This window comes from Colius striatus, chromosome 5 (assembly GCF_028858725.1).
Source record: "Colius striatus isolate bColStr4 chromosome 5, bColStr4.1.hap1, whole genome shotgun sequence".
NCBI classification, from domain to species: Eukaryota; Metazoa; Chordata; class Aves; order Coliiformes; family Coliidae; genus Colius; species Colius striatus.
Window position 1 is genome coordinate 8,770,551 of NC_084763.1, and position 120,970 is coordinate 8,891,520.

At 40.6% G+C, this 120,970-nt stretch overlaps 1 protein-coding gene across 2 annotated transcripts; it reads right to left on the reverse strand.

The window, feature by feature from the left end:
* Nucleotides 1-6,498: 6,498 nt before the first annotated feature.
* SEPTIN7 (septin 7) lies at nucleotides 6,499-71,089 on the reverse strand. Of its 2 annotated transcripts, XM_061996136.1 has the most exons (14): nucleotides 71,045-71,089; nucleotides 67,876-67,978; nucleotides 35,205-35,311; nucleotides 29,204-29,304; nucleotides 28,491-28,625; nucleotides 24,702-24,819; nucleotides 22,995-23,087; nucleotides 21,675-21,771; nucleotides 19,567-19,618; nucleotides 18,548-18,673; nucleotides 13,816-13,836; nucleotides 10,945-11,080; nucleotides 8,159-8,298; nucleotides 6,499-7,602 (listed from the first exon to the last, which is right to left on the reverse strand). In XM_061996136.1, exons 2-14 carry the CDS (start codon nucleotides 67,883-67,885, stop codon nucleotides 7,563-7,565), a joined length of 1,176 nt encoding a protein of 391 aa, XP_061852120.1. In that variant the 5' UTR covers nucleotides 67,886-67,978; nucleotides 71,045-71,089; the 3' UTR covers nucleotides 6,499-7,562. The 2 variants fall into 2 exon arrangements, with proteins under 2 accessions (XP_061852120.1, XP_061852121.1); XM_061996137.1 differs by lacking the exon at nucleotides 13,816-13,836 and having other exon boundaries at nucleotides 71,045-71,063.
* Nucleotides 71,090-120,970: the final 49,881 nt, after the last annotated feature.

The window sequence follows — 120,970 nt, forward strand, 5'->3', positions numbered from 1 at the left end:
AGAAAATTCCTGGAGATCAGTAAGCTGCCCTGCAGGCAAATGCTGGGAATGGGAAAGGGCAGATATTTTTCTAAATTGCCTGTTCTAGAAGCCATTAAAACACACCTTGTGCACATCCTTGTATTCAGGGAAAGCTTTTTCCTGCATCTTTCCCAAACCTACCAGTGCCACCACATAGGGAAAGCGCGTAGCAGTAGACATGGAGGCATTCCTGCATGCCCTCACACAGCACTGACTCACTTCAGGTTGTACTCAGTGAAAGCCAATGAACCAGCAAAAAACCAGCACTCTCTCTAAAGTCAAAATGCTTCCCCACTGCACTTTGGAAGACTTTTAGCTGGAGGCAGTGGTAAGGTGCTCCTGAGAGAGGCAAAGGCTGCAAAGACAGCCTGAGGTTTCTCCTGCTCCAAGAGAAGGCAAAATAAATCCTTCCTTAAACCACTAAGCTGAATTTCATCACGCAGAGGATGTTGCCACCTGCTGCTTAAATACAGACAGACATTAGTTCTCCAAGGTTTGGGTCATTTCTGGGGTTTGCACTGTTTTGGGCCCTGGTTGGGGGAGCAGAGGGGGACAGGACTGCACATTCCTAGCGGGGCTAACAGCCAATTGCACTTGTAATGCAGGTGTCAGTGACTCCTCTTCCACACTCCCTTCTCTGCAGTTTCTTCCCTGTCATCAGGTTTGCAAATCAGGTGGGCTACCACAGGCAGAAAACATCCCCTGCAAAGCCTTCAGGACAGCCTGGGTAGAGACTCAGCTTCCACTTCTTCCCTCTTGGTGCCTTTTAGGTGCAAATCTTCAGGGATGATGAGGATCCCAGCTGGCCAAACCTTGGGCATCCAAAAGCCAGTTCAAGACAGAAGGGACTTTTGAAACTGTCTGTAAAGAACTGCACAGAGTGCATGGCATAAACACACTAGAGACAGGTGTTGGATTTGTGCCCTTATGTGCAGTTCAAAGACTTTGCTTGTAATATCAAGGATTAGATCTTTTTACAAGATTCAATAGAAAGGCCCATGTTTCTGTGAGGCAGTGGCTTGGCAGGCAGAGAGAAATGAAGGCAAAGCAGACCAGGCTGCTCTGTGGGCAGAGCTGATGAAGCAGCAGCATTGGATTGCTGTTTCCCCCTCTGGTAAGATGCCTCTGGGAAAAGACCTATTAAATTCTGACTATCTGGAAGAAAGCCTCAGGTGCAGAGGCAGTGGTGATGCTGAGGAGGAAGGAAGGGACAGCACAGTTGCAGAGGTGTGCTGCACTCACCTGTGGGGCCAGGGAAGAACCCTCACCAGGGTTTGGAGCACGGGAATGGAGCTGCAAAGTCTTGGGAATCACCCTGATTCAGTCTGAGCCTACTTTTGGGTTACTTTCTATAAAGTCTCCAGAGAGGATGAAATGAGGCTGTGACTCACTTCTTTCCTTGGGTTAGTTTTTGGGGAGTTGCATCAGCTTCATGCAGGGTCTAAACCCAGGGGAAGGTGAGGAGCTCAGGTGGCAGGACACCAAAGTTGGCCTAACCCACTGCATCTGGTATGCAAACTTATGCCCCTGCCACCATCCTCCAGAAGATACCTTCTCTTCTGCAGAGAGACCAGAATTTGTTTTCCAGATGGAAAATGGAAGAAAACTACACTTTAGGTGACTTTCCCAAGTTCTCAGAGGCCTTCACTAGCAGGGTAGTTTATATACTTGTAAATACTAATGAGATCCCCCCACAGTCTCCTCTTCTCTAGAATAAACAGCCCCAGTGCCTGCAGTCTTTCCTCGTAAGGAAGATGTTTAGTCTAGAGCAGACTGCAGGGGGATCTCATTCGTATTTACAAGTATCTAAAGGGTGGGTGCCAGGAGGTTAGGACATCCCTTTTTTCTATTGTAGCTAGCAACAGGACAAAGGGTGATGGGATGAAGCTGGAACACAAAAAGTTCCACTTAAACAGAAGAAAAAACTATTTCACTGTGAGGTGAGGGAGCCCTGGCACAGGCTGCCCAGAGGGGTTGTGGAGGCTCCTTCCTTGGAGGTCTTCAAGACCCGCCTGGACATGTTCCTATGTGACCTGATCTAGGTGACCCTGCTTCTGCAGGGGGGTTGGACTAGATGATCTCTAAAGGTCCCTTCCAACCCTACCATTCTGTGATTCTATGTTTCTAGGTGAAAGCCTGAATACTGTCACCACAGTTCTCAGACTTGCCACATATGTAGTAAAGCCTTCCTTGGGTGAAGAACCAGCAGGCTGCTGGTGTCCTTACACTGCCCCAGTTTACCTTTGTGAAAGCCCCCAGACCACGGAAGCTTTTGCTGAGAAGCAGCAGTGATATCATATTGTTTCTGAATGTTAATAATGTCCCTTTATGTATAAATGAAGTCCAAACCAGCAAACACTTCAAAACTTCACCATTGCACTTGCCTTGAGTAAACCACATGGACCAGTCAAGTCTGGGGAGAAGTGATTTGGCAGCTCCTAAAGGAGAGGAGCAAATGATCCTCAAGGTATCTAAATGAGAAACTCTTAAGAGCAGAAAAGGGATTCCTCTTGCCTGTCAGCAAACTACAACAATCTGCCTTGGTCACTGCGACACGACTGCTGTTTCTGTTTCCTTTCATTGGTTTCCATGAAGATTACTTTTAGCTGACCAAGGAGGAGAGAATGAGAGAAGCCAGATGAAAAATATTCCCTCAATAAAGCAAAACTGCAAGCTTTATCTTGACTTATGTGGTCCAGCTGTCCCAGGGCCAGCTGAATGATGATCACCTTCATTTAAAAATTGCCCTGGCTGCACAAAGCAAGCGTCTTGGCTGCCTCAAAGACCTCTGCAGATGACAGCACAGAGGTGATATATTACAGAGAGCGAGCCAGAGCTGCCTTCCCAGTCACGAGGGGAATGGATAAAGATTTCTACTTGTTTTCCTGTGCCTGTCAGCAGTTTCTTCTCATGATGCTGCTCAAACATCTGTTCCCTTAGTCATTCACTTTTAAAACCTCATTTGGAAACAAGGCGAAGGTGTCCCCCTGTCCCTCCCCACGGCCACAGCTGCCCTCCTGCATTCCCCCCTGCTCACACAGGGATGCCCTGGGCAGCTGTGGAAACCTGATCGATGGATCAAACCCTCCAGTCTCACAACTGTATACCCTAGTGACCACAGGAAGGGTAAGACCTGCATGTCCTCCTCACTGCCCATAGCCAGAGCCCCACTAACCTGCGGCAGCAAAGCTACACAGTAGGCACTGTGCTGTGTTCCAGCATCAGCAGGTGGGCAGACCCAGGCACAGGGCAGGAATCCCATCTGCACCCTTTAAAATTGACCTCTTCCATTTTCACATTCCTAAAGGTGAACATTTCATGGAATCATAGAACCATTTTAGTTGGAAAAGGCCTTTAAGGTCACCAAGTCCAACCCCTCACCTCACACGGCCAAGCCCAGCACTAACCCATGTTCCTCAGCAACTCATATGTGTGTCTTTTGAATATCTCTAGTGATGGTGACTCCGCCGTCTCCCTGGGCAGCCTTTCCAATGCTTAATAACACCCTCAGTGAAAAAAGTTCTTCCTGTGACTTGTTAGAAGCAAAGCAAGTTGCCAAGAGCAACGGCCCCTGAGAGAAGTGACTGTGGGCAAAACCACACCACAGTGTAAAGTGCCTGAAGTGCTCATCCCCGGAGGTGCTGGTACAGGCAGCTCCTTTAGGGAAGCGGAACACAGCAGATGCTGGTGCCAGGGACAAGGTATTGTGAGGGCTGGCTACCAAATCCACCAGCTACCCAGCAGAACAGGATACTGTACAGAACATGGGAGGTAGCAGGCGTGGGTTGTGGACAAAGGAATCGCTGCCTTGGCTGAGCCTTAAGCGGTGTCTCCTTAAGGAGACAAGAGATGCTGGCGGTACAGAAACATAAACTGCATTCAGAGAAGCTTGGAAACATGAAGGTTAAAGTGGCAGGAAACCTCAGCAGCTGACTCTCAGGGAAGAGCACAGCCTTGCCTCGGGCACCTAAGGCAGCCTGTCCTCACTACCCAAAGACTAACAAAGCTCAACAGCGCTGCATAAACAGGACAACAAATCCCTCGTCCACTGGTTTGCTCCACGAGCTCAGCTATACTTTCTGCTTACTTCCAGTGCATGAACTTGTGGCCCATTTCTTCATTTCCATATTGATGGAGTTGTATTGAAACCTCTGAAAGCATTAATGTTGTAAGCCATTTGTATTTAAATCAGATTGAGGGGTTTCTTGAATCTATGAAGGCAAAAAGCAATCCTCAAACCGTTTAGAATCTCTCACTGTGGAAGTTATGAAGGGGAAATGTAAACTGCCAGACTGAAGAATGGTTTTGGTGTTGCTTGAGCAGCCTAATCACAAGCAGTCCAGTGATACAAGGTCACCTGAAGTTGAGGTCCAATGTGTTGCCTTTGCAGGAGCCAAAACAGGCACCAGCTGGTCACTCAGTGCTGCATGGGAAAGCTGCAGTGGAAGCTGAGGACTGCACCACTCCACCAAAACTCAGCACTTGGGATTTCAGGTTGGAAGCAGCAATAACAGCATCCAGCTACTTGAGCCTGCAGCATGCTCAACCAGATGGGCAACCTAATCTGGGGATGCATTTTACAACAGAAGAAAGGCACAAGTTTGCAGCCCTTATATTTATGAAAATAGACATGAAACTGCATCTGTATCTCTATACAAAAGTCAATACACCCACTACCCCAAAAAAATGTACAGGCTAGTGTGGCTGCATGTTCACCAGCATTGCTGGCAGAGCTGTGCTTGGCTGGACCAGGTTTATTGTCCCTTCCTCACTACCTCTCTTACAAGTCCAGTACTGCCCAGTAACACCTGGATGCAACAGGTTTCTCACCAAACCTCTACTGCACATCCTTCCAGCAGTGACACAAAGACAGGGACATTTAAGTATCTATATTCTAGTCATTAAAACAAGTTTTGACTTTACAGAAATACCTTTAAATTATGATTTACTCAGTGGAAGAAAAAAAACCCCACAACAGCCCAAACCTGGGCTGTATCAATGTACATCATCCAGAAGCTCTAGTGAGAGCTTATGCTAGTTTGTGACTATCCTAAATGTGTGTGGGGGGGGACAGAGAATAGGAGCAGGAAGAATTAAAAGAAGTTCCCTGGTAGATGAAACCTGTATTTCAGAGTTTCAAAAGGGAATGCTAAAACACTAGCAGGCCCACAGAGAGTGTATCCTGAGCTTTGGTGAGCCCTAAAGGCAGTTTAGAAGTGATTAACTCCTGCCTGTTCTCCACATGATTTATTGAATTAAAGGGAAGGCTGAGGGGTGAGAGCAGATGCAGGCAGCCTACATCCTCTGTCCTGTATCATGAGATTGGATTTGTGCAGTTCCTTGTACTTGAAAGGGAAAGCTACATCCACTTACTGATCATCAGTGTCTGCTCTGAAAAAGAGACAGGCAGCACATGTGAAATGAGCTATAAATGAGTTACAACGAGAGCTTTGTATAGGCTACTGAAAATGTCTGGATAGCTTTGGAAAGCTAAGCTGAATAAGTGATACTTCTGGTAACAGAAACAGAGGGACAGCAGGGGTAACACAGGGGACGTGCAAAAATAAAAGAGACCTTCTTCATTGTTTCACAGGCATAAGAAGTCCCCTACAATTTGTAAACAACTTACAGTCTCTCTTTTGAAGTATCCTGTTCCTCGTTATTACATGTATTACAACTGACAATTAACCAGTACTAAAGACAACAGAACTGAACGCCCCTTCTTGCCAAGGAGCCCCAGCAGAGGCACCGCTTCACCAGATCCAGCTCCAAGCTTGCAGAAGGGAGAGGAGGCAGTGGCGTGGCTCCCGGCACACGAGCCAGCGGGACGCGAGCAGGCACTGGCTGCCCTCTTCTGGCCACAGCCAGCAACAGCCTTGGATCGCCAAGTCACCCACTTGCCACTTCATCTTCTGACCGTCCCACAACGTGCAGGGAGCTGCCACATACTTTGAACCAATGCCTAAGACACATCAAAACGACGCGAGTCAGGCCAGTGGAGCATCTTCCTTATGAGGAAAGGGGACCTGGGGGTGTTTAGTCTGGAGAAGAGGAGACTGAAGGGGGATCTCATTCATATTTACAAGTATATAAATGGTGGGTGTCAGGAGGTTGGGGCATCCCCTTTTTTCTATGGTATCTGGCAACAGGACAAGGCGTAATGGGATGAAGCTGGAACACAAAAAGATCCATTTAAACATAAGAAAAAACTCTTTCACTGTTGAGGTGAGGGAGCCCTGGCACAGGCTGCCCAGAGGGTTTGTGGAGTCTCCTTCCTTGGAGATCTTCACCTGGACATGTTCCTATGCGATCTGATCTAGGTGAACCTGCTTCTGCAAGGGGGTTGGACTAGATGATCTCTAAAGGTCCCTTCCAACCCCTGCCATTCTATGATGTGGGGAAGGGAGACACTTCAAACACCTCACCAAGAAACACTTGGCTGTTTCCCTCCTCTGAAGCTCCCGAGACGGCGGCGTGTTACATCACAACATTGTTTATTATGTGACTTTTTACAATACAAACAAAAATACAGAAATGCAGGGTATGAATACAGCTAAATGCAAAACGGTGATGTTGGGTTTGGTTGCTTGTTTGTTTTATTTGTTGTGGCTTTTTTATTTTCCTTGAGGCCATATTCCCATTTCTAGTAAAATAAAGAAAGACTGCACACAGGTAGAAACAGGTTGGTAGTTAACTCCACAATTTTGCCTAGAAATGACCTATAAATGCATTTTCCTGCTACTTACCATAAAATGTAAAAAGGGAGTTAAAGGAAAAAGTTTTACTCGCTGGTTCCTACCATATGAAAGAAGCTATATTCTATTTAGGAGGGCCAATATATGGAAAAATATCTAAATTATATGTTATTACAAAAAAAAAATGAAGCAGTAATGAGATCCTTCTGGCTAAAGAAGTTACTAAATGAGAATAGCATATATTTAAAGAATCCAAAACATAAAAGGGTCGTTATAAAAAGCTCAGGTGCACTGTAAGCCTACGACTTCCGTTTTTTCCATGTGTACTTTTAAACAATGGAAGTGTCAAAAAAAATAGGGTCAAACTGTGTTAGACTAAATTACATTATTGTATATGCTGCACTGAATGGAATTCTTGGATTATAACAACAGAGAAGCATCGTTTGCATCATCATATGATGGCAGTTTATCCTGGCTAAAAACCGTCCTTGCAGTTTGAATCTCCTGTAAACCGTCCAACCACCAGAACATGATTGTACAACAGTAAAATGTTCTCTTTTGCATTAAAATGACATCTGGTTTTCTTTTAAAAAAAAAGGAAAAACAACAAAAAGGAAAAAGGTACTCAGAGCTGTTGGGTTTTTTTTCCAAGTACACAACACCCTAGACAACTCAAGGCATCTCATTCTCCATCAAAATCAACAAAAGAAATTTGTCATGCTGTTAAATCCATTACTATGGATGTACAACTGGTGCAAAATTGGTCAAACGGATCCAACAAACACTGATGTCCAGGCTGGCATATTGGCAACTAATACATAACTGGTGGTCATGTCAATGATGCGTTTAAAATATCTTCCCTTTCTTCTTATTCTTTTCCAAGGTTCTAAAAGGAGAGAAAGAAAAGCTTGTGAAATAAATGCATTCACGCTCCTTTAAAAGCAACGTGTATCTTTAAAAACACATGTTTTAGCTTCACTGGCCGCAGTAGGATGTACACGAAACTGAGCATGTACACAGTACTTGTACTACATGAAGTCAGGCAATGCAGTCATCACTAGCAGAGGGGTTGGACTAGCTGATCTTTTGAGGTACCTTCCAACCCTTAGGATTCTGTGACCGTGAGAAGTTGAAGGCTTTGGTTCTCAAAGCTTTAACTCTTCTGCCTGGTGTAATCGAGCTCTCAAATACACTTTTTTTAGATAAGTTATGTGTGGACACAGTGTTTTTGCAGATTAAAACTGCCTTCAGAAGCTAATCATCATCCCAATATTTCTGACAGATGCTCATTTGTAAACAAAAGCAGGTCCAAGATCTTTCTTGGCTTTAAGTGACACCCCCCCAGCAGTCACCCACCGCTGACCGTTATTACCATAGAAACAGCCTGGAGCAGAAAGCTACAGGGCATTCACTGTGAACTGCCAGACAGGACTCAAGTTTACCTGGAAGAGTTCTGTTGTTCCAAAATACGTTGTTGAGCTTCCCAGTTTGCCTTCTCATCCTCAAACTGGCGGCGCTTTTCCTCTAATTCTTTGTGTTGTGCCTCCAAATTCTTTTTCATTTGCTCGTGGCGTCGCTGCAGCTACAGAAAAGAAAGTTATGGACAGAGTCAGCCAGTGCAGAAAACATGGCAACTTTTGAAGCTGCACTAACAGACATTGTGTACTAATGTAAGAAAATAAGAGTACTCTATTTTCTCCTCAGAGAAAGTAACTCTTCAACCAAAAACTCTAAGGCTATGGGTACTGCCAGTAACAGAAACAAAGGCTTAGTCCCACAGGCTCATTTTACAGTAACAGAAAACACCCCAAACACTGCCTGAGTTGCCAATAGGAGCTGTAGCAGCTACATGTGACCAACAAAAGGAAATTCAAGACTGCTTTGATATATGATGCAAGTGTAAAGCAGCCAATTGCAGACTGTTTGGGTAGTAGTAATGCATAAATCAGCAGCATCTTTCACTTCATGTGGGGAAAACACACCTAAACATTGATTTCATCCTATGGTATCAACTGTATTAAGGATCTATTTGGGAATGTATTAAGTGGATTCATTTATTCACCAATCAAAAGAATTATCATTAGTATTACTGAAGTGAATTGCCTACACTGCCAGAGCAGTTTAAGGAACCTCTCCTGAAAGTTGATGAGAGAGACCATCAGAAGTGTTTTATGTGCCCTCATGGCCAAGAAGGCCAATGGCATCCTGAGATGCATCAAGAAGAATGTGGCCAGCAGGTCGAGGGAGGTTCTTCTCCCTCTCTACTCTGCCCTGGTGAGGCCTCATCTGGAGTCCTGTGTCCAGTTCTGGGCTCCTCAGCTCAAGAGGAATAGGGAAGTGTTTCTGGAGAGAGTCCAGCACAGGGCCACCAAGATGATCAGGGGACTGGAGCATCTTTCATATGAGGAAAGGCTGTGGGAACTGGGGCTGTTTAGTCTGGAGAAGACTGAGGGGAGATCTTATTAACATTTATAAATATCTAAAGGGTGGGTGTCAGGAGGTTGGGACATCCCTTTTTTCTATAGTAGCTAGCAACAGGACAAGGGGTGATGGGATGAAGCTGGAACACAAAAAGTTCCACTTAAACATAAGAAAAAACTATTTCCCTGTTTCAGTGAGGGAGCCCTGGCACAGGCTGCCCAGAGGGGTTGTGGAGGCTCCTTCCTTGGAAGTCTTCAAGACCCTCCTGGACGTGTTCCTGTGTGACCTGATCTAGGTGATCCTGCTTCTGCAGGGAGGTTGGACTGGATGATCTCTAAAGGTCCCTTCCAACCCCTACCATTCTGTGATTCTACATGAGAATGGAGACACTGTCAGGAAAAGTGATTCCTTTTGTGTGGTGTAACAAGTTTTTGAACTGGGTGAAATAAAACTCTCCCTTTCCTTCCTCTCTTGGGAGTCCCAGTCTTGCACAAACCCTCCAAAATGTATTTCCTTTAACAGACTTTTTAAATGCCTTATACTCAGCACTATTGCCTTCTTTTCTACATTTAGAGAAACACAACAGAAGGTTACAAACTCATGTAAAATGAAGGAAAAAAAAGGAATTAAATTTAGGAACATTTAAAAACTGGTATCACAGGATGCACTCAGCCAAAAACTCAGAAGGCAGTACATGGGAAAACACCATGAACCATTTTTGTTTGTTTCTTCTTCATACAATGAGTATAGAGGCCAGAAGTATAAATGAGTTCAAAAAGATTTGAGACAGAAATTGAGGGAGGATAAATCCAGTGGCTAATTCAACACCTTCATCAACATAAACCCTCAGCTTTAAAATCCTCAGGTTGGTTATTGGTGTATCTTAGCATTTACACCCTTAGCTATTTGTTTCTCCAAAAGGAAGAAGAAAAAAAAAGTGAATTGATCTGTTTTTTCCCCCTGATCCAGTATGCCTTGGCTCCTTACAACACCTAGGCTGCCAAGCATTTCAACTACTCTTCCAGGTTCCCTCGCTCTCCCTCAAATTTGGACCCAAGCTTTAGTTTCCCTCAACTTTGGAGCCAAACTTTCGTTAGGAAGTTTAAGAGTTTTGAACTTCTCCATTAGGCTTCCCGTGAGAAACTGTCTTCTCAAAACTGAATCTTCTAGTTAAATGTAACTTTTTAACAGTCCTTTAGAAAAGATCCCTTCAAGAGCTGCCTGAAGCCCATAAAAACAGTTTCACTGTAAGGACTTTACCTGGAGATGACAGAAATTAGAGGTAAATAACCATAAAACGGATGTGTGTTCAAATGGCACCAAAACACTGATGACAACGCATCCTTGATCCTTTCTTGGTCTAGGAATTCTCATGTAGATTATTTTTTACAGACATTGTACTAAATACCTGAAATGCTTTTTTAACATGCAAAGCAAATTAGCACCACCATGTGAGTTTTTGTAAACCATGAGAAGCTCAAGAACTTTTTAAAACACATGGAAGAAAACAGGTATCAAATATTCCAAAGAGGGGGAAGAAGAAAGCTAAGGAGAATTGTAGCATACCATGGCTGGGAAAATGAAGGCAGAATGCATGTGAAGAGTAAGATTACATTTTAAGTTTAGGCTGATGCCCTTTCAGCACAGATAACAAGCTGAGAAAGAATCATTGAGTTGTCTTTAAACTTAAAGTCTAACTACAGAATCAGTTCCCAGAGAGAGGTTACATTGCAAAGTCTTGGCAAGAAGAGCCATCTCCACACTTGTTCAGCCTTGAGAACACTGGGGTTTAAGACACTTCCATTACCTCAGCTTCAGAGTCCTTCAGTTTCTGAACTTTTTCTTTGACTTTCATCTCAAACACCTGTTCCATTTCCATTTCCATTTTTTTCATTTTGGCTACATGCTCCCTCCTTTCCTCCTCCATCTGTGCCAACGGGCTCCTGCCACAAAGCCAGAAGAAGATGTTAGTCAATGACAACTTTTTTTCCCTGTCTGCTACATTAGGGCATCTGTAGAAACCAAGATAAAAATGCTGAAGCATTCAGACAAACAACACCGCCGTGTGCGCTGCACTGCTAGCTTTAATCCAATTTGCTTTATCCTTTTTAACTGTTTAGTTCAGCTTTCCTCAAAAAGGCATTTCATACAATACATTCTCCTGCCCATCAACTGATTTGACTTTCTATCTTTAGCAGGACCTGGTGATGGGAAGAGAGGTAATCGAAGTTACAACAACAACAAAAAGATTAGCATCTTCCAAGTGATCTTCAGGTGTCTTTTTCTCTCCCATCCAAATTGATACAAAAATTAATGGACAAAGTGAAAAATTCAAGAGTGGTGCAGACAAAAACCCCATTTCCTCTCTAAATCACTGTCCAAATTGAGTCCAAAGTTAACAACCACAACTCTGTTGAACACTGTGGTCATGCTTCTGAAGGGAGGGCAACTTTGCAAGAAAAAAAACCCAAATGCCTGGGCAACTGAACATCAGTTTCATAAAAATGTTAGCTGCAAATTTTTCCTTTAGAAAGCTATTAATAAAGTTAATGTAGAAAAATAATGTGCATTTTTTTAAGTGTTCTATTCGCTACTTTCCTGGAGTCTGCTTAACATTTAAAGCTGTGTAACCCTGCTCTCCATGTTATGGTGATAGAGGTTTTAAATAGCAAGTTTTCCATTAAATATCCAATAAAAGAGGATGATTTTGATCTAGTGATGGTTGCCACACAGAGACTTGAAAAGACTTTTTTTTTGCTGTTCAACAAAAAGCAATCAAAGCAAATCACTACCCTCTTGTTTCAGTTTTGAGTAAGTATGGCTTACATTGACAACGTTTTAACTCTCAGATTAGCAAAAGCAAAGAACTGCATGTATTTGGAACTGTTACAGTCTTCCAGGAGAGCTTATCTGCTGTAACACATGCAAAAGTCACTCAGCTCAGCAAACTCTAAAACAGGGGTGGCAAGCCTGAGCCCTATCAAAAATTATATTTGCTTTCAGTTCTTAAAATGACAAACCCCAAACCCTAAACCCCCCCCATGCAGAAAGAGCATTCTAAAAGGAGAACAGAATTGATTGACTTTCAAGCACTGGAAGGGGCTGCCCAGATGGGTTGTGGAGTCTCCTTCTCCAGAGACATTCCAAACCCACCTGAATGAGTTCCCGTATGACCTACTCTAGGTGGTCCTGCTCTGGCAGGGGGGTTGGACTGGATGATCTTTCGAGGTCCCTTCCAAGCCTTAACATTCTGTGAAACATAATTAGCAATGTCTTTTTGGATTCCAAATTTGCCACTCATTCCTAAAGTAATGGAGGTTAAATATCAAACATGGTTAAGATCTGGTTTGACCTAATGGCTTATTTTATCCTTCCTGTTTGCTCATTTTCAGCAACTAACCATAGAGTAAAAATAATTAATGTCATATGAACTCACAGGCATTCTCCTCAAATAGTATTTTAAAGGTGACAGTTGGTGGGGGATGAGAGGGAGGGGCACTTCCCTTAAAAAAATATATCTACTTAAAATGAATCTAAACTAATAGTTGAAAATGCTGTATAACAAACAGAACTGAAACTGATCCTCAGCCTTATGTTTACTTTAGTCCTTCAAAAGGCCACTTGCTAGCAACTTTTATCAAGGAAAATAAAATAGTTCAACCCAGGTGAAGTACAATAACAGACAAAAATAAGAAAGCTAAAGAAGAGGTAAGTAGCAGCATTTGTGGAAGGTAGTCAGCTGTCAAAACAAGGCTCTTTTCCTGTTGTTCCCTTCCAAATGTGTAGGCTCCTCAAATGTATTTCCTCTTCAAAAATAATCCTAGATCTGAATACTGAGGAATCATTGCTGCAGTTTCTAGAGTCTTTAAAGGGGAGCAGGACCGTGCTTCTATTGCCAACCTAACAATCTAATGGGGATGCCATGCGAGCTGTGTTTGAGAATGTGGTATAAATCAGTCTGCACAGAAAATCTGACAAACTAACAAGCAAGCATTTACATCTGAGAGCTTTACAACATCTATCACAGCTGGTTTTGTTAAGTCTTAAATGGGTAAAAGCACATCATCCTGTATTTCAGGGTAAAACGACACAAGGCACTCGAACAAAAAAACAGCTGAAGAGAACAAAACGAAACCACTAAACAAAGATGTAAAACATTTAACTGATTTATCAGGACATATGTTAAAACTGCCCTCTAAATTAATCTGCAGAAATTAAAAGTTATTCTAGATATGCACAAAGTGGAACCTCTGTGAGCCAGTAAACAGGATAAAACCATAGTCAGAAAAGGCTGAAGTAATTCCCCAGTCCAGAGTGGTAAATTTGCATAGAAGGATGAAACTTCCACTAGTTCTCTGTGAGCATCTATGTAAAGGTGATGGAGGTACAGGTAGAGACTGGGGGAATTCTGTAATTTATGCATTTCTTGTTGAAATTTGACCCAATTTGTCACTGGAAGTATTTATAAATTCTTATAGTTTACATCATCACAGCTTTAGAACAAAAACCCCAAACTGTTGGGGGGGGGGGGGGAAAAACCCAACCCAAAAACCAATGCCAAGAGTGGGATAACAGGAACCTGTTTAAAATTGGAAACATTGAACAGTGAAACCCTTTTTAGTGTTTATAAAATTGTTGTCTTTGTAAGTTTTTTGGAAAAATTTAAATGACCACTTACATGCCTTCAACTGTGTCAAATCTAAAAAACAAAAAATACAGAGGCTTAGCTTAGCATGCTTAAATGAAAACACAAAACCAAAAAGCAATAGTTTAAAAAGTAACTTCATTATCAATTGATTCCTAAAGCTAATCATGTGCTCACCCAAAAGCAGGCTTTTTTTTTTCCACAGTAAAAGGAAAGACTGTTAGTTAAAGCTTGTTATTTCAAATTCAGTTAGTAAATCACTACACCATGTCAATATTAAAGCAGGTTTGATGTGCAGATCCTTTCTCTACATATTCATGCTTTTAAAGCAATTTTCTATCTCTTAGTGACAGGGACAACCACTTGCCCTAAACAAGTTTTCAAAAACTAATGCTGAATCAAGGCTTATCTGTTCATTTAAGAATTGTAACCTAGTAAAGGATGTTGTACCAAATCTTTCATGTTTTGGGTTCCTGCGCTACAGAGACCCATGGCCAGGAAAGGTCTCACCTAGCCCCAAGGAGGCTTGGCTGCTGTATGTACAACAAATTATAATACATAAATATATATACAGAGAGACATATTTTAAATATCTAAAAAGTGAGCATTGGGGGGATGGGGCCAGCCTGTTTTCTGTGGTTCCCAGTGATAGGACAAAGGGTAACAGGCACAAGTTGGAATACAGGAAGTTCCACTGGAACACAAGGAGAAACTTCCTTACTAGTGAGGTGAGGGAGCCCTGGCACAGGCTGCCCAGGGAGGGTGTGGAGGCTCCTTCTCTGGAGGTTTCTAAACCCGTCTGGATGTGTTCCTGTGTACCCTGATGAAAGGGAACCTGCTTAACAGGGCGGTTGGACTGGATTATCTCTAGAGGTGCCTTCCAACCCTAACAGCTCTGAGAGTCTGTGTGACTGTCACCTCCTCAGAGCAACATGCCTAACTCCAGCATGTTTGGTGAGGCTACAGGAGGGGTCAAAAAAGTCTGAAATTGAGATTCTCAAAGTGAGTCTCAATATCTATAAAGACACATTTCACAGAATTCACTAAGAATATAGGCAAAAGAGGTCAAAAGTAGTCTTAGCTAAGCAGCTGGGAGGACCTATGCATCATGTGCTTTGATAGTCTGAGGGACAGATTATTCAACAGACAGTAGATGGATAAGGCTTTTCTTTACAGAGTACAAAATGGCTTTCAATAAAAGATGGTTTTCCTTCTAAACCCACTGAAGACAGCAGCTTCACGCAGTAAACAGAAAAGATCCAATTAAAATGTTCATATTTCAGAGGAAATCATAGAATGGTAAGGGTTGGAAGGGACCTTTAGAGATCATCTAGTCCAACCACGTGTCACGTAGTACATGTGTGAAATCACAACACACAGTTTGAAGACACAAGTTACCATGTAAATGTGCAGATTACACTTAGACATTTTCTTTTTTTAATGGTGATGTTGAAAATTTGAAGAAGTCAGACACTAAACCTAACACACAAAAAGAAACACGTGGAACACACATACTTTGGGTTGCTCTTAGGTCAACTGGTTATTTGTAGAACACTCAATTCCAGTTTCACCAAATTAAAAGGAGACAAATCAGAGAGAAAATTATCAGCTGGACAGAAGAAACTGCTTCAATTCATCTGCTCAGTATTACTGTAACTTGTAGCACATACTTGTGTTTGTTTTCATGTTCGCATTTTTGTTTAAAGAAATAGGTTAACAGTTGCACAAAACCCAAAAATCTGCTAAGATCGTAAAAATACAGCTGTTTTAAAAGGTACAAAAGGTCAATCCAGTCTCCAACAGCTGCCAGTAGGAGATACTTTTGGAAAAGTACAAGAATCACTGCATGTATATCTCCTCTTACAGCAGCCTAGCAGTTTCCAGAGCCAGAGGTTTTATCCGTTTAACAGTATGTTTGTAATACCACCAGATAGCATCAGAGCTCCTCTCCATTCTCCTACAGAGATACTGGCTCTGTCTCCTGAGAAAGAAACAGATTTCCAGGGAACAAGCCAAACATTGCTCCATCTTGAGACACAGACACTTCCTTCAAAAGGCAAGCAGGCAAGCATAAAATTCCTAAGGGGACACACAGATAATCTGGTTTTTCTCCTTTCAGTTAATTTCCAGAAAGATACATGGTTATGAGGAAAATTCCTTCTATGCTGCTTTAGCCATGCTAGATTCAAATCTTAAGATGATACACTGAAGTAAAAAAGCATGTTAAAGCTTAAAAAACTGCTGCAACTCAATCTATGGATAAGGTAACAAGACAAAACAGCATTGGCTGCCACAGACCAGAAGAATTGCATTTATTTACTTATTAACTCTCCCTGTATTTGGAGGAATAAACTAAGGAAAGGCTTAAAATATTTCTGACAAGTGTGCCACAGACGTTGCTGTCTTTTAGATGGCTGAAACAAGCAGACTGCAATAATTTACTACTCTTGAAAAACAGAAAACCTTACTGCTAAGAGTGCCAGCTGGATTTCTCACCTCTGAGCTGCAGTACCGCAGTGCTTCGAGTGACAGATTTCTTACAAAGCAAATCATTCCAAAAGGCACGTTTGCCTAGAAATACCCAGGTGATACAGCACAGTGATTGAAGATGGCAGGAGATGCAAAAGCATGCTCCAGAAGGCAGAGTAATTCCAGACTCCCTTAGTGTCAATTCCAGCTAAAAAAACCCCACATATCTCAGCTAAGCTAAGCAGCAACTGACTGGGGGCCAGGGGAGAAATGAAGGACATGAAAATCATTTTGAAATCTTCTGGTAGATGCATTTATACAAAAAACCCATCTTGTTGTGTTTGTAATGTGGGAAAAATTTTATTTTTTAAGTAAAATATTGGCTGCATTATTCTTTTTAAGAAGAATGGAGAATAACCAATCCTTACTTGAATTAGGTAACAAACTAAGTTTGGAACACACATCTAAGCAGGCATAAACCAAAAAAAAATGGTGAATGTGTTATCACTAAAATTCAGACTTAACAAAAAAAACCTAAGGAAAACATACTAAGATTTGGAAAGGTATAAAAAATCCTATTAAACAATACACACACAAAAAAAATCTTCCTCCAATAGCCAGGATTCTGATGAAAAAGCTTCACTTTGCAGTACATTAATAGCAAATAATAGTACAGTAAAAAGCAAAGAAATAGCAAGTTAGAAGTCCTGAAGGAAATGCAGAATTTGCTATTCTGTGCTACTATTAATACCCTATCACCTCAAAGAGGTGTTTGGCTCAAGTTGTTACGCTCCAGCACATTTTCCTCTCTGATGTGCAGACAGGCAATGCTCTGCTCTCAATTGTGTCAACTATCCTATATGCCCCTCTCCTTCACTTGTTCTACAGTGACTATATGCTAATTATACCCAAATTGGTAATTTTAGTCTTTAAAACTCCTCCTCTCCCTACCATCAGCATGGTACTGTTCTGGGGACAAACATAGCTTAAGAAGTACCTCTACCATAGCTATGTGCTCAGAAACCTTGAGGTGCGAGTCAGGAATAATATGACGGCAAGAAACACAACAGCAAGAAGAATTGGTGTGTTATGGATACACATCTTTGAAGACTACTGTTTTTAAGACTTGAGCTCACTACAAACTCCTCAAAAGCATACTTGAATTAAGGCAGAGTTGATATAACTGGCATATACTGTTATATTTTTTGTCAACGCTGAGCAGGGAAGTCTCACGTGGGCTCACAATAGATGCAACTAAATCCATTTAAACCCATCCCTCACAGCCACTTTCAAAGCATTAAGGTAGTGTAGAACACATATATTTAGTAAAAAGAAATGGCTTTTTTGCTGCCATATGGGTGAGGATAGTAGATATTGCCATCTAATCTCAGGATTCTTTTTCAGGAAGAGCAGTTGAAATCATAGAATCATATCATCAGCTGAACAGAATAGTATCCTACATTTTGGACAAGAAACTTGTGTTCATGGTACAAAAATAAATAAGAGTATCACTAATTACTAATTATTTATCATTAATTATTGTTGATACAGTTGATACATGCAGAAAAGGAAAAATACTTAAAGAGTATAGCTATTGTCAACTAGCATTACACATTGCAGAATACAGTAAAGCCTACTTTCACATCTTCCAATAACTTCATCAGGTCAGCAAACAACTGGCTCTCAGAGGTAATTAAAAAGACATATTAGGGTTAGAAATCCCAGTAACAAACCCCAAAAAGCTTGCACTGCAACTCTCCTTTCACAAAATATAAAGATGTTGCAATAATTTCCCTGCCATGGTAAGCAACTGTAGAAGTAGTCAGGGCAGCATTTCAAAGCTGACAGGAGCAGGTCTGGATTTTCAGTCTCTAAACAAATATTCACCTATTCTTCTCAAAAACATCCCTGAGACCAAGTACTGAGCATGCATGTCAAAAGAACCAATAATCCCCAAACAGAAACACGAAGGCACAAAAACTTTGCAGTGAATACCAATGAAATAAAACCCCAACAGAAACAGTAAATGGAAGAATTCTCTTCAGAACTGAATCTAACTAAAACCCAGTTATTTAACATGCTCAGGTAAACCAGTGTAAGCAATGAAATAGGAAAAAGTCAAATCATAAGTAGAGAAGAGATATACAATGTTTAGACCAGAACAGAGTGAATGGGCAACTGACTGGAGGATAAACAACAAAACCAAAAAAATCCCACCACACATACACAAAACCAACCAACCAAAAACCAGAGCAAAAAAAGACTGAAGTGCAATATAATCATAACAAGAACTTACTTTGTTAGCTGCCCTTTATTTTTGTTGTTGTCAACACCATTGTATGTAACAGCTGCCAGTTTTCTGCTTCTGTAGTTCTCATAATGTACATTGTTAGTGACATCCTTCAGGTCCTGCATATGAGTTCTGTCAATAAGTGTAATTTATCAGCTTAGTGTCCAAATACAACATACTACCTGAAAATAATCAGTCTATGTTCATCGTGGAGATTGACTTCATTAAATGACATCCCTCCACTTGTGTGTCATCCCCACGATGCTGTCATTCTTCCCTTTAAATGAGAGCTGTCAAGACAACAGTCACGGAAGTACCAGACTATTTTGCACTGGACTATCTCAAGTTTGCAATATTCCAAGCATTAACTTACAGGACCAATCTTTGGAAGGTTTGAATTCTGTGGATAAACGTGTATTGGAGAACAGGTATGGAAACTGTGTTACTACTGTAGTAGGTGTCCCAAAGTGTGTAGGGTGAGAAACAACAAACAAGCCAAATCTTCCTAGGTTCTATCTTTTAAGTCTGCAAAAGCTAAATGTATAACTCAATACTAGGATATGAAGTTGATCTTTAGTAATTTTCCTCTGTCAGCCTGGAGAAACGCAGAGCTTAACAACCAAACAGTTGTTACAGCAGACATCACTTCATGAACTGTTGAGAGTACAAAACAAGCCACAGGAAGGTTTGCTTTAGCCAACTGCAGCACCTAAAAGTTTGTAAAAAATGCCTATAACTAAGTACACATCAGTACTAACAGATAACTCAGTTTCCTATGGTTTATCGCCATTTTCAAGAACAAGTAATCAGAAAATAAAGAGAATAATTTAAAGAATCATCACCACTACCTCTGCTTACTAAATATGTGGTTAAACAAGATATCATGGAGTGGAAGATCCTGTTTACAATTGAAAATATGGGGACTGATATGAACTCAGTAGCTCAAACCCTTTTTTCTCCACCATGTGGCTTTCCAATCTCTCGAGCATATCTAGAAAACTTAATGTTTTCTGTAAGCTACTTACCTTATCAACATGTTCCTCAGAATCGTGAAGTCACAGTGTTCACCATTTTCAACTGCAAAGAGAGGTAGATTTTTATTGAGATGTCAACCAAAATACGTGCCTGAAGGCTTTAGGTGGCACCCATCTCCTACATTCATTTCAACACCAGATTCCAACTTCCAGCCTTTCCTTACTCAAACAGTATATGTGTTAAATGTAGGAGAACATTAAGAACATATTAACATATTTTATTAGGAAAGTTCCTGTGCTTCTCTAAGCCACACTGGCAAACTATACTGAGCCAGTACAGCAGAATAAGCTACCACAAGAGAAAAACTGCTTTGCCAGTTTAACCAGCTTTATGTCTCTTCAGATGCCCTGTCAGCACAACTGTATAATTATGGATCTAAAGATCTCAGTCTAGATTCAGCTATATCCAAAAGCTTTAGAAAATAGACTTACTGCAATCTATTTCTCCTTGCTCCACCAGATAAGTTGCAAAACTCTTGTTTTAATCTGGATTTAGTTCTTAGCTAAACAAAGGAAGGTTGTATTGATGCACCTGCCTACAGAGCAAGAGCATCAGCAGCTGTCATGAGATGCCACCTATTCCACTCTGCCTGTCATCCCATTACTGTAGAAGAATGGCATTTCTTTGACAGATGATGAGAGGACACTGGAGAAAAATGCACACCCCAGCACTCTCTGGCGTGCAGACAGAGAAGGCAGCACACAAAGCTCCTGGCACACACAAATGAAAGGCATGAAGCAGGTTCCAATGTGCCCCTGAGGTATAGATGGACACTTTGATGGGAAAGAGGAAGAAAAACAGGACGAAGGAATTAAAACAACCCCAGTAAGTTCAGTGAATCCTGCAGAAAAATGAAGCATGTAGGTTCTTTGTGTGTTCCTCTTGTATATGCATTCCTGGATGATTTTATTCCATGGTTTTACACAAACTGGCGAGTTCTGCTCAGATAGTATATGAAGTCAAACTCCCAGAGAAGCATCATATCTGAGTATTCTGTCCTCAGCTGACAGACTGAAGGCCACTTGAAGAGAAGGTTCCTTTCAGTGAGGCTAATTCTCCCCTTTCAAAAGTTGCACAATCACATGAGTGTGAAACATTTATGATGTTTGTTTTTCAATAAAGAAAAGTAGCACCAGTTTGTTCGTCTCCAAATGCTAACAGTAGAGCCTTAAATAAAGCTGGATCCTCTCTGGTGCAGCTGGTTTTCACTTTCTGCCAAGCCTCATTTCCTGCCAGACACACACTTCAAAGTGCTACAGCATTTCTCTTTAAAGCATTGGTCCATACACTGCTTGTTGGCTGGGAAGGGGTTTTTTGTCTATTTTACTCAGCATCAGATTTACAGTCCATTGCCCTCAGAAAGCAGAAATGGTGAGAAAAAACCCTCTTGCATTTATTCAGCACATGCACACTACAAGGAAAAAGTTCAATGCCTATGTAAAAACAGTTTAATAGCGACCGTGTCACTTTGCAGCACGGTGCAAGCCATGCCATATGCTGCTTGAAATAAGTGCGTGGCATTGAAGCACAAGCCACCGCCACTGCCAGAAGAACATGCGGTTACCTTCAGGCCTCTATAACAGTAGAAAATAAGTTTTAATAACGTTTTTTAAAAACCCCCACAACCTAACAAAAGTATAATTCATTGCCAGGTACCTTCCTGTTGCTACACTCCAGCATTTAAGGCTCAGAAGTTTTTGGGGAAAAAGAAAAAGCAAATTCTTCCAGAAACTTTACATTTTACCAATATTAGCCAAGCTGATTAAATCAGCATTTATGATTGAATGCTGGAGAAAGAAGAATTTAAGAAATGCACAGTCTTTATAGAAAGAAAATTAAAATAAGAATGTTAGCAAATATTTGCAATCTAATCATTAAGTGCAGGTTTTACAGTTCCTCACTGAGGCTTCAGCAGGAATCTTCCTGCAAAAAAATCGCGTGTTGCTGAAGCTTTTCCTTGTCCAAGAGTGTCAGAATTACAAAAGGCTATACACACTGAATTTCCAGACCAAAGAACATTCAAATTCAGCATTTCAAACACAGAGGTATTTCTGTTAAGCTTTAAATCGACTAAAAGCACCTCATGAGCAAGGCTTACCTTCTGCCACACCCCAGGGGTACTGCCTTCCTCTCACTCGCTTGCCGTTGACTTCGATGATTGTGTTACTACCTACCACAGCGAGAGGTAAACGGTCCTGCAAGAGAAAGGACTACTTGAGAAATCAAGACTTCTACTGCCAAAAGATACTGAAAGCATGCCCCTGTGTAAACTTGATGTAAGCTAGTTTGGTGCTATAGGAGTGCAACGCAGCTTACCCCCAAGTGCAAGAATAGTTCTGTTTACTGACCTCGGCCTAGTTTAATGACATATATATATACAGACATGCCCCTTTGAAATTCCTCACACTGCTGCATTCTGTAAATCTAGTTAAGAAACAGACATTACTGTTACTTAGTAAGCTAAGCAACAGGCAAAGCATTTCCTATTTACTCAATTGCAGCAGTAACTATTTATCAATTCATATTCCCAGTGTCTCCAAGGACAGTTACTTTGGGTCTTGTACCCAGCTTTCAAAGGTTTGGCAAAGAACTACTCCAAGTTCTTGTTCTCAGCTGAACCAAAAAAGCCTCCAGTGTAATGAACAACAAAGGAGCCAAGAGCAGCTTCAAGTAGCTGAAAGGAACAGTGTACAAAGCTAAGTATTTTGGACTTTTGTCCTTGCTTTTCTCCTGCTCTTCTCCTTTAGGCTTAGTCACAGAATAATTTCCCTTTTGTGCTATTTGTGTTTATCTTCCCTTGGCAATTCTCACAGTAATAAATTTAAAAGCTCCTACAGGCTGTTAAAGCTACTGAACAAACAGAAGCAAGGCTCAAGAAATGTATACACGACCGACTCCAACATAAAAGGACAAACCAAAAACACGAGTAAACGAAGAAAAAGCCTTTCAACAGCCTGACAGTCCTTTTGATTTTCTTTAGTCATTCATCTCCATTAAGGTTTTAGTCTATCAGTTAGTCAGACAGCTATTAACTGCAATGCACACGCTCTGTGCCACTGCACACCTGTATAAAAGACAGCCCTCGGCTCCCTTCAAAGCTCAGAATCAAACAAAACAGGGGAGGTGGATAAAAGTCAAGCAGGGATGGAATAAAAGAAAGTGATCTTTTGACAGTTTATTAAATGAATATGTGATCTAACATTCTCACTCTGAAATCTAGCAACCATTAAAGGACATAAGTCCCAAGAGTGTCATTCATTGCCCCTGCTGAGGAAGAGTGACTCTTAGAACAGTTTTACATCTGATTTTTATCTTCTAAACATTTTGGTGTGCTCTTCATTAATGACAAAACCTTTTAACTCTCCACACATACACACTCAATCCCCAAAGAAGCAGTTTTCAAGAGAGGATTACTTACCTTTATCTTTTTAACGATTTTATTTTCTTCTTCATCATCTGTTTCTGGAAATTCGTATATTTTGATTTTGTGTTCTTGGATTTCTTTCATTATCTAAAACCAGAAGATATTTGTTTGAGGAACTCATACTTTGCAGTAACTCTTTCTTGCTGCAATCTGTTTCTCTCTCCTTTCGTTTGATATGCAAGCTACTTGAACATGAAGGTGACTACGTTACACCACAAAACTTGCACATGTTTAACACCATCACGAGATTACTAGCATGATCATGTGTCCTTAGCCAGGAGAAGACAGGATCAGAGCCTCACAGCTAGCAATACTACCCATCCACACAAGCCAGCAAAAATGAACATCAGTTTCCTACAACAGGGTAGAAATTTACACTAATGGGAATTCTACTTGTGCATCCAAAGACTAATACATCTTAAAATTATCATACTAGTCTCACAATTAAGTCCCTTAAAAATTGATTAGATAACTGCAGGCATACTTCAGCCCTTTAGGTTCCCACAATAGCTACTGCTGTCACTCCTATTTTCCATTTCTAGCTCACCTGAGCATCAGTTGCTCGAAGCAGCATCACCTGCCTGTTTTAATAGAGCTTGTGACTGACGGATGGACTCCCAACAGTTAGTTGTGTTGAAAAAAATGTTGGCTAGCACTAATGAAAATTTAAGAATAACTGACAGCCTCATCAAAACTGAGGCAGTGCTGGTTTGGTGCTCAATTTGTCTGAAGGGTATTTTTAAAAACAGGCTGATTAGTTCTCCAGATTCCTAGAACGGAAAAATATCAGAGCATTTAGCTGACAGCTACACCACAGAGCCCCAGGGAGCATTTCTGGTTGATGGGTTTGCAATCTTATGAGAACTTAAGTTTCTGATTCCTGCAAGGATTCCTTTTCCAAGTTTGATTTAGGAAAAGTCTCTCCTCTTTAAAATCAACTCATTTGACAAAGCTGCTTATTAAGAAACATTCTGTGTTTTAACATTTTCCCCCCTTTACATTAAAAAAGAAATCCCAAAACAACATGAAACACAACCAAAACAGTCTTCAGATCTACAGCACCTTGCTTAAGACTGGCCAGGGCAGAAAATATCCTTCTATTTTTAGTTTTAAATTAGGAGTTTTGTACACATCTCTAAAGGCCAGCTTCTCAGACCTAGTGTTCTTCTGAGCTAGTACTGGACATGGTTCATTCAAAGAGTTGTAGCAATGTCAGAGTTATCTCACCATCTTTAAAATGCATTACCCACAACAACAGGTATACTGATTCTCATCTAATAGCTAAGGCATCTTTAATAAATGCAGCATTTCAACATGAAAGTGAATACCACAACACAATCAATAATACAGTGGTACCGTTAAATACCTTTTCTTTTTTTTCCTTTTTTAAACACACAAGCTCTGTTAGGCACCTAAATCTTGAAAGCTTCCTTCCACCCTTACTGATTTTTATCTCAGCAGTGAACTACTTCACTTGCCAAGAATCATACTACACTTGAAACGTCTTCCCCTGAGGATAGAAACAAGATTATTTCACCAAGAAATATAATTAAATCTAGAGATATAAATTACTTAGCTTTGCAGTCTCAAGGCGTCGCTTCAGGGTTTAAATTTTGCATGTAAGAAGTTAAATCTTGCCATTTCCATAGGGATGAACTTACTAAATTATCCTATGTTGTAAATACTCATCTTTCAACTCACCTGTTTTTTAAACTGTTGGCATTCCTCAGGGGTAAGTGTGTCTGCTTTGGCAATAAGTGGAATGATATTCACTTTTTCATGCAGGCGCTTCATAAACTCTATATCCAAAGGCTTAAGTCTGAAAGACAGCATTACAGCTTTGCAATTTCATACAAATTGAACAGGAATGTACAAACCATTTCAGATTTGTCTTGACAACTACTCTTAAGACAGTGATTTATGAGTGATAGAGGTTTGAATGAAGTGCAAAAGGATAGCTGCAGCTGCCAAAGGAAATCCCCTGGAATTGTATAATACCAGAGGAATAAGCCTGAAGTTACTATTACTAGTAGTCGTGAGACTTCTCCTAGTTGAAAATGTAGTCATTTAAGCAAGTTGTAGTAACTCTCCTACAAAGGTAGTAAAGCTGGTGTCATTAGCTGGATGATAGTCCCATTTAAAGCCTGACTACTATGAAGTTACAGTTGTGAATCATGCTCTGATTGCATATGCTGTTTCAGTTTCTGAAAGTCAAGTTTATTTGTGTGCTTCCTCCTGAGAGTGGACTGTGAGATGCTCTTTATACATTAGATTGCTGAAGACAGTAAACTCTGTGGCCTTTGTACAAATGGAAGCAGAAATATCTCATCTCTAAATCGCTCTACATTACAAAAAGATCATTATGAAAGTGGATGACAACGACATAAAAACTGAAACACTCACCATGTAGGTACATGAAACCATCAATGTGGATCAAAGTGGTCAATATTTCCTGTTTGCTTAAGTAAAGCCACAGAGGGCGTGAAGCACTCATGCTTCAGTTATAGCAAATTTGGTCAGGCTTAAGGGATTCACTTGAAGGATTTAACAAGATTATTTTTCATATAAAAGAAATCAGGATTAGCAACATTAAAACCTGACTCATTTGGTAGTCAAACTCATCTTCCTCTCCAAACTGTACATAAAAGAATAAAGAAAACACTAAAAACCACATACTTCAATATTTTCTATCTGCCACCGAATTTCTCAGCTTCTCAACATGTTTCCACTAAAGAGCTAACATTAATGCACATCTAGATTAAGAGCACAAAGATACCTAAAGCAACATCAGCTTGAAGGGCTGTTGCTAAAGCTGAATAGCTCATAACAAGAGTGCTCACCTCAAGGCCTTGAGTTTACAGTGAAGACTAAAGCAGGAAGCCTTTACATAAAGACTCTAGAACAGCAGAATGAGGCTCCAGTTCTTTATCACACCATTCACTTACATGGAAGGCTCTTCCTACCTCTTCATTCTCTCCCCTTACCTCACCCCCAAACTAATCCCTGAGCTCAGATGTTTGTGAGGATATCAGCTAAAAATGGCAGTATGTGGTCAATCATAGAACCATTTAAGTTGGAAAAGATCCTTAAAAAAAAGAGTCCAACTGTTAACCTGACACTGCCACACCCAACACTAAACTTTGTACCTACATCTACACACTTCACATCTACATGGCTTTTAAATACTTCCAGAGTTACTAAATATCAGTTTCCTGAGTAGCCTGTTCCAGGGCTTGATAGCCTTTGCTTGAAGAAATTTTTCCTAATATCCAATTTAACCCCCCTTGGCACAACTGGAGGTGACTTCCTCTTGTCCTATTGCTTATTACCTGGGAGAAGAGACCAACCTCCATCTTACTACAACTTCCTTTCAGATACTTGTAGAGAGTAATCATGTCTCCCCTCAACCTCCTCTTCTCCAGACTAAACATCCCCAGCTCCCTCAGCTCCTCCTCATCACACTTATGCTCCAGACCCTTCACCAGCTGCCTTGCCCAACTATGGACATGCTCCAGCACCTCAGTGTCCCTTGTACAGCAAGAGGGTCAAAACCAAACACAGCATTCCAGGTGCAGCCTCACCAGCTCTGAGTACAGGAGAACAATCCTTTCCCTGGCCACACTATTTCTGACACAAGTCGGGATGCCACTGGCCTTCTTGGCCACCTGGGAACACTGCTAGCTCATATTCAGCTGGCTGTTGACTAACATTCCCAGGCCCTTTTCCTCCAAGCAGCTTTCCAGTCACTGCCCCAAGCCTGTAGGCACTGCATGGGGTTGTGACTCAAATAGGAGGCCCTAATCTACACATTTTTTTTCTTTATGATTTATAACAAGCTGGCTTTTTGCAAAGGTATTAAGCCATAACGAAAAACAGAAGCCTCCAAATGCTTTAATTCAATGTAAATATAATCAATGCTTTAAGAGTGATGAATACACTGGTCGAGGGGTCATGTGTGCTGCTGGCTGCACAGGAAACATGACCAAAGACTGCACCCCCACAAAATCCAGGTAGGAAGTGAGCAATGTCCTTTGCACAGAAAACAGTATCTTAAAAGAGGAAATGAATGCTAACAGCAGCACAAATTTTATCTGTGCTCTATTCTTTTCCTTCATTAGACAATGATTCACAAGCATTTACTCCAGTAATTCAAAGACACTATGCAAACCTAGCTCAACATTATACTTTTTTTTCTCTAGAATAATATGAATTCAAAGAGGAACACACTTCTCCAGCTTTTAGCCTCACAAATTTAAAGATCAAACCTTACCTGAAGCATTACTTATAAACAATTCGTACCTCCCACTGCTTTAGAAAGTTTTAACAGATAACAGGGGGATGTGGATGGAAGACAAATGTGTTTTGAAGAATATGGATGTTATACTCAAAGTCTGACTAACATGAGGAATAGACCATCTTCTCTATTTAAATGATACTTGTTTTGCATACTATATGCCAGGGACTCAAGTGTCTACATTTAAAATTGACATTCACACTGAATAAAGCTGACTTTACAAACATGCATGTTGAACAACAACATGTTCAGTTAAGGCAAGTTCATGTAACAAAAACTCTTCCTCATCTCCCAATATTTCTTTCCAAATTTGAGAAGCACCTGTCTAGCTCAAAATGATTAGAACCATTACAATGCTAGTTACAGAAGTCAAGAGTAACAGTCTGCATTTTTCAGCATCTGAGGGATATTCCTCAGAATCCCTTCATAACTCCTTTCAATAAGTTTTACTGCTTTGACCTATAAAACAGAATACACTACTTATCTTCTCCTCCTGGTTTTGAAGGTATAGCCTAAGAGTTTCTGACAAATTTAATCAGTTGTAATACAGTGATACAACATATAATCAACCAGTTTCAGATGTAGTTGATCTGCATCTAGTAAACCCTGGAAATGCAGTTCTCCCTCTCTACCACTAGATAGAAGTCTGATCAAGTTCAAAAACTAAGCAGGGGTGGAAGACTGTATAATAACTGAAAAAAAACCCCAACTCAGAATGCCTATATTGGAACTGGCACTAGACAAAACATTATACCCCAGGTGACTTAAAGCATGCTTATAAAATGCATGAAACTGCCCATCTTTAATTCATCTTTCAAATCAAAGAGAGGACATGAAAAATCCTGTTGCTTGAAGTGTGAATCAGCTTCTCCTAAGCAGGAAGCTGTGAACAAAAGACACGTAGATCACAACTAAACCTGCCATTTGTCAATTCCTGTGTATTTTTAATTGTTCCAATACTATTTTTCTTGTTGTGCAATTAATGTACAATCATGTTTTCTGTTTTTCTAACTTACTATTTGTCTGGCTCACTGATATTTGACAAGCTACAATAAGCACATCTTTGAAATTAAGCATGATCTGCAGGCCATTAAGAAAATGCTATTTGGAACTCTACATAACTAAAAATGCCAAATTTAGGTGTTTTATCTGAGATAAAAGACAGAGAGAGGAAACAAAAACATACTAATACGAACCCATGTCCTGAAGGAGCAATGAAGTATAAACAACACTGCACTCTATTATCTGGCATCTGACGTCTGTTCACTCGAGATTCTGCATTCAGGTAGTCCTCAAATTTACTGTCAATGTAGTCGATAACTGGCTGCCAGCTGCAGAGGTTACATGAATAAAAACCTGTAAGTTATATCATTTATGTAAAAAAAAGTCTGCCTTTGCTAAAAGATAGATGTACACTACTTTCCCATGGCTTGCCTTTTTTTATTGAGACTTTAAGAGAGAACGTATTAAGTAACCAGCTCAACAGTTACATAGCTCTGAAGATACATTCTGTGAGTTCACTGAAAAAAAAAAAAGCCTTTCAAACACAATTAACTTCCTTGTAATGGTATTAAATAGAACACTTAAGAAGAGTAGCCAAAGGAATACGCTTTACTGGTCACATCTTGTGACAGCACAGAAGTTGGTTTTGCATGCTGTGTGTGGGGGTAAAGAGCCAAGTGCTCCATTCACTTTAAGCGGAGAAGCTGATAGCATTTCAATTGAGTTATAAAGGTACTTGGGACTACAGTAGTTACAGTTTTCAGCTAGCTGAAAAAGTTGAAAAGCATTAATATTGTAACTGAAGACTGAAGTGGGCACTTAAAGTCAGGAGGTATCATCTCTCACAAACATACACACAACATACAATTCAGAATTATTGTGGGAGAACATGCAAAGAATGTCTTACCAATTACTGTTATCCACAGCATCTCCAAATCCTGGTGTGTCAACTATTGTAAGTAGTAACTGAACACCACCTTCTTTGATTAAAACTTTTGACTGTTCAACCTGTAAAATGAATAAGGGAAGATTAAATTTTTAGCAATTTAGTCACCAACCTGAAATGCTGGGAAAAGCATTCAATGAATAAGTCTGACAGAATTGTTTTTCTGTTTCAGAGGGATATTGACTCTGTGTTTGGTCTATAAAATCCCAATAGCTTGATAGTCATTAATTGGTTTTTTTTTTAAAGAAAACAAGGGGACATCATTTAAATGAAGTCAGTAATAAAAGAACACCTGCTGAAATAATAAAAGCCCTAGCCAACAATACTAATACTAAAAACAACAACAATAATACTAATATAATAATATCACAGAATCACAAAATGGTAGGGGTTGGAAGGGACCTCTAGAGATCATTTAAGTCCAATCCCTTGCTAAATGTTCTGCAATAGCCAGACATTCTGATAAACCAGGCATTATTATAGTCATGCATTCTGGTCAATTCCAATAAAATTACACTTTTCAAAGTGAATCCTTCCCCCCCAAACACCTTAGGCTCTACACTTCTAGATCTGTTAATGTATTTTCAAGAATACTTTTATTCTTCAGCTAGTGTAATGCTTGGGAAAGGAACCACAGCAAGTGATGGCTTCTTGTTACAAACAGATTGATATTGCAAAGGAATACAATTCATCTGTGATCTGCTGAGCTAGACTTCATGTGACTGTGATGGATTGGTTCCTGGTAGCTCAGGTCAGGGATGGAAACCTGGCTGGGAAGGCAGCTGCACCAGCATAAGGGGTGATGCAAGAGCTGGGTGTAGGAATGTGTGCCTCCCGTTGGGACCACCCATCTGCAGCACAGCTTGCAATAAGGATGTCATCAAACAGATTAAGCACGTTGTGACACAGAAAATTTAGGCTGAACAGCAAATGGACTGTTACTTCCTTCTTTCTACTGATACCTCAGTAATTATTGATAATGCCAACGTCAGATGTACCTGCGTGAGCGAGTGTCATATCAGTCTGATCTACAGTAGTAAGAAATGAATCTGCACTTAGCTCCTTGGCTCTTTCCAATCACTCACACATTTAATCACAATTTTTTCCTTGATATTAAGACAATTTCTATTAAATCACTAGTGATGCCACTTTCTATGTAAGTATTCAAGAAATCAGCCTTGTGAGCCATTTATTTACAGCCACACACGAGCTGGCAGACATTGATGACACCACCTTGTTGCTCATCGCTTAACATTTCTTAAGCCTCCTGCACCCTTACTGGAGAGAGAAAAGACATTTATAACTAGGTGAACTCCTACAAGAGCATTCAGTAATGAACTTTCAGAGAGAGAAGAAATTTGTATAATAAATCCTATCTGGACGGTCTTTTGACCAGCTCAAGGTTTGAGAGAGATGGTATAAGTACTGCTTGCACAAGCATATCAAGCACCTGCACATCCTTGGTTATACAGGTGAAATAGACTCCTTCACAGCCACACCTGAACATTGCTGTAAACACCTTGCAAATCACTGGCTGTGTGATGCAACTTAGATCTACATGATAAATTAACACTGCAGGAAGTCAGACTAAATACCTCTTGCACAAGTAAAACACCGATTCCAATTCAGAAGAGAAGATATGGATACACAAGAAACTGTAACTAACTGCAAAGAAAGCTCCATATTTAACCTCTGAGTATGCAGGATGCTTGTTTTATCAGCAGGGATCCTATCTAAGCCAGACACCAAACTGCTTCACTGCTAGGTCTCAAAAAATTCTCAGTTACACTATAGCTGTCTACAGCATGCAATTGCAATTGCTGGTTCTTCATGCAACAAAGACAAAAAACATCAGTAAAGCACCTTCATAAAACAAGAGCCTCCAACACTGGGCTACTTGGTTGCTAGTCACAGAAGAACCCAGGTTAGGGTGGACTTCAAAGCCAGACAATTCCATCTTGTAATTGAGCAGGTCTTACTGCAAGGTGAGGAAGGCTTAAAAACAAACAAAAACCCCAACCAAAAAACCACCCCAATGCACACACAGCAGCCCAAGACATCACCAGGTTACCCTTTCACTAACTGTACAACTCCTATCCTTCTGAAAGTCTCTGGTCTGAAGCTGTGACAACCTAGGAATGAATACATGCAGTGCTTTAAAAACTTATGTTTTAATAGTGGGGAATGTATTTTTTTTTCCCCCTCAGGAGTTCTATAGAGAAATTTTACTGTACCAAATCAATGTCAAAAGTCAAGACAGTAACCCCCAGCCACATAGTCAACTCAGCCAAGAGTTTACTACTCACACGCTTTAGCACACAGGAGATTAACTTCTGATTCCTCACATTCTTTTTGCTATCTTGCATATCATAAACCACAAAGGCCTCCTATAACCAAGCTCTCTGCAAGTATAAGAAACCTGAAGCACTTCCAAAGTAAAGATGATAATGTTAAGAGCTGTACTCTTGCCAAGTGTTACAAGGTATGAGGCTTTATTCTTCCGCGCGAAAATTCCCAGCAAGGACCATTAAATTATTAAGCACTCACAGCGGAATGCCTTTACAAAAAAAGGCAATTAATAAAACATTATCTTGAATGTGTGTTTATAAAAAAGGAAATGGGAGGTCAGGAGATCCTCAGAAATGCCACACCAAACATTTTTCCTGATTCTGTATGCTTATAAAATGAGTGTGTCTCAACTCGTAAAGTCACTTTCTGACAAACGGCCTGCATTGACTGAGTCTCTGCAGACAGTGCTCATGCCCTACTGGGTGGTGAGGACGTAAGTTTATTCTTACTTTTCATAAATTCAGAGAATTTATGCTATCAGAGCAGGGTTTGCAAAAACCTACAGAACAAGAAACATTAGTTGGTGAAATTAATTGTCCTGTGTTTCTGTTGTGGGTAATTAGATTGTATCCACTATATACAGTTAGCAGTAGAGACTACTGCTAACAGAGAGTAGGTGAAGAATCCTACATAAAGCCTTTGTGAAGTTGCATTTTTCTAGCCTAAAATGATGTGTCCATACATGGTCAAAGGCACAGAAAGCAGTAACATCTGGAAAAGATCCAGAAAAATCACTGCAAACCAGTGTCATTCATAGTTAGGCATCCAACTGCATCCTATCATCTGATTTACAAGTATTCCCAAGGGATACATGGAAAACATTCACTCAAGTCTTGGAATTTAAAACTTTTTAATAAAAGCCTGTTCCAAACGGCCATTTTCCCATGCACTCCAGTCAGCTGGGTCACACAGGCCCCCCTTGGCAGCTACAACACAGCATTCATGACATGCTGCTGGTTACAGCTTGACAACTTTTAATGGATTAAACAAGCCTTTGCCATACCACTACATCGATTTAAGACAGTCAAATCATGATCAGACAAAACATAATTTGTACCCCATCATTTCTGAGGAAGTTTCCTTTCAATTCATCTGACATCCTATCACCTAGTTTTTCTGTGTTGCCCATGAAATGAATACAAAGGACCTGTCTCACAAAACAACTTCAACTTGCAGTTGTTTTCAAAGCCCAAAACACAGTCTCTATTTATCTACGTGCAGCTCTTGCACAAATCCTGACCAATACATTATTCCCACCATATAAAAGCAGGAGATTATTACCACCAAGATTTTAGGATGCTCTGGTGGTCTGTGTCATCTCTACCCTACAAAACGCCTGGTATCCTCAACTGAGAAAGGTTTACACTGGCAAGGAGCACAAATCCCATGGTTCCAAGCAGCAGCTCCTGCTGTTCCTGCTCTAATTTAGTATTTGACTGGAATCACCCTCATCACACACATAGCTGTTAGCTCACACAATTTTCAAGGCTGTAGGGGAAACAATTTTACTCTCACTTAGACATTGTTTCTGAAATAACACAGTTTCAGTTTCCTTTTTAAAATGCCATGCTTCCTGCTTTTTCATTCATGACAAGTAACATGCATGAAAGCAATGTTGCAACATAACTATACTCAAAGAAAAGAAAATACACAGTAGATGAAATAAGCAATAGTTTCAAAGTGGGAAGGGTGGTCTTTAACGTACTTTATTCCAACCATACCATTTGATAAGTCATTATAGACTCCATTTTCTACTGAAAATGCTTTGGGCTAGCTCTTGGCAAACCTCAGGCTTTAGACCACATGGTGGAAGTAGGAAAAAATGCAATGGCTTTTCAGCCAGGGCTCTGCTCTGTTCAAGCTCTTCTTTTTGTGTTCTTTTATCTATTCCGCCCCCCCCCAGCTTTACATGCCTAAAGAAGTGAAGCTCCCTGAAAAGCATGGGATTTTTTCTTCAATTAACAAAAATCAAACCACCTTGAAGAACTCAAAGTCAGGATGAACATTTCATCTAATCTTGCCACCTAACACATGAAAGTACTTAAATTAGATTCCAGGAGCTCCGTACACAGAATTTCAAGTTTATTTTCCTTATGCTGATGCACTTTTAGCCAGGTTGGGACTGAGTCACCTTTCAAAAATGTCTTATTATTTGTTTTGTTAGTTTCTGTGCAAGTTTTCCTTATGTGTTTTCACAGTTTAAAACAAAATATCTTCCAATGGCAGGGATCTCAAGCCACCATTAAGTTATTTGAACTATAATTCAATGAATATAAACCTGTATTGGTTTCTCTTTCACTAAACCAATGTGCAAATCAACAGTAATGAAATCACATCATGTTCCTCTTCTAATGAAAAAATAAGTCATCCTCTACTTAGTTTTCCAACACTACTGGTTTATTTAATTAACAAGCATATTACAGCAGAACTTAACTATTTGCACACCTTTTCCATCCCACCTAATATCTCTTTGAAACAGGTACACAAATTCAAACCTTCTAATTCAAACCATGGTCTAATTCCCCTGCTAACAAGCTTTTAAGTCCATTTTGTCAGAGGCTCTATGGCTTCTACATTGAGCTGCTATTTAAAGCTTTCCTCCAAAGTAAATAGTTATTCTGTGACAAACATATTTTGTATCAGTATTCAGGACTTTGATGTTGAGCTAATTGACAAGAAATGTCATTTAACCTTCTTAGTTTAAGTGTAAATAATTTTTTCCTGGTATCTACTCAGTGTTCTGAGACAAGAAAAAAATCTTACCCAAGTCTCCAAACAAAAAGCCCCACAAAACAGTAAGGTCAGAGGATCAGAGCACTGGAGAACAGTTATTCAGCTCCACAGTTTTTGAAAAAAGCATTCAATTCCACAGTTTCTTCTTAGCACCTTATGTACTCTAACTCAACACCAGCCTTAATCGCTTTAAGACAACTCAATAATTGCACAATCACTTCAGCCACAGCTGAGGTGGTCTGAGCCTGTCATTTTGCAGCTAGAGGAACTCTGCTGGTGCACAGCAGCAATGGTGAACATCCCTGGTCCTCAGCTGTTAGATGATCTGTTGGCTACATGATCACAAGCTATCTTCACCAGAATCTTAACTGAGTTTCTGACACGCATCAGGAGAGATGACAGTGCTCATGCATCCTTATTCAGCACAACACATCCTTATCCCAAAGGATACAAGCTGCAAAAGACTGGTAAAAACTTCTTTACCTTAGGTCTTTACACTTACATCAAATCCTTTAACACAGGGTTTCTAAAAGCCTGCCTTATACAGTCAGAGGGTTTTGGTGCGTATCTACTTATTTTAACTGACATATTCAATATTTTAATTGAGAATAAAACATTCCATTTCCAAATGGGACTGCATCTGCATGAGGTCTCTAAAGTACAGGTAGCACACAAAGCACTTCAGGGCTCCCACACTTCTATAGACTAAAAGTTTCAGAAGCTGGAAGATTTGTATAGCTAAGGTACACTGAATACTTCTTAGTGGTTCACATCACGGCTAAACTTCTTAGAAATACAGGTGCTTATGTGACAACTGTATCAACTTATCACTACACTGCAAGTTACATTGTTCAAGATGCAGTTATTCCCCCAGGCATACCTGTACAGTCTTTTTAATTCTGTGTGAAGGACCTGGATACTCTGGGGAATACAATTCTGTTAAGAATAATGAGTTGATTAATGTTGATTTTCCCAGTCCAGATTCACCTAGAAGAAAACAAAACAGTTTCAGTAAACCTCAAGTATAACATTCAATATAAACATTTAGACTGACATTTCAAATACTCCTGAAATGAAAACATGCACTGCACTCTAAGGCTTTGAGGATAGTCTATCATCTTTTCTATTTTCAAGGAAAATCCTGCAAATCCAGCTGTCACCACTGGATCCTATAGATAATCATTTTTCTGATCACATTAAACACACCAAACACATTTATCCCTTCTCCACTGCTCCCATTACAACACACAAAGATGATATTATCCTATGTAAAATTCTACCAACAAGCTATCTTCCTGGTATGATTTCCCACCACAATGCCAAAGCAGCAGGCTAAGCTATCTCCTTAATCTGAAGTATTATTTGAGAGACTTATTGTCATGGAGGGAGATAAAAAAATAAGAGGAGGAGGAAAAGGAGGAAGAGACACTGAGATTACTTTAGTTCAACTGCTAAAGCCACAAGAGCTAAAATGAAGTTTCAGAATTATGTGGATTGCCCAGAGGTTCTGTTGTTGCTGGGGGAGGAAAGGGGGATGGGGGTTTGTTTGGGTTTTGGGAATTTGGTCATGAGCAGCAATAAGTCCACTTTGCTAATGAATCTGGAGATGCTACTGCCATGACAATCTTAAACACAGCTACAATTCCCACAGCAAAGACTAGCTCCCATTTACACCTTTACAGAGGCAGGAGCAAGAATTTCAGCTAAATTGCTTACTACAACATTTAGAAAGACAAGCCTTTGGCTTAGTTTTCTAGTAAAGAAACTACTTCAACACAACAATTTAACTAGCATGAGAATTAAGGGGAAAAGTACATGAAAATGCTGCATTCTAAGTTGTCACATGCAGTTCTATTAGTACATTGACCTAAACAGAAACATTGACACAGAAATTTGCTATTAAGCTACCAAATTTGGGTGCAAAATACATATTTTCACTAAGGGAGAAGAAAGAGCTACATTGTCACTACATTTTGGAAAGAAAAACCTAACCTGCTAATCCTTCCATCTCCAACAAACAATGGTTGATTTTGAAACTAAACTTGGAAAGTTTCAATACTCGTCTGGAGAGAAATGCCTTGGGTTAATGCAGGTAATCGAGAGGTACAAAACAGAAAGCAGTTACCAACCCCACTAGACAAAACCATGTCTCCACTTCAATAGCTGGCTCGATTTCATCCACAAGCTAGCTTATACCCTGTAATAGTCATCTCGATTACAATGGCGTAGCACAAAGTCCCCGCAGTACCGAAGAGAGCAATCTGATTAGCTATGCTGTAAATGGATTAGCAGCTGATGAAACATTGCAACCAGAGCTCCTGCAAGCTGGCTATGTTGTGAGTAGTGCTCGTTTTTCAAACCTCCTCTGTCTTGACAGTTGAGCTGACCCCTGTTGTAAGCAGAGTCTGGCTCCAGCCAGGAAGATGGGCTGCAGCAGCCAAGGATATACCCAAGTTATAACCTCATGATAGAAGTGCTGAGAGCATTAACCCCAACAGGACAGCTCTACAAGAACCACAAGTGACAGGCTTGCTGACAAGCATTTTGTCACTATCACTGCAGATCTTGCCTCTTTCTGTGGTCAGATGCACTAGACTTTTCAGAACTACATGGTAAACACAGTGCCTAAAAGTGTCTGGTTGTAATGGACACACATCTGCTTCGCTGGGCTTCCAAGATATTCAGGGCAGGGTGAACTGCAGCTGCAAGGTTTCTCTACCATAAATTTGCAACAGAAAGAAACTTCTGAAAACTACAGCTTTCCAACCCCATAGCTGCAGCCAGTTTGAAGCTTAACTTTCTCTATCTCATAACTCTGATCAAGATGGATATACTAAGTTTTTTATCTACCCTACTGAAATCCTCAAGAGAAAGATCCTGATTTTGAATTGTACAGCTCTCACCCTTTCAGTGAGCATCACTTTAGTTGACCATCATCTTCGAAAAGGCTCTCTACTGCACTATTGAGGAAAAACTTGTGTATCACATTCTACTTCTAGATACAAAAAGGCTTGTCCCTTCTCCTCCCTTTTATTAAGGTTACTGCTGGTCGTAATATGCTACAGAATTTTAAGTGGAAAAGACTCTCAACAACCACTTCTCCCAAAGAATCATGTTGCCACTGACATTCAACATATGGAAATTAGATTTTCATCTTTGAAAGAATGCAAAGGAAAAAGAGCAGCTTGCCCTAGATGGTTCCTGCAGCTGTTTCACTCCATACGTGGTAGTTCCTGAACGGCTGAAGTATGACATTCTGATAGACTTGAGGGTTTTACCCTGCTCCCTTACAGTAGCAAAGATAGGAAGGCAGTTTTGAGATTACATTAGTGGAAAGACAAGTATGCTAAGCATATTTAGCCACCAACTTATTCCCAAAAGTACTCAGCCTCCTAGACACCCTGACCCATGCCAATTTTAATCAGCCAGTACAGATTATAACAGTTTAGACTGCTTAACAGCTATTAGTAATTGAGGTATTACATATAAGACTTGGCATCAATACATCAATCATGGATGCAGTTGTACCTTAGATCATGTAACAGTCAACACCTATGGCAGTAGTAAAAGGCTATAATACCAAAAAAAAAAATTATACTGAACCTGTAGGTAAAACCAGCACTGAAACATTCAATACTGTATTATGGGGAGTCATGCTGCTTCCACTGTAATCAAATAGGTATTTCTCTGCTGATTACAAGGCAAGCAGAATTAAAGACACCAAGTGTATTTGAACAACTCTGGCAGCTTGCACAGAATAGAATATTATGATCCTAGCTAGAAATATGTCGGGGAAGGGGGAAAACAAACAAAAACCAAACAAATCCCTCTGCTCTTCCCATGTAGAACCTTACTCAATTCAAATTCACCTGAAAGATTCAAAATTCACTGGAAAAACTGGGAATGCAGCTTCCAAGGATGCAGAAGGCTATGAACACAATAAACACAAGAGAATGTGGAAAACAAGCAGAATTTACTTTGCCTTAATATAAAAAAAACACCAACCACAAATGATCCAAATGAAATGCATCTTCCCACTCAATAAGCATTTCTGATGAGATTTTGCCCTTTGGCCATTACATAAGGAGGTAAAGTAACAGAATCATTTCAGCAGTAATAACTTCCCATCACCCAGTGCATCCTGATGCAGTTAGATCTCACTGCTTCATTTAGAGGGAGGGAGTTTTAGAAATATCCTGTCTCTTGCAGTTTTCAGCATGAAAACATTTTGTTTCAAAAAGAAAGGAAAAAAATACTTTGACTTTCCAGGCTAATCCTGAATCCAAGAAAGCAATTACTTTTGGTATCCAGCTACTGCTTCTACCTTGCCCTCAGTTTCCCACTAAATGTTCCATATATGCATCAAATTCTGAACAAATACAGGGTTTATTTCATTATTTTGTTTCTCAGATTTATCAGTAAATTAGTGTTTCAAAATGTCAGCATTTTCTCAAGCTATTTCTCCCCCATAGTCACATTCAAATACATAGAGCTGGCTACTCTTGTTGATAGAAGTAAGCATATACTTTTTGGTATCCATATTCCCACCAATCTTGCATAGGACAGACCCTTGTGTCAGTCTTTACAGGATTAGCAATAGTTCCAACTCTTCTCAAGTCTATGAATTACTGAATAGTTGTACAAATATTGGAGCTTTCCTTATTCACTTAGATTAACATTTTCTGTCAAGAATTAGCATCTTGACACAGACGGCCCATGGCACATCATTTAGAATTAACCTCAAACAGCAAAATTTCTTCTGTGAACAAAAGAGTCATCAAGTACTTTCCTTTTTCTCTTCACTGATGAGGCTAACTGTAACATGAGAAAGGAGACAAAAAACACCACCAAACTCAAAACCCAACACAGCTTTCTTATTTCCTTTGATATCTCACTGGGGATCAGAAGAGACCATTGGCAACCACTGGAATAATTTCCAAACCATGGTAAACAGTCTCCAGAATAACATTGAAGCAGGTAAGTATGAAGAATTAACAGTAAACTGGAACAAAAAAGCAATCTATGGGAACGGGTTCCAAAGTCACAAAATAAGTTGTTCTCAACCCACCTATACAAACGTTTCACCTTCATTTCCAAATTACTTCATAAACAAAACAGAAATCCAAATCTGTGATAACCAGTTAGAAAATCTACTGACAGCTAAATTGCAAGGGTTCAAGAAATGTGGGTTTTTTCAGTTCCACTTCTATGCATCAGCTCTTGTTATGATTTTATTACTACAAAGAAACGTAAACTGCAAGCACCTTCTCCCTATGATAATAGAAGTGAATTGTTATCCTTGAATCTTAATGCTGTTTTTTTCTCACCGTTCACTGTTGTGGCACGTTGAGAATGTGGCACATTTTAAACCTCCTCCAACTTTTCAGCCTCCGCCATTCTTACTCAAATACCCACAACAAATGAACAAGCAGCCCAGTCGAATCCAGTTTCCAGCTTTACACTGAACTCCCATTGGACACTGCTATTTTCTCATTCATGGATTCCATCTCCTGATAATGCACCACACTACATCATCACTACAAAAATCCAGGATTAATTTTTCTCCTGTGTTTCTAGGATCTTGCTTTCTAAAATTCAAGCCATGAATTTAAAAGCATTATTTACATTTTCAGCCTTATGAGCCCACCTGAGAGTTCATTCAACATATCAAGTGATCAAGATCACTAGCCAATAGTGAGGATTCTTAATTTCTAAGAAAGAAATTACTCTTCCAGAAGTCACAAGAAGTTCTTTTATTCTTCACAAACGATTGCTTCATGCTCATGCCCCGTGACAATCAATTGCAGTGCTGGGAATGTGACCATACATGCTATCTATCTGTACTTGGGAATTTCAAGTTGCTTTCCCAGCAACTAGGTAAACTAAAGGTAACTACCAGGCTTATTAAAGACAAGTCACCAACACTGTATGTCCCAGAGTCAATGGGACCTGATCTAGATGAAGCTGCTTCTGCAGGTGGATTAGACTAGATGATATCTTAAAGTTCCTTTCAACCCCTACCATTCTATGATTCTATTCTATGAATGGGTTTATTACAAATTGCACTGTTTTTGTCAAAGCTTCCACTGCACTGTAAGCAGAAATCTGAACTTACAGTTACTTGGTACAGTCAAAAACAAGCTGCAAATGCTTTACTGCTTTATCACAACAAAGATAACCAACAATACCTTTTCTTCTCTGATGAGAGACTTTTTAGAGCACTTGATAGGCCCAAATACTAATTACAAAGGGATCAAATTCAACAGAAAAACACTGTATTTCTCCACAACTTATACATATAGAATGTTTACATCAAACTATTTTATTTTTAGCAAGTGAACCAGTTTTTTAACATTTTTTTTTCCTATTTTATAAATTCTAATTATTATGACAGTTTTTTGCCTAAAATGTAATCCCATCAGTTCGATGCTGGTGACTCAAAGAGCAGTAAAGTGCTTGTCAGAAGACATAAAAAATAATGCATTTCATCTTCTTTCATCCTTCTACAATTAATTCACAGTTTATGTGCACAACAGCACCTGCAGCTTTATGCAAATGTGCAATGGCTTTGATGGCACTGTAACACAGAGTTTTTTGCTTTTATCCAGAAGGGAAGCTATATGAATAATCAGAGAGCCTGAACTACACCGATGGCATGACAGAACCATCCTCTTGCTGAGGGGGAATGATGCTTTGCTATGAAATTAGAGATGATCACAAACATGGAGACAAGAAGATGCTTTTAAGTCTAATTTTAGAAGCTTTTGTAAAGGCCAGTTCCTGTCTTCAGCACTCCACAAAATATGAACCAATATTTTGATAAACATACATGAATATCCAAATGAAACCCATGAGGGGCAAGGGCCACAGCAGCACCATGCTACACACCTGCTCACAGAGCTACAGTTCTATGTAGAAGTGTCACGTGAAATCTTGCGAGAAGTTCAGCTTTGTATTTCATAGACATCTATAAATGAACGAAAGTCAAAGCTCCACCATTACACACCTTGTATTTGGAGTATAAATTATGGAAGTAACATCTGTTAGAGTCACAAAGCTGATCCTAGCGAAACAAAGGAACAGGGAAATCTACCAGCAATAAATTCACTTTTGGCTATCCAACAATTGCTTCAATAGCAACAAAATTTTGAGTATTCAGGACACAGTAAGACAATTTAATCAACTTTCTTAGAGCAAAATTTAACTTTTAAGTGCAATAACTGAGGACAGACTCTTGGCGTATTGTTCTCATCACGGCTGCCATTTAAATAATCCAGAAAAGCCACTAAAAGCAGAGTAGGGAAGTAGTTCAGAAGATTACTGCAACAGATTTTAGATAACATTTTTCAAGTATTATTATTTCCCCTCAAAGCAAAAGCAGTTCCAGCTTTCTACAGCTGACATTAAACACACCATGAAACAATGCCTTCACTTCACAGGTGAGATTTTGGCTGCTGCCAAAAGAAATAGTTCTTGACTCCCAGTCCATCACTTGCACTAGAATTCATAATGTAACATGGCAAGGCAAGAAATGATCCAGCAAACCATGGGATTAGGGGCTTGAGGATGGGAAAGTGAGGGACAGAAGAAAACCAGGACTGACGAGGTAAGTCAAAGGTACAGAATTTCAAAAGCAGTAGTGGCAGGGGGGGAGAGTAAACGTAAAAGACTGCATCACAAGCATCTCTTCATTTTCAGTTCAACATGACTGCAGACAGAAAAAAAGAACCCCAAAACAAAACACCCCACTGCATTGGTCCAGTCATATCCGATACCAACAACAGCTGAAATGTGACAACCTGGGTTTCAAGCACTCAAGCTCGCACGGAATTCCAGGTATGCAATTAGCAGCTGCAGCCCAGGCTTGCCAAGGCTTACCTCACTTTGTTTTCTATTTTAGTTGAAACCCCCATGTCTGATCAAGCTGTAGTCATACTGCACTGCAGCTTCAGAGACATTACAAGCAACACGAAGTTGTCAAAACTGACCTACATGGAAAATCTGAATGCACAAGCTATCTGTGAAATAACTAGGTTAAGGGAATCAACTGGAAATGACAGAAGCTGAGGAGCTCCAAAACAAATCTTTACAGTTAAATCTCATAACTAGCATATAACTTGACTTTTCACAGGCTTTGACAAAGCCAAAATAAAGAGCCTTCACAAGAGAAGAAAAAACCCATATTGCTTCAAAATGAAAAGGAGAGGAACGAAAACAGTTGTGAAATGCTAAAGAAGGATACTGTCTTTAAGGTTAAGAAAGACTAAATCTGACATCAACATTGCTTGGTCTGGAAGAATTACTCATCTGGAAAAAGCTGCAGAGCTGAACTTACTCTCTGGAGACATATACAGTGAGAAACAGAGTTGATTAAGTTCCCCAATTACATGATTTTTTAAAAAAAGAAAATAACACATAGAAACATGAAATTTGTAATCTACACTGCTATTGACAACTTATTGTACAAGCATTTCCAGCACACAATTTCTAACATTTGCTGACTCAAGAATGAAAGGTATATTAATTGACAGACTACAGATTAATTAGTCACAGTAGGATCTTTCATGACTAGAACAGAAAGAAAACCCACACAGCTATCTGCATGCTGATGACAAAATAACAAGAGTGACTGGATTAACTTAATCTTTTAAGACTAAAATACTTGGTACAGATACATGGTCAACACCTTAAAGACAGCATAGCTTGCATTACTCTCATTCTACTCTAGAGCAAGAAGTGTTACAGATCAATGTGAGCAAAAGGAGAGGAAGGTGAAATAGTTTAGGCAGGAGGTTACTTCAAAAAACCCATCCAAGTGATATATCCAAGGCACGAATATCACCAAAAAATTCAAAGGGACAAAAAAGAAAATGATTTTGATATGCATGGAAACCAATGAGTCCCTACAGCACTCTACAAAGAGCACCTTGATTGTCCTCACACTGCACCAGCTCCTCCCTTGAAAATCTACACGTGAACAGAATAACTGGCTCTCAAAACATCCCAAGTGAGACATTCTCCTCCTGAGCCAACCCACAAAACTGTCAGAGGACTGAAGATTTCTAGTGCTAGTCAAAATTTCCTTCAATAATTTATACCTTTGATGTCTTCTCTCCTTCATGCCTTTGGAAACACTTGCTACTGCAGGCAGCACAAGGGAAATTATGTTGGACAAGACACTTAACTGGCACAAGCATCAAGCGAATGATACAGATAGCTTGACATGATCCTGCAAATTTACCCCAGTGCTATTTTGGGGGGGGGGGGGGGGGGGGCGGGGGGCAATAAGGAATGAAAAGGTATGGCAATGCCACTTGCAATTTTGGTTAATTCTGCTTTTCAATGTTTGGCTTTAGTCAAACACGGAGAAAAAGGATTGCTGAGATATGCTCTGCTGGATATACTGCTGCCACTTCTGAGCAAACTTGGCAAAATACACAAATTTGATACCTCAATTACTTGAGGGTGGTTACATGCTTTTATTTCCATAAGACAGTTTCTACCACAGTCATAAAAATGGTATTTTACCCCTAACAAAGGCTGAAGTAGGTTGAAATAAGCTGGTGGTGTCAAGACTAGTTCATAGTCGCTAGACTACACCCTTTTTAATACAGCGAGAAGAACTATTTTGATTACATGCTAAGCCATTGCTTGCAAATTGCTGTCACCACCATTTAGATATTTGGTAATTACCTAGAGGAAAACTGAGCTGCTTTGGTAGCCAACAACAGAAGCTGAATTTATAAAGCGGAATGGAAAACTGGTAAGTCTGATGATAAGGTGATATGGCCAAGACCTGTCTAGTGAGCTTTCTATGTTTTGCACCAGATGAGCATGAAGGACAGACATGGGAGGTCGATCAGGACTCCTGCAATTCCTGCCAGCTAGGGAGGGGACAGCCCAGAGTCAAGGACATAGACAAGTCACAGGCTTGTCCTTTACAGAAAGCAAGGATGAGTTTGGGCAAAAGAAGTTCAAAACTTAATTATTTCAGTATTTTCTCACCCAATTTCTTAAATTATTCAGTCAAATGCAATGTTTAAAAAAAATATAGTAAGTTACTGAAAATCTGACATCCTCTTTTTTTCTCTCAGCATCTGTGGAGTTGTCAGCTATTGGTTACTGCCATACCTGGCACTCACTATAGCAGAAAAGTAGTGTATACAACAGTGAATTTCCTCTAAATAAGAACTTTGTATATATTCCACATTTTTGTCAGCAGCGTATGCCTCCAAGACCTAAAAAAATAAAGAAATCCTGCAATTTCTCCTCCACTACAGTGTAATAGTATCTCTTTAAATCAGCCTTTTTAATATAAAATATCATTAAATCTCACCTCAACTCCTATTTCAATATTTATACTACTCTAAGGCTGTGGGTTTCACTGTGAATTTTAAAGCTATTTGCTCTTGGAAGGCCACTGACACATAAAACACTAATTTCTACATTCTGTAAAGTCAAAAAGAAGGATGTCACCTTTGCAGTGCTAGGGGATCTCGACTGTCTTGAGAGTTGGGCAGAGAGGAATCTCATGAGGTTCAACAAGGACAAGTGCAGAGTCCTGCATCTGGGAAGGAACAACTCCATGCACCAGTACAGGCAGAGAGGCAGCTCTGCAGAGAGAGACCTGAGAGTCCTGATTGATAATAAGCTAAATGAGAGCCAGCAATGTGTCCTTGTGACCAAGAAGGCCAATGGCATCCTGGGATGCATCAAGAAGAGTGTGGTCAGCAGGTCAAAGGAGGTTCTTCTCCCCCTCTACTCTGCCCTGGTGAGGCTTCATCTGGAGTATTGTGTCCAGTTCTGGACACAAGAGGGACAGGGAAGTGCTGGAGAGAGTCCAGCGCAGGGCCACCAAGATGATCAGGGGAATGGAACGTCTTTCATATGAGGAAAGGCTGCGGGAACTGGGGCTGTTTAGTCTGGAGGAGACTGAGGGGAGATCTTATTAACATTTATAAATATCTAAAACATTTTCATTTTCACTGAGCTTCAAAATCTGAATTGAAAAAGTCTTGTGTTGCTCCCATAGAACAAGAAGTTCCTCATGTATCATCTCTAAGAACTTGGCTGAGTAAATACTAGATTGCCATTCAGGTTGGTTGAGAGTGGTCTACCATAGAATCATAGAATGGTAGGGGTTGGAAGGGACCTTTAGAGATCATCTAGTCCAACCCCCCTGCAGAAGCAGGTTCACCTACATCATATACCTGTTCACACTGAAATAGTAATTCTACTAACAAGACTTGACCAAAAAGAATAAGAGAAACTTCTGTGATGCATGAGAGTCTAAATAGATGTATTTGATAAACATGTAGTTACTTATTTTACAGTTTAACATATGTGAAAGCTCTCAATTTAATAAAAACTCTAAGAGTCATTTGAAAAGACATACAAATATCATTTCCATACCCAGAATGATTCATTTGAAACACATCCTATACAACTGATATAAATCACAAGCTGTATGTAGGCTAAATGGATGGGTCATTTACAAAGCTTGAAGTTGTTCTTTTTGAGATGAGGAACAAAGACTTGCTTTCATCTTACATCACACTGGACAGCTGCAACCACTAGTGCTTCAAAGAAGTGTCAGCTCAAAAGCACCTTGTCAAAGGGTTGAGTTATGCATCCATTAACATCAGCTGACCTGACACATGACTTCAGCTGAGGAGGGCTACAGGTACAGGTTCTCTTCCCTTGAGCTCTCAAAAATTTCACACACATACAGAATCCACAACAGTCAATCTTTAAATGGCCACCAAGGAATATTTTTCAACTGCATCCCGCAAGACTGACTTGTGCAAAGCTTCATTTGGTATTTTTAGTATGAAGGTATCCATAGGATAAGCTGCTCTTCCAAATATAGAAGACTTAAAATTCTTCAAGGAAAAAAAAATCTCAGACATAAACACAGATCCTTCATTACAAACACCACAGTACAGTCAGTAATTACAATGCTGAAGACTTTTAGATAAAAGCAAGCATTATTTCATTGCAACTGAGGCTCATTTTGACAAGCTTCTGAAACAAATGCCTAATCACTGTCATATCAACCAGTACTGCCACAAAAAACCCATCAAAAAATATAATCCCAGCTTCCAAGCAAGCTCCTCTTTGTGCTAACACATGTGGGTTTTTTTCCATTTGCCCTGCTGCAAGCAGACTAACCTTCCTTGCAGCTCCCAGAAAACTCTCCAACTTGGATTCACACACTAATCCAATCTGGCCCAAGTGCTATTAGTTCTTTCAGCAGCAGCACAAGACTTAGACCAGGTTAAAAACTGAATTCCAGCCTAGAGGAACAGCTGCTATTGTTGGATCACAGTTTTCCCTAATTAAGCCAAAACAACACTTCATAAATGCCACTGAGGCCAGTAGGCCTCTTCCAGTACTTAAAAATGATTCAGAATAATTTCTATACTCAGAGCAACTGACACGCTCTGCAACAATCAAACTTTCTCATGCAAGCACGTTCCAAAGGCTGTCCGCTATATTAAGAAATAGTATAAAAAAGGAATTCCAGAATCTGTAAAAAAAAAGGAAATTCAATGAAAAAATAAAATAAAAGGCTCTACAGAAAAAAACTAGTTGAAAAGAGGCTGACCACATATGGAATTCACAGTTTGAATTTTCCCCCTTCACTTGGTTCTTCGCTGAACAAGAAAACCTTTTAAGTTTTGGGGTTTTTTGGGGGGTGTTTGATTTGGTTTGTTTTCTTTTCAAAGGAAAAGTGCTCAAGTCTCATTTTCCTAAAAGTCACCATAACCTGGTTTGGTTGACCAGAATCTGACAAGCGTGCAACACTGCAATGAAAATACTCATTTAAATATTACAGTTTTTAAAGATGTGTAATTACTGAAAATCTAGGGGAAAACACAAAGACAAAAAACACAAGTCTTGAATTAAACATGTCTAATAGTGACTCCAGTGCCACATGAAAAGAGTGGTTTTCTGTACACTGTTTTATCCATTAACATCTGTGACGCTAATTATCTTTGCCACGTTCCAACCTCTCAAAGGAACCAGCGATCTTGGAGACAGCAGCTCTAGTTATTTTCCAGTGGTAACTTCATGCCAGTCGCATTACAGCCCTACCAACATTTAACTGATCAAAGGAGGACTATAAAAAGACAGTTGGCCACATCTGATTGGTGGATAAAAAGCCATGTTAAAGAAATTCACTGGTAGGAATATGAAAAATAAGGCAGCCAGATGAGGTGAAGGACTGCAAAATGGAGTCATGGCTAAGGCAGCAACTGCCAAGGAATTTGCATGGACTGTAGTATTTTTGAAAAGGAAGGTACAAGTCTGGATTCTTCCTAGCTGTTTCAAAAGGTGACAGCTAAAATAGGTCATTGTGTAGTACAATATCTTTGTAAAAGGCATCAGTTACTGTTCAAACTTATTCTGATGAGGAAAAAACAGCACAAGTTTCTGTACTTGAATATCGATACTGTTATCAGGAACTCTTTTCTCAAAAGCAAAGGCAAGACAACAGTCAAACCAAGATGACAAATACTAAGGTCTAAATAGATAATTGAAAAGGATTAAGCCACTGGATTCATACTCATCAGAAGGTAAACCAGCAAACACACCCCAGAGTCAACAGAAAATCTGCGGTTGGGATAAGAGGAACTGGAGAAGAAAAAGTTGGAAAGTCTTCAAAAAGTACAATGAAGTTTGAAAATAAACAGCTAGCTATATCTAAAAATAATAGCTATATATTGTCTGCCCTAATCTACACTGCTTAAGCCACACCAATTAATCAGAGAGAAAGCAAAGAGCAGAGTCCCAAATCACGGATCATACCAGGAGCATGGGACAAGTCATCCCAGAACCCCATTATGCTGGAGTGAAACAGTCCTACAGAAAAATCAATAGGAATGCTTTGGAAAATGGTTTTAGGCAAAATTCAGACTTCAGCAAAAATCTCTGCAGCACTGAGCTGTGTGACAGTGTACATCAATAAACCTTCTGCTCTGCCAAAATAAACTCACCACAATGAACCACAACAAATTTCCTCTTTACAGTATATGCATTTCAGATTAACTACTTTGTACAGTTCGATCTAAACTCATCTATACTGTAAAATAAAGATCAAAGTTGTCCCTTACCAATCCTCCAAAACTTATTTTTTTCCTTCCAAATTTCCACAAAAGATTGTTTGGGGTTTTTTAATCTCTGATAATGCTTCATTCACATTACAGGCCTAAATTGCTCCAGAGATGATTCAAGTACTGCAGATTTGTTCATAGGTGGATCTAGCTTGCTACTTTTACCACCAGTTACGTTTCACAACATCCTCCATGCCCTCACTCAGAGATGTAGCACTGCAATCTCTATCAGGACACTATTCTTTCTTTCATCTATACAGGTAAATTCAACAACAACAACATAATCCTTCTCTACTAGCTAAATTCTTAATTACTGGAAAAGCAGCATCCTCCTGCCTCTAACCCCCCTGCAAAAAGGAATATGAGATGCATACTTTTGTCTCCTCTTAGGTTTAAGGGCTTCGCCTCTCCCCATCATGACCATGAGCTGGGGTTTTTTTCTACTGCTTAAAACAATCCTGAAGGTCTGGACATAAAGTCAGCATATTTCTGGGTCAAAACTTTTCCTAAAATACACCTAGCTATTACTCTGAGAGGACTTGTTTAAAGCATATCCAGCAAAGACTGAAGTTGAAACATTTATTTAAAAACAGAAGTATTTCAACCAGCCATTCCCAAAGTACTTGCACGAGGCCTACTGAAGGTATTTCAGAGTGAAACCAGATAAAGTGCTCTGGATGGCTTTTCCAGTTCCAAAGTATAGATTTTTTTTTTTAACTCCATTCTTTATCTACATATAAATAGCCATAAACAGAAACAAAGATCTTTATAGTGATCAGACAACAGCACTGTCTACAGCACAGGAAATAAAAAGGTCACGGTCAGCTACAGTGCCACTGATAGCAGATATCAGACATCCTTTAGCATCACATTTGTCATTTCCAATCACACCAGGTTTGCTCAAAGCTACACTTGTTTCACAGCATGTGCACAGAAGCAGGGAAAAAAAATGCTCACACATTTATTACTGACTGTATTTTAAAGAGGTTTCACTGAGGTTCTTTTGCTCTTGCAATCATTTCCTGATGTTAAAGATCATTACAACTATTAGCCTTTACTCAGCAAATGTTTGGAAGCCCCTCAAGTCTCCTATAGACATACCTACCATACCTACATTCCTGTGTGCTTCTACATGCTTATCTGACCATCTTCAAATGTCACAAATGAGAAGGGCGGGGGGGGGGGAACCAAATCATTAAAACACCCCATCATCCATCAAATAAGAAACAAAACTGTTAGTTTCCTCATTAGGAAAAACAAATAGCCAGCCCATTGCAGATCCTAAAGTGCTACCTGTCAATGTCGGCCTCTTGATGGTTACAGAATTAAGATGAACAAGCTTTTCATTGAACTGAAGCTTTTACTGCTGACAAGTTTGCAGCAGTTGATCAAGCAATCTATGGGCAAAGAACAGGGTCAGAGCTATTCTGGCTAATTCCATTTAACTTGAAATGTTTTAAGTTAAAGCTTATAAACTGCATGTTAAGTGTCATATGCTTTTATGGATTCTCAGTGTTTCTACACACAAAACAATCCCAAGCCTTCTCAAACTTGCTACTAGACACCTTGTTTCTTTTTCTCCTTTTAAGGAAATCAGCATCACTTCACAGAACAAATGAACTACTTCCTACATATAAGAAAGGTCAGTCATGGCAAAAGTTTGCATAAAAAGCTGTACTTCAAGAACCAAGTCAGTCTTAAATGTGGCCTTAGGTGTAGTAAAACTTTTACTGAAACAACAGCTATACTCAGAAAAATTGTCTTTACTTGTAAACAGTTAACTGCAAGTATATACTTATAAAGATAGATCTACATTTTATGATTATTGTGCAAGTTGTTCCATAACTGGCAGAACCACATTTGGTTTTGTAGACACTGATGCCCACCACTTCCTACTTTAGACAGCCCACTTGCCTCTCTGTCCTCTTTCCTCAGAGTAAGCCTCAAGGCAGATGGACTGAATGCTAATTAGCAAATGGAGCCTATTAGATGTTAGCCTAGATAGATTCTTCTGACTTAGTGGTTTTTTCTGAAAGCAGTTCATTTTACATGCTGCCAGGCTGCCCCATGATGTGAACAAAAATGCAGTAAATGGGAATAACTGGGAGATTCACTTCAAAAATGGAATTAGGATCAGAGGTAAAACTGCCTTGTAGAGGCAATCATCCAGCACACTGTTTCACCAGAGAAGAAACATCAGTGAGACCTGCTAGCCAGTAAGACTTGTGCTAATCAATCAGTCATTGCAGATGAGAAAAACCTTACATTGTCCTCCAGGGAAATTCAAACAATTCTAGATTTATTTTTTTTAGGCAAAAGCAGTATCTGTATTGAATTTCAAAAAGCAATGACGACTAGAAATGTCGTGTAATTATATGAGTATTCAATTATTTCTACTCTTCATCATCTTTTGATATTCAAGAGGTCCGTGTGTCATCTAGTGAGGGGTGGTGAAGTCAAAGAGAACTGACAACAGGAAGCATGACTGCTTGGTCTTTCACCTATACATAAGAACAAGAAGTGTTCCAATGCCAGACAACAGGTATAGGAAAAACACAGTACTGACCCTTTACAGACAGCTGCAATCCCCAGATAGGCTCTAAAAGCACTGATTTTAAAATTCAAAAGCAGAATACTTCTCAGTGTAAAGGGTTTCTTTCACATGATTACAGCTAGCCATTAGTTATCTAAAGGCTTTTTCCTAGAACTACCCAGTTATAGGGATATAATTTATATTCAACCCAGAAAGGAAACAAACTTCCTTTCTCCCCTTTTCCTCAAAACTTAAGGGACTGTCTTCCCACACCCAGTGATAGGAGTGAGGAAGTAAGCTTTTATTCAATCAAGAGAGGAACACACCCAAAACAGTTTTTTCCTTACATTATACTTTATACATCTATATTAATGCTTTTGGACTCCAGATTCCTTATCCAAAACCTTGGTGTGTTTACTCTCTCTCCTTCCAAATGCAGATGCATTGTTTCCTCCATAGCAGAGTAGAATTTGCTAGACCTCATTCCCCTCAGACCATCTAAAGCAGACCCCTTTGAGCCAAAAGCCATTGTCCTCAATCCCACCAAACCATCGTGGTGGTTTGCCAACCAAGGCAGCAGGACTCACTCAGAGCTGCCCTTCCCGAGTCAAAGCTGAAAATTATAATAATGTTGGTGTCTTGGAAGAGGAAAACAATTATTCAGAGAAAACAGCTGACTGTCAACAGGGACTAGAAATTAGTTCTCTTAAACTTCTATTCATGAAGCCCATCCAAGAAAACAGACTTGAAATAGCCTATGTAAAACCACGCATTTTTTTGCAACCACACTCCTACTCTCAGAGATTTCATAACCCGCTGACTACATTTTATTTCCAATTCTAATATCAGTCCATTGACATAGGCAGCATCAACCTGTAGAATACAGTCTATTTGAAGTAGTATTTTGCAAAGTATATCTGGATGTCTTACGAAAAAATGTATTGAGCACCTCTGGATCATAAGGGAGGAAACAATGTGATCTGTCCTCAAAGTTCTGAAAACAAAGGATGGCACAGTATGCATCAAACACACTCCTACTTAAAATGTGCACCAGGTCTCAAGACTTCACCAAAAACAACATATTTGAGAATCTTTCTGCATACAAACTTTACATAAAACTAAACAAATTGGTATTGCTGAAAAACAAAGTAAAAAACCCCACACAAACTACCACTTTAAAGTTGTCCTTATTTTTTTTCACTCACTCACTTCTTTCCAAATGCACTATTACACCCTCAAACAAAAAGCGACAAGAAACATGTGCAACGAGACAGAAAGCTCTATTAATTCATCCTGTCTATGGCATACACAAAATATGCTTGGTTTTGAATTATGACCAATGCTAACTACTAATCAGCAGGCTTAGAACTGAAATATTATGAAGCCTGTTCTGGAAGGGGAGCTACAAGGCAAAAAGTGAGAAAACTCTTGGAATGTCAGTAGTGAATTGATCCAGAGTGTAATTTGGTCCCTGAACAATCAGACCACCACATCTGTGCAAGAATCACTTCTGCACTTAAGCTTTCGGATGTCTTGTTTTTGTTAGATATGAATCATGTACATCAGAAAAAAAGTTACCCAGAGGATTACCAAAAGTATTTAGTGATACTCTGATGACAGAAAGGGCTGGACGAAAAAGCATTTAAGTATTCAAGAGGAAACACCCAGTGAGCTCACATGTAACAAAACTGGCAAAGAAAATTTCTGATGAAAGATGTATGGAGAAGAATTTATGCTTGGAAAAAGGCTCCATGATACAATATTCAGACCAACTCCAGAAGATTCAGTGGAACATTACCAATTACATTCACTCTGAACAGTGTCTATGTACAACATCCCAGACACAGCACCCACCCCACTCAGGCAGACAAGATGCTTCTCCAAACATATGTGCTTTGTCACAAACTCTGTGAAGTGGTAACTCATGTACTTTAACCTTTTAGGGAAATGCTGTATACTACCCTTGCCTCACTCGACAGCATGATTCTTAGCCTTGTGTACGAGGCCTTCAGTTACCTCAAAGGCAGATTCACAAAAAGCTGTGCTATTCAGTAGGTTTGAGATACGACAGATCCTTGTGGGTAGCTTTGTACCACCCAACAACCTCTCCTGGCACACTGCAAGAGGCTGAACAGACATTCACCTTTGTTAGCAGATCTGACCAAGGAAACTTCTCCACCAGTCACAGCTCTCTCTTGTCCCTGCCTACTCCATCACCAGCCAGCCACATGGTTTCCACCTCTTCAGCAGCCAGTGCTAAATCTGAACTGTGGGATTCAAACTCAGAGGGCAGCATACAGCAGGATTATCTGTCCCAGTTGCTTTTGTCCATGGAAATTCAATTGCTAATTATTTTTGCAAATCAAAATTTACATCTCAAGACTAAGCAGCAATACAAGAAGTTTCCTTTGTCTTCTGTTTTCACCTTCCCTTTTGGCATTTTCCCACCTTCACACCCAGCATATGAAGTCCTCACTTTTTCCCAGAATAGCTTCAAGAACCACAGCTTTTGCTTCCTTCCAGAAGCAGATAACTCTGAAGCTATACATATGTTTTGACATATGCAGTCACTTTGTTAGAATATTTGAAAGAGCTAAATATGTTTTTGAACAGTAAGTAATAAAAAGCCTCCCGGAAAGGGTCCAAAGTACATCAAGGAAAAAAGCTGCAGCCAGCAACAGCAGAAACAAGACCTCTACAATTTACTGGACATGAAAGGATACTAAATATACTCAGTATGGCTATGACACAGCAGCCTGAACAAAACAGGTAAGACATGGCCCTTGATTTTCCATTCTCAGAAGCATAATCAAGGCACAATTTAATTAAAAAGACATTTGTGACTATCTACAGAAACCAAGAAAGTCTCTTCAGTTATCTTAGTTGTCTGAGTTGGGAAATAAGTGTCTCGCTTATTTCTTGTGGGGTTTTTTTTTGTATCTCTTTTTTTTTTTTTTGAAAACACATCTCACTTTAAAGCTTCCTACTGTATGAAGAAAACCCAGCTGTGAGGGTTTTTGAAATTCTTTTGCTCTATATGTAACAAAACCTATTGTTAAGATTCAACTAAGAAGAGGGTTTACATAAAAGCCTACAAGAAGATGGGGGATTGTACAAAGCAAATCGAGCCTGCAGTTCATTGTAAGTAAGAGAAGCTGCGTATCTATGCCTCTTCATAATCATAGAATCATAGAATGGTAGGGTTGGAATGGATCTTTAGACATCATCTAGTCCAACCCCCCTGCAGAAGCAGGGTCACCTAGATTAGGTCGCACAGGAACATGTTCAGGTGGGTCTTGAAGACCTCCAAGGAAGGAGACTCCACAACCCCTCTGGGCAGCCTGTGCCAGGGCTCTCTCACCTGAACAGCAAAATATTTTTTTCTTATGTCTAAGTGGAACTTTTTATGTTCCAGCTTCATCCCATTACCCCTTGGCCTGTTACTATCTACAATAGAAAAAAGGGATGTCCCAACCTCCTGATATCCACTCTTTAGATATTTATAAATGTTAATAAGATCACCCCTAAATCTCCTCTTCTCCAGACTAAACAGCCCCAGTTCCCGCAGCCTTTCCTCATATGAAAGATGTTCCATTCCCCCTGATCATCTTGGTGGCCCTGCGCTGGACTCTCTCCAGCAAAAAATAGGTAATAAATAGGTAACTTTTATTGAGGTGTTCGTGTCACTCAGACGATACTGTCAGTACTAGTATATACACTGGAAATGTGATGTTTTTTTTCTAGGAAATACAGATTCTTCTAACATACCTCCTAAGGTCTAGTCCTCAGCACTTGGACAATTATCAAGCAGCTTTCGACTCCTTATTAAACAATCTACTAAAAAACAACAAGAAGAAAGAAGCAAAATAAAAAATATCCCACCACTTTATTATTGATTGGAAGGGAAGGTGGGCCTGGAGAACTAAAAATTTGGCAGCCAAGGATATGGACAAAAATGCTACTTCTCAGAAAGGAGCATTCCTTAAAGCATGGATATAGAAAGAATACAGTTATGAAGTGCCTCCCCAAAACCGCAAAATGCAGTCAATAAAATTCATCTTTACTGAGGCTAGGGCCCTACCCTTAGTGCTTATTTTTACATTCAGCAAATTGAGAATAAACTAAACTTAGAAATATGCATTTAAATTAAACCACTTAGAAATATGTATCTAAACTAAACCGCTTGGAAACATGCAAATAACAATACAACATCTTTAATGAAGTGTGGTTGATGGGCTTTTTTATTATTTCATTGCAATAAACTATTTAAATATTAATCACATTCAACAGTCATTAAATTGATTTTAATTAAGCTGGTAACAGTCGGTTAATGAAACTGGTAAATACACAATGTTGACAATTTTATTTGGATAAGTAGAAACTCTCTGCATCTGTCATCAGTTCATCTTACTAGCAACAGGGAAGCCTTTCTTGCCTTGCTTTTCAAAAAATGATGCAATAACATATCAGTTTTAAAATGCTAAGGGAACAAGACAATCAACTACAGTTTCACTCACTTTTTAAAAAGACACACATCAACAAAGGTCTTTACACTCTACATATTCAAATTAGTGTTATTCAGTTAGGAACTGCCCTTATATGCAATCTAGTCTAAAGCTAGTTTATACCTGAGGCACCACTATTTGATCTTTGGTTAAAAAAATTACTTTTTAATAAAATATTCAGAGTGTCTGGTTAACAAGAAACTGGAGATGGCCTAACTTCACCTGATTAGTAAATGCAAAGCATACCAGAGACAAAATTCAAAGGGAGCTGACAAAAATCTAACAGATCCAAGACAAGTTGGAGGCCTGTGGCCAGTGGAGTTCCACAGGGATCGGTTCTGGGGCCAGTCTTGTTCAACATCTTCATCAGTGACCTGGATGAGGGGACAGAGTGTACCCTCAGCAAGTTCGCTGATGGTACCAAACTAGGAGCACTGGCTGATTCCCCAGAGGCTGTGCTGCCATTCAGCGGGATCTTGACCGGCTTGAGAGCTGGGCAGAGAGGAACCTCATGAGGTCCAACAAGGACAAGTGCAGAGTCCTGCATCAGGGAACAAACAACCCCATGCACCAGGACAGGCTGGGAATTGACCTGCTGGAGAGCAGCTCTGCAGAGAGAGATCTGGGAGTGCTGGTTGACAGCAAATTAAACATTGAGCCAGCAACATGCCCTCATGGCCAAGAAGGCCAATGGTATCCTGGGATGCATCAGGAAGAGTGTATCTAGCAGGTTAAGGGAGGTTCTCTTCTCCCTCTACTCTGCCCTAGTGATGCCTCATCTGGAGTCTTGGGTCCAATTCTGGGGTCCCCAGCTCAAGAGGGACAGGGAAGTGCTGGAGAGTCCAGCACAGGGCCACCAAGATGATGAGGGGACTGGAACATCTTCCTTATGAGGAAAGGCTGCGGGAACTGGGGCTGTTTAGTCGGGAGGAGACTGTGAGGGGACCTCATCAATACTTACAAGTATTTGAAAGGTTAAGGTTAAGTATTAAAAGTTAAGGGGATGGGGCAGCCCTATTTTCTGTAGTGTCCAGAGACAGGACAAGGGGTAATGGACAAAAAGCTGGAACATAAAGTTTCACTTAAGGAAAAACTTCAGTGATGGGGCGATGGAGCCCTGGCACAGGCTGCCCAGGGAGGATGTGGAGACTCCTCCTCTGGAGGTTTCAAAACCCACCTGGATATGTTTCTCTGTGACCTGATCTAGGTGAACATGCTTTAGTGGGGGGTTGGACTAGATGATCTTTAGAGGTCCCTTCCATTCCCTACCATTCTGGGATTCTATATTAGATCACAAAAGTTTCTTACTATCAATGTCTTTCATCTTCCTGAATTCCACTCCTGATTTAAATGTTATGAAATCATTTTTGTAGCTCAAGCCTTGTAGAGCCAAAATGCAAGTGTTTAAAATGGTACAATGAGTAAAGTAAATGGCAAAGACTCCAATGCAGCATCTCATCCATATGATGAATCTCTCAATTAAAATGTTGTCTGTCTCTGGAACACTTGGGACTATCAAGTTAACATTACAAACTGATTTGACAGGAACATTTACCAGAAACATTTGTCAAGTAATTTTAATAACCATACCAGAGAGACTATGTTACATCAGAAGTTCAAGAATGCAGCAGATACCAGACTACTGTATATATCAACTTATTCCATAAAACATATGCAGGCATTAGACCAAATATGCTCTCCCATGCATACAGTGTTAAAATAAGACTGTTCAGTGAACAATAGCAAGGCAGTCCTGCTGGATTTGACCCTTGGCTTTCCAAACAGTGGTGTACAGTATAAAATAACCAATAGAAAAGTGAACTGACACTGTGCACAAATTCACAATTTTGCTGTTTGCCTTCCTCCACTTAAAACTTACATTGCTTCCCCAGATATTACGTAGCCATAGGTAACATACAACAGACCTTTCAGAAAACTCCAGTATCAAGTGTGACTCTAAGTACAAAGAAAAATAAAATATTTCGCCTGAAGCACAACTGCTCTTTCAGCATAAAGTCAGACAACTGCTCATTAACATTTTAAAAGAACAAGCCTTTTCAGTAAAAGATACGTAGAGAACTTAAAGCCTCTGCTCTGACCAAGTGCTCCATATGGGCACCTTCCTGAAATGCTCCTAAATTGCCATCAACTGAAACTAGGTCCCATTTTGAAGTTGATGTAAACTAACTCAGTATCCTCCTCCTGACAAAGGATAAAAGCAGTTGTCCAAGTACATGAAAGTGCTTTGAACAGGGGCTAGACCAGACAGACAACTTCACAAGATTCCATCCAACCTGAACTATCCCATGAGTCTGTAAAAAAAGCACGTAAGCAAGCAGCAATATTTCCTTGAAATACCATTCGTCTCCCAAAGTTATTCATGATAGTTCATTCTGACCTCTTAATGGCATACGCTCGTGAGAACTTACAAACAGTAAACAACAAAGCAAGCATCATCTACAGTTGGAACTTGATGCTACTCAATTCAAAAACCAAAAGGCACTGACTTCAGTCACATACTCTGGGCAAGAAATGGCTGCTTTACACTTATGAGTAGGAGGGATATCCTGAAGCCTTTTAAAGGAGCTCTATAGGGGCATGGTCAAGAAACTGCAGGAGGCACGCAACTGGAGACCTCTTCACTCATCTTTACAGACACTTGCTTTCTCTAAATTAGTACCATGTCATGATTTCAGCTTTTGTCACTGTGCCGATCCTCCTGATTTCCTGTACTTCTTATCCTGCTGTCTGTATCCTTTCCCGGTCTCAGTCAGCCACTCAATAAAATTGAATAGGCATTAGAAAATACAATTACAGCATGCTATACTGTGCCCCAAAAGCAAATTACTTCTAAGAAATTAACTTTATTTTTAGCCAAAAAATCCAGACATAGGCAACAGAGTGCCAAAACTGAGGGACAAGATATATCCATACTGCCTAAAAGCTTGTCTGTTGATTACATAGTACATTTCATATTTTGAACTCATGTAGGTCTCAATTCCTTTCTAATTACACAAGTATACAAAAATACTTTGAAATTAATTGCAGAATAAATGCTTTTGTTACTTAAAGCAGAAGCTTTTTTTAGTGGAACCTCAAACAGTCCAAGTTTCTGCAAAGTTCATAAAATGCTTCCTCTGAGTCAGTTTTATTCTATTCAGTTATCTGAATGCTTGCCATTTGACATAATTCAACCAAAGCAGATATATTCACAGTCAAATAAAAATCTGGTCACTGCCCTCAGTTCAAACCACAGTCTAACAGTGCATAAAAATCACATCTTTTTACACGTATTATATTGACTGAAATAGTTGTGGTAACTTAAGCTGTAATTGTTCCAATTCAAGGAACACTTAAGGCTAAAATCTGGCCCAATCTCATTTTAACTTATTCAAGTCTCAAGTAATTTCTTTGCATGCAGTCACTAAAAATGTTGGGTCATAAAGTGACCTCACTATTTAACAGTTCAATAACAGAAGGTAAAAGGACCAAAATGTACAGAGTAAGAACTGTATTTCAGAAACACAGTGTGTATTTCCTCATAAAGGAAGCACATGGATTAAGTTTTTCAACCACTAGACTGCATTAGTTTGTGAGGTGAATGAATAGGTAACGTATTGGATTAAGCTCTACCTATAATGCAGCAGAAGCAGGAACTGATTTTGCAAAATCACTGAGGGAAGACATTTCCCTGAAGTCATAATTGGTTTAGGTTTTTTAGCCTCAGTTACCCAAAACCAAATAGGAGACAAAATGTACCCATGAAACAATAATTCAAGTAAAAATTGTATGTACTGTAAAGGATCCCCAGACCATAAAGGAATGATAATTGAAAAATTCCATCACAACTTAACAAAAAAAGTGAATGTAAAATGCCATTTTTATTGATACAATAACCTACATACAGGAGGGGATTTGGTGTAGCAGGCAAGATGTGCTCTTCAAGGTCTGACTTTGTTAGGCTTTCACTCAAGTTAATCAATGGGCCACAAACATCAGTGCTCTGGAATATACTTCAGGATGTGGGACAAGAGGCTTCACTCACAAGAAATGGCTAGCCACAAGCCCATGCAACCAGCTCAAAGGTTCCCACATTCTTAAATCTTTTACCAGGAGTCTGGAGATGCAAGATGAGCATTCCAGTGATCACAGTGTAGCAACTTCAGTAGGGAAATCCCCCTAAAAATGACAACTAAAAATTGAGCACTATTTTATGTTGTGAACCTCTCTGCAGGTCATTAAGCAGAACACCACCACACATTATCCAAGACCACAGAAAGCTGATGTTCAGAGTCAAGCTTTTGTCTTCAGGTCCTTTCAAGAACTTCTGTTATTTACTTGTGTCATCCTACATGAAAGCAATAGTATCTTTACTTCAGGATATTACATTAACTGCTCAAAAGCTTCTGTAAAGCATTTGCCGGGGTGAAAAAAAGAAAACAAACCAAATCCCTCTTCATCAATGGCAGATGTAAATAGCTGATCAGGAAAACAGTGAACCAAAAATAAACTGAAACTGACAATAAACTTTCTCAGACCTAAACCAAGGATGAGCAGATGGTAAAAGAGAACTGCTGACTTCCAAGATAAACAAAAAAAGTTTACTCTCAGAAAACCTACAGCTCCCTTTTACCTCTGCAGTGTAGGACAGAAACTTTTATCTCCTCTTCAGAAAAATCATGTGGATGTGAAAACAAATTAATGGATCACGGTTTAATACAAAGTAAATTTTTTACAGATTTACATCACAGGGTTTGAGGAAATACTTATAAATGAAAGCTCAACTAGTTCTTTACCTGAGTATTATATCACAGGTAAATCGTTCAGATCTCCTATGAGAAAACTTCAGAACATTTCTGAGACTACCTCTTTTGTAGCAAATATCAGATTACTCCAAAGGAAAAGAAATTCAACTACATTTGGCGCAACAGTTCAAAATCCTTTTAGTAACCTGTTAGTCTACCTGCAAAAAACAACCAGAGCCTTGATAATGGGAATGGGTACTTCCACAACAGTAGAACATCACCCCATTTTGCTACAGGACTGGTAAGGAACACTTAAAGTCAAAAAATATAGGTCTTAAAAGAGAATAGACCAAGGACAGCAAGTTCCAATACACTGGAATAAACTGATGGTCAATGTCACGTGCTTCCAAACATGTGGTTCCCTGCCATGCTTTTGAACACAATGTGTGCTATTTCTATCAATGTAGATAAAGGCAGTAAATATAATCAATGCATGTGTGGAATCAATTCCCTTTGAGTTTATCTAGTGTCACTAACTACTTATAAGTATATTTTTCAGCAGTGATGTGTTAACTCACTACCCTGTACTGCAAAGTGCTCCACAGCCATCCAATAACTGCTTTCAGATCTCTGACTTACTATTTTTTAACTGACTTAGCCATAGAAAACAGACCTAAGATTCAGAATTGGCCCATAAATGACTTCACACTGCAAAATTGCTATTTTAAAATAGCACTGCTCTTTGCAGTTAAGAGATGTCACCTGGGAGTGCTTCAGATTCTTTTCAAATAAGCAAGATGTAACCTTACATTGAAAGTGGCACCACTTCACATATCTCAAGTAGTAAAATACTGGAGCCAGATGCTCTTACAACTGACACTTGCCATCCTTACCCAGACTGAATTTTGTTTGTGTACTTCCATTGCAATTGCTTCTCATTCTGTGAAAGGCCATTTAATTCCCTTATATCACAAACCATTTCTGTCCTTCTGGAGATGTACCTGTCTCATGAAAGACTCATTTATCCTCCACAGTACACGTTTCATAAACAGAAGTACCAGAATGATGTGCTTTTGTGTTAGTTTTAACACATTTGTAGTTTCAGTTGTAAGATGTAAGCATGACTTTTGGCTTAAAGCTTCATCAATGATGGAAGTCAAAACTTCGTTGATACAAAGCCAGAACTGCTTGTGAAATTAGGAAGTCAGGATCCTCCAAAAAGCTTTCACTTCCAAGCTTAATACAGGGAAAGAACTATGTTGAATGGCATCATTACACACTTAATATGGCTTATATCAACACTGAAAGAAACTTAGCACCATTCCAAGATAGAGTGTATGAGTTCTTACATTTGTACTCTTGGTATGCATAACAAAACTACCTACAGTGAAATATTGGCATGGAAGTAAAGGCTGACAAGAACTCAAGCAGAAAAACTAATCTGATGGAACAGGCAGCTTCAGCAGCCTTTCTCACCTCCAAATACTGACAAGTCTAAATATTAAGTATTACATTATGGTAAGTGGCTGGGGGGGGGAAAAAAAAAAAATAATCAGACTATACCACCAAAACAGAAGCAAGAAAAAGTTCTTCTTAGATGCTCATTCTCTTTAATAAAAGAAATTCTAAACAAGAGTATGGTATACACTGTAATTTGTCAGTATATGCATTCACAAGCTCAAACGAAAAACATCTGAAAATCAAATTAAACAGTTGTGTGCAATAGCCATAATATATACAGGAAAACACAGGAAAAAGCAACAAAATATGACAATTTCCAATGGTTTCACAGTGAAGAACTGAACTGACTAGTGCACAACCAGCCAGAGGGAAAACATGCATACTGAATCAGAAAAGTCACATTTAACCGGTCACAGTGGCTTTACTACAATTGGATATTTAGACCACAAATACTCCATCCAAGAACATCCCTTTGGTTACAATATTAACCTATTCATTCATGAAATTGTCAGTATGTCTTGATCCAGCAGGCAAGCCTATCATTTTCAGACAAGAGGAAGAAAAAAAGCAGTTCTTAACTCATACAGCGTTTGTATCTACACAAACGACTCCTACTTTGAATCTCACTTCGAGCATGTAGTAAAGATGGCCCCAAAACCAGTCTTGCAGTAAACTGGTACCTGATTACCCAGTGCTAAGGAACTGGAAACAGTTAGTAGCATGACTTATCACGAGTTGTCATTTACAAGAGGTGGAACATTCAGCTCATACCTTACCAATGCACCATGACAGCTCAAGATTATCTGTTGCCTTTTGAGGATAGAATCAAAACAAGTGTTGGCCACCTGATAACCAACATAAGAGACATATCCATCAGCTAGGTACTTTCTGTAAGATTCAACTAAGTTCACACATTGCATTGAACACCATTTAAATCTGAGCATCTACAAAATCATGACTAGAACATCATGCAGTGCCTAATTATTCTAATACAAAAAAAACCTCCCAGATTCATTAATTTCAGTTCAATTGTGACTGAACTCAAGATCCATAAAGCAACAAGCACCCACCAGTAAGAGACATCACACCAAAGCTGGCTTTTATATAATCTACTCAGGAAGTTTTGCATCCAAACAATTAATAAAGAAAATAAAACCCATAAAGAAGATAAAACCCAAAGGCTTTGTAAAAGCTGTCCAGTAAGCGCAACAATTCCAATTAACACTAAATTTGCAAAGAAGAAAAAAAAATGATTGCTCTGCAGTTCTCAATAAGTATCAGCTTCAGTTCTGGCCATTAGAGTCTTTAAGCAACCTTCAGTACAAGTCTAAACTATTGGACAGTGAGGGAAATATTTAAAATGAGTTTAACAAAAATTAAGATTAAAAAAAAAAAAAAGAGGTTTTTTTCATATTGAGTGATTCAAAAACCTGCACCGTGAGCAACCTGGGAGAGTATTTGAAGAAATATGGTTTCCAGACAAGCTCAAGTTGATAGATCAACTGACTTTTCCTAACACTAAGTTCAAACAATAATCCACTGTATAAAGTTTCTCTTCCTCCAGTAGGTTTTAGACTTTGTGCAGGTTTATTTCCTCAACACTAGAAAAAGGCACAGGGAAATACCAAAAAGAGGCAGTAAGAGTAAGTACGCTGCAAACTATTTCACTGCAGTAGAAAAGGAAGTGCGGGGGGGTGGGAGTGGAAATTAAAAACCACCCCTGCAACCAACAAATAAGTATGAGAGGGGATTTTCTACTTGAAGCAACATAGTCACATGAATCTATACTTCAAACTCTTGCTTGAAAGTAACTCAGTGGAAAAACTTACACAGCAGGCCAGTAACCTCACTGTTAGATTACTGACCTCTCGCATTTTGGAGACATATTCACTTCTGAAAGACCTTCAGAGTTCACCTACTCTGCTTTCTCAAAAAACTTTTTCGTCTCCTTTCCGCAAAAAGGAGTGATATGCTACTGGTGAGGCATTACTCTATCAATAGAGGTTATTCCAGAGGCATGTGTCATCTCTAGGAGTACACTGGCTCCATTCTGGGTTCTACCAGTTTTCTACTTCTTTCATTTTTACCTCTGCCAATTGTTCTGAAATTCAGTATTTTGTTTTGCCATCAGGTACATATAAGCATTAAACTCTCAATTTTAATGCTCTGTAGACAACATTGTTGGAACAAATGTACAGAACCAGTACATACAAAACAGTAAATTATTTTTTTAAGGTTTCAACATTCTTCAAAGAATCTTTCCTGTTTCTGTACTTTATTGAAACCTCCTAATTCTGTCAATATAATACTTGCAACCTAAAATTTTCCTCTATATATTTCTTTATTTGTTTTTAAGTCTAGCTTTCTAAGGGAGTCATATCTGCTACACAATCATTGAACCCATACTATTACTTTTCTTGATGGAAAGAGTATCCTGGAAACTGAAAGAGTGCTATCTAACCAGGCACCAGCAGTATCAGAGACTCAGTCAGCCATCATGCAGGTAGTTCAAAATGGGTTGCAGACTAGCTCACAGTGTAGACAATTTTCAGAGGATAAGTGAATCAGAGGAACTGAGTTATTTTGAAGAAGTGACATTACAGGGGAAAAGGAAGCAGGGCATATTCAAGAAGTGAAAAAGGTTTTACTAGTTCTTTTCCATAATATGCTTTTTCTTTCCAAGATATGCATGCCACCATACACTACGAGCCCAGGGAAGCTAAAACTTAGTAGAAAAGGTGAAAACTCACTTTTTTTAATTTCCAGTATGTATAAAAGAAAGTATGCTTGAATTAAACTATATTTGTATGGTAGTAGACCCTAGAGGCCTCTAAAATAATGGCAAATTTAGGCAACGAACACTCAGCAATAGTACATCAGTGATGACAGAATCACAGAATGTTAAGGGCTTGAAGGGACCTCTAAAGATCATCCAGTCCAACTCCCCTCCCAGATCAGTACCTCCTAGAGTAGGTCACACAGGAGCTCATCCAGGTAAGTTTTTAATGTCTCCAGAGGAGACTCTACAACCCATCTGGGCAGCCCATTCCAGTGCTCCCTCACCCGAACAGTGAAGAAAGTGATCCTTGGAAATCAAACATCAAGGTCACAAAGGCCAAACATATGCTCAGATACTGTGTCAGTAGGGATACTATAGAAATCTTCATTAAGAGGATTTCAAATCACACCATGTCAACAAGATCTGGGAAGACCCCAAAACAGTTTCTACTAAATTGTACTGCCCGTGCACAGGTTATTTTTCACTTAACTATTCCTCTTATCTTGCCATATGCTTAATGATTTTATAATTGGCTTTAAAATTGCCAGGGAGAACAGCAGACTAGCAAAGAAGTAGCTGGGAGCATGTGAGGCTCTTGGTATCCCTGGTTGGCTTAATAAACTACACCAGAAAATGAGTAAGTGAAAGGAATAATTCCAATCAGAACATGATCCAGCACCAGAATACATCAGTACTAAATCAGTCCAAGTTTTCTTCATTGAACAAGAAAAACATTCTAAAATCAGTGTGCTTTTTCTTTAATGTAACTTCAAGTCTTGCAAAATACAACCCTTTCCTTTGCCTCCATGCCAAAAAGCAACGTTTAAACCAAACCACTTGCATGTGTATATAATTACAAATGAAACACTGTGACAATATCACATGACATTTGCCTTTACATTGTAATCTCCAGGTGACCTACAAGGCTAAAGGGACAATTACAAAACAAAACCAAAACAGATAATTTACTGTAGGAGAGGTTTCAAAACAACTTTCAGAGTCAAAACCAAAGAAACCAGCACTGTGTAGAAAAGTCCTCTGGATTCTTAAGTGTTCTGCACTTTGCAAAGCAGTTGATTTGTAAAATATAATAAAATAAAATTGAAGAGCTCAATCTCTAATAAGACTCACAAAGCCTGAATGTGTTAAAGTATATAAGCTCTAGGAAAAGCTACCACAAATAACTAAAGTACATAAAGTTTATAGGAGAAAAGAATTTTGACAAAGTTCTGACTACTTGGGTGTTGGTTCAAATCACAGGTTGCCAGCGTAATTTCCATACAAAGACAACAAAAGAGAGATTTCCTGATTTGGTGTTTAGACACATTGGAAAGCAATTCTGTTCCACACCTCATTACACTAAAACAAAAACACATATCTACTACTTAAGTAAGAGTAATTATATTAATAAGCAGATATAACTACAATGTCATATTTAAGATTTTCTTAAACTGAGCTATTAACCAGCTTAGCATTACTTCTGGAAGTTTGCTTAAGCATCTGACTTAAACACTTACTTTTCTCAAAAAAATCCCTATACAGAAGAGAAATACAGAGAATACACTTTGGATTTCAAACAGACCAAATGTTTCTGTCGAGTTCTCAAGTGTTTCAACAACCATCTTATCCTTGAAGAGATTACACAAGATTATGAAGGAAGCAGCCTACCAAGGCAAACAACATTTTTTTTCCCCACTTGTGAGCTTTAGTATTTCAGATGTAGAATTAGTTGCTTTAAACTGCTACTTAAATGTCATCTGTTAGAAGGAAGAAGAATGAAGCTCAGTTTAATGCATATTTCTGCCTGTTTTATGTCTCATCCTAAAAGGATGCGCTTATTAGTTTTTATTCTACAAGATCAAGAAGCAGTGGGGTTTAAACTACTGATTAGCCTTTTAGAACATGACTAATAAGTTCATTGTCTTATGAAGACTTTTAAAGACAAACCAGTGCCAAATGATAACTGATCAGTTAGGAAAACAAAGGGCTGAGTCTTTAGTTTCTTAAGAAAAGTTTAGGAACACTACTACAAAAAACAACACAATTTAGAGAAAATATATAATGAGATAGAAACATTCAAATGTTTTTTACAGCTAAATATTTGAGTAACTCCAGTTCCTAACAAGGCTAACTTTTCATCAATTCTTAACAAATATAAAAAAGATTCTTTAACATCAACTTTTTATATGTATAGTTCATAAACACTTTACTCTTCAGTTACATTTCATGCAAACACCAGATACAGAAGCCACTTCCCAAGCAATCCGTCTAAATGGGTGAGATCAGCTCAAATAAGGAGCACTTATGTCCTGAACTTGTCTCAGAAACCATAGAATCATAGAATGAAAATCATATTCTAGTCTACTGAACAACTACTCAGCCTTATGCATGCTCAAATTTGAAAGCCCTCTAACTTCTCTGGCACAAGGAAAGCAGAGGAAGCCACCACACACTGCTCTGGGCATCTCACCACTTCCAGGGTAATGGCAGTAACTGAGTACACTGGGGAATATACGGTTTATGGAGTATGTTCATGTTTAATGGACAAAGAAGTGCCTGTAAAACCGTTCTTAATGGAAACGGTGTCAGATCTGTTAGATACCGTACTTGCTGCTTCTTCAGTGACAAATACCTTATAGAGTTAACTGAAATCTGAGCTGTTACTACAACAGTCAGTACAGCTGCACAACCATATCAGTAAGTCCCCCCAAAAAATGCTGCTCCAGTGACTCTTCATACTAGACAGTAAAACAAAGAAGCCAAATGTCCCACTATGCACACCTATTAACTGATAACTAAATGGACAACTGGAAAATAGTTTCCATACAAATGCACTAGTTGCAATACTAAGCTTCACAGGCACCTGAAGAAAACAGCTGAACACAGAGATTGCAGAACCCAAACATTATTTATTTTTTCATCCATACCAACTAGAGTTTCCCATTCTCTGTAGTCCATAGGGAACACACTGTTTACGTTTGGGTTTTTTGCAACCATACAAAGCTAGAAAGGTTTGTTTAAATTAAAGCTTGGATTTTGTAGCACAGTTTTGTGGTCACAGAAGTGCAGGATAATACAGGATCCTGCTGCCTGGTTATGTGCAAAGAAAGATTCCAACTTTACTCTGGATCTCAATTTGTCGTGTCACACGTTTTTTGTTCAAATGAAAATCCAATTTCCACTATGTTATACTTGCAAGTCACATTTTAGATTAGATTCACATCAAACTTTTTTCTTACTTGCACATTGAATAACATGTTCATTTTAAACCCTCTAGATTTTAAAGTCTAGAAGGGGAAGATCCTTATTTTCTCATGAGATCAGGCAAAACCTATTTACATCACCATCACAGATTTTAAGATCTTCATTAATCTATTTCTTATAGTCATCCCTTAAAATAAAGAGACTTACCTACTACCATGAGTGTGAATTCAAATCCTCTCTTCACAGACTTCCGGTAAACTTGATTTGGAAGATTTGCAAACCCCACATATCCTTCAAGGTTCTTCTGTTGCTAAGGCAAGAGATAATTCGGGAAAAAAAAAAGTTAAAAGAAAAGCTTGTCACTTCATTCTTGGCTTATGTATTTTTTTAGTTATTTAAATGTTATCTTCATTTTCACATTTGTAGAAAAGTGTTATCTACCCAACCTCTCAACAACCTAAGCTGTCTAAAACAAAGACATTGAAATGAACTCCAACAAATAAGAAAATCTACACTTTTTTTTTACTGAATAAGCAAATGACTGGCACAGAAAGTTCTGTATGTCAACAGTATTTTGAGCAAGTACAATTACCATACCATGACTGTGCAAGCACAAGAGTGTACAAGCACAAACAAAATATAATCAAGTTTGTTACAATGCCCAATTGAAAGGCAGGTAGTAGTTAGAGCACAGCTTTCCTCTATTCCCAAGAGTTCTGGTGGTACTGACCCAACATGATCGGGACCAGCTGGATGCCCTCTGCTTCTGGGTCACACAGTTCAAGGCCTTCATGTTAAAATTAGACCAAGATCTACACTAATGCAGCACACACTGCAACCAACTCCCATCAAGGCAAAACTTCGGTTGCCTTGTACTGTGAAGAAGTTATTCAAAACACTGCCTAGTACGAAAAGAGAGAATTCTGGATGTTAGCCATTGCTTCTTCTCACATTAATGAAAATACTGTAGGTGCTCAAAATGCCTCTCCCTCACTGTACCAGACCTGGCGATCCTCCAGAGACCAGCCACGCTACTTTTAAACTGCTCTTCCAGTAGAATTCTAGAAATGTGTTTGATATCACAGCAAGTCTGAGGATTGTCTTATGAGACAAAACAGTTCAGTTATTTCACAGAGAATCTAAAAATACCTTTGGAGACAACTATCTAAAAGCAACACAAGGTACTGTTTCTCACAGAGCAATGATTTCAGCCTTGAGGCTTTATGGCCATCCAAAGCTGAGAGGATGTGGTTTGATACTACCTCAGTTACAGAGCTTAAGTTATTTACATCCCACAGAAGCTGATGCATTGTCTACAGGTTTAAATTCCCCTCCCTAAGATCACCTTAAAGACAGAGGAAACCTAAAATTAATTTAAAAAGAGAGAAATGTGTTCCACTGTAGGCACTGTTGCCTCAGAACTCCTCTGTGTGGGACAGAGTTTGGTTCATTTAAGTTTGGTATAAGGTTGACTCATGCTTATTTGCATGATTTTTTCTAAAGTAGATAAAATAAACTTATTACAGTAATAACTCCTAGCATTAAAAAAGAATGGTGTGGGGTTTTTTTTGTTTTACATTAAAGCAAACATGCCTTGCAATGATACAAAAGCATTATCCCCTTTAAAGCACTGAATACAAGAACTCACTGCTTTGCAATCCAACAGCACTAGTCAATGAATTGATTCTGCTTTAGGTCATAGAATCGATCTCTCCATTTGGCAAACAAACCATTATTTTCAAGTGATGCTGCACCACTACAAAGATACATTATACTAGTGCCATCATCAAATTTAAATACATCTGACAAGGATAAATTTAGCAGGAGTATTTTGAAAATGACAGATTTGATATCACTGCAGATTAGTAGCAGCTCTCAATTAGTGACAATACACACTGCATTAGTTCTCCCTCCAACCTTAAAAGGTAGATTCCTCAGTAATCCACACAGAATAAAAGAGGAACACCCAATGACAGCCAGCTAAAGCTAGGTGTTACAGTTTAAAGTCCAAATACACACAATGCAACAAATGTTATTACTTTTCTAAATGTAGGAATGTTTGCTATGTGTCATCAAGAACCTCTTTAAAATGCTTTTTGTACCAATTCAGTCTCTGGTGCAGCAATAGTCTCATCTGAAAGGCTCCAAAAGATTTAAAAAAGAATCAGGCAGGAATTTAGAATCCAAAGACTGTTTAACTGTTCCAATCTATTACTACAACTACATGTGAGCAACACAATCTATCACAATCTAAAACCTTGAACTGAAGCCAATACTTCAGAGATATTACATGACATGTAGGTGGGTGCCATTTAAGACATTAAACAGCTTTTTACCAGTGCAAGTCCTTAATAACTATTAAGAATATGCAATTGCTATTCATCCTATCAGATGTAAAACATCTAATATCACAGTCAGACACTCCTAATAGTTCTACTTGTCAACCATCTGCATCTTTGCATGCCTACATATCTTTTAATGTATGGCATGCTTACCAGAAACAGCTCACCCCCTCATTAAATCTAGGTAACACTCTTTTGCTTCAAAGCACTACATGTAATTCTTGCTTTAAATTTTTATTTCTCTTCCCTTCCACTTCACATCTAAGCTCTACTTTTAGGGTAGTTTTGACGGTGAAATACTTAACAAGAATAGATGGCAACTTTCAGGTCATTTGCTCTGTTTAGCAGGCGTAGTATTTACATCCCAGTGACAGAACACTGGAAGGGGCTACCCAGATGAGTTGTGGAGTCTCCTTCTCTGAAGACATTCAAAACCTACCTGGATGAGTTCCTGTGTGACCTACTCTACATGGCCCTGCTCTGGCAGGGGGGTTGGACCAGATGATCTTTAGAGGTCCCTTCCAATCCTTCTGTGATTCAGATAATGAAATATAAATGTTACTAACCAGAATGATACATAAAGTGTTACACTTGGCATTAACGCTGTATTTAATGTGAGCATTTATACTCACTTCACAGAAAGCGCCTTGTAAAAGACTGAAGCTGGATGCCAGGTTCATATTTCTGGTATACCAATACCAACATAAATGGAAGCTTTCAAACTACAGATTTTTAAATGGCTGGTTTTGTTCTTAACTTGCTACTTCTAAACAGACTGAAACCAACCAGGAACTGAGTTTCTTAAATTCCTGAAACTGCTTTCAAAAGGAGTTACTACTTTTTTTGTTGACTTCCACTGCATTGATCATTGTGCCAGGTGAGATCTCATGTTTCTAATACAATAGCTTCCCCTTAACTTTTATCCTCTCTGATTCTCAAGCAGCTAAGCTCAGTTGCAGTTCATCCACTAAAACCCTATTGCTTATTCTACTTCCACAATAGCTGTAATACATCTGTATCAAAGCAATACTTACAGCTACTTTGTAAATAACACATTTCCATCATTTCCAGTGTTGAAATGGATTGATAGAATACATCCAGTAGTAGTCCAGTAAAATGATGAAATTGAACCGTTGCAGTAACGAGTCCACACAGGTGCAGCAGCAATCCAGAAAGAGAAACAGAGGCCATGTGAGGAGAGAAGGAAAAGGAAAGAAAACGTTACTTACATTTGACCAAAGTTACCTGCCATTACTTTCCATCTAGTATGTTTAGTATACAAGGGTTTATGTTCCCTTAATTTAGTTTGTTTTATACATACAAGAGCTTCACTTCATGGTAACACACAACACAACCTCCACACCACTTAATGATCAATATAGGCAGTTAATTCACTAGTTTTAGTTACTCTAGTTATTCAGTGTGGTTTTTATCACAAGCTATCTGAACCTATGATAGGATCAATGGAACATTCTTCAGATATGTTCTCCAGAACATGTAATCTCATTTCACCACACTACTGCACAGTATTTTTATTTTAGAGTGGAAAAGCTACAAAGATCAAAGCCACCATCAGGATTTTGTACTTCTGTGTCACTTTACACATTCAGTGAAGTGCATCAATTCACTTCATTTGCAATATTGAGCATTAGAACACTGCTGCGAACTTGGGCATAACTGTCACGGTTCAACAGCAAGAAAATAAAGAACAAATTAGGAGGCATAAGTGAAGTGTCTGTCCAGCATCACCTAACTCTGCAATGACAGGAGACCTATGCTAGCTCTCTGACACAGCACTTAAAATACTTAAAGTACAAACCCATGTCACATAGAACCTTTGAATTCCTGTTTTTCACTAAACATCTTCCCATGCTCAAGTATCTCAAGGCATTGATTAAAAAATGAGAAAAAAAAATCTCCACATCAAATTCTAGGCCAGTAGTCAACGATGAATCTGCACCCCAACATTTAATTTTTTAGTCAATCCCATACTCTCAGAGACTCAGAGCCTATTTTCAGAAAATGTACACTGCAACAGAGACTGTTCAAACAGGCCCTAGGATCCTCTTCTCCTTTTCCACCTAGCAGGATATGACCCTTCTGTTTTTGCTGTCCCCCTCGTATTCTCTCAGCACCCAGAGCTATCTCAATTCTGGATACTTTGCTGCTGCACTCTTCTGAAAGGACAAAAAAAACCACAGTCCTGCCAATCAGCGCCAGTTGTTCGCCATGCCCTACAGAATGGTGGCACAAGATGCTCCACACAGCTTTGGGAAGAGGGCAGATGCATACACAGCAGATCTGCAGCAAGATGTACGGGCTGGAATACAACTAATACTGCAGATCCTGCAGCAGTACAAATGCCCAAAGGTTTTGATGTCAGTCACCATCATTGATCATATTGTACATCACTACTTTCAACTTTCCAACAAGGTAGCACAGTCAAGCACAGAGCTCTTCTACATCAGTTTGCCAAGCACACAAGACAGCCTGGTTCCCTAGACAAAAGCAGTTTTAAAACCATCATCCAGCAAGAACAGCTGCATGGGTTGGACCAAAGTTTCTGCCTTTGAGCAGTGCCCAAAACCAGACATCTAAGGAAGTGCATACAACTGCATAGAGATAGCAGGATTTCTCCAAATACCCTGTAGCCACCAAAAATCAACCTCTAAAGCACTTGTTAAGACAGGGGTGTTCTTCCACTTTAAGAGCATTTGATTTATTTCTCTTCCATGCACTTATAACACTCCTCTTGGCATCATGTAACAGAGCATCCACAAAAGGCCCTGCAGCAAGGACTCCCTCTGACTGCCTCTGTCTTGGTAAAGGGGAGAACTTTATCATTTCAAAATCACTGCACAGTACTACCTGTGTTGGAAAACAGCCTTAATCTAGTGTAAAGCCCATTCCATGCCTCTGATCATCTCTACTGCTCTTCCATAACACTCTTCTAGTTGCGTACCTCTGGAGAGGTGAGGGTAAGAGCTACATACAGTATCAAGAAGCAAAACAGTCACAGATCCAGTCTCATTTGGCAATACCTCTTGTTCTCAGATCCTTTCTTACTGATTCCCAATATGTCATTTCCTTTTTTACCTATTTTTGAGCACTGAGGGGATAATACTATAAACTGTACACGGCCTAAGAACTTGCTCCTGAGCTTTAACAGATGTTCACAATTATTGCTGATCATACACTTAACATTCACCTATCTACATTTCAGCTGTCATTTTGTACCAACACTAACATTTTTAAGTCCTTGTAGTTGTCCATCATCTCTGCTCTAACTTAGCACAAAGGCAAGCCATACAATTATAGATTTGGCCTTAGCTGACTTTTGATGCATTTTCTCTGTGCACTCAGTGTTAAAGTAGGTCTCCCTCCGAGCAAAATGTCAAAGCCCACATAAACCAGTTGCAGAGCTAGTGTTTTTACATCCATCATCTGAACCAATGGATTAATAGCCAGCAGTTAGCTATGTAAATGAGTGAAAGAAGGCATCATCAATGGCTTTCCAGTAAGTTCTAAGGAAGAACACTAAAAATAAAAAAATCCTCACTTCTCTTGTTCTATCAATACTGCCTATCGTGTTTGTTATTAACCAGACACCATAATTTACATCTCTCTTACTCTCTGCTGACTTGTGTCCATGAGAGAAAAATGGAAAGTCATTCTTTGTGTACTATCACCTGGGCCAAGAGGTGACACTCTGTGGCATAAGATCTGCCGCCTAACAAAAGAACAAACTGTATCCATCTAGACAAGAGGAGATGCAAATCCAAGGTGAGCTGAAGCTATTCTGTACCTCAGCTACACACAACTTGAGAGCTCAGCTCATACTCTACACAGGCAAGAGCAGCTGCTGCACAAGGGCAGTAACCAACAGCCTGTTACATGATCTAATGAAAGCTCTTCAAGGATTTATGATCTAGTCAGACTAGCAGCAAATATCAACAAAGGCAGCTGGAGAAAAAAAAATAAATAAAAAGACAAAAAACTGAAGAGCAGTTTGACATCAGGGAGTCACTGTCTTCTCCAAAACTGCCTTTGGAGCTTCTCAATCAAACTTACTCTAAGAGAAAGAAATGCAATATTTCCTCCCTCCCTCCCTCCCACCCCGTGACCTTCTAGAAACTATTATTTTTAAAAAGTCTCCAGAAGCATCACAGAAAACCCAGGAAATGTTGAAATCTGACCACAATTATAAGCAACAGTCTTAGAAAGGGCATAAATACCCATTGCATTAGGCATGTTATAGCCATGTTTGTCGTCATCAACAATGAAAACAAAAGGTGACCATTTTTAACTGATTTCACACATTTGGACGAGGGAGCACATTTTTTTCCTACAATTTACATTTGCTATGGAGCCAATTTGTTCTTTTAAGATATTTAGACATAGGGCAAGTTTCCTTCACACACAGTCCACTTTGAAAAAATGTCAGAGCTGCCAAAACACAAGAATTTGCACCTGCTCTAACATGGATTTCAATTAAGCTAAAACCATCTTAGTTAGCCAATTTCTGCATACTCTTTAGCCACAGTGTTTCCATTCAATTTCCTACCATACACTAGGAGTAAGACCAGTTTAATAGAATTTCTAGCTTTATATAGAAAGACTAGTCCTTAAAAGCTCTGCGTACTTTTATTTCCTCCAATATGCCTGACATGGTAACCCTTTACTGTCTTCTTTCTAACAGCTCTAGTTGTGTAAAGTCTCCACTTTGGTATCTAGAAGCCTTGAAAAACCCGTGGCAAAATCTAGGGATTTACTTTACCAGTATCTTCAAAATCCCTAAAAGCTTTTGACACCTTAACAAAATCTGCATTTTTTCCTAATGGTCAATATGGAGGTAATATATAAAACATGTAGCTAATATGTACTTTTCTTCTGACACATGCTAGTGGTAGACTGCACGTCTTGCAACTGACAGGTTTTTTTACTCCATTCTTAAAACAGGAGCTTTAGGTACCAGTATTTAGTGTAGTAATGCTTCTACAAGTCCTGAGAACACTTGTTAATATATAGTACCTTAACTCAGATTTTTTTTTCTCCAAAACATTAAAATATACACAATCTGTATTTATACTTTTAAAAGCCATTAGAGCTCTTGCTCTAAAGTTAAACTTATGCTGGACATCTAGGAACATGGTTCTATGATTCTATGGTTGTCCTTTCACTATTCAAAGTGAAGATAAAACATCTGTCACTCAATAACATCTGCTATAATCTGCATTGTAGAAGTCTAGTACTGATGGGAAGAAAATCAACATTTTTATTCCCTCAAGCAGGCATCAACTACAGATAGCAGAAAGCTATTAAAAAGCTTTCTTTAATAGGAAGATAACTTGGCTTCCAAGTGTGAATCGAGGTTCTTGCTTGCATTAGAAAAAAAATAAACTATTCTCACAAAGGATCCAAAAGAAATAAAATCCTTCTGATGAATAACCACAATTAAGATTTGGATCTCTTTCAGTCTCTAGGAGCAAGCTGATTAAGTTGGTAATCAATAACTTCACATTGATCTGATGAATAATTTTTCAATTCAACTGTTCCTCACAATCTCAGTGGGCATAGTGAGTGACTATAGGTGAAGAGAGAGCTCTAGACTCCCTTTTCCTGTGTCAGACACTATCATCTGGTTTAAAAGAAGATAGTGCTGAGACACATGTGATGTCTAAGTGCAAAAGGGTTCTGCAAGAGGGATTCTGCACTGTAAAGATCAGAAAGAATAGACAGTACAGTCTATCAGTTGAGACACAGGCAGCATGTCCAGAAGGAAAGCAGAAAACTGAAGGAAAAAGAAAACGAGGATGTAGCAGGCACTCTAGTAAACCTTAAATTTGCCTCTTAAAATGAACTTTGCCAGCCTTCAGAGCCAGCATATGGTATACAAGGGCATGTCTGAGCAAACTGTGCACAGACCACAGCGGCTACAGTCAACACAGCCAGCACTGCAGCTCGTCTGCTTTCTTGCACTTTGGCTGCTGCAACTACAGGAAAATGAAGTCAGTTAACCACTTGGAAAGAACTAATTACAGATAGTTGAGGGAAGAAGGGGAGGTTGTCAAACTATAAAAGCAGGCCTGTATATCTAAAAAGAACACTATTAAAAGTTGTCTTCGTGATAACTCTACACAACGTTCAGGTCAGTCACATATATTGACATTTTTTAAGCAACAATTCATCCTTCACCAGAATTAACTAGACGACTAATTCCTTGAACAAAAATTAAACTGTATTTTAAAAGCACAAAAAAGTTTACAAGCATAGAAACACAATTTTAAAGCTTCTCTTTTGATGCATTTTCCCCTTCATTGAGGCTTTTTCAAAAAGCCTTGGCCTGCCTGTAGAAAGCAGCACCCACCCCACCATAACACAACAATTTGCATCTGATCAACTCAAAACCAGCTTTGACAGTGAAGTAAGCAATTACCTTCCACTCCATAAAGCTGGGGTCAAAATGACTAGAGCAAGAAATGGTACAAGAGACTGCAAAGCTTACAGAAGGAGGTCACCAAAACAGCAGCCAGGGAACTCCTGTCAGGAACAGTGGTAGAGCAAGCATCAACCACACATCACTCAGTGTATCAATCACTATTTTTAACCTTCCTTCTTAGCTCTTCCTCTTCAGTTTTGCCATCCTTGACTGTCTATTCCAATACAAACACTGAGCCAAGGCTTGAAGATAAAAGATGTAAAGGGAAAATATATTTTTTAAAACTATAAAAGATTCCTGGACACAAATCTCCAAAGGAGAACAAAATCAAAACAACAAACCAAAAACCAAGATAAATACAAAAAGCATCTGTTCTCCACTTTGAATGTAACATGTGTCCTGTCTATCTAGCTTGTGGAAGTTTCCCAGAGGTGTAAATAAAAGATCTTTAAAGTTTTGGGTTTTTTTTTTTCAAACTAACAAAAAAAGATGTGACCTTTCAGGCAGTTTTACCTCACACTACTTTCATCAACCAAACCAGTGGTTTCAAAAAAGACCGTTTTAAGGAAACACAAAGTCCACACAAAGTGGTTAGTGTTCAACCTAGAGACTAATTCAAGAGTCTTAGCACTGGAAGCATAGTACAAAGAAGCAAAAAAAGCATATTAAGAAACACATTGAAGTATTATGCTGTAACATATCATTTAGTTCCTTTGCCATTTTGTCTTAATCTAAGTTACTGTTAAGCATTTTTCTGTTCCTTAACACTTCATTTCCTTCAAAAAACACCACTCAACAAACCGTGACAAATTAAGGTTTACAGGCTTACACCTATTTAAAACAAACAAAAAGGGAAACAAAAAACCCCCACCAAACCCAAACCATCTGATTCCCTGCCTCTCATACCCCAAATCTCTTAGAGAAGCAGCAGCATCAGAATGGGCATCTGACATCTGCCTGAGCACAGCACTGAATTTTTAGGAAGAGTAGATTCCTGCAATCCAACTGGCAGTATTTCAACTGAGGGACTCAGAGGAAGGCATCTGCAGGTGTGTGTTCTGCACTCCCTCTGTTCTACAAATTGAATACCAACAGAAGTGAACTCCCCATTAGTACGTCCAAGCAGCAAGGATGGCAACACTAGAAACAGTTATTGTTACATTTCTAGTCTAAAGGTCTACTATCAGGTCTAGTAAAACTTTCTGAACATGTAGGTACGGAAATGCTAATGAGAGGTTGTGTTCAGTTATGTTCAACATACTCTAAGTGAAGTGTATTCCCCTTAAAACGGTAACAGAAATTACAGTATTGCCTCTCTGGTGCTTCTGTTAACACAAGGAATTTTCATGCCAAATAACCATAGGACAAAGGGCTTTTACCATACATTTCTGTATGGATGATGCAAGTCCTTCCCATATGGAAGCCATCTGTTTTCCTGGCTATTCTCTTGTTTTTGCTATACTGGCTTCTATGCCGAACACCTCAAGCTTTAACTTACAGAAGCCTTCAGAAGTCCTCTAGATTTTACCAAGAAAGACGTTTTGAGTGAAAATGTTCTGAGACATATCCCTGACACTCGGCTGTTAAGGTTTAATGTCTTTTTGTGCTGTAGCAAACTAGTACCCTAGAACAGCAACACTCAAGTATTTCTGAAAGCACAGATTCTTTTGCCTGAGACAAGCAACTTCTTTGCAACAATTAAACTATATCTTGAGACTATCCTTAACAAGCTGTTAATCATTTAAAACATGCTTATAAAAAAACCACATAGTGGTAGTTCCAAGTTAAATTCTCAGTGATGTCCAATGAGAGGGCAAGGGGCAATGGGTATGAGCTGGAACATAAGAGGTTCCAAAGAAATACAAGGAAAAACTTCTTCAGTGTGAGGGAGCACTGGAAGGTGCTGCCCAGATCAGTTGTGGAGTCTCCTTCTCTGACGACATTCAAACCCCATCTGGACGAGTTCCTGTGACCTACTCTAGGTGGTCCTGCTCTGGCAGGGGGTTGGAGTGGATGACCTTTCAAGGTCCCTTCTAACTCTTAAAGATTCTGTGAAGTTACTGTACTTTTACCACTTGAAGGTTAGGTATTTTTCCATAGCATTCATTTTCCCCATGACAGCATATTTTAATGACACTAAAAGACAGATGTTAGACTTTTCATTATAAAGGATACCCTGAAATCATGTTTATTTTTATGTTTCAATACTCCTAACTAAAAGTTTCATCAAATACTACCAGGAGATGTTCTTAAGGATATTAAATTACTGATACTTAGATACTTTACTTTTTAACTATTTCCATGCTGTCTGAGGAGTTCTGTATAGTACAAAGAGCTGTAATGAGACCAAGAAGATGAGAAACAGGTGCTATTTTAAAGAATTACATCAACTATTAAAAACCTTTCCATGTGTTAAATTCATATGTTTTAAAACACAGGTGGCTGCATTGTTTTTCATTGTCTTTGTTTTTAAGCTAGAGAAATGCCACAGAAAGATAACTCCCACCGTAATTAGCATGTGAGGAAGACGGTAAGTAAAACTTCGGATTACTGGTACAAAAGAATGGCCCATAATGATCATAAAATGTACCACCTGGGTTTAATATTGACAGTTAGAAACTCTTAAGCTTTTATTTCATTTATTCTACATCAAAGAATTCAATTTTAACCTAGTACTTACTGCATATTTTTTTTTCAAAGAAAAATGCAATCCATTTGAGAGCATCCAAAATACCAGTGGTCTCTGCTTTGGCTGACAAGACCAAAGCTTGCGAGGGCTGAAGCCATAGCTCAATAGCCAGCCACCCCAGTGAGCAGCAGCACCAAGTCTTGGTTTCCCATCTTCCCAAGTACTTTGGTTTTGTCATTGGTAATGAGGCTGGTTGTGAAAAACATACATTACATGGTTCAACATGTATACTAGCAGAGCAGCTATCCTGCATGATTAGCCCTGCTACATTTTAGAGTGAGAGTTAAATCCTCTCCATATCCGGCTGCCATGTCAGAGTGCTTGGTGGCCAAGATTCACATCCAGAAACACAATTCAAAAGCACAGGAAATCCAGGATCATTGTTACTACCCACAGCAACAAAGAACTGAACTATCCAAGAAAGAGTCACCTTCACTCGAGAGGATATTGGATGCCTTGCAAGTATATTGCTAGGCAAGAAGCCAGAGACATAAAGCTAAGGCCAAGTGAAATCCGTTCAGCAATCAGGTTAGAGGTCATCCATTGAACATTTCTTTGGAGAAGCAGTTGTTCTAATCACTTTCAAAGTCTTCTCCAAAATCAATTCTTGCATCCGTTTGGACAAAGAAGATGGCAGCATCCCCTCATTACTAAGGTATTAGCACTCAAATAACTTGGTCAGCATGAAATACTGACATATTTTTGAACTCATCTGCTGAAATTTCAACCGTTTAAGGATTCAGAACACAGCAAATCTTTAACATATTTTAGGGAGAAGTTGTTAAACACTAACCAGCTCAGAAACGGACTTGACAATAACATTTGATACTCATGGCGAATAAAAACACCCTGCTGAATTTACCAGCTTTCCTGGCCAAATTTTTATAGAATGGGGGCTCAATTACGTGTCATTAAGGGGCTCACTGGCCCTATCTTCTCCTTTCAATATAGTTTTCAGTATTGTTCTTCAATTGTAACATTAAGATATGTTTCCTTTAACTGATTAAAAAGAAAACTCCTTTTATTCACAATCCACAACTTTACAGTATCTGAAAACAGACTAACAACCATATCCCCAGTTTTTGCCCCAGTCTCTTTCAAGCTTTGTTCCCAATTACTTCAGCCTGTCACAAATTTCTAGCTCTCTGAAAACTTAAAGATTTGCAGACACCCACAGATTTCAAGCAGCAGCACTGAAGGTCAATCCATGGCACAGCTGAGTAGCAGCAGATGACCGCCAGCTTCAGTAACTAATATTGCAGCAGTTCCCAGACTACTCTGCTCTGGAATTTCTCCCTAAACTAAGTTCTACAAAAATAAAGAACACAGAAGGTGTCAACAGGATGGCTCCCCTTTACCCACCATTAAGAGATTACTCAGACCTTGATTTCATACCATCTGGCAAAGCCTCTCAAGAGGAAGCTAACAATTTAATCTTGACTCCCTTGGTTTGTTAGTATGCCTTTACTAACTACAATTAGGAAGCATTTGTTTCCAGAAGCAGGGTGGAGTGTAGAAATAAGAAGATGGGTTTCTTGGCTTCATTCTACTTTGGAAATTTTCACTGTCCCAAACTTGAAAGCATTCAATTACATTTAAGCCAGCATCTGGAACTCAGATTTTGAGTCGTTTACTCTTGAGTTTCACATTCTTGTTTTGAAAAGCTGCAGTGAGAAATGGTAAGATTGCACAGACAGTAAAAAATCTCTGGTGTCAGAAAGCTTACAGAAAAGCTACATTTCTCCAGCAACAGCTTTTAATGCCTCTGCAACTGCTTCAGTTTGGACAAAAAGTCAGCTACAACTCATATCTCAACTTAAGATATCACAGTTAGGATCTGGTCAGGACATCCAACACCCTCTGCACCGCCAGACTTCTGCAGCCATCGGTAGTCAGGGCTTTAGTTTTGCACATCACTCAAGAAAGTTCTAATGATAATATTGGTATTAACATAAACATCATAGGCAATGACGCAACAGCAGATAATAGTTACCTCACCCCTTCAGTGCTCATGGAGTAAATGACAGCAGTCAAACAAGAGCCATTAAACTTTGCCCACTTGTGTTTATTCTCAGCTAAGTCATTGGCTCAGCACCCAGGGGAGAGTACTACCTTCTTAACCTCCAGCAGCAATTCCTCCAACAGGATGAGGTTTCCTCTTCCCCTATCTTATCCACTGGCAGAGTGGAAATAAACAAGTTGTACAACTAGATCAGCTACCACATAGCTTTGCTGCCTTGGGCACACTACCACAACTTTCACCCTACAATTCAGCGTTTGGGTGGGAACTGAAAATCAAGCTCCTTTCTCTCTGCAGCAGTGCCATGTTACACCAGTTTCAAACCGGGACTTCACGTACCTGTCTGCTGCCAAAATGGTCAGCTGAAGTTCCCTCTCTTGCCGAGAGCACACCTACAGTTTGTTTTTCATGCCAACACTTCTGTGATCCCATGACATGAAAGGTTCAGGGAACTCAACTGGTACAGAAACAATCTTGAGGAAGAAAAACTAGGCAGTTCCCATGAGGTGAGTTGCATCAACTGACTCACTATTGGGTCAAGAAGGCACTGCTGCAAGGCTGGGGAGAGCAGTAGAATTGTCTCCTTTTGGGCAGCTACTTAACAGATTCACCTAGTAACTCTGTTTACTGTCAGGGGTGAGCTCAGGCTTCCCTCCTATCAGCTCTGGTCACTGTACAGCTAGAGAATAAACCAGATTAGCTCAGATATCTAGATGAAAACTACTCTACCATAAGGTTAGCATTCTGTTACATCAGCAAGCTCATCTAATCAATCAATCAATCAATCACAAAGGAGAAGAGAAAAAAAAAAAAACACCACACAACCAAGACAGTATTTTTAAGCTGCAGTCCAGTTACACCAATGTCAGCTATGAAATCACACGATGAGGTTCTTAAAGAACAAAGAAAAGCAGAGGATACTGTTTAAAAATACTGCTGAGTATACTAAAATTCCCCACAAACTGTGAATGAATTACACATGAGAATAAAAGACTCCAACTGATCACCACTGGAAAAGGTTTGATTCAACACCAACTTAAGCATTCTTGGCAATTTTGACCACCTCAGTAGGTCAAATCTCATTTTACTTAAAGTTCAACTTGAATTATTACATGAATGGTCTTTAAATCTACAAGATATAAAAAGGAACAATATTGCATATATTATTCTTCTAATAATCTGTCTGTTATAGAATCATAGAATGTCACACCAGAAAATCTGCCATCAATGACTTAGGCTGCCTTTCACAAAGGTCTCTTTGCAATAACATTGCTGTATGACAGACTGATTTCTATACATAAGATGACTATTTTGATTGGAATTTGATAAAACCACTGTTTTATAGCCCAACATTCACCAACAACGTTAACGAGCATATCTTACAGATTTAGTCTGCATTTCTCTTCTTCTGGTCATTGTTCCTGCCATGCTTTAACCCAAAGCCCTGGAAAAAGCTTAGAATGTGATGTTTTCTCCCTTTACAGCATGTTTCTAAGGCCACTATCATGGCTCATCTTTTTTGTGGTCAAATGAAAGATGACTCTAAAGTTAGCTAATTTTTTTTTTAACTTTCTTCAGATCTCACATCTTTTGTGATTATGATGCAATCTTTCCACTTAAAACAATCTATTTTTAAAATGCTGACACCAAAACTTGCTGCTGTACCTTAATATTGATCCCCTTAAAGCTACAGTACATCAAAGGCGGGATCAATCCTTCTCCTGCTCGTATGTCCTACCAGCTTCACTACTCAGGTTAAAAAAACCCCCAATAAAACAGAAAGCACACAACCATTAAGTATAAAACAAACAAAAAAATGCTACTAAAAACCCCTACAGCTGGAGATACAATTTTGAATGTTAACAAAAGATAAAAATCTCTATCTTCTGTGCAACTAAGAAATAATTCCATCCTATTTAATTGCTTAAATGCTTCTCAATGTAACACCCGTAGTGTTATTGTGCTGTAATACTGCTTCCAAAATTATTTGCAAACGCGTTTGCAACTGTCAGTGAGTTAAGTGACAGATATCTGGCACAAAAATGGCCACACAAAGAGCCATGTGAAAATAGGATACAGAGCTAGTGCCACTGAAGAACATATTCCTGGTAAAGTGGCTTCCAGAAAGGCTACCAGCAGGCAGGACTACCTGTGCAGACACTGAAGTCAGTGTGTGTGGCAGGTTTCTGTATGGCATGTTTAGAGGCATGAAACAGCGCTGATGCACAAGAAGCAGATTAAGTGGCTTCTGAGGGAAGGAAGTTCAGGTTGTACATCCGAACAAGGTTTGGTCAGGTGTGAGATTTGCATATCTCTAGCTCAAATTCTGTCAAAAGGGAAGTAGATACATATTATCTTCTGAAGTGCTCAGGAGCCTACCGGTCACTGTCTGACTTTTAATGTAACCCAAAAAATGTCACAGCCTACAGCTGCTTCACAGCCAAGCTCGTGCAATGCGGCAGACACCCGGTTTTGCAGGGCAGCAGCATTAAACGACTGCAGAAGGCAAAACTACAAGTTATGTAAGTAAATGTCCATTTGATTCTTTCTTGTAAAAACTCCACAAACAGAAAAGAGCTAGTTGATTGACATTACAGAGCTATTAAGCCAGGGCCGGAAAAAAAGCCCAGTTAGACTCATCCCTGACATAGGTGAATCTCACTCTGGTGAGGTGAACAGGAAGTTGCTGGTTTCTGTAAACCAATTTTCTGGCCCTGGCAGTTGGGAAATGTCTTTACCTCACCTATGCTACCATCCCAAAGACATTTGTTCCATAAACATCATTTCAAGATATTCAAACCCTCCTAGGGAATAGTTTGTAGCCACCTACGTTTTAAAGCTACCCCAAATTTGAATTACTAATTTAAATGAGACTTAACTAAACTACTTCAATGGTGACTAAATACCATTCTAATTACAGGGAGCGTATTTGCAATTAACTAGCTTACTTCATGAGCTAGAGCACCAGCTTACAGCAAACAGAACCTTGCTCATACATACACATCTCTGGTCTAGACGGGTTAAGTGAACAGTCTGGCAATAAATTAAAGCTAAAAATGTATGTCATGCTACAGTTCTGTGTAGAAACCTCTCTCCTACACCTTCTCAGAGGCAAATTTTCCTTCAGCAACTTCGTATTTAAGATGAGGTTTTGAATCTGTAGCCGCTGTATTTTACAACTATTTGTTGCCTTTAATGGATATTTTAAGATAGTATTAAAACCATCACCACAGCAGCACTGAGCTACTAAAACTACAAGAAATTCAACTACAAGAGGATGAGTCTGACTCATGGAAGAGAGTAATGAAAGTACCACTAAGATGCCAGATAGCTAAAGACAGTTCTACTGTGCACATTTAGACATTTTTATGCAAAAACAAAGCTAAACCTATATCACATTTTAGTTTAAAAAGAAGTCAAACCTGGTCCTTTATTTTTTTCCATAAGATAAACAACCACATTTTCATCCATACATACACAAACACACATTTGTTTGTCACAATCTGGAGTGCCATTTCAACAGAGACTAGTCTCTTGTCCTTGTGGGTAAACTGAAGGAAACACTGTGAGTTACTATCAGTGCACAGACTAATGTGCACAGTTCTGGGGACATTTGTTTCCATTTCAGAATGACCAAGTGACAACCCGTTCTTCCCTAGTAGCCAATGCAGAACAGGTGAGTTTCTTGCAGTTCAACTCAGTTTCAACACAGACAAGGCAGTAATTGACCTTTAAAGCAATGGCTTTTTGAAACCTGCTCTCCTAAGCAACATTTTGGTTTATTGGTTTTTGTTCTTCACATGCCAGCCTCAAAAAAAATGCAAAGTCTTAACAGAAGATTTTTCATCCAAATCCAGGATGAAAAAATGCTTATATTCACAAGTCATCAGCCAAAGACACAAGTAATCTCACAGAGCAAACACGACACAAATATTACAAACCAAGCAAGTATCAAGCAAAAGATGGTCAAACGCTACACAAAATACACCTTCCCCAACTTCCAAACATTTCAGTAAGCAAGAACTTTAAAATACACACAGACAGAATTAAAAAGGAGAAAGAGTTTACCATTATTTCAGCTTATCTCAGTGAAAGTTCTTGTCAGAAATTAAGCTATTACTGAAAAGCTACTACTACAAAGCAATCTTGCATCATAGGTATGGTTTCCCTTTTAGCTAAGGCATACAGCAGTGGCCCATTTAACTTCCAAGGGATCTGAGCCTGCATAGTCACACACGCAGACTTTTTTTTGGTTCTGATATTAATACAGATCTCACCTATATCTACATATGGAAGCATTTCTTTCACTAAACATAACCTAAAGCCGCCGTCAGTCAGAGGGAGATTCCCATGGCCAATAAAAAACGTTCAGTGAATGGGTACTTCTGACAGTCTCCCGTTCACTCATTTTTCATCTGCAGGAGGCGGCACACAAACTGCACGCAGAAGATTCCTGAACGCTGTCTTTCACAGAATCACCTTTGCACATAACTGGTTCAGCGTGAAATCAACAACTTCATGTGAAATAAGTTTAGCTGCTTTTCCTTAAAAGCCTTCACACCTCTTTTCCCCATCATCCTCCTGAAACACTAAGCAACCCTCTCATTTATTTTGCAGGACTGTCTCGCTAAAGCAAGGGGATCACAGAAACTGCCGCAAAGCGTTTCACACAGATTCCTGTTCGCGAACTGTAATTTTCTTATTTCATTTTTGTAATTCATTTTGCTTTAAAAGCGACCGGTCGAGGCCCTTTCCCGCCGCCGCTGCAGGGGCCAGAGTCGGAGCGGGGTGGGGGGGAACTGGTGGGATGGCGAGCGAGAGCGCAAACCGAGAGCCCCGCGGAGGCGGCGATCGGTAAGTAAATGCCAGATCCGAGCAGCATAAAGCCCTCTGGAAAAAAAAAAATAAGGGAGAATGCCCCATAAAGAAAAGAGAAGGGAGAAAAAAAGCGGCTCTGAAGGCGAGCAAGCGGCTGGCGGGCAGGCACGGCGCGGTGCCTTCGGCCCTCTCCCGCTGCCACCCACCCAACCACCCGCGCACCAGCGACCCTGCCCCTTCCTTCTCCTCCTCCTCCCCCTGGCGCCGTGATTTCAGTCCCACCCGCTCCTCTCCCGCATATTTGAAGGCTGCTTTAATTCCTGCAGCAAATTCTTCCCTCCCAAATTTGGGCGCAAAAGGAGAAAAGGGGAGGAGGGACAAGGATGGGGGGGAAGGGGAGAAAGCGAGGGAGAAGAAATATCTCCGGCATTTTCGCCGCCTGGCTCCCCAGCACCGCTCCGGCATTATACAATTTCGGCGAGGCAGGAAGTGACTGGGAAGGGGGGGGTGGGTAGGCGGCGGCGAGGGGGGGGCTGGAGCCGCATCTGAGGAGAAGGCGGGGGGGCGGCGAAAGAGACAGGGGGCCCCGCAGCGGGGCCGTCGCTCCGGCAGCCGGTTCCCGACGCAGGGATGAGGCTCTCGGTGGTGCCTGCTGCCCATACACACACTTTCCCCACCTCATCCTCGTTCCTCCCGGGCCGCCTCTCAGCCCACCCATCATGGAGACCCCGCGGCCGCGGGCTCCCGCCCCGGACTGTCACGGTCCCCCCGCGCCTCGGCCCCGGGCTGGAGACTCACCCATGGCGCTGGCCGGCGGCGGTGCCGTCGCTGCCGCTGCTGACGCTGGGCTCCTGCTGGCTGGCCTCCCTCCCTTCTTCCCTCAGCCGCGGCGGCACCGAGCGGGCCGCCCCCTCCTCCCCGCGCGCCTCCCGCCAGCCAACCCGGCGGCCGCGGCGGCGATTCTCCAACGCCCCCTACGCCGATTCCGCCGAGGGGCCGCGGCCCTTCCGCACAGCGCCTACGCGTGCCCGCTCTGACTGGCGGGCGGGCGGACGGACGGACGGACTTAGCGGCTCGGCTCGGCTCGGCTCCGCTGCTGCTGCTGCTGCCGCCTGCACCAGCTCCTCCTCCTTGTCCCTCGCCGCCTCCGCCCCGCTCCTCACACGCTCGCTCCCTACCCGCCTCCCCGAGCACGCAGCGGCTTCCGGCTCGGCGTGGGACTCGCCGCGGCCCCCACGTCTGTGCTCCCGCCCCTCCCAGCCCGGGCTCCGACTCCTATTTCCTCACGCTTCGTGTCAGAGAAAAAAGTGACCGCTCGGCGGCCATTTTGAAGCCGGGCACGCTCGGGAGCGGGAAAGCCCCACGGCAGCCGCTGGGCTTTGCCCGAAGCAAAGATGGCCGCCGCGCTTGACGGGCTGAGCGGGGCGGTTACAACACCGCCTCCTTGCTCTGGGCCTGTTCTCGGAGCGGCGGCAGGCCGTACGCGCTTTGCGCAGCGCCGGGAGCACTGCGGCTCCGTACGCTGCCTCCGCCTGGAGGAGAACGGGACCCGGGGCCAGGGAGGCGCGCTAGGAGCGCAGCGGTGGGAGGCAGTGGGGCGAGGGACCGCCAGCCGCCTTATTCCTCGGGGAGCGCTCGGGATGCAGCACTGCGGCGGCCGAGCTTCCATCCGTCCGTCCGTGTCCCTGCTCCACCCGCCCGGCTGAGGCGGCCTCGGCCTGGTGTGTCGGCGCCAGGCTTCCCCCCGCCGCAGCTCCGGCGGCCCGCCCCCGGATGAGGCGTTTGGGTCCCATTCATAACCGCCGCTCCAGGCACCGAGCTGCTCCCCGGCAGGCACGGAGCCGTTCCCCGCCGCCGCTGCGGGCCCCGGCCCGCGCGAGGGGCACCGGGCCCTTCGGCCCGCAGGAGGCCCCGGGCTTTCTGGCTGCCTCTGCGGGGCAGGGAGGAGAAGGCGCTCCTGAGCCGCTTGTTTCCCCGCCGTCAGACCCGCTAATGGGCCCAAGCATGGCCTTTCTTGCTGTCTGCGAGTCGAGTCCCCCAAAATGAATGAGAACTCAATTTTAAAATAAGAAAAAGGAGCCATTCGAAAGCAGCCGTTGACAGATAAAAACCTTCTGTGAGGCCAAAGGGATGCCCTAAGAATCACACCAACAAGCCCTACCCCTCAGGCTGATTGAACACGTGCCCGAGACCCTGAGTTGTCTCCTCTGAAATGCTGCTGCCAGTCAGGTAAACGTCCACTGCAGTAAAGAGGTGACTTTAGAAAAAGGGTGGGCTGCAAGAATGGCAGAAAAAAAAAGACTTTTGCCTTTGGTATTCTGATGCAGCTTTTGATGTCGTATTTCCTTTTTACTTTTGCGACAGGTATCTTTGGAGCCTTTTAAGCTGTAGGATCTTTTATGCCCAAACTGAAGTACCGGAGAACTGTATTTATGATGTGTGATTTGAAACTTAACATACTTTCTTGTGTGCTGGGCGTTCTGAGTATGGTCCGTTGCTTGCCTTTTCTTTCACACGAGGCCCGGTGCACTTCTCTATTATGGAAAGTACTTGGCAAATAGATGAATTTCTTCTTTATTGTATAATTTGTTTCTGCCATTATCAAGTACCTTTTAAGAGCATGCCCTGGTACTAGAAGGATTCAAACAACAATTTTCATCAGCAAAAGGGAAACTACCTTATTTCTATAGGCAGAGTAGCAAGGCAGCTAGGAGCAGCAGTGAAGACTTGTTTCTCATTGATTTCCATCCTCCAATTCTTGTGTAGTGTCTGTTTTTCTTTTTTTGGGGTGCATTTGAGGACTACTTTTTGCAACAATGAGGAAAATGCACCATCTTTTCAGAAAGGTATGCAGCCCTGCACAGTGCGGTTCAGCGCTGTTTAAGAACTGGAAGTGTACAATGTACTGTGGTTCTTGGATGCCCAAGGGAAAGAGATTTTTATTATCATTGGTCACAGGACTGCCAAATGTTATCTCATAAATCTGAATCTTTCACAATGGATGAGGTAAGAAATAACATGTGGCTTTTTTCATTCTGGTTTAGGTAGTAATGTCCACGACAATGAGATACAGCTACATTGCTTTTGTGGTTATTTGAACACTAAAAAGAGATGTTTTACACCACAGAAGTTGTCCACTGAATACAAAATATGGTCCCTACAGCTCTCCCATAAAAATACATGGTGGGAAAGCAAATAGTACGAATGATCCTTGTTTTCCCTCCTGTAGTAAGGGCTTCAAATTGCTTAAAAACATTTATCTTGGTTTTCAGACATGCAATGCTGAGAAAATAGTGTGTTACTGATGGGGATATCTTCAAAAAGGGAATGATGCTTTTTAAGTAACTCCAAGTAAGACATTACTGTGTGGATTGATCACTGGAAAAACAAAAGGGAGCTTTGCACCTTTGAAATCTACTGCAAAAGTGGCACGGGCTTAATGAGGAAGCAAGAGGAAGCAAGATGCGAGCCAGTGAGTTTCATGTGAGGTTAATGTCCCATTTTTCTGTGTTGTGAATCACAAGGGGGGGGTGGGGATTCTCTTTTCATACGGTAATTTACAGGGCTAGGAAGATTCTGCAAAAGTGTGTTAATTTTGAGAAGAAATAAAGTGAATGCAAATAGGTCCCTGAGGTTTGAAGAATGCTGTGTTCCAGGTACAACAAATCCAAACTTTTCCATTCCTGTCGCAGTGCGCCGTTCTTCCCTCAGAAGGAAAAGGCTTCACTAAGTCTGTCACTGAACTTTAAAAAAAATGAGCTCAACAAGTAAATTTCAAGACTCTGGCACAGGCTGCCCAGAGGGGTTGTGGAGGCTCCTTCCTTGGAGGTCTTCAAGACCCACCTGGACATGTTCCTGTGCGACTGGATGATCTCTAAAGGTCCCTTCCAACCCTACCATTCTATGATTCTATTTATTTACTTCTTTTGAAAGAAGAGGCACTTTTGTGACTGCTTTTTGTGAAAGCTCTGCAGACCTCAATGCAGAATGCTACCTGCCATAACACAGAACCCAGCTGTATCCTTCTTGTCTTCCAGATACAGAAACAGAACACACTCACCTTATTTACAAAACCTACTCACTAGGGTAGCCGCCAGGTTGTTTCTACCAACCAGCCCAGCCAGTTTCAGTGTCTTCTTGCCAGTGAGACATAGGAAGACTATTTTGTTTTCAGGGTTTGTTTTTGTTGGGTTTTTTTTTTCATGCAAGCAGATGTGACTCACTAGGGGAATTTGCACATAACATTAGCTCCAGCATGGGATATGGTGGAATTACTGTGCTTGTTCTCTGTTGACTTGCTCCTGCATGGCAACTCCCATACCTCCTGGGTTTCGAGGGCACGTGGTGCATCTCCAGATCAAATCATGCTTGCTCAGGCAGCCCAATGCACACAGCATCTTTCTGAGCTGCTATGCAAGTGTCACAGATATTTGCATACCAAGTGATCCCTTACCAAAATAACCAGTTTCGTTATACCAACTCGGTGAAGCCTTCAACTCCCACTCCTGTAAGCAATCTATCTCTGGCAAGATAGGAGACTGGGGATACTCGAGACTAAATAATAAGCATGGTCACCTTCTTCCAACCCATCCTTAAGTCTCAGCTTTGCAGTGATGTCCACCAGTATCTCAGCCACCCTTTAACCGCTGCTTATCATGCTGACCAGAAATGTTTCCTGTCCTTGTACTTCGTTGCCTCTGACATCTGTCGCCCTTTACATTGGTAGGGGTTTTTTTGTAAACACTGCCATTTTGTTTTGTTTGTTACCACAAAAAATGGCCAAACCAATGGTAATACAGGTGCCAACAATAGTATGAGGCATCTGGTGTCACATCTGATTGGACCCTGCTGTCTTGTCCATTAACCTTTTCTTTTTTTTGAGACATACTGAGTTGGTAGGGCCACTTGTCTGAATCCAGCCTGTATCTGTGATGCTTTTCTGTATTCAGAGGAGGACTGTCACAGAACAGAAAACACTTGCAAATGCACAAGAAGCATGGTAACCAACTATCCTATCTATTACCATCACTGCCATCATGGCTGTTGTCCGTGGCTGCCACCTACAACATTATTCTATGACTATGCAAATGAAACAACATAAACCACATACCTCTTGGCCCCCTTTTTAAGGCTCTCCATTTGCTGTTTAAAAGAAAAGCTCTGCAACAATAAGAAAGATCTATATTCATCAGCAAATGCTTATAAAATGCTGTAAAAGTTATGAACACAGGCTTCTATTGAACAATTGCTATGGGAAAAATACAGCATCTCTTGTTTTGTAGTGTGTTTACTGTATCATCCTGGTATACATCCATTACTTCAATTATCTAAAGAAAGGGGCTTTGATAGATTACGACCCAATGATGTGATCCTTGTGAGAGGCACACACATGCACTTATTGTTTAAGGTAGAAAATGGTTGCTTTGTGCAGTTACGGTTGTGTAGCAGGGAATATAGATCAGTAAGAGGGAAGGCAGCCTAACCCTTAGTCATGTACTCATATTGATGGCTGTTACTTCCTTGAGTGAGGCGAGGTACAACATTTATGGTAGTTTCCTTCATCCTGGTGAATGATTTGTGGCTTGGGAAACACAGCAGATTCCTGGGAATGTTGAGCTATTTGAAAAAACACATCATCTAATACATTGTTGGTACAACATTCACAGCTGCAAGCTGATGAGTTGACAAATTGAAAGATTTCTTGTGCCAAGGAGTCAGGGACTCAAGCAAAGGCCCCTCTTGCCCTTCTGCCACTCCGCTTGCAGCGGCGGCTGCTCGGCTGACCAGGAGCAGCACGCGGCCTGCCCTTCCAGTTCTCCCTTTGTTTATTTGTTAATAAGTAAACCCCACTGGGGGTTGGGCAGGGCTCAGTAAATCCTTAAGAGGCTTTCTATCTGCTCAGATGTGTAATCATTAATAACCAGCGCTGCAGCTGAACATGCACTGCCGAACCGTTGTGTCTGAGCAGAGTCCGGTGAGCATGGGGGCTCTACTCGTGCTCTCCCCACTGTGAGGGCAAGGCCTTCAGAGTCAGGCTTGCCACCTCTTTACATCAGCAAGTGCTTCCCAGCATAGTGCGTGGTGCTGCCATCACACTTTGCATATGAAATGAGGGAAAAAAGTACTTAGACACATAGTGCCGTGTGGCATTTTATTCCTTTTATTTTTAAATTTAAATAGTTCTGCTCTCCAAATGAAAAAATATATTTCTCTTTATATGAATTAAAGATCTTGAAGTTAATTTCCTACATAAACACTAGACAATCTTTTTTTCTTTCATTCCAGAAGTAAAATATTGTAGAATGAATAATAGTAAAATATTGAAAACAAATCAATTCTGTATGTACAGTAGTCAGCCCTTTATTATCTTTACTCAAACTGGAACATTGTTTCTACAAAAAGTAAAGTCAAGGATAGGTTCTGATAGGAAAGAAGTACTGTGTGCTTTGTGCCACTGCTGTCCCAGCAGTCCGGCTTTGTGTTTTCTAGTTGTCCCCTTTCAATTAGAGGACACCCACATCACCCTAGAAACACAGAATCAGGCTTTGTCCTTGCAAACACTAAAGCAATAGAATGTCTAGTGCTTGACATTAGACTTGAGGTAGTATTGTGCCTCGTCAAGGCCTTGGATACAAAGGTTGAACAACTGAAGCAAAGTGTTGCAGAATTGTGCTACTTACTGTCATTTCAATCACTTTGACACTTTGTTCCATTTACTTGTGGAACTGTGACTCCAGCTTCTGACATGCTTACTGGACTACCTGCCATCTGGGATTCTCTCTAAACTCAACCCAAAGTGTTGATTTGTACTGCAAGTCTGATCAGCCTGGACCCTGCTGCCTGTAGGCAGGCAGGTTTCGAGTCAGCCACTGCACTTTCTCTTGTGACCTGCTCATGACTTGGCTCCCACATCCATTCTTTGAGGCTACACCTGGCATTTAAATGAACCAATTAAGCTAAACAAATTGCTTATCGTGACCATCAGGAGCACAGCACTTCCCAGAGAGGAGGACTGTCTAATCTACCATGCTTACACATGTAGCTTGCCCAAGGTAGTCAGACCATCCTTCTTGTTTTTTTTCTGACCAGCTGCTGTGTATGAACAAAGGTCTTGACGCCTCAGCACCAGAACATCAACCCTATGCTTCCTGAAAGTCACTTTTTAGCTACTCAGTTGCACTTTTCAATCTCTCATGTTCCATATGCTTTTGACCTTTAGTTTCCAGTCTAAAACCAGTTGTTGAACCCTTAGGCTAGAATCCATGAATGCAATCTTTACAGTTCACTGCTTGTCTTTATCTGCTGCTTTTGTCAGAGGATGACTTATTTGTACCTGTCTTTTGGGCTTTGGTGACAGCTTATCTAGCCAAAGCTATCCAGCTGAATACACCTACCCATGTAGCTCCAGTTAAACCAAAAGAGCTTTTCACCTTGCAGAAAGAAAGGTGATAGGAAATACTTGCCAATAAGCAAATAGCAAAACCTATTTTTTATTAAGCTATGCATAAGAATGGCTGGCTGTTTATACATGGTATTGACTGAAGCCTACAGCCACTGATGACAGTGGGAGTTATGCAATTAATTTGAAGGATTATACAATCTCTTACAGTCAAATCTGACTATTATCAGGAAAAAAACCTCTCAAACCTGTGTTTTGTGAGAAACCCAGAAACAGCAGTACTCAAACCCCATTATAGTTCAATCCAGTTAGCTAAATTATAGGTGCATAATGTGGAAAATAATTTAAAACTGAAGTTTAGACCAAACAAAATATTGAAACTTAATTCCGATTGCTCTTTGCACTCTGAATTACATCATTCTGAACTTCTCTTTTTACATAAGGAGAACAGTACTTAGTGATTTTTCTATGATGACTGAGCAATACTAGAAATAGAGCACAGTTCTGAAAGAATCAGTTATGTAGACGTTTGGGATTCATAATGGAAGATAATGGTCTTTTTGATGATGAATCCACTATATAAGCCAAGAATATTTCAAGAGCTTGTTTCGAAGCAGATCCATTAACTCGAGACATAGCTTTGGTTTTCCAGATGATAAAAGTTCTTGTATTGTTGTAATAACAGAAAGTTAGAAGTGATAGGGAGTTTTTGAAGAAATTATGTGCTTGTTCCAGCAAACAAACTTCAGGCTCACTCCTGTCTCTGTATATATTTTAGTGCAAAATACATAATCTGCTTTAGTGTAGAAAGGACAGGGTTGGGGTTATTTATATAATGTCATCGATATTGTTTGATGAAACGACTTCTGGATCATGGGGTCATTAAGTATCCTTCTTACTAACTGGCAGCACATACTCTTCCACCCAAGATGTTTCTAAGCTCCTTGCAAACACTTTTTTTTCCCCCTCTAACTGCCTAAAGCCCAAAGTACTGTAAAAAACATTGATAGCACTTTATGACAGTTAATCCTGTGCTCTGCAGAGTGTATGGGAAACACCTCTGTTATATATATATACACATACACACACTAAAAATCCCCACTTTAATATATATCTGGAATGTCTAGTTGCACAACTTCATGTTTTTTGAATATACTTACATTTGTAATGCCTATGCTTGTTTTCAAATATTAGAATCATAGAGTCATAGAATGGCAGGGGCTAGAAGGGACCTTTAGAGATCATCTAGTCCAACCCCCCTGCAGAAGCAGGTTCACCTAGATCAGGTAGCACAGGAACATGTCCAGGCGGGTCTTGAAGACCTCCAAGGAAGGAGCCTCCACAACCCCTCTGGGCAGCCTGTGCCAGGGCTCCATCACTCTCACGGTGAAATAGTTTTTTCTTATGTTTAAGTGGAACTTTTTGTCTTCCAGCTTCATCCCTTTACCCCTTGTCCTGTTACTATCTACTATAGAAAAGAGGCATGTCCCAACCTCCTGACACTCACCCTTTAGATATTTATAAATGTTAATAAGATCCCCCCTCAGTCTCCTCCAGACTAAACAGCCCCAGTTCCTGCAGCCTTTCCTCGTATGAAAGATGTTCCATTCCCCTGATCATCTTGGTGGCCCTGCACCAGACTTTCTCCAGCAGTTCCCTGTCCCTCTTGAGCTGAGGAGCCCAGAACTGGACACAGGACTCCAGATGAGGCCTCACCAGGGCAGAGTAGAGAGGGAGAAGAACCTCCCTTGACCTGCTGGCCCCACTCTTCTTGATGCATCCCAGGATGCCATTGGAAATATTACTCGTTTTCACCAAAGATACTATGCTAGAAATAGTTTATTGGACAAGACACTTAACCTGCTGTGTGTTCTTTATTGAACTACCTAGTTGAAGAATTGAATGCAACTTTCAGTTGCATAGGAAGCAAATATTTGCATACATTACAGAATCACAGAGTCTTAAAGAGTACATTACCCTTCTTTAAAATGTATTCTGACTATTGCAAAATGAATAGTAGTATTGTTTTACCTGTAGTGTATGATTATGCAGCTCATGCAGATACTAACGTGTTGACTAGCTGGTCCAAAACTTCAGTGTATTTAATTCCAGTCCATGAGCCACTGATCTCCCATTTTATATCAATTTATTTCTCAGTGTTTTTCTAGCTTATTGTATTTATCTCAACTATTTAAAATGTCTGCAAATATCCCCATGGTAATGGAATTCACTTGGCAGCAGTATATAGTCATATGAATCATAACTAGACAGTAAATAAGTGGTTTAAGGCAAAAGGAAGTTGATATGTTTGGTAACAGCACAGGATATTTATTGTGAATATATCTCAACTCCTTTAATATTCTTTCCTGCAAAACTCTAGTTCTCAAAAAAGTTGGTTTGGGTGCAGTTGAGAATTTGGTCCTGATGTTTTGGGGGATGTCCTCCAAAGGAAACCCTTTTGCTAGGTGATCCCTTCATAACTGCTGTGGCTGAGTCCAGAGAGCAAAGGTGGATGTTGGAATTCTATGTGAAAGAATTGAGGATCAGTGAACCTCTATGATTACACATCTATTAGTGTTATGGGCTGTCCATAGCAGAAGTAACGCTTTAGAAAGGTTCTTAGCTGTGCCTTTGGCAGAAAGCAGGCTAAAGCAGCATTTATGGACCTTCAAAACATCTAGTGTGTGTGCATGTAACTTCCAATGAATAAACAAGTCATTGGTTTTTGTAATGGTATGTAGTGCACTAAGATGGCTGAATCCTTGCAGAGCATTTTTTTTTTTTTGCAAGAGAACAGTATTCAATTTTCTTGGGCTACAATTGGCAAAGGAGCCTTTTTTCAGAGTATTCATAATGACCATAGCTATGAAAAAAGTGTCCATTCAATTCAGTGTCTTAGATGGACCCATTAGCTACTGATGTCTTGTTGCATAAATGCACACAGTTGCAAAAGTGACACAGGTTTTTAACGTAGGATGTCTTAATCCATTGTGATAGCTACATGGCTTCTCCTTCGAATGTAGAGGGAACACTGTGCAGTCAAGGGTATTTTAATTCCATATCTAAGGTTCAGCAAATGGAAGAGAGAGCATTGAAAGACTTAAATAAACCACAATGTGATAAATCATAACAAAGTACAAAATGAAAACATTCTGTTTATTTAGAGAACGTTCTCAGAGAATGGGATACATCAGTTCTGAACCAAAGCATACATTTATCCAGACTGCTGTTGATTCACAGTTTATTTATAAAATAATTCCATTTTTGATAACATCTGTATATGGCAAGGTGCCTAACCTCTGGGGCACAATGGGGAGAAGTTGTTAAGCTAGCATCCTCCTTCCTTTTTCTTTTCTTTGCTTGTAAAAGGCAAAGAAGCTGGAAGGAATCACAGTGTTACTCTGCTGACTGAACTCAGGCAGTAGCACCAGGTTAAGTCTTACCAGCTTCCACTTAATGAAGAAAAGACAGAATTCCTCTAAAATGGATACAACAGGAAATCTTGGTAGGAGGTTCTCAGAACAGCCAACAGAGACAAACTGGCTACAAGAGTGTAGACTTCTTGTGGTTTAGAGCCAACACTTCGACTTCAGTTGTGAAGGAATCTAAGCAAAGGTAATCACACCAAGTGCCAAAATGAATCAGAAGTTAATTTACATGTTTTATGTCAGTTTGTGATAAAAACTCCAGCTGTTTACAACAGCACAAACCCCTTGGTTATTATGATTCAGCTTTTCTCTGGTGCATTGACTGGGAAACTACTAAAACATCATTTCTATTTGTGCAAATTTTTGCAAGAGTGATGAGTACTTACGAATAATGGCCCTATCAGGTAAAGTACTGGTCTGGACTGAGACAAAGTTATCAAAAGACATTTTTGTGTACAGAAATTCCTTTTGCTGTACATCACCAACAAACTCAGTATGGCTGAAAAAATACATCTGATTGGCCACAAAATCTTTTTCACTAATAGTTATGTCCTAAAATATATTTTTACTATTGGAAAAAAAGAACATATTTACCATTTTGCCTGATGGATTTTACCACTTCCTGCCTGAGGAGCTGAGAATGTTTTTTGGCCAACAAGAAGTCTGTCTACACTAGGGAATTTCTTGTTCTCTTTTTCAGGAAACACAGCTACATTAGTGCTGTGAATGCAGGCTTTCTCACCACCATTTATCTCATGCTGTCTGGCCTCCCATTCCTTTTCTAGATCACTCTTATCTGCTCCTCAGTGGGCCCCTATCCTGCAATTAATTATTCCACTTGGCAAAGAGGTTGGCAGCACTCACCCTGGGGTCTCAGTCATTAGAGATATCCCCATGTAAAACACAAAGGATGTAGCAGTACCTGAGCAAATATCAAGCCAGCAGCTTTCTCACATTCATGTGGAGATCAGATTGAGTTCCTCCAGACACTGTTACCCAATGCAACCATTCACCCTTCAGCGTGTGAACCTCTGGGACACGTTCCCTACACTCCCAGGGCAATGGGGTTCCCATCCTTGCTGGGTCAAGCCATTAATTAGAAAAAGAAGATGAGACCTGGCTGCCCTGTTTTCCCATTTACCTGCTGTTGTCTTCTCTCAGTGTGAGCTGAGGAGGTGTTTGGCTGTTCTGGACTTCACTTGTCTGCCCGTTCCCTCTCCACCTTCACTTTTCGTTGTGTTTTGTTTTCTTTTTAAACAAAGCTTTAATTTTCTGAAACATAACACTTTTCTTTACAAAGAAAAAAAACATTAGCAAATGGAAGGGTGTTTTTAAGACTTTTCTCCTCAGTGAACTGGCTTTCACTGAGCATTACAGATGCCCCTGGTAAATAAATTAGGAGATAAAGAGCATTAAACTCGTAAAACAATTGCAGTATTTTGCTGATGGTTGGCATCTCTGCCATCCAGCTGCTTCTCCCAGCCTCCTGGGAGCAGAGAAAAGGACAATAGCAAGCTTTGCAATGTGACTGACATCTCTGCTATCCCACAAACCCAAGGCACACACATATTTACTCATGCTCACCCTCGGAACAGAGTCATTTCTGTAGGTTTGGTAACATCTTAAAAGACATTCTGTCATGCAACCAGGCATCAACAGATGCCGAATGCAGCAGGTCACACAGGACTGTCTTAAACTCTTTTGGCCATGCAATCCATCACTGGTTAGGCAATCTCCCTGTATCTGTCAGAATATGTCTTGTTTTTTTTCATAGCATCTGGTCTAGCAGGTGCAGCTCTGCCTTTAAGTCACCCAAACCAGCCAGCTGTGCTTGCAATGAAACATTACAGTCTGTGACCATCAGAGCAGAGGAGTCCTCACTGAAGGCTGTAAATAAAAGGAGAACATGGTGGCTTTGAGCTTTCTGCCTGAGCAGGTAAACTTTGAGTGCTGTTATTCCTTTGCTTTTTTTAAGAAGTCCCAAGTGCTGTTTCCAATCACAGAAGAAAGAAGTTCCCTGCTGTGACCCTTATCATCTCTGTTATCATTCCAAGCTGCAGTTCATCCTGAAGTTCAGCAGAGCCAGGATGGAACCCACAGCATTGCTCCCTTCCAGGACTGGACCTACAGCATTGCTCCTTTCCACATGCAATCCTCCATGCTGTGGTCCACATGCAGCCCCTGATCACTTGCTCTGGCCTAGTCCTAAGCCTTTCCTCCTCCACTGGTGATCTATGAATGCTTTTCATTAGTCATACCCTGTTTTCCAGTGCCTGTGTCCTATAAGGAGCCCTCTGCTTTAAAGAAGGTGTTGAAAGGGCAAGAGAGAACAGGAAGGTAAAAAGTAACTGGGTGATGGTTAATTCAATTAGCCTTCCAGGAGCTAAGAGACAAGAAATCTCAGGCACTCCAAGGAGAAGTTACTCCTCAGGAAATCCTTAAGGATCATTGTTCCTATGGAGCAGGAAAACAAGCCTCTCACAATAGAAAATATCTTCCCATCAGCAGCATTAGAAAATGATAAAGCAACCAAACTGTGGTAGAGTGAGTCATCACTCAACAATTTTTCTTCAGCGCTTTCTCAGTGATTGCTAGCAAAGGTCACGGGTTGCTAAGCCAGAGCTTGGAGGCTCTAAGATGGGATGGGCCATCAGGAAGCCCTGATGCTGACAAAGACGCTGACCTCTACATTTTGGTCAGGCTCAGAGTAGAGAATCGGGGGAAGATCCATCTTCCTTGTTCTAAATTAGAGACTTGCATTTTAGCAAATCTGAAGGAAGTGTTGTGGTTGCTATGGATAAAATAAATGTAGGGTCCAAAACTTAGAATTCACACTTATAGTAGATATAGAGCAAAGAAGACAGAAGAAAAGACTGTAGTACTGTCACATTCCCTACTGAGGCATCCAATTCAGGGTTAGCTCCAGGTTATGACACAGAAAGTAGCTTTGACTGCAGTGTTCCCCTGCCTGTTGTGATAATCTGGCCCCAACATCCTTCCAGTCCATTGAAGTGAGTAACCTATGGAAGGTTTTTGAGCCATCATTCAGCTCCCTCTTCGTTCCCTATTTGAACTGTCCAAGTAATTAACTTACCATCTGTAAATCTGTGATAGGAGGAGAAATTGTATTCAAAAAAGGAAAATCATAGCTTTCTGCTTCATTTATTTTAAGACTAAGGACTTACAGAGGTGTCACATTCCCTTCCTTCCTGCAGATGTAGGCTTGTCTAAAATAGCCACTCTCCCCTAACATTGTTATCTCTAGTGTAGCACCATCGCCTGTAGCAACAAGAGAACAATTAAGATAAGGAATCAGTGTTTTACCACTGTGTGGTCTAACTTTACTTAAAGCAAGTCTGGTTGATGTAGTAACAAAAAAAAAAAAGTCCCAACAATGTCTAACAGTACCTCTCCTGCCATAAAGGTCATATAGCTATCGACAATCCAGTAACAAGGGAAGGCCCAACAACAGAAGATGTTATGGAGGACAGGCTGGTGGAGACCCAGGGTTTGAAGTTACATTGGAGCAGCAGGTATAAGGAGAGGAAAAAAACCATCTTGTCCTTTTTTTGCTTGTGAAAAATGATAGAAAGATGCTTAGGTAGTGTTAATCAACCACTAGTGACCTCCTGAGCTCTAGAGAATTTACAGTTTTCATGGAGGTCTCTGGCTCTTTTTTCCAAGGTGATGGGGAGATTGTTTCATTTCTATGTTTCATGGTGGCTTGATTTGTTGTGGTTTCCCCCTGCAAGGGTAGAGTGACAGGCTGTGCTTGGGTCGAGCTTCTGTCCTGAGAATGTCCAGACGTGTCCCATTCCCCTAATGAGATTATTTTTACTCTGTCTTAAGGGCATTTTAGGTCTTCAGAGAAACTGTTTTTCAGCTGAGTACCTTACAGGCATATTAGATGTATATGAAGACCAATGTTGGCTGCATATAGCACTACTTAAAGTATGTCAGAAATATGTAATGTATGATAAGCAGAGAGATCTGCTTGGGGTTTCAGTCATCTTTCCTCTTAGTGAGGTATTTCAGGACTTCAACTAAATGCACATGTCTTACATTAGAGAAGCTTAGCAGGCTCAGAATGTGTATATCCCTGTTTCCCTTCAGCCCGTGAAGCTGCATTACTACCAAAGCTGAGTAAAGTATCTTTATTGAGTTAGTGCAAACAGCCCCTATTCAGCTCTCAGCCTTGCAATCACACTACTGGATGGTTTTTGGGTGTTTTTTTCCTGCAGTTTTTTTCTGTTTCGGAAATAAGAACCTTTTCATGCCTGTTGATTTCATCATTCAGGAATTTAATTCAGCAGTCACCTTAAAAGGCCATTCATTTAGACTTTAGGGAGGAGTGCATTTACTTCCTTTGCAAAATGGGATGTCAAGGCTTACATTTTTTTTCCTCCCCTCGATTAATCTTAAAAAAGGAAACACAGAAAGAGGGGGGGTTGTAGCAGAACACAACACACATTTATATGGTCATCTAAATGAACAGAGCTGAAAGACTCACAAATGATACGTTTCTCACTGAGTACACTGGATGCTGTTTCTGAGGGTCACAGGTATGGAAAAGGGCACAGCCTATTTCAGCAGGGTGCTGATTCAAGCTTCTTAATTAGCCAGCTAAAGACATCAAAGAGCACAAACAACTCAGATGAAAGCTAGGTGCTGGTGTGGCTACAATTCCTCTCCTAACTATCTGGTTCCCAGATTACAGTGATGTTAGGCTGTATCTGTCACAATTAACAACATGGGGAGGAGGAGGATAAAACAAAAGCCTGTTTACTATAAGCTTCACCAAAACAGCTTTTGTATAGATGATTCCAAATGAAATCAGTTACTGTAGGTGAGGCTGGTGGCTCCAGGTATTATTAAACCCGTCTGCACATCTCACTACAAAGCCTCGTTTCCAGCTGGTTATATCTTCTTCTGAAGAACCTGGGTACATGTGGCTGTACTTTTCAGATACAGGATAAAAGTGAAACACGTATCTTGCTCAGGCTGAAGGGGTTTGGTGTGAGGATTTGGCCTTTGCACTCGGGAGGTGTGGGGGGAGGAGGCAAAAGTGGTCTTTCTGAAAGGGCTCTCTCTTTTAGACTCCTTCAGCAAATTCAGCCACACTTAGCTCAGGCAGAGAGAGGCCTTTGATAGTTTGTGGCTCACATATGTTGAACAGAAACCTTTACAATTTTAGCAGCTCCACTCCCTGATGATTTTGTCTGCCTTGAGCATACCTCAGTCCAAATCTAAGATCTTTTTTTCCCCAATACAGTTGTTACAAAGCTCTGTAGCAAGCCATGCTTCATATTGAGATCTGAACTGAGCATGGGGTACAGCCTGCTTTCCAGCCAGCCTCCGCTGGCTGGCTCTATGGAGGGAAGGGGAAGATGCTGGGGAGAAAGAGCCTCAGAATGGCAGGAACTGGCCCTGGAGGTGCCAGGACAAAGAGTGAGAGGTTTAAATCAGCAGCAGAGATGTGGAGAGAAGACTGGTGGTGAAACAAATTGCAAGGCAGAAGTTGGAAGGGAGATGGGAAGGGAGCATCAGAGCTGGGGGACCTGGGAAGTATCCACGAGCAGAGATTGAGGCTCAACCTGACTGAGGTGGCACAGGACAAAGACAGTGGGGACAACAATGACAAGACAGGGAGAGGATAATGGTGCTGATCCAGACAGTGAGCTGTGCATGGGGCTGATGTCTGCAGTTCACTTATCTTGGATTTGCTAGGGCCTAGGATTTGCTAAGCAAGAGGATTAGGACTCGATGGGAAGTTTACGGAGAGGAGGTGAGGATTGGCTCAATCAGAGGTACAGGATTTAAAGCTGAGGACAAGGAGAAGATGTGGTGCAGATAAGTGGCCCCTGGGCTTTAAATCCTGCCCTGGGCTCTGTCCCACTGCTCCAGACCTCCTTGCACACCAGGCAAGCTTTGCATATGGCTACTTGGAAGCTCCTCATTTCCCCAGTGGTGAATATGACACCAGATATGAGAAAGTGCTGAGTGTTCAGGGCTATGATTAAAGGCAATGGGGGCTATGTTTTTCATGTATATAAAAAAAAGTCAGGTGCTTAGAAGGATCCTGTTTTAATATATCTAATTGGATGCCAAAAGTAGCATCTCTTTCCCCCACCTTTTTTATCCACTCACCTTGGAGTTTTGTTTTAAAAAACTCAGTATTTGTGAAGTACTCAGGTTTTAGAATGTTAAATGCCAGTAAATAAGGACCTTGGGGAATAAACAATTCTTCCTTCAAAGCAAAATGTTTTAACAAGTAAACAACTAGGAAAACACAAATCATTAACAGTTGCTCATTACATGACCAGCTCTTGTTCTGTGTGCTGGCTGAAGCAACAGCCACTCTGAAAATACAATTGTGTATCATGCTACTAGGAGCTGAGTCATCCGTGGAAGTACTAATTGGAAAAATACCTTCCATTTCTTTTAATATAGTAGTAATAGAGTAAAAGCAGCACTTCTGAGCTTTCTTCACTTGAAGATTCCTATCATAGAATCATAGAATGATAGGGTTGGAAGGGACCTTTGTAGATATCTAGTCCACTCCCCCTGCCAAAGCAGGTCCACCTAGATTACTGGCTCATGTTTAGTTTATTGTCAACCAGCACTCCCAGGTCTCTCTCTGCAAAGCTGCTCTCCAGCAGATCAATCCCCATCCTGTACTGGTGCATGGGGTTGTTCCTCCCCAGGTGCAGGACTCTGCCCTTGTCCTTGTTGAACTTTGTAAATCTTGCAAAAAAGATGCAGACTTTTGTATAGGGACAAGACAAAAGCTTGTTCCTTAGTTGCCTCTTCTGCAGCCCATGGAAGTCATCTGTGGAATCCAAGGAGCCTGTAGACCACACATTGTAAACTGCTGTCTCTAACTGTATGGCTCACAAAGGCAAAAACCATCCCTGTTAAATTAAGAAGCATTTTCCCAGCCTCCAGTAACATGTTCTGTGTAGTAAGAAAGTGTATGAAATAGTCAATGCCCTTGCTGCTAGCAGTAATCTTGAAACAAGGGAATGAGTTTGTTTTGACTTTGCTGTATCAGATGTTCTGACAAGACTTGCCTGCTTGTTTTTATTTGTTTTCTCTCCCTTGACTGCCACTGCCCTCCCTCGCATTTCTCTCCTTGACCATCACTGTGCCCCCAGCCTGAGTTCAGATTCCAGGACACTAGCTCACCTCTGCCAGTCCTAACATGCACCATGTAGGGCTGCAATTCAGTTTAAAGGCTCATTTACTCAAATGCTTCAATTCCATTGCAAACTGAGACTGTTATTTGATTGTGCAAAACCAAACATTATGAAAGTGTTTCCCCTTGGAGTTTGGGAACTTCTGTCACCAATGTGCAAGGATCTGTAATTACAGCAGTGTTCCCTTCCCTCCACCACAGCTAACTCTGGCAATGTTCCCCCTCATTAGGAAACTATCATATCATTTAAGATTAGAACTGGAACATAAGGCAGTAATTGCCCTTTTCTGTTTGAGTCTTACCAGAGTTGTCAAGCTGAGGCGCTTGTTGCACTTAAACCTTTCCACCCCTTGGCAATAGGTCTTTCCTTGAACTTCCTTTCTCTTTGCTTCCTTTGCACCAGCAGTTCCCCTCGTTCAAATGCTCAAATGCTGTGAGAGCCGGTTGTAGGCAGCATCTGCTTCAGGGAAGCGCGAACCTCAGATTCTCTTGATAATGCTACAGCCACTGACAATTCTTTGTTGCCATCTGCCATTCGGCTTTGTGCTACCTTGGTGACCTGTGTCACTTTCCCATGAAGCTATTCTGACTGTGAAGACTGTGGAAGAAGAGCTGAAAGTGATGTGAAGTGGTAGGTTTATTCAGTTCCCTGTTCCGCATATCTGCTGATCTCTGGAATGTGGATCAAGGCACATATACCTTTATTCATTATCCTTTAAAATGGCATATCTTTTTACATGTTGTTAGTTCCATCTATGTGATATGCGAGAGATCTTCCTGAGATCAGACTATGTTGCTGCTGCCTCTGTGTGACAACGTTAGTAATGGGAGCTGGGCTGGTGCCAAAAGACATACCTCCCTGCTCCCTTATTTCCGCTCTTTTGTCCTTCTCAGCCCTGAGCCCTGGCTACTATCCTCTTAAAAAACTTTCAGAGTTTGCTAGCAGAGTTACAACAACACATAGATGATAGAAATTTTTGCCAGCAAGCTCCTTTTAGCTACTTATTTATTTTTATTTCAGTCTGCAAAAGAGAAAAAAGGATGTATCCCAGGAAGCAGATCAACCCCTAAGAGCTTTAGCAAACCACTGGCTTTTTTCCCATATGCCAGGACTCTTGGTCAGATTTTTTCAAGACTAGCAAAGTAGACAAAAAGGGCTTGGCGTGAGTGGGCCTGGGATAGAGGTCTGAGATGTGTGAACATGGGCTCAGAGTGCTTAAGCTGTTGGTTTCTTCAGCCCTTCTGCCCCTTGCCTTAGTGTTTGCACAGCAGAGGTGGGCATGAACATACTCACGAGTGTACAGGTGCATGCCTTGCTCCAGGTGTGTATGTTAAACATCCACGTCTTGGGGAATATGCTGTGAGTAACTACTCACTACATTAGCTGTTCCTAATGTTTCCTGGTTGCTAATAAACTAACCATGAGCCAGCAATGTGCCCTCATGGCCAAGAAGGCCAATGGCATCCTGGGATGCATCAAGAAGAGTGGGGCCAGCAGGTCGAGGGAGGTTCTGCTCCCCCTCTACTCAACCCTGGTGAGGCCTCATCTGGAGTCCTGTGTCCAGTTCTGGGCTCCTCAGCTCAAGAAGGACAGGGAAGTGCTGGAGAGAGTCCAGCACAGGGCCACCAAGATGATCAGGGGACTGGAGCATCTTCCTTATGAGGAAAGGCTGTGGGAACTGGGGCTGTTTAAGAAGAGACTGAGGGGGGATCTCATTAATATTTACAAATATCTCAATGGTGGGTGTCAGTGGGGCAGCACTTTTTTCTGTTGTATCTAGTGATAGGACAAGGGCTGATGGAGAGAAGCTGGAACACAAAAAGTTCCATTGGAACATAAGGAAAAACTGTTTTCCTGTTGAGGTGAGGGAGCCCTGGCACAGGCTGCCCAGGGAGGGTGTGGAGGCTCCTCTGGAGATCTTCAAAACTTGCCTGGACATGTTCCTATGTGACCTAATCTAGGTGGACCTGCTTTGGCAGGGAGTTTGGACTGGATAATCTCTAAATGTCCCTCCCAACCCCTAACATTCTGTGATTCTAGGATTCTATGTTTTCTGTTCCAGCTCTGTCCCCAAACCACCACCACCACCACAAGGTTACTTTTGCTTTACTGCCAGCACACAACACAATGCAAAAGATAAATTTCAAAGTTCCACAGATCATTTATAACAATTTCTTTCCAATTACCCTGGGTTAGTGTAGATAAACATTTCCCCAGAAGACAAAACATTAAACCGCATTCTGATATTCGCCTTGACATTTTGGAGAGAGTAACTTTTAGAGTGATCTGCTGCTTCATGGGAAGAAGAAAATTCCATTTGTGAAAATGAAGCCTGTTGGTGTTTTTAGAGAAACCCGTGCAGTTTGCATTTGCTGACTCTCTTCATGTGTTGCCAATGAGTGGGAATGGCCCAGGCCTGACTTTTCCTTTCTCATTATATTTGGTGCGTGTTTGTTTCCCTCGTGGGCTGTGTTTTGAATGTGTTTGTTTAGTTTCTCACTGTTTGCCATACTGACTTCTTTATTCTTTCTCTTCTGAGTTTGCTGCTTATTTTATTATCTTTATTTCATACACTCATTGTATGAGGATGTGCCTTTTTTGGCATTTTAACCTCTTGAGGGTTAGTGCTCTGTTGAAGACAGAGGCTGCAGAGGGGAAGTCTAAATCTTCAAAGAAAGTCGTACTAACAGAAAGAAGAATACTAAAAAGCCAAGAAAAAGTACATAGGCTTTTAAAAGCTGCCTAATTTCTTCCCACGTAATGCAGATGTTACTCAATAAAAGAATCACATTTAAATATAAAAGAATCATATTTATTGCGTTGTATAATCACTGTATTTTTGAGTTCAAGAAAACTATGACAAATCCAGGTTCAGGAATGCACACCTTTCCCAGGAATCCAAACCTTTCTTGGCATGGTTAATGGCCATTGTGCAATGTGATCCTCTTATCTCTGGTAAAAGTCTGCAAGGTTTATCAGCAGCTTTGGACACAAGTGAACTTCAGATCTCGCTGCTTTTCCACAGAGGCTATCTGGGATCAGTGGGGTCATTCTAAAGATGAAAACTATCTGCACTCCCTGCAGAAAGAGATACCTGAGAGGCTCATATTGGTTATCTTCCTTGCTTCACATCCCCTCGTGGAAAGATAGTTGTCAATATTTGAGTCAATGGGATGTCACTAGATGAGATACCTCAGATTTTTTAAATGAACATTTATATGTGTCTCATAATCTTTACTGAACATTACAATAATCTAACTATAGCCAAGCCTGGGAATAGTGAATGTCAGATGGAGAAAAGAAGCTAACTCAAAATAAGTTTGAAGGAAAGATGAGTAGAGCTGACAGATGGTACAGCATTTCAAGGAAATCACGACTTTCCCCTCTTTCCATCAGTCACTATGGAGAAATTATGTATGAGAGTATCAAGAACACCAGCATTCAGGTAATACTTAATTCTGACCAATGTTTGAACACCCATGAAATCATCTTACACTCCTTCCATCTTAATCCAACCTGCTTCTTAGGCATTCATTCCTGTGACTCTTTATTTCTAAGGTGGAAGAAGAGAATGCTCTGTCTTTTAAACTGACCAGCAAGCTGCTCAGAAGTGTTAAGCAGCTCACCATGCAGTTATCCATCTCTTGAGCCACAGAGGCAAACAGGAACATGTCAGAATGTATTTCCCTGCAGCTTAGTGACTCCACATTCAGTAGCTGCTTTAAACCAGAACAGTGATCTTTCTCTTTTTGGCTTTCCATGCAATAGGGTTCAGCCTCCTTCATGACTGTATTTCCCTTCCTACCTCTCCAAGGATACATGCTGAGAAGGGTTGGTGCAATTGTCATAACTGAAATGCAACTGAGATCAGTTGAGGAGACAGACTGTGAAGAAAACACGTTTGCTACAGAAATTCATCTGGTAAAGAACAAAATCCTGCAGATCAGTGCTTGCTTTTTGAAAAACAAAAAGATTGCAAGATGCACATTGCTTACTGAGACTTTAACTGGCTGAAAGGCAGAGCTCAAAGGGTTGTGGTGAATGAGGCTATGTCTGATGGGTAACCAGTCACCAGCGCTATTCCTCAGGGGGACTCTAGGGACAGTCCTGTTCAACGTATTTATTAATGATTTGCATGCAGGAGTTGAATGCACTGTTAGTAAATCTGAGGATGATACCAAACTGGGAGGTGCTGTTGACTCTTCTGAGGGGCAAGAAGACTTTCAGAGGGGTCTGAATAGATTGGAGCATTGGGCTTTGACTAATGGGATGAAATTTAATATGTTGAAATGCCATATTCTGCACCTGGAATGGAGTAAAGCCAGACACAAGTATAAACTGGAAGAGGAGTGGCTGGAGAGATGCCCTGCAGAAAGGAATTCAGGGGTGCTGATTGGTAGGAGGCTCAGCAGCAGTCAGCAGTGTGTGTTCTGGCAGCCCAGAGGGTAAATCCCATCCCGGGGTGCATCAAGCATGGCATGACCAGCTGTTGCAAAGAGGGGCTCGTCCCCCTGCACTCAGCACTGGTGCAGCCTCACTGTGAACATTGTGTGCAGTTCTGGGCCCCACCATTGAAAAATGAGGTGAAGGTCCTTGAACATGTCCCAAGGAGGGCAGCAGAGCCATGGAAAGGGCTGGCAGAGGTGTCCTCTGAGGAGCTGCTGAGGGCACAGGGTTTGTGCAGTCTGGGGAGAAGGGGGCTGAGGGGTCACGACCCTGCTCCCTACAGCTCTCTGAGGGGGGGATTCTCCCAGTGACCTACTGCCAAGACACATGGGAATGGCTCAAAGCCACGTATCCCTGAGGGAATGTTTGGACTTGACATGAGGAGATATTTCTTTACCAAGAGGGGGATTAATACCTGTAATAGGCTTCCTGGAGAGGTGGTTAATACCCCATGGCCTGACATTGCTGAAGAGGTGTTTGGACAATGTTTAACTTTTGGTCAGCCCTGAAGTGGTCAGGCAATTGAACTAGATGATCACTCTATGTCTCTTACAGCTGAAACAATCTGTTCTATATTTTATTCTAAGCCTTCCATCAGCAGAAGTAGTATTATATTGCCTGCTAAATTACTTTCCTTGTCTCCTACTTTAACTAACTTACGCACTAATTCCTCCAAAGACAAGAACTGTAGGAGAGACATTCCAGCTGAGGATGGATGAACACAATCCTCAGAGCTAAGTGAAGCTATGTTTACAACATCTTTCTGCTAAGTAGACATGCAGCATGCTAAAAAGTGGCCATGTCATGCCTTCTCCCCTATCTGAGGTAAAATCAGTTTTAGTAAAATGCAGAAAATTATCTTTTATTTGGTGGCCATACATAGTAATGACAATTAGGATGGGAATGCATGAAAATTGATGATAAACACTTTTACTTGAGAACTGACATCCATGAACAGAAGTGCCTGCAGGTGTATAGGATGGAGTCCCTCGCCATTGCAGAGAAGGATGCAGTGACATGCTGCAAACAAGTATCTCATGAAAGGCCTCCAGGAAAGGGAAAAGACCAGGCTTGTAAATTTTTCTTTTGCAATGAAATGCACCAAAGGGAGCCCAAAGCACCCTTAGGTGTTGCTGGGAGAACCTCTTGTGCTGTAGTGTAGGTGAGGTTTAGCTAATTGGCAGCAAAATGTGCTCCAGGTTAACTGCATATGATTATAATACCCAAAACAAAAGGCATAGAACAACCAAGAGACTGGGGGAGATAGTAAGCAGGACAAGGCCAAAGGTGGTAGCTAGGGGATATTAATAATTTTTATGTCTAGAAAGGAAGATAAGAAGAAGTAAAGGCTGTAAAAGTGACTAATATGATTTAAGGCCATTGGAGAGAGGGAACAGAGATGAATGTATGAAGCAGTCACCAGAGGCAAGTTTTTAGGTCAGAACACAACAGTGAGGGTGAGGACAGACAAACATCACTCAGGCTTGTTTCCCAGACCTTCCTTGGGACTTGTTGCCTCCCTTATTCCATATAACAAAGACTTAAGATCCTCCTTAAAATCCCTCTCTTTTGGCTTGACTTTAATACTCTGAATTCCATACTGGGGCTGTACGGCCTCGTTCTTTCCCTCAGTTTTTGCTGTGTGGTCTCTGACTTTCTCAGTCAGACTGCAAGCTCTGTAATAAATCATTGTAACAGTAAAGTATAAAGTGCAGAGAATTCCAGCACCTAAATGGAATCCAAAGCACATTATGGTGTTCTATGAATAAAATCTTGGCCAGCTATAAAACTGAATTGCATAAATAGATTGCAAAAGGGTAGAATGTGGAACTTCTACTTGAGGAACAGCTCCTGCCACAAGTTTGGAATACGAGTGTTGCAGGTTTTTTGAGGAAAAAGTAGTGGTAAAACAAAGCTAATTTTAGCTTTGAGAGGATCTCTTGTGAAACAAGAACCCTCTGTATGTCCTAAGCGTGTGGAAGAGAGTGCTGCCATCACAACAATGCAGTGAACATGATGTGCCCAAGCTCTGGTCAAATTCAGATGCAGTGAAGAATTTTAAAGGTTACATTTTATCTAAAGCATTTAGTAGCACTCAGAAAACCTCCTGGCTTGGTGAGAAGCCATGACGTACTTCTAAAGCAAGAAATACCACAGACAGAACTGTCACCAGTGAAAACCAATTTGGGCTCAAGTGAAAGAAATGCTAAAAAAGCAATGATAGGAAGCCACTATAGGGCACTGGGGGAGGATGAGAAAGCAGAACAGGAAATGTTTATGTAGATAAAGGAAGCCTGAAAAACAACTACAATGGGGATCAGAGGAATTTCAATCGGCCCATCACTGAGTGGAATTCTAATTAGGAAATATCAAATAAGTGTGAAAAGCCAAAGACTTTACATAGTTCTGAACTGATTTTAGACACTTTATGAATGTGTAGCCATAGATAGAGAAGCAACAGCCTCAGAAAGCTCACATCCTGGCTTTTATCTCCCACTCCAAAATAGTGCAGGTCTGAAAGAACCAGTTTATTGACCTTCTGGGTTATACTCCTAGCTCTGTTTTCTCAGGCCTTCTGCAGATGGCTGGGGGCTGGTATATTCACAGAGGATGTGGTTCATTTAACTTCTGGGGATTGACTCTTGTCATGCCTATGGAAGGCATGAACTGTAAATTGCTGAAAAGACAAGTTTGCGAGCTATGAGATGGTTAAGTGGCTATGTTTTTATCACCTGAGTTATCCTTAAATAAAATTGGATTACATGATAGGCAACAATCAGTCAGTTCTGGAGATTACAATACACTAAAAGAAGTTTCGTTCTATTTGCATTTCAAAAACCCCAGGTACAAAACCCATTCTGCTGCCAGCAGTACGTCTTGGCTTCTGTGAGGTTTAAATTCTCCACAGCAAAAGCACACTTAAGAATGTGAGGATTTGGCAAAACTTTTCTATGTTACAGTTCTAAGAATGAACAGTTAAGTGACAATTACTAGATATTACTCTGTTGATATTAAGGCATCAGGTCTGACAGCACTGATCTTCTGTCCATCCCTTGCTTTTGCTTGCCTTCTGCTCAGTCTCTGCATGTCTACCATGTGCCTTCCCTTGCCTGGGTTTTCCACCTGGTCCTTCTAGCTGCCACTTGCCGAAGCTGTAAAGTTTATTGTGCTAGACTTCATTTTTGCAAAGATGTCTCCAAACAAGCATCTGGTATGTTCCAATTCGTAGCACACATGTCTGTGAGCATATTGTTCTGCACAACAATAATCACTTTCAGATTAGTCGTGACTTCATTATTCCTACTGTAACGCAGATTATTCCTTGACATCTTCTAAAATGGATAACATACTTTTATAGTCTTTTATCTTTGCTGGTCTCTATTTGTCCTGGTGAAAGATGATCTAGCTTGATATTTCTCAAGACATAATTGTTGTGCCTGGAGTCATCCTTGTTTGTGCAACATGGATTGCACTTCTGAGACTTGGAGGGGATTAGAATGTGCACAGATTTTATAGAGTCTGTGACTCACTAAGGTTTTGATGAAAACATAAGAGAAAAGTGCAGATAGTTAACTCTACTTTCATCTGGTTCCCTGTGTATTCTGGTCTCCAAAAGCTGTGCAGAGAGGTTTTCAAGAACAAACTCCAATCCGACCTTTCCCTAGGAAGTTCTCATTAGCAGCCTGCAGAAATGCCTGCTTTATTGTAATGAGCTCTTTCAGCAGTATCACACAACCGATTTCATAATCTCAAAAATCTTATTTAAATAGCTGTGACCATCAAACCAATTCTGCTCCCATGGGCCAAGTTTTAGTTATCTTTGGTCGGCTTCCACTAAAAACATATTTGTGTCCCTTTGCTGTCAGCCGAAATATTTTTTTGGAATTCAGTATTATTTATCTCACTAATTACCCTTTACTTGCTTTTGCTTGTTTTTATAAATCTCCCTTTTTTCCCCTACTAGATTATTTATTTTTTTAAGGCTTACTACTTATTGTTTCTACTGACCTTTGGATCCCTGAGCTCGTGAGGCTCTGGGATATTTCTCTTATTTAAAATCCAAAAGGAGACATTTGAGTTTCCTTTTCTTCTTCTTCTTTTAATTTCCCACAAATATTTTCACCCTTGTATTCCACTGCTTAATATTGTTTCCCCAACTCACAGAAATTCATGTTAAAACAGGAGCAGAGGAGATTCTTTTGGCAGCCTGCCTGATGAACTTTGGAAATGCCACTTCACATAGTCCATGCCTTGGATGCTTGAGTGAATTTCAGAGAGAATATAGCTGGGGAGACAAACCTGTAGACTGAAGCCTGTTAATCTGAGGAGAGGGAAAGCCATCCACAAAATTGCTTCACCCTGATCATCACACGTCTGGTTTAGTCCAAGTGCTTCATGTTGGCAAAGTAGTTCATTCTCTTCTCCACTTCATTTTTGGGTCACTGTGGTAACTCACCCAGCAGGCACTAATGGTGCCAATGAATTCTGTGACACTAACACCCATCTACTAATCGGTACATTAAGATATGGAATGCAGACAACTATAGAATTATTAGATAGTAATGACTTCAGACCTATGCTTAACTAGGTGCCCTCTAAGACAGGAACTGGCTGGGAAAGGTTGGCTCTATTGTCATTTCACAGTCACGTGTCAAACAAGACAATCCTAATTATATAACTGAGAAGTCCCAAAAGCATTTTAGTCTTCCCTAAGTGAAAACAAACTGCAACTTTACACTCAGTCTTTGTATGGAAGATGTTAAAATTCACAGCAGGTTTCCAGCCGTCTGCTTCCTAACTGTTTTTAAAATCTAGGTCATTATATATAGGTGGCATCAGATAAGGCTCCATGGAAGTCTCAGAATGCTTTAAGTAGCAAAATGCATCAGGTTTCTTTAAAGCTTGTGACAGTCTAACAAGTTTTTCATATGTGTACCGTCCAAGAAAGGTTAAATGTCTCTCTTGACCCCTCACCAACTGTGAATTGTTAATATTCTGTGTTATCCTAGCTCTGTAAGGCATTTTGTAGGTAAATTCCCTTGGTTTGCAGCTTTTTGTCATCCAGTATGAAATCTAAAGTAACATAAATCCTACCTTGTTCCAGACCTTGGTTGCAGATTGCCACATGCTGTGCTGTCATTCCTGGACTGAAGGCATTTTCTATGAGCTGAAACTTTTGATGTGCCTTGGCTACTACCGTTTCTTTGATTTTGTTGTTATTATTCTCCTCATTATATTGTCCCAGTTGGGGACTGAAACAGCGCTTCCAAAATGTGCCCCACTCCCTGGGTGTCATTTTACATAGACTTGCAAACAATTCTCAGCTCAGTGATCAATGCACATTAGTCTAAGCCATGGCAGAACAAAGGTGTGGAGTAATGCAGTGCTGGAGGAAGCTCCTGGATGGGTGGTGCTGGAAAGTATAAAGGGGATTGATGGGGAGAGATGGGCACCAAGGCTGACTGTATCATCAGTAGGGAAGCAGAAACACTGGACCCAGATGATTTCAGCAGCAGAGAGCTTCTGGATAAGTAAGACATTGCTATGTGAGGAAAGCAGCTCTGACTCTTGGGCTTTATAGAGGTAGAAGCAACTTTATCTGTGGAGCAAAATGCTGGAGTGGATCCTGCCATAACTGGCCACAGACATGTTAACTGCAGAGCCTTTATCCTGATTCCCTTGGTCTGCATCAGATTCACTGCTTAGGGGCATAAAGCTGATACTGGCTTCTGTGCCTCAGGAGTAGAGCCACGGCAGCCCCCAGCAGCCCCAAAGCAGAACTACAAGCCAAGAAAACCTGCCACATTTTTCTACCGGCAGCCAGAGTGCCTGGGAATCCAGCTGAGAGCTGGGCCAGCGTGAGAAGGTCCCCAGTTGCCTGAGTGAAATGCATGACATTTGGCAGCTCCATTGTCCCACGGGCTATTGAAAACCATAAAAACATTCCAGTGCCTTCAGAGGACTGTGGATCCTACCCACAGGCACCTTTCCTTATGGCGTGACAGTGCTCCAAGAATTCAGACAACGTCACCAACTTCTGATCATAAATCCACCTGTGTCTGCAAGTGTATACCATATTTATTTTTCTGAAGCTTTTTACACGTGGTGCTTATTTTCAACTACTCGCCCACAATTACCAAAGAACAAACTTGTCTCTTTTCTTTCCATTGCAGCCAACACAATCTCCTTGTGCCTGTTGTAAATTTCTCCACCACCGAGCTCTTCTGGCATCATGCTGGCTTGTGTTTTTAGGGCAAAGGGGAAGAGGGTTTTGTGTGGACATTTAATGCATGAGAAAACTCATTAATAGATTTTCTGGGTAACTGAAATGTTGTTTTTATCTGCAGAACAGAGAGAGCCTAACACTGCAAGCTTCCTCCTGCTGCCCTGGCAGTCTCCAGCAATTCCAATTTGGTGTGACTGGTTTTTTGGAAGGAAAGAGTAGCACAAACTCTGTGCTTATTCATTCTCATTGCTGGGGCTGATCAATGAAGCAATTGTATTTCTTTGGTGCTGTGAGTGTGCTTTAAACTAACAGGAAACCATTGACCCATACGATTGCTAGGCTACCAGGTGAGAAGGAACCAGGACAGTGACTGTGAATATGGATCAGATCTGAGCCTACAACACAGCTGAAGAAACTCACAGCCCACTTTTACACAGATGAAATACTCAGTTTCTCCATAGTAGCTTACTTGTGATTTCACAACTTGTTGCTGTGAGATTAAGGGGATGTCAAGGGCAGATGACAATTACTTCAGCTAAGTGTATAAAACAGCAACAGATAGACTGCTCAACCAGAGTGATAAAAATGATTTTGTGCAACAAACAAACAAGTACATAAAAATAAACAGAGGAACAATACTGTGTGCAAATGGAACCATTTATAATAACATAGGGCAAAGGTCTGCCAAGGTCAGCACTGTCAGTGGCTCCTTATATCCCTGGGGAAAGGCACTCTCTTTCTCCGCCATGGAAATGTATTTTCTTCCCTCAAGATGTCTAGAAGCAATACAGCCATCTACTGACTGACAAGGTTAACCACAGCATGTTTGTGTGCTTGTCATTCAACTCCCTCCCTATTTCCATCCTAAAGTTGTGGCCTGTGGAAAACTGGTTTTCAGCAGAAGCTAATTACTGAAACACACAATTAATAGCTGATGAGTAACTTGTCGACTCTCCTTATTACTCATTGCTTTGACATCTGCTTAGGTGTGTATAAGCACTCCTAAGCATGTGCCATACATTTTCCCAAGTGTAAAGTGGCATCACATCTTGCAGTTGACATGCAAAGGCTCCATTCCCACATCTCTGCTGCTGTGTAGGGCTAAGAGAAGATCATGATAACATTTCCACTGAAGAATATACTAAGACTCTGTGGTGTCTGTGGCTGTCCTTTTCCCCTGTTGATGCCTCAGGCTGGTGTTTGCTGAGCATTGATCATTTTTCAGAAGTCAGAGAAACACTCTGGACAGCAACACGATGTTGACAAAACAACCTGGCAAAATAAGGGCACAGGAGTCTTTGACTCAGGAATTTTCAGGATGTTTAATTGTATTTAAGAGCTCTTCATAGGTTGTATGATGATGCAAGTGTTTGAAAATGGAGCCTGGTGTGCCATACCCAGCGTGCTATGTGACTTAAGTTGCTATGAAATGACTGTAGGGATCAAAACTGAAAAGAGCAACTGACTCTGTACAATGAGTCTCCTGACAGCTTCTCAATGTGGCTTTCTCAAATGGTGAGTGGAGTCCCATGATCCTCAGGTTCAGGAGGAGCCATGTAACCTCAGCTCTCTGTAGGCTGAAGGTTGATGATATACACACCTATGATTTCTCTCCTTGCTGGAACTGGAGCATCCAGATTTACGCGACTAAGACTTCTCTTTGAAGTGTCATTGTGAGGAAATTTGGCCTTTCTTCCTTCTGCAACCATTTCAGCATGGCTTAGATTAAGTTTGCACAATGTTTAATCCCTATTGCTTACATAGCATGCAGGTTGAAATCACCCTTTGCAATTTTCAGAACAGCTAAAAGCCAAGGCATCAAGAACTACAGGCAAGACACCACTCCTAGGTGACTTTCTTCTACCTTGCTGTTGTAAATAAGATGTTGCTATGGATTCTCAGAACACAGTGTAAAGCCCTACGAGTATGGACAACAGCCATTTGACACTTTAAAATCAGACTTGAGATGCTCATCATGATATTCAAGAACTTGTAAAAACTTCCTTTAAATAAGTATGTGATATTTAAAGGACTGATATAAAAATAATGCTATTATAAAATCTTATAGCTACCAGAAGAGCATTTCAGGCTGGGAAAGGTATTTTCCAGAGTACAGATGTCAAGATGACACTTAAAAAGACAAAGAAGCATAGAGAATCACTTGGAAACACAATATTTGGAAGCAAAACCTAAACTATGTCATTTCTACACAAAAATAAATGAGTGTATAATCACAACAGACATGAGATAATGGCTCAGAGAACAAATCATAAATGTACAAACTATATTCATTTCCAAGCCAATTGAACCTTGTTTCTGTAAATCCTGATGCACATGAGTGGGTGCATTGAGCTTTCTGGGATTGCTCATGTGTAAGGTTGTTAGTTCGAGTCTGTCAGTCTCCAGCCATGTGCAGTGACATTTGTAAGCCTGTAGGACTGGAACTTCAAAAATGATAAATTCTTCTGAGGAGCGATGGTTTCTGTTCTATAGACTGGATAATACTCAGCAAGCATTTAATCATTTCTCTTATAAAGAATCATAAGATGTATATGTAAAGCTATGAAGAAAAGATCAGACATTTCCTAATCATTAGACTGGCAGGTTTTAAAGTTTTCCCCCTTCCCCCTCACAAAGGCACATTCTTGACATTGCATGCTCTGCCAACAAGTTGTGAATGATTTATATGGCTGTTTTCAACCTGTTTAGCGTTGACACACAAGGTGTATGGTAGGGGTGAAGAGAGAAACACTGAGGGCAGCCCTGGGAGCTACACCAGAGTTGCAAGAAGGGAAGAGCTGCTTTGCTAACTCCAAGCATGTTCATCACTGTGCTCCCCCTACCCTATGGCCACCTGGAGGCTTTTGCCTTAACCTCATGCCTAAACCCATCCCTTCTGCCACTGGAAGAAGGCAGCAGCGCTGGCCCACACTGTGCCTGGAGCATGGTGAGGAAGGCTGGGCACTAGCAGTGCTGCTCTGCTCTGCCTTTGCTGTTTCCTCACACCATATCCTGGGAGCTGGGGAGACACTCAGAGACAAAACAGTACTGTGGTGGTCAGTGGAAGAGCAAGGCTTTTTCTAAGTACAGGGCTCCCCAGCTCAAGAGAGACAGGGAATTTCTAGAGACAGTCCAGTGCAGTGCTACCAAGATGATCAGAGGGATGGAACATCTTTCTTATGAGGAAAGGCTGTGGCTCCTGGGGCTGTTTAGCCAGGAGAAGAGAAGGCTGAGAGGGGAACCTCATGTAACACTTGCAAGTACTTAAAGGGCAGACGTTGGGAGGATGAGGCAACACTTTTTAATGTAGTGTCCAGTGACAGGACAAGGAGTAATGGACAAAAGCTGGAACATAAAAAGTCCCACTTAAACACACGGAGAAACTTTTTTGGTGTTCGGGTGAGGGAGCCCTGGCACAGGCTGCTCAGGCAGGATGTGGAGGCTCCTCCTCTGGAGGTTTCCAAACCTGCCTGGATGTGCTCCCGTGCTACCTTTTAGAGGCAAACCTGCTTTAGAAGGGAGTTGGACTTGGTCTCCAGAGGTCCCTTCCAAGCCTTACCATTCAGTGATTCCTTAATGCTTTTCATGCATGACATTTCTTGCCCTCATCCTCTAAATTTTGTTAAAACTGAAAAGCAGGCATTTGGCCTCGTGTCTGGGATTTTTGGATAGTTAGTAACCTGACTGGATGTGCCACAGTGCAGACCACATGATGGCTGTCCCTATAACTGCTCCGTGCACATACATGAGTCAACTGCACTTCAAGTAAATATAAACCAGAGGTATCTGGAGCATGTCATGCTTACTGCACAGGTGCTGGTTATCTGAGCATATGCCAGGAGATGCCTGTATCCCATGTTCCTGCCTGCATTGTCCTGAGCTGAAATTAGAGATGCTGGCACAAGCTTTCAGTAAGATAAGATAAAACACTTTTAAAATATCTGACAGAGCTCTTGCAATGTAAATCAGCAATTTGCCAGGTTTCAGAAGAACTCTGCCTTTGAGTACAAAAAGTTCTGTCTGCCATCAAGTGGCTTATTTTATTTCCCAAGTTTTTAAATCCCAAATACAGTCAGAGAAAAATTTAGACTACAGGAAGGAGTGACAGCAAATTTTACATTGCCATTGATCCAGATGAGTCCATCCCTGCTTTCTAGAGGTAGAAAGGATGATACCCTGACAGGCAATGCCTCAACATGGCTTGTTTGTATGTTATAGAAAATGAAACAGGCATCTTTTCAGACTGCAGCTGAGCAGTTCTTAGATGGGGAGCAGTTCCTCCATTCTGACTGTAACCAAAGCTTTTCCCTACCCAAATCCTTCCTGACACTACCCCCAGCACTGGGGCCTGGCAGTATCTTGAGGTAGCAAGTTCTATGGACTAAATACACTCTGCTGTAAGAAGAACTAAAAAAAGGGGTCATATTGCTTTAAACTTGGTTTCCTCTTAGTTTAATTAAATATCACTTTGTTCTCAAATGATGAGAGATCCTTAAAGACTTATTTCTATGGTTATAGGACCCAAAACTCTGGGGCAGCATGATGTAATGCCTGAAGAGCCCCAGTTCTTTAGACAGGTATGCACCTCTCATTTCATACATGTCTCTAAAGCACATTGGAATAGTTGCCCAGTCTACATCTAGGCACTGTGGAGAATGGTCTCTGCTCCAAAGGGCTTACATAACCTCAAAAGATAGCCACACAAGTAAGAGGAAACAAGGAAATGTTTAGAGTGAGGAATGCTATTTCAGGTCTCAGTGTCACTTTATCATGTATTAGCATACCAATGTCTGTGTAGGAACAGACTGCAATGTCTTTCATGTGGGCAGACTGCTAGATCCCTTCATGTTAATGGGGCATCACATGCATAAAGAATGTTGAAAGCACATGCTGGATCACAGCACTGATCTCCAGGGTAGCCTCTCATGGGCAGTAAGGCCAAAGGCTTTTTTTCAAAGTGTATTAGTAGATTTTCTTCAATTCACTGCCCTGCAAAAGAGATGTTTCTTTGTAGCAATGCTGATTTGTCCCCATTTTGTCTTAGTAGTGTCTTAGAATTTTTAATTTGAAATTTCAAAAGACAAGGGATTTGATAACTGGAAATAGTAGGTTTTACACAGATTAACGCTCTTCTAAAAAAAACCCATGATGATAGATGGCTTTTCTAGATTTTCCATGGCTATTTTAGCACTTTACTTTCAATTAACTATTAGAACACGTGTTTCTTTAGCATTCTAAATGATTGAAATGATTGCAAAGACAGGTCTAATTTGAACCTATGCTTAGGAAGAATTAATAGCACATACAAAAAAAGTTCCAAATCAAACTCCATGCTACTTTTGTAAGCAAGAAGCCATTCTACACAACAAAAGTCCATGTTTGAGATAAAATCAGAGATCTAATCTGAGAGCGTATAACACAGCGGTCTTGCTTTTTGATACTCCAGTTTTAGAGGATAAAGAAGGATCTGTTCAAGTCCTGTCTCAGAAAGCTACTGCTCACCTAAAATTTTTCTGTCCCTGAAGCTGTTTAACCAGCATATTTACTGTTTGATTTTATAAGATACCAAGGCATTCTCTTACCTGTACGTCTTCTCTGAAGCACCTTGCATGTATGTGCAACTGCTGCTCCTCTTCAGTCTTGAAGCTATCATCAGGGCAAACATATTTGCAGATCAATCACGTTTTCATTTAACCATTTCAAGAAGTTATTCCTTGGACATGTTGAATACCACTGACAGTAACTTGGCACCCAGTTATGTTTTCAGGATTTGTCAATAAGACCATCTTCACTCCCCTGTTAGAAACCAGATATTGGTCTTGCAGGATTTTATTCCAGAAGTCAACTGTTGAAACTTGCATAGCCCAGCTGAATTCCTTAGAAGCCTACTTCGATGTTTCAGTCCATCCTGTTGCAGACCAGGGGGGCCTTAAGCTGCCACATTCTTTACAAGGTGATTTGCAATTGAAAACGAGTAGCTCTGTATCTCCCTCTCAGCCTGCTCCATCTGAATTCTCTGGTGGCTAGAAAAGAGAAAGCTTATTAACCTTCTTATCAGTGGATACACTGGTGCAGTCTCTTTCTTTCTCTCTTAATAGCCCCTTAGTTCTCCAAACCTTCAGTATTCTAACATCCAAGACTGCTATCCCATGTGACATTTAGTGGAAATTGGCCACTGGGCTCAAAGTTTAGGGGGAGAGTCAACTGGTATGTATAGAAAACATCAGCATATAAGCCCTGACAAACAACAGAGACGCCCATTATTATATTTAAATATATATACATTTTGGCTTGTTTCC

Excerpts from the sequence above, each read along its gene's own strand:
- SEPTIN7 (XM_061996136.1), bottom strand. Across the intron at positions 18,674-19,566 it reads CTGAGGAACATGTTGATAAG|AACTCATATGCAGGACCTGA; the intron begins GTAAGTAGCTTA and ends ACTTATTGACAG. Across the intron at positions 7,603-8,158 it reads GAACAACAGAACTCTTCCAG|AACCTTGGAAAAGAATAAGA; the intron begins GTAAACTTGAGT and ends CTCTCCTTTTAG.